The sequence below is a fragment of the Melospiza melodia genome, chromosome 2, assembly GCF_035770615.1.
Source record: "Melospiza melodia melodia isolate bMelMel2 chromosome 2, bMelMel2.pri, whole genome shotgun sequence".
Classification (NCBI taxonomy): Eukaryota; Metazoa; Chordata; class Aves; order Passeriformes; family Passerellidae; genus Melospiza; species Melospiza melodia.
This window is the reverse complement of record NC_086195.1, coordinates 9,088,813-9,232,991: the sequence shown is the minus strand read 5'-3', so window position 1 is coordinate 9,232,991 and position 144,179 is coordinate 9,088,813. Positions and strand designations below refer to the sequence as shown.

The 144,179-nt window shown below is 44.4% G+C and overlaps 1 protein-coding gene across 1 annotated transcript; it reads left to right on the top strand.

The window, feature by feature from the left end:
• The first annotated feature begins 25,688 nt into the window (after positions 1–25,688).
• On the top strand, positions 25,689–114,662 carry TSPAN7 (tetraspanin 7). The gene is made up of 8 exons (XM_063181990.1): positions 25,689–25,848; positions 95,980–96,168; positions 98,672–98,746; positions 100,215–100,310; positions 102,062–102,217; positions 106,523–106,606; positions 112,412–112,484; positions 113,507–114,662. The coding sequence occupies exons 1-7, from the start codon at positions 25,768–25,770 to the stop codon at positions 112,478–112,480; spliced, it is 750 nt and encodes a 249-aa protein (XP_063038060.1). The 5' UTR covers positions 25,689–25,767; the 3' UTR covers positions 112,481–112,484; positions 113,507–114,662.
• The last annotated feature ends 29,517 nt before the right edge of the window (positions 114,663–144,179 follow it).

Here is a 144,179-nt window from a genome sequence, read left to right as displayed (position 1 = left end):
GCCACGAGTCACCCCAGCAGCTGAAAGCCTGACTTGTTCTGGAAGGGGATTTTAGAACACAGGCTTTGCTTTCTCCCAGGGTGCTAGGACTTTATCCCAGCTTCCTGCAATCAGAGGGTTTGTGTTTCCCTGTGCTGCTTCCCAACTGCTGTGTTTAAGTGCTGCTAATGATAGCTTTGGTACCCTTGTTGCTGGGCATTTGCAGCAGCAGCTGTGCAGGAGCTGGAGCAGGCTGGTGGCTCTGCCATGGCAGGGGCAGAGCAGCCAGAGTCACAGGGCTTGTCTTCCAAGCTTCCTCAGCATGCCAGCTGTGAATGGCTTCATTTTCCTTCATGTGCAGCCTCGGCATGCTCAGGGCTAGAAGGCAGTTCAGAGGTGTCAGGGAAGTGGGCTGGACAGTGGAATGAGCCATGAATCCATCTCTGTGTGATGCTGAGCTCAGCTGGGGCTGAGGCCAAACAGTGACTGAGTCCACTCAGGCACCAGTATGAAGCTGAAGCAATAACCACTGCACATTTCTGCCTGTGTTACAAATAATTCATGTCTGACCCCTCAAAAAGTCTCTGGGAAAGTCCCTGCTGTTGTCTACCTTTCTACTTCTCAGCTGCCATATTTCAGACTTTGGAGCCATATTATAATGGACCAGCTTGTTATGCTGTCTACTAGCAAAAGGCCACTGTGACCTCTGCAGAAAAATATTGGAGTGCTATAAAAAATTCAATAAACTTAGCCATAAAATATGAATGGGTTAAAAATTCACAGTTCTTTGTTTAAATATTTTGTTTTCAGCAGAGCACAGAGCTGCCCATAGTGTGCTATTAAAATACAGTTAGGCAGAATATTATATACTGATGGAAAACCATAACAGCAATAGAAGAAGAGCTGTGGTATGGAACCAAATCAAACCATGTATTTTGTAACAGCTCAAATGCACCCTGACTCTAACTGATTACTACATTACTGCTGTAGCTGCTGCATGGACATGCTGGGAATGTATAAAGAGTCACTCTCACTGTTACTCAAACCCTTTTCTCTGTGGAATGAAAATTTCCCATTTTTCAATCTCCAGCACTCCTTCCTTTCTGTTCAGATGTGCTGAATTATTCAGACCCATTTAACTATTTGTCCTACTGCAGTGTGATTCATACCTCAGGACTCAACACAGTAACTGTCATACCAAGAAAAAAAATACTCTGCCATCCAAGACACCCTCTTGTCAACTGGTCATCCCTTCATTTTCTAGTGGAAAACCCTTCTGCTTGGTTTTATCTTACCAGCAAGACAGAAGCTTTACTGTTTCATAGTATTGCTTTTGTTTGTTTTTTTCTGTAGCTACTGGGTACAGTATACAGCTATTTTTGTCTCCTATTTTATTCTTATCTTTTCCATGAATTTCTCCTAACAAGCTTGGAGCCATACTGGCTGCCATCAGTTCTCCTTATTTTTGCCCCTATATAGTTGAAGGTTTTTCCTCTCCCCAGTGTTGCCATTCTCAGCCTGCTCAGAACCACCCCTCTAGCGGAGAGAGGAAAGCCCTTTCCAGGTATTTTGGCTTTTCTAGGATGAAAAATTTTGTCCAAATTTTATTTTTTTTCCACAGGGAAAGTAACTGACTTTTTGCTCAGTGCATAAAGCAAGACAAGAGTGGAGTAATGGTCATTTTTATGGGTCTGCCTCTCTGGCATCTTCCTCAGGGACCAGGCCAGAGGAACTGGTTGATGGCTCTGTGTTGCTCCCTAACTTTCTACATTTATATTTTCTTCCTATAGCTCCTCTGGAAAAAGATTCTGCCTGAGGCCATGGCTTTTTAGCATCCTGGATCGTGCCTCCCCTGGGGCAGGGGGATCTCAGGGGCACCAGCTGGGTTAGGAGAGAATCTGAGGAGAGTCCTGCTCCTCCCTGCACTCTGGTATAAACACACTGCCTCCTTCTCCTCAGACTCATTTGCAGCAGCTGTGCTATTTGTCTGGCAGAGAGAGGTCACTGAGCCTTTCAGATATTACCCAGTGCTCCCTGAATAGAGTTATTGGCAGTGCACAGATTGGAGAATTTGAGAAATTATGGGCATTTCTTGAGTTAGCCTCTGTAGACTCACCAAAACTGTCTGTAGAAGAGAAATATCCTGCAGAGAAATTTATTACACCCTTTTGCTGACTGAACATTGATCCTATCAGGTTTTAAAGACAAGCAGCTGAGCATGCAACTCTCATCCATTCCCCTAAATCCTCCCTATGACTTTTGGAGTATGAGGGTTGTTTTTTTTTTTGTTTTTTTTTTTTTGGTTGGTTGGTTGGTTTTTTTGGTTGTTTTTTTTTTTTTTATTTTTTTATTTTAACTAGCTACAAATATTAGGATCCTGCAGTCCCTGTCTGCTGGAGACATTGGGAATGAGATCCTTCTGAATTCTTCACAGATAAAATGCTGCTCTTCTCTAGACCATGGAAACAACCAGCACACACCAGGCAGAGGATGCATGAGAATGACAATGGGGAACACAGCAAATGCATGGGGAAAACAGCAAATACAGGTCCCCATGGTCCCTGCAGCACAGGCACTGCTTTTTCTCCATGGTCCTGAGGGAGCAGGACAGAACTGGGAGAAGTGCAGCTCTCTGCCTCTTTCCATGAGCACACACACAAAATCCATGTCAGGGGCTGGTGAAGACAGACACAGACCAAGCAGCACCCATTCAGTGCAACCCTGAGTGACATATCTGACAACATACAAACCCTCTATTTGAGCCCTCCACGTAGAGTTCAGCCAAATCCCCGACGATTTTCAGTCATAAATCATTAAAAAAACATAATTTGTTTTTCTTAGCTTGAAGAGAAATTAAGAAATTGTCTAGAGTTTAGAAGACAGGAATTAAATGACTTTTGAAGGTAAGGTTGGGGTCAGGTTAATTTTAAGACTGTTTGCAATAGGCAGAACCTCCAGGAAGGTTTAATGTAGCAAAGTGGGAAAACCACAACATTCAGTGCAAAGAAAGGGAGGGAGGAGACAGGAAAAAAAGAAGGTGCAGTAGTGGGTATAAAAGATGGTGCAAACATTTCTCTGTTTTCTAGGCATCCAGAAAGTCTCATATTTCTGTAACCTCCAGCTTTAAGTAATAGATACCTTTTGCCCTTAACACAGACTTTTACAGACTGAAAGAAATAGATATGTTTCTATATAGACTAAGTGACAAGAGTTAAAAATAACCAATTGAGCCAAATAAATCTGAAATTCAATAATTAAATGACACTCAGTACTTGCACCATACATTAATTTCAGAGCCTGAACAGTAATTAATAGCCATCACAACAGCTGAAAGACTGTATAAATATTATCCTTTGTTTATAAATTTGAGAAAAAGGGAGGGACAAGAAGTGAAATGCCCAAGGCTACTGAGGATTTATAGGAGAAGCAAGATGAGAAAGTGGCTATCTTTGAACATCATCTCCCCTGGTGAGCAAAATGGGCTGTTCTTCACTCCATTGGAAGGTGAGCACAGACTACAACCAGTGGGAAATGGGGGAATATTCCACTGCTGCTGGCTGCTTTAAACAGCTGCAGGAATGATGGGCAATGGGATTTTTTGCTCCCCAGTCCCAGGGTCAGGTAATAACATCCCCATGCATCACCGCTCTGCAAAGGAAGTATGGTTCAGTTACCAGCAACTCAGGGCAGAGCTGGAATCAATTAGCTCTACATGAAAAGCTAATTTTTTTAGAAAAAAAATCCATGTTAAACATTAATACTGGGAATTAAGTTAACTATTACACAAGAGCAGAACATAGTACAAAAGGACTTTATACACACAGGCAAGTTTGTGAACATAAAGCAAAATCCAGGTCCCGGTGAAGTCAGTAGGATCAAGATTTTATCTGCTTGGCTCTAATGAATTTAGTAATTTTTCCACAGATTCTTAGCCTGTAGAGGACATCATATGGTTCACCACTTTTGTTATTAAAGCACAGGGACAAGGAAAATGATGGAGGGTTTCCATTTCCTAGGACAGGTTAGTAATAATGCAATACTTCCATCACCCTGCAAGGAGGTGACATAAGTGCTTCCCTAGCCATCCCTGCTAAACCACATATTTCTCCTTCAGCAGTGCTCTCAGAACTGTTATGGCAGTATTTATACTCTGCCAGAATCACTTCTCTGTGAGTAAAAAGTGGTTATACAAGCAGACAGCCCAGCAGCTACATGTAACTCTGTGCTCCTCTTCACATGCACTCCCAATATTTTGTTTTCAAGGGCTGGCCATGGGGCATCTTCTGGCATGGGGCATTTCTGCCCTCACATGAACAGGCTGGTGGCCCCAGCCACCAAAGCAGAAGCTGTGCAGACAGAGCCTGGCTGTAATTGGGTTTTCTAATTTTAAAGCCACGCTACATTACAACTGGTCAAATTCCTCAGGGCGCTGAAATCGATCTCTGCAGTAAAGCTGCACCCACGGATGCTGCCCATGTGATCCTGTTTAAATTGGAGCACCACAGAAAACACAAACCATTGTGATCTCTTTTATTCTGCTCTCTACAGCAGATATTTTCCAGCCTGGTAGGTTGATAGGAGAGAAAAGCAGAATAATCCTTGACTGTCTTAACTGTGTCAGCAGAAGCCTCTGGTGCAGATCCAGCTACACTGGTGAGAGTTCGTGTTTTCTGGGATAGTTTGGCGTGCTCATAAAATACAGCTTTGCTTTCTTTAGGAGCACAAAGAGCAGAAATGGTGATACAGCTACACAGCCAGTAACAAACTCTGTTGCTCAAATCACTGTACCTGCACTACTGTGCAAGGAAAGTCCTTCCAGGGCCAGCACAGCTTCCGACTGCCACGCATCAGCTTTGAGAAACGTGAGCAACTGCTTTAATGGGTGACCAGGTCCAGCTGTCACTCATTCACAGTAAGGTTATTGCCCCCTTAGCAATGTGAGGTGAAGGAAATGTCACCTCTTCTTTGGTGGCTCCAAATTTTGATCCACAGCCTTAGCTGAAGGCTTTGATGTGCTGGATTGGGAATGGGAGCAGATGTAGGTGGGTGCACATCTCCTTCTGCTGGCTCTCAAAGGGTTGTGACTTTGAACAGAGGGACCGAGCCCACAGCTGGAGGCAATAACATCTTAAACTGCTACAGCAAGGGTTACCATCTGACAAACCCCTTTGTAATGAAATTGGGCATGTTGACTTGAGAAACACAGATGTTAACATCATCTGCTAAAGCACAAAAAATAGGGAGAATATGTGGTAAATTTCCTCTGTGGGCCAGCATTGCCCCAGGACTTCTGTGGCTGAAACCAGCACTCAACCCTGGTGCTTTCCCTTTTGTGCTTTCCCTTTTCAGTCAGTCTCTAGCAAGGGAGGGATGATTTATTTTCAAGCTTTCCTGTGCTTGCTGTTAAGGAGATCTGCAGACCTGGGGATTTTCTGGTGCTCACCTGTGTGAGAAGGAACAGTACAACCCTGGGACCTGTTCTGATAGACACCTGAACAGGAAAAGAATGTCTCTGATTACCCTGACCAATCTGGTTGGAAGGTGAGAGTGATGGAGCCAGAAGGGGCAAGAGCAAAATTGCGCCAGTTAAGGGCAGTCAGTGCCTTGTCCCAAAACACATTAAACCCTGCTCTGTGACTACTTTTGCTATTACTGACATATTGCAGGGAACAGAGCCTCCTGCTGCTTCCCAGATGAGACTCAGACTCCCTCTTGCTAACTTTCCTGCTGAGCCCCATGAGCTTTGGGAGCTGGACCCCTTTAAGGATTTCAGAGATCCTCTGCCAACAGGAGGGACAGAGGATTCCTCTCGCTCCCTCCCTGGCTCCCCTCCATGCTGAGGTTGGCATGCTCTCATATCAGACAAATCCAGATCTTCTTGGGCTCAGGAAAGCACAGAGCCAAAGCTGTTTTCATTCAAGGCACATTTTCCACCCCCTAGTCTTATTATATGGTGAGATGGAAGATGAAGAAAAAGATGAGCTAATGCCACTGCCTTTTCTTTAAAAAGCTGCTGATCCTCCTCAGAAAAGCAGTACCTCTGGTGGAATGAGTCATCCAGCATTTCCTACTCATTTCTTAAATTTTCAATTGAGAGAAAGAGAAATGCTCAATCTAAGATGTTGAATTAATATCTAGAAGCTTCTAGGGATGCCTTCTGCCCTCTCAAAAAGGCAGAGAGAATTTTCTTTAGGAAGACTGGAATAAATGTTACTATACCATGGGCTAGAGGCCCAAGAAGCAGGCTAGTGGTGACCTAAATGAGATCATAGAATATTCTGAGTTGGAAGAGACCCACAAGAATCATCAAAATCCAGCTCCTGGCCCCACACAGAACAGCTCCAATAATCCATCCATGTGCTGTCCAAGCACTTCTTGAGCTCTGTCAGGCTTGGAGCTTTGACCACTGCCCTGGGGATCCTGTGCCAGTGCCCAGCCATGCTCTAGATGAAGAACCTGATATCTGGGTGCTTGTTTATGCTTGGATGAAGAGCCCAATATCTGGGTGCTGGTTTATGCTTGGACAATGCCCTCTCTGGAAGTCCCAGGGTAGGAGCCCATCTCTGGTGCTGCAGTCACTGACTGATCCCAGCTCATGGGCCCAGCCCAGGGCAGATCCAATGTCCTGCAGTAAGGGTGAGGAATTCTGGCTGCCAGAAGAGCACCCCTCCACCCCTCTGTTTCCAGGCCCTGCCTCTGCTACTCCTCCTCACAGGCTGATGTGAACAAAGCCCAAATGAGGTGGCATTTATCAGGCTGTTTGCTGCCTTCCTTGTGGCTATCCTGCCTCTCCCCTCTCTCTTACCACTGTTTTCCTTCTTGCTCTTCCTCCCACTCAGCAAGCTGCTTGATTTCCAAGGATAGCTTTGCCCTGAAGGTCAGAGCTGCTGCCAGCAGCTGTTTTATTTCTTATTAGTGTTTGAGGAGTTCCCTCCTTGCCTCCCAGGTCTGCCTGCAATCCCTGCAATGACATATTTATAAAATATCTGCACCTCCAGTCTGATGACACAAACTAGATTTCAAGCTATTGAACTAACAGGGTATCTTAGCAACAAATATTTATTTTAATAACAGTATTCCCAGCCATGTTAAACAAGCACCTACTTCAATAGTCAGAACACCCTAGAACATTTTCTTTTGTACCACAACCCACCTTCTGTTGGCTCATCTTCACTTTAAAGAGTTACTAAAGCCAATGCCATTGTCCCAGAGAGGTTGTTCTCAGTGACTTCCCAATATTTTAGAACAATACCCAGAAGAAGCAGGTCACTGCACTCCTGCTAACCACCCACACAGATTTGATGTGGGGGTTTTCCTCTCACTACTGCTGGAAATTTCTTCTTGTTGCTGGTGTTGATCTGCTCAGAGGAGTTGTTAAACTGATTTCTTGCATTATTTGTTTACTGTATTGTCTTGGTTTGGAAAGACAGGAAAGACAGGAGTCTGCCAAGGAAGGCAGGAGCCTCCCCTGAAATGGAGAATGTAAACCCTCCCCACCCCTCCGAATTGCTATAAATTTTAAATTAAGGGGCAAAAAATATGGGAGCAGGAAATAACAGTTCTTTAATAGGGAAGAAAATAAAAGGATAAAATAAACAATGCAGTACACTAGAACCACACTGACAGTCAGAACCGAACCTGACACCCTGTGGGTCGGGGTGTTGGTGGCAGTCCCGTTGGAAATGTGGCTCAGCCCTCCTGCAGTGTCAGGGGTGGTTCTGCTGGAGCAGGGATCCTGTAGAGAAGGATGCATTCTTCCTCTGAAGATCCAGTGGGAGAAGAGGCAGCTGCTGTTCCCGTGGGGAATCCCGAGGAGAAAGCCGTGCTGGTGTCTCAAAACCTCTGGATTATATCTGGGTAGGAATGCTTGGCTCCTCCCTCTGGGTGGAGCATCTCACAATGGGATGCTGTAGTTCTTATCAGCCCTGCAGTGACATCCAATAGCCTGTTATCAGCAGATGTCCCCTCCCAAGGGAGGTATGATTGTGGTCACTCAAAGAGGGAGATAAAGCAAACTGCTCACTTGACAAAAGACAACTTCCACACAGATGGTAATAGAAAACATCTTGCCTTGCAATCTGGAACATGTCTATCTGAAGACTGCAACGCTCCAGCTGCTCCCCCAGCCAGCACCACCAGGCTGATCCCTGCTCTGGTCACAGTCAACCCTTGGCTCACATCGTCTCCTTGAAGCTGTCAGGAAGCAACAAGTGACACCCCAGCAAACTCCCCTGCTACTGCTCCTTCATGCTGCTCACCCAACTTGCCATGAGAGGCTTTCCCATCCATTTCCTCTGGCCCTTATTAGGATTCCAGGAAGGATTTTTCTTTAAAAGAAATTTCCAATTTCCTCTCGAAAATTAGCTGTAGTGGAAACATTCACACATCAGAAATAATGGCTAACATAACCACCTAGCTTTACTGTTTTATTGTCATTGTACATTTTGCAATTACCTTTTCCTCTCCCCTGCTAGCTAAGCCAAAAGACTGACTGTGACATCAAACCATAATTTGTATGGTCATCGTTATAAATTTATGAAAGCAAGTAATAGTTTGTCTTATGGAATAAAATAACACAGCATGAAATTAGAGTAGCTTATCTTCATATTCCTTGGACAGCACATTGTTGCTCCCTGATGGGTTGAAAGCTCTTTCTTTTGATAAACTCACTAGTATCTGCCTTTGTACTCTCCTAGTGAGATATTTTAGTGACAGAAACATCCAGAAACATTTTCTCAGCATTGCCCTATGGAGGATAAATCCAGCTCTTCTTGTCCCCAGCACTCACTGGGGTTCAGTTTTGTTTCAGGAAGGGAACACTGTGGTCATCAGAAAACACAGCCTCACCAGTGCACATTTACCTGGGGACTGTTGAGCAATAATCTCTCCAGTTCTCTCTATTTTTCCATATTGCCTCCTGTTAATTTGCGTGCCAGCAGCAGGAATCAAGTGGCATCTGAGCAGTTCCACTCCAGGAATTCAGCATGATCCAGCCTGGGCCAGTGGGCACTTTCCTGGCTCCTGGGGATGGTCCAGCATGGCCGGAGTGCCCCTGCTCAGCTCCTGGACACAGCTGCAGGTTCCTCACTGAATTGCTCCACTTCCAGGCTGACTTTAGTCCATGTATTTTCTCTCTTCCACCTGCCACCCTCCTCCTCCAGTTACAAACGAATGTTTGTGTACAGCTCCAGAAGAAACACTTTTCAGAGTTTCATAAAAATAAATTATGTCAGCGTGCCACTGAGTTAGTCAGAAGTTCTGCTGAGGACAAAAGCTGCTCTAAAGCTGCATCATGCAGGATTTAGCAATCCCACCTGTGCTAGAGGATGGACCTACTATCACACAAACTGTGTGCAAGGACAGGGGAACTGGTAATCACACCCATGTCCCTGAAACAGCCACAGGACTTCAAAAAATATTATGGCAAGAATCACTGTTTACTTCTGGATAGCTGAGCACTTCTTGTCTTGAAAGAGGAATATTGCTCACCTCTCTCTTGCCTGGTGAGGGTCAAAGTCCAGACCAAACAGGTGGCGTGACCTGTGCTGCTCCCCAGACAAGTGAAAGGAGTGTTTTGGGTTGGATGCCAGACACTTGTGGTCTGAAAACAACTCTTCTTCTGATTCTCTTAGCATAACTTCATTAATGACAAGGACTGAGAGTGAAAGTGACAGCCTCATCATTTGATTTGATTGCTTATTGTGTTAATTTGGTATGGAAGCACTTTGAAGCTATTAATCTATTGATTCATTTTTACTTGAGAACATAATTTGATTACTTTATTTTTTGCATTTCTATTAGCTTTGTAAATAAACCAAGTAGCATGCTTGCTTTCAATTTATGTTTGCTCTATTATTCAGTTTGATAAATTAAATAAAAAAAGGCCACTGAGCTGGTTAGGTTAGACCATTCCAAAGACAAGCCTGCCTAACATGGCAAAGTCTACCCATGTAGCTCTTCCACATTATCCATATACAACATTTACAGCTTTACCCTGTCCAGCAGCACTACCCACTCCCCTATTGATAAAGCACAGCTGGCTCCTCCAAATGCATCACAGTTCTATTTTCTGATGTGTGAGCCACATTTTTTGCAGCTGCATTAACCAGCCTTTGCCAAAGTCCCTCTAAGCCAGCACCAGCCCACAAACACCCTCCAGTTTTTCTGGGTGGATTTCTGCTCCCCATTCACCCACAGTGGCTGCTCATGGGTATGCACATGAGCATCATAAATTAGGGCAACCCGAATTTATAAAAGCAGGCAAGCTGTTGGTGTTTTGGGCTGTTTTTAGCACTGCTGCTCAGCTGAAGCAGGGAAAATGGATGCAGGCTAGGCATTTAACTTGCTGCTCTCCAAACACAAAGCACTTTTCACCATTGCCAAGGTGTTCACTTCCAATCTCAGATTCGAAGGGAATCTGACACATGTTGTAAGGAAACTTCTCTTGGGATAAATTTGCTTTTTATAGGTCTCAAAAGAGGAGATGCCATTAAAGCCATAGTATTGAGTGCTGCTTCATAAACTGGCCTAAATTTAGGTTTTGTTATTCACAGCTTGCATTTCAAAGCACTGGTTGGATTGTAGCTAGGAAATTGATGAGAGATCTGACCTTTTAAAATGTGTCTTCTTTATCTAATGAAAGATAGCCACCTATTCTTCCTCTCCCCTGTGAAGGCCAACCTTCACCCTCTGGGCTTTGCAGCACCATCACCCTCAGTGGGGCCTGGGAGAATGAAATAAACTTCCCTCTAGAGGCTGTCATTGTTTCTTGGTCATGGACACTGACAGTGAGTCATCAATCAGTTAAGTATGAAGCTGGAAATTAGCTGGGAAAATGATGGAGAAAGATCCCCTCAAATATTTGTGCCTAAGCAGACAGAGATCCTGCTCAGCCAGGCTTGAATCCATTTGTGTTTAAGCAAACATTTGAGTGGGTACAGTTTGTTCACAGGGAAATGGAGAGGGGCTGTTCATCAGTGCTTGCACATGCACAAATCCACACTGCAGGAATTGGTGCCAACGTGGTTTAACCCTCACTGTGTGGGCAGGGGGTGTTTGGGAGAGGTGAGGAAGCACAGAGAGACCAGGGAACAAAGCAGGCAACACTCTCAGTCCAGATCCATGTGATGGATGCCTGGCAGTGGTGAGGAAGAGGAGGAATCCTTGAGAAGTGGTGAAGTCCTTGACCAGAATCAAGGTGCTTGAGGTCATGAGCAGGAGCTGGGAGGGTGCAGCAGAGCAAAATTCTTTATGTGCACTGCCCCACTCCAGCTTTGACCTTAAAGATCACTGGGATGGAGCTGTTTGGTTGGGAGAGGGAGGCACTGATAACTGTTTAGTACGTGGTTCAAAGCCTGACTCCTGTCTGGATGAAATGGACAGCTACCAGCTCTGCTGTCCAGAGATAAGTGTGGAAAGAGAACTGGGTATCTTGGCAAGATTTCTGCTGGAGCTGAATTCAAACTGCAAAGTAATTCATCACTTGCAGCTCTTCAATCCTTATTACCCTCTTTGCTATCTTGAATCAAAATCCTCTGTCTTCTGGAGTTCAGTTCTTATTTTAACTGAGATATTTTTCCTGAAGAGCAACTCTCCAATTTAGGGGCAGGCAATAAATTAATAAAAAGGTAGGCATAAATCATCACTTGTGACTTGGAATAGCTCTGCAATTATTTGGGTCTATAAGGCTTAGCTAATGTTTCTAATGTAATATTCTGCCATGAGATTTAATTTGCCTCATATGAGTCATTTAGTAATCTAAGCATGGATGTAGAACTGACAAATATCTATTAAAGCAGTATGTCCAGGTACAATAGGATGGATTTGTCCATCACTAGGTATTATGGCAACACTAAGCAGATGATTTTGGACAGATAGCCTCAGCTGTAAACTCTATTTAATTACAGGTTTTTTATTCCCTTATTGTTATCTGTCTTCTATTGAGCCAAGTGCATCAAGAGCTCTCTCACATGAGATTTCTGGGCATAAACAACTAATTTACATTAAGTGGTTTTCTTAGTCATCTCCCTGTTATATTCCCATCTGGATACAATTCCACACCATGGATTTGGCCTTTTTCTGTGGATTGGAAGTGGCTTGTTGTCACTCTGGGAGCTCATGACTCAGGTGTAAGATACCACTGAGGTAACAAAAACCACAGAATGTTACAGCAACAATTATCACACCTCCAGTTATTTTAATTGAATTGTCTATGGCATTCCCAACACACTTCCATGTCCTGTTTGAACGTGCTAGAAATGATATTGCACTTTTCATAAGATAATGGCAATTCGCAGAATTGTGCTTGGTGGTTATTTTAGGCAGCATTGTCTCTGATGTGAACCCTCAGTTTTCTTCTCTGCAGTTGTCATGGTGGACCTGAACATGATATTCTTCTTGGTCACAAGGTCCTTGACTATAAAAGTGGTTAAAACTGGCTTCAGTCCAAAGTGACTTATCATAAAAAAAGCTCTTCCAAGCAAAATCAGTGGGAAAGCACCTACTGGCTAAAGAGAAAAATGTAAACAGAATTGAAAGGCAAAAGCTAAGAGGGGAGGGTATTCAGTCAAGACCTGACACTCTCTGTGTCTGATCTGTGCTTTTCTTCACCACCTTTCTCCAGACAGGAAAAGGTGATGCACTTCTTGCTGCACCTGCATGTTATCCAGGGAGATAAAATTCCTCAATAAAATGAAATGCAAGGCTGTACGCTTTCAGAGCTCTGCCTCATTTTTTAAATTCAAACTCCTCACATCTTCAGGCAAAATAGCATGCAGCATTTAATCTACAGACTTCTTATTCCCATGTTTTGAATTAATATTAACCATGAACAATTCTACTGGAAGAAAAGACTGAACAGCAGTGTTGCAGGATGTGTACAGATTTCTGAAGAGCCTATCAGCATTTCCTCTCCTTGTTTTATTGTGCCTAACTAGAGGAAACTCCCAAAAAATCAGATAAGCCTGGAACCATAGAACCTTAAAATTCCCTTGTAATCTACCTTCCAGTCTTAATTTCTCTCTGCCCTCTTTCTACTGCATTTTGGAATAAAACAGAGCTTTAATAAGTGTCAATTACAAAATGCCCTGATCCCATCCTGCTTAGATTGCATGAATGGCCTATTGCTAGACTGTTCCCAACTTGACCCTTGTTCTGCATCCAAATTCAATGATACAGCCATTCATCAGCTTGATTTTGGCAGTGTTATACATGCCCTCTGAAACATTATTTTTGGCAGGCTCTCAAAGCACGAGTGACTTCCAGCATACAAATCTCATTTGCTGCATCATCTCCTTCGTGATCCTTGATCAGCAGGAGCTCAGCACCTCGGCTGACTAGCACAGAGCCAAAAATAGTGTCTTTGTCAGTGCAAGTCTGAATAACCATGAATATGGAACCTCAGTGGCAGCAGTTGGTGTGTGCATCTGTGCTGCTGGGTATGTGCTCTGGGACTGCTTTTCTTCACCTGTGTTTGTGTGAGCTGGTCAGCAGGAGGAAGGTGCCCTAAAAGCACTTGCATCTGGTCCCTAAATTTAGCAAATGTTGCAGTAAGTTGATTTGTCCCTCTGAGAACTGTCTGGAGATGGTAACTACAAAGAGCAGGCCCCTAAATCAGGGCCTTTTTTGTGGTTAGAAAAGCAGTAGTAATGACTGTGTGTAGTTTTTAAGCTCTGGAAAATTTTAGAAGCATTTCTTTTGTTTTTGATGGCCTGGAGTTCAACATTAGTTACCCCTGTGCTACCAGTGGGGAAATGGCAGCACAGGACAAGCCTGGGGATCTCCCTGCCACTCAGATTTTTTCTTGGAGGACCAATTCTCAGGCTTCTTCTAAGATTGTTGGATCTCACCTCTTTAAGTTCACAAAGGCTCCAGCAGAAAGCACAAGGTGCCCTGTGTGCAGGGTGTGAGTGTCCCTGCAGCAGCTTTTTAGGAAAGCACTGGGAAGAATTGGATTGCTGCAGTGCCTTACATAACCCAGCAATACCCACACCCCTGATCCCCCTGAAACTGCAGAAATGCTGTGGGGCTCAGCTCAAGTCCAATAAGGCACTGGAGACACCCCTGCACCCCAAACACCCCTCTTCAGACACCCCTGCAGGGAAAAAGCTGAGGAGCTGCCTGGACACTGGCAGTGTCCTTTACTCCCTCGGAGGGAGACCTCAGGACAAGAAGTGATTCAGCAGAAGATGATGCAGTGCAGGAGTGATTTGCTTGGCAGAGACCCCACTGCAGGTCTGAAGCTGCTGCTCTACAGCTCCTCTCCCATTGGAAATGAGTAAAACCAAAGCCTTTGCCTCTCACAGAAGGCAGATACTAAACATGAAGCCACCTGGGGTGCTATCCCAACCTAGCAAGTAGGAGTCAGCCTCCCTGGCCGTAGTTTAGGAATAAAACATGGCTTTAATAAGTGTTGATTACAAAATGCCCTGATCCCATCCTGCTTAGATTGCATGAGTGGCCTATTGTTAGACTGTTCCCAACTTGACCCTCGTTCTGCATCCAAATTCAAAGATACAGCCATTCATCAGCTTGATTTTGGCAGTGTTACACATCCCCTCTGCCACCTCAGGTGATATCCCCACCTAGCAAGCAGGAGTCAGCCTCACACAGCTTTGTCCTTTCAGCCAGGCTCCCTGGAGTCCTCGTGCTCCTCAGAGCTCTGAGAGCTGAGCCCAGCTGTCGCAGACATCTTTTATGGAAAATCCTTTCCTTAGGATTTTTCTTCCCAAGAAGCTGGGAGGCCTCAGGAAAAAAGTGTAAACATTGATTATCTGCTGCTGTGGAATGCAACAGGTGGATGTGTGATTGGCCCATGTTGGATGTTTCCAATTAATGGCCAATCACAGCCCAGCTGGCTCAGACAGAGGGTCCGGGCCACAAGCCTTTGTTATCATTCTTTGCTATTCCATTCTTAGCCAGCCTTCTGATGAAATCCTTTCTTCTATTCTTTTAGTATAGTTTTAATGTAATATATATCATAAAATAATAAATCAAGCCTTCTGAAACATGGAGTCAGATCCCCATCTCTTCCCTCGTCCAAGAACCCCTGTGAACACCATCACACCCAGCCCTTGCCAGTGCAGGTCTTTGTGCCCTTTAATGACACAAAAAACAACCACTCAGACTGCAAGTGTGATTCTTCACTGAGTTGTGCATATTTCATGCCAGTAAATAACTGCAGTAAAATCTATGCTCTAAGCCAGTAAAATCTATTTTGTGATGATGAGGGATCAGGCTCAGTAAAACGTATCCAGAAATTAAACAAGTAAAACAGAGCAAACAGCTCTGTCCTATCAAGGTAATTTATATCCTGTTAACCACAAGGAAAAAAAACAACCCAACGTGCTCAAGAGACATCTGGAAATGAAAATTAACTAAAACCAGACAGATGACATAAACAAGAGAGAAATACAGCCTCCAGATCTGTGTAGCTGAGCCTGATGTATATCACAAATGAGATTGCTTGGGGTTTTTGTTTTTAAAAGAACACAACAAATCAGGGAGGAAGTTTTCCATTTAAAGCCATAACTTCTCAATTCAGACATTTGTGAGGGCATAAAAGACAGAAGCACAGAGGAAAAAAATCATCTGCTAAGAGTTCCACATGCATGTTAGTCCCAGAACTGACTGAATAACAATAACCCTTATTTGAGAATCATTTTGGTTGCCAAAATTCACAAATAATATCATTTACAGTCTGGTGTATGACCACCTTCAGATTTAACTGAATTAAAAAATACATATTAGCACGTACACACAAAAATTTTGAAAAAATAGTTTTAATTTTAATTTTAATTTTAATTTTAATTTTAATTTAAGAAATGACCGTTGAGCAAGCACATGGTTTCCCTGTTGCAATATTGTCTTACACTAAGGACATTTGCTCCTCGTTGTGAAAAAATCTCTGGGTTCGGTGCATTTTCTCTAAATGTGTGAGAAGGATGTACATGCCACATAGCTGAAAAAAATCTGGGCATGGTTTTCACCTCATCACTGACCTTGACTATTCTCTTCCGCATCTAGCTCAGAAATCTTCATCCAAACTGCAGTGGGATCTGCCATCTGTTTGATTCCCCTGCAGATCTGGGCAGAGCAGTTTTATGATCTGTTTCCATGTCTATAATAGAATTTTTATAAAGGTGGCAAATGCTACTACTTAAAACACTTGAGGAGATGTTGGCTTATTTTTTATTTTCAGTATTGGAAAAAATATCATTATGGAGCTTTCATTTGCCCATATTATCCCCAAGACCCCACCAAAACAAACATTTGCTAAAATAATGGTAAGCTCAGCAAAGCAGGAAAGTTCAGGTTTTGAATTATATACCATTAGATCTTAAACAGTACTGCCTGCCAAATCCAGAGCCCTCATCATTTTCAAGCACAAGTAATTTTAAAATTTTCAAATACCAGGCTAGTTTTGCAATGGTGACAGACTAAAATGATCTCCTGCTTTACTTAGAAGTTGACCCAATTTGACAGAAAAATCTTCAGGAGAAAGCAAATGTAGAACTTTTTATTTTATTTGATACTACTTTACCAGCTACATTAAAGCTCTGAAGGTCAGTAATGTTATCCAGGCACTAAATGCCAAATCCTGTATCAAAACACATCCCAGAAAAGTGTTCCTGGTTCTTTTATTCCTGCATGGGAATGGGCAAGTCTTTCCTTATGGTACCCCTTCCTTGGTGAACCCACCCTGTGTCTTTATTGTCCTGTTCCTGCACAGAAATAACACAATGTCAGTGATTCATAAGGATCACAGAGGCCCCAGAACCCCATAAAAGGCAGTTTACAATTTAGTTTGGTGTGGAAACCCAGGGCACCAAGAATATTTCTCTGTCTGCTCTGGGGTGCCCTGACCCCCAGGGGAGCACTGACTGTGACCCTCATTCATGGAGAAAGTTTCCCAGACTTCAAGATAGACTGGAATCCACAAAAGTGTGAAATAGATTATAGAGAGCAGTGTAGGTGTATCACTTGGTGAGAAATTTAGGTTTTGGGATTTTTAGTATGTTGTGGATGGAAGCAAGATGGAGGGCACAGGGTGTTGTCCTGGGTTTCTTCTTCTTCCTTCTCCATGGGTTTGGGTGGCATTTTGTAATTGGACAGAAAATTCCCCAATGCAGATCTTTGGGATCAGTTATTGGGTTAAAAGGGAAATAATCCAGGTGTCAGTTCTTCATTGGATAGTTTAGCTGTAAAAGACCTTGGAACAAGAGACTGTTGCCATTTTTGTGGTGCTTTTCCAGTGCGCTGAGCCTGGTGTGGACAGCATGCAAAACTCTAGATAAGATGACAATAAACAAGAACCTGAAGACCAAAAAATCCAGTGCATCTCTCTTTGCTGACACAAGACAACTACAGGAGGGTCTCCCTGACAGGGGAGCCCCCTGGGAGGGCTCAGCCAGAGTCCCAGAAGTCGGAAAATTGGCAACAGGTACCCGACAGTTTGGGTTTGTGTGACTGGTGCTCCTTTACTTATGGACATCATGGAACTGCCACATGAGAACCTCCCTAAGTGGGTCTGAGGGATAGAAGATCCTGTGCAGGTCTGCAGGCTGGCCTGGGCTTGGAGAGAACTGCAAAATGCAAGGTGGAAGGAAAACACTGAAATGGAAAAAGAGGAGAGTCAGAGAGACTTAATTTCCTAAAGCCTGTAGGTTCTCAGGCACCAAATTGATGAGTAAGAGACTTGCTGAGCTCTTATTCCCCACAGGGGACATTCCACAAAAGTGTCACTGGGGCTGAGGGCAGGCTTTGTGTCCCTCATCCATGAGACCACCGTGCCATGGGATTTTCTGGTACTGACCTGGGGTTCTTGGGTCAGAAGCTCCAGGAAGAGCTGGACAATGTAGGGAGTTCTTCAGAGTTTGTTTCCACAGGCTGTGGTTGTGGTGAGGTTTATGCAGCCCTGTTTTTTATGTTCTCTTTTGATGTATGAAATTGAGTATTGGATACAAATGACATCATTAAAAATATTTCAAATTAGTCAATAAACCATTTATATCAATTCCTAATACAGGCACATTTATGGGGGGCTGTCCAGAAAAAGAAGAAATTTTAACAAATACATACAATTTAGAACAAATGTGGACATCCCAGATTTCAAAGGCAATAAATCAATAAAAAAATGATCAGCCTCCACGATGCATCCTTAAAGAGGAAAGCTCTAGTTGATTCTCTGTTAGTTAAAAATGGAGAGGAGAGGAGAGGAGAGGAGAGGAGAGGAGAGGAGAGGAGAGGAGAGGAGAGGAGAGGAGAGGAGAGGAGAGGAGAGGAGAGGAGAGGAGAGGAGAGGAGAGGAGAGGAGAGGAGAGGAGAGGAGAGGAGAGGAGAGGAGAGGAGAGGAGAGGAGAGGAGAGGAGAGGAGAGGAGAGGAGAGGAGAGGAGAGGAGAGGAGAGGAGAGGAGAGAGGCTTTGTGAACGAGCTGTTTTTGCATTCCTTGACCTGAGTCCATCTCAGGTGGGTGGCCAGCTGGAGCACAGGCATGGCTGCAATGTGGCTGCAGCATTGTCAGGAGAGTGCCCAGCTTAAAAGCTCCTCCAGAGACAAGGGCAGCCCTTCCATCTCCACCAAGTGCTTTCCCAAAGGCTTGATTCAAGATGGGACACTGCACCCCTCACCTCAGCTGGCCCCAAGCCCAAGCAGCCCAGAGCCCAGGAGGATCAGGAGGGTGTGCTCAGGGTCAGACAGGCTGTGCTTGGCAGACCGGCACAAACTGAGACACAAATGTGTCTTAGAGGAGCAGAGCTCCTCACCCAAAGGCTCAGGGAGTTGCTGGGTGGCTGTGAAGGAAAGGAGGCTGCTCATGAGGGAGCTGACAGGGACAAGCAGTGGGTGTCTCTGAGAACATATTGCTCCTCCAGAAGGAAGGGATGTGGGCACAAGGCAAGAAAATCCTGCACAAGGGAAGCAGAGCTGCTCTTGTCCACCTCCCAGCTCAGCCAAGAAACAAGCAGGATCTGAGTGAGCAGCTCTGCTCCATTCCCCAGCATCACAGGGGAGGAATCTGCTCCACAAAGAGCAGCTGAGCCTCTGAGCTGGAGCCAGAGCTTTTGTGTGCTCATGTAAGAGATATCTGACCTGTATGCTACATGCAACAGGCTGTCCCTGAAAAACAGGAACTTTGCTTACACTGGGCACAAGATGTGCTCCAAGTATCAGTCTTGTTTCTTTGGTTGCTTTAAGATTTGTTGTCCTACACTTTACCTGTAATGAATTGTTTTTAAAATATTATTGCTCGATACAGCATAATTCTATTTACTAAAACATGCTACAATTTTGTTGTCATTTTTTTCTCTTTTCATCACTAGCAAATTGTTGTTAGATACATGGCAGCTTTAAAAATCAATCATCTCATTTTTTGAAGAGAAGAAGAAGAACCATTGTTTAGAGGAGGAGAAGGAAAATTAGACACCATATAGAGAGAAAACACATTGGATCAAAATCCATGCAGTGTTCCTCAAATTCCTTTCATTGTGTACATGATATGATTATGATATGTACACAATGATTATATACTAATTTTATGATTATATACTAATTTTATGATTATGTACTAATTTTACCTTGAGCATGGCTATTTACTAAAGAGCTCTTGGCGTTCCCAGAGCCTCTGTGGTGCTTTCCACATTGTCCCCTGGACTATCACACTCCACACCCTGATCTCCCTCAGCAGCACCCATGTTGCCCATGCTCCATCAGCTGTCTCACACCTTCCCCATCCCACTGCCCATAAGCTGAGGACATCCAGAATTCCCTTTCCAAACTTAGGTTATGGTTTCCTTCCCTCTGGAACTGGGCCTGAGATGCATACAAGGAAAAGCAAGCTTCAGGGGAAAATGTTTTCCCAAACCTAATTCCAAGCTGGGGTGGTCTCTCCTGAAAAGATTTGAACACTCTTATGGCTGGCACAAAAAATCCAGAGTCTGCAACTGGGGCAACAAGAGTAGCAGCACCCCAGGAAAGATGTCAGGGTCGTCCCTCATGTGCCACCACCTGTGATTGCCATCAGAGCCAAGGTCCAGGGCCTGGCAGGTCCTTGCAGGTTTCAGGCTGACCAGTCTCTTGCCCAGCCCAGAAAACACCACACAATATTCAGCCAGACATTCCCAGGTCAGCCAGGAGCCTGTGTCTGTCCCACTGGGGGATTGCTGCAGACAGAAATGTTGGGATTTGCTCTCCTGCCCCTGTTCCTTATGCAAACTCTCAGAGACCAGCCAGGACAATGGGTAACTTCTGCCAGCGCTGGAGAAGAGGCCGAGCTCTGCCTGCTTTTGCTTCAGGGCAGACAAAAGAGAAATCTAGTGGAAACAAATCATGGTACAGTCAAGAAAAGAGAAGGAAGAAAATACAACCAGTACTGAATGCTTTGGAGTTCACAGTTTAACCCAGAGCAGCCCAACCACACTCCTTGACAGAAGCAAGTAACAGAAAACCATGAAGGAGGGGAACCTCATTGATGTTTCTTGGCCCCTTGTTGTGGTGTGCTGTATTGTCCCATTTTGGCCTTCCAGGTCATTCCCCCAGGTGTGCCTATACTCTCTCCCTTCCCCCTTGCTCCCATGCTGAGTGAGTCCTGTCAATCAGGCTTAACATTCCAGCAAGGCGTCGTGTGGTTGGTCAAGTTCAAAGGATGCCACTCAGGCCCAGGGGTCATTGGCCTGTCTGGGTGTCATCTTCCCCTGAGACCCTGCCCCTCTCACCTGGTTGGTGGCTCACCTGTACCTCCCCTCCCCCTGTCCCTGAGCTTAAAAAGGTCGTGAGACCATGCGGTCTGGTTCTGTTGGAGCAGGTCCTCACGTTCAGACCTCTGTAACCATGGAATAAACCTCTGGACATTAAACCCTCCAGCAGAATCCTCTCCTTTTTCTCTTCACCATCGCCTGAAGCTATCCTCCTGAGGTAACGGGGTCCCTTACAAGCCTGGACTTGTTCAGTGCCCAGCTGCAACCATCAGCAAGCCGAGGTATCTCTGGGGTGATACACCGCAGTTGCTGCCTTTGGCCCAGCAGCGAGGGTCAGATTGGCCCAGGCACAATCTAACTGATAATATTGGGAGCTTTTTTTCCAATAGCCCCTCACATTGATTCTTCCAGAAGAAGAAATTATCTCATTCCTCCCAAGATTATTGTAAATTACCTACCGACCTTAAGAAAATGTCCAGGTATTCCAGGGATACACAAGAGAGAATCTGGTGCTGTTATCCATAACTACAAAGAAAAGAAAAAAACAGAGAAATACAGTGTGACAATTTGAGTGACTTGGCAAATGTGCAGGGTTAATTGTCACTTTATTGCTAAAGATGAAGATAATAAAATTGCATGGCTCCATTCTTCTTGCTGTGTGTCAAAACTCCCATCATCTGGAGATGTAATAATGCTTCTCCTGAAATAACATAGACCTGCTCTTTGTGTGTTTATATGCCCTTTGTGTATTTTTCTGCTCTCTGACCTCTTATCTTTTCCAAGTCCTCCACCCTCCCTCTGTAAATGCTGGTGATCTTAATTTATCCTGTTGTGCTAGTTATGCTTAGTCACAAATGTATTTCTGTTCCATTCCCTTCAAGAGGACATTTCACAAAGCTCTGGAGTAATCAGGAAAGTCATCACAGGCCATGAGAAATACCTGCCTACAGAACAGCTGTAAACTTCCCTTTTCAATCAAGGCATTTTCTGAGAAATATGAAGAGTTATGCAAAGCTTATTGGTATCAAAGTTACTGATAAAACCAGATATTACATGTCTGCTCTGAGGGGAAATGGGATAAAGGACATCTCTTTTTGGCCTAAGATTAGAGCATATACTGAATACATATATTCATAAAGCATGAGGTGCTTCCTACAGTGCATCCTAAAGATCTTTTCAAAAGGTTTAAGAAAGTTTCCCAGCATTACTACTTCCTCTGCACACAGGTACTGCTGCCCATCGGGGTCAGCACCACAATCTCAACACTGCAGAGCCATCCCATGAGCCCTTTATATTGAATCAGTGCTGAATATGAATTTCATCCTAACTCATACCTGTTGCCAAACTCTGAAGCTGTTGTCTGTGTGTGCTCCCTTTTGCCTGTGCTGCAGGACACTGGGCCTTCCTTTCCAAGCTGTGGCAAATGGAAATACCTTGGTTGACTTTGTCAACACTACATTTATCTCCTTACAGGCTCTTTACTGGCAAATCATTCTCTGGCACTGGTTTTGTATCCCATATTTCTTCCTTGGGGACCTATAAAGCCTGAGGCATCTTTAGAAAACACACTTTGGGGGCTGGGCCTTGCAGCTTGGTCCCATTGATGCATCTGCCAAAAGCATGCAGCCACCAGCCATGTGACAAATGTGCCACCAGCCATGTGACAAACTGGCTGCTGTGAGAGCTCTGCTTTTTTAGAGCTGAAGGATGCGTGATGCAGAGGTGGCAGTGGGACCTGCACAGACTTGCCTGAACTGACCTGTGACCCATGAGTGCAGAAAAATTGTCAGGCACTTGGTTTTCCTCCTGCTTCCTGCATTTTGCCACAGAATTTGTGGTTACTCTGCAATGGAGTGATGCGGGCTCTGCCAGCTGAGGACAGCCTCTGGCAGGTCACATGGAGACAGGGGGAATGGGAAAAGGACAAAAACCCCTCAAACCTCTGCTCTCCAGAGAGGATGAAGTGAGTGTGGATTATAAGCCTGAATGCCCAATAAAGGATAGCAGAGGTTGCTGCCTTTACATTCAACACCACCACAGCAAACCAGAATGAAAGGCCAGAATGGGCATGAAGAGAACAAAGCACCACATTTCTCACCTGCTGTAATTGCAGAAGGGTGTGAGACCTTTACATTTTTCCCCCTATACCCCCAGAAAGAATTTATTTACCCATCAAATAGCCAAGATCAGCTCCAGGTAAGGATGGAAGTCCTCATTTTCAATTTCAATGCTCTGCCAAGGGATGAAGGAGCTCCTTCTAGACTGATGCTTTGAAACAGACTTATTAAGACAGGATATTCCCTGTGCATTACGAAGAAATACAAGCTTATAAATTGTAGAAGAAACCCCTGCAAACTGCCAGTGTTTTAAAGAAATATTTTTCAAATGACACAGTTAGGCAAAAATGTCCTGTTTTGAATAACTACAAGAACGTTCTCTCTGTGGGGAGATGTGAAGAGCAATTATGTTCCCAACTCTGCAAACGTGGATTACAGAACTGAAAATGTATTTTGCTTTAGAAAGGCTTGCTTTGATTTTGTTCAAGTGATACTTGAGAATCTGCCCTCCCAAATCTGCAAAACTACGATAAAAATATTTTTAAAAGGTAGATGTTTTTCCAAGCCACACATAAAGGCTAGCAATTGTTCAGTAATTCCATTTAAGCCTAAAATGTTTGATGGCTCGGTGCTCTTGTCATATTTTAATGGTATTTGCTGTAATCAGGCAGATTTTTGTTCAGCTCTGTTCAGACATTCTCATTTTTAATCCAAAATTTGCATCTACATCCAATAAAGTATATCCTCCTTGACTGCATGCCAAAAAGGAACTGAGACAGTCCTCCAAAGACAGCCTGGTGAGAAGACTGTAGGCTCAGGTGGAGATACCATGGAGCCTCTGTTTCTCAGTGCTCAGGACATCATCCCCTCCAGGCCTGACACTTCTGAAGAAAGGAGCTGTATTTCCTGATGTGGGCTTTTCTTCTTGCACCTCTGTTTTCTCTCTGGTTCCCTGGTGCAAAATCCTGTGAGCTTTACCAGCACTGTCAAGGGAGGCTTTGTAGGCACTCATTCAGTTTAGATCCCCAGCATATCCTTCTGAGAAGACTCAGGGGATGTATCCCAAATTAGGCACTATGGGACAGTGTGACCTAAAATCACATGCTGTTGGCAGAAAATGTGAGTCTTTGTCAGAATCAGCATCTACCAAAATACCCATTCTGATTGATATTATAGTTTGTTTCATGCTTTCTTAAAAACACCTGAAGGGGAGGGGAAGTATAACCATAGCTACTGAAATAAATGGCTGCTGTCCCCTGGGCTGTGACAGCAGCATTTATCTTTCTACAGCCTATGTGTGAGAGGAAGGAAGAGAATTCTCCAGCTTCGAGCTATTTTCTGTCAAAAATCTTAGTGTAATTTTTGTACAGTGAATATTTATAACTGTTGTTGGTGTCAATACAATTTTTTGCAGTTAGTGCACTTATTTACATTTTAATGGCCAAGCCAATAAAGATTTATGCACCTGTCATCTGAATTTTCCACAAAAGTGGTGATTGCTTAAAAAAACCCTCATATCTCCTGCAGAATACTCCCTCTCCAAGCATCTTTTAGATGCCTTCATTGTTTTGGGAAACAGTAGGCTTACAGCTCTAAAAGTCATAAGTTAAACCCAGCAAAATCCTGCATCAGTCTTCATGGCAAAACTTCTGCATATTACAAAAGCACTTGCTCAGGAACCATTTTTTTCCTCACTCTGTTTTTCAAACACTGTCTCTTGAATGGCAAGGGCTGTTTCATCACTTTGATATGTCTCAGCTGCACCAACTACATTATTTTTGTAGCTTGAGGAGATTCGCTGTTTAGTGCTGACCTTGTTTTGATTTTAATGCAGTTAAAGGCATAATTCAGATCCCTGCTTTGTGCGCAGCCACACCACTCAGAAGGGACACAAAGTGCTCCAGCATCGACTGCCCTGCACACATAACCTTCCCAAAAATGTGAACTACAGAAAAAACCCTGAAGGCATCCCCTCTGTGCCTGCCCACGGTCCCGGCACAGCAGCCAGGACATGTGTGCCCTCATTCTGGCCATGCTTCTGCTGGAGGCAGCCAGCCCACAAGCCTTTTTTATTCCCACACCACTGCTTTGCTGCCAGGGCTCTGCAGGATCAGCTCCTTTTCCATGCCCAGGCTAGCTCGGTTATTTCCCTGCTGTCCATCCCCAGGGGTGGCTGCGGTGACAATGAGGAGGGGCAGGCTCCCTCGGGTGCTCTGTGCCCTCTCCGGGCTGTGCTGTCACTCAGCTCTGCTCCAGCTGAAACTGGGGGTCTCAAAGACATGGAAGTGTGAGGTTTCTGCTCGGTTTGGGTGGGGTTCAATGTCCAGAGTAGTTTTAGCATAGAGTTCCCATTCGAGGCTGACATAAAGCCAAGGCCAAGGGCCAGGCTCTTGTAAGGCACCGTCCATAGGTCACAGCTCTTACAGTTTCACACAGTCACCTGCACAGAGCTGCAGAAGAGGCACGGCACAGGCGGAGAGCTGGAGGAGCCCCGGCCCTTCACATGGCTTCGGTGCAGAGCTCTCGCTCTTAGGTACAGCCCTGCTCAGCCACACTGCGTGGCTGTGACCAGAGCGCCGTCAAATCTGCGCTACTTGCCCGTGCTGTGCTCTCCAGACCTCTGAAGCTTGCAGGAACACGCATTCTAACCGTGACACTGAAGGATGTTTTCTCCCGTACGGGCAATTCCCTCTGCAGCTCCGAGCGTGCAGCGCCTCCATCCCCAAGCCCCTGAGCAGCCCCAGCGACGCCTCCGAGCATCTTCCCGAGAAAACGGGGCGGCCGGGGGTTGTCCTTCACCTCATCTTTCAAAACCTCAGCTCCCCCATCCCTGAGGTAAATGTCACCCGGGCAGGCGGTGTCGGAGCCCCGTGCCCGGGCGGGGGTCCCCGGTTGGCAGCAGGAGGCGCGGTGAGCCCGGCGGCGGCAGCCGGGCGCTGAGCTCACCTCCCTCCGCCCCCCCGCTCCCTTCGCCCTCCCCCTTCCCTCCCTCCTCCTCCGCCTCCTCCCGCGCCCAGCCTGCAGCCGGGATCTCAGTATTATGGCATCGAGGAGAATGGAGACCAAACCCGTGATAACGTGTCTGAAAACCCTCCTCATCATCTACTCCTTCGTGTTCTGGGTGAGTGCGGCTCGGCGCGGCGCGGGCACACGGGCACGGCAGGGCACGGCAGGGCACGGCCCGGCACCCCCGGACCCACCTGCCCGGGGCTGGGGGCCCCGGGGGCTCCGCAACGCGGCTCGGCCGGGCTGGCACCGCCGGGCGAGCGGGGACGGGGCATGTCCGCCGGATACAGATCTGCATGCACACACACACATACATATATATGAGCTCACACAAATATATACACACACATTTCCATGTATTAAAAATGATGGGGTTTGCCTCCTCTCGCGGCGAGCACATCCCCCCGAGCCCCCGCGGGGGAAAGTTGCAGGGGTCTCCCTGAAAGCCTCCATAGCCTGCCCCTTCCCCACCGCCCCCCTGGCCGGCCGGACCGTGTCCCCACCGCCAGAACCATGTCCCCACCGCCAGAACCATGTCCCCACCGCCAGGACCGTGTCCCCATTACCGGACCGTGTCCCCATTAGCGGACCGTGTCCCCGCCGCATGCCCGTCCCTCCGCGGGCGATGCCGCCCGAGCCCCCCGGTACCTGCTGCCCGAGCCCCGGCCGCGGTACCCGCGTTTCGTAACCGGGCTCAGGCTCCCGCAAACCATTTTGCTGACCCAGATGCATTAATTGAGTTGCCGCGATTGCCTGACACGGCCCGGCCGTGTTTTTCAGGGGGCTGGAGGTTTTGGCAGCGCCCCGGCCTGTTAGTCAGCGCATCCCCGGCAGCAGCCGCGCATCGCGGCGGCCATCGGCAGGTTAAGGAGCTTTTAATGGCACACGGTGACAGCGCACGGTAATGGCCCCGCTGTGTGCAGTTGGGGACCTGCTCCGCGCAGCATCGGCACAGCGCGCTGGGGCGCATTTGTCACTTCCCAGCCGGGGGAGCTGGTTGTGCTCTCTCGGTTTGGTAGCTCTGCGCTGTGGAACACACTGATTCAAATCTTCATCTTTCTGCTTAAAAAGGCATTCCAAACAAAGATTTGCTTATTCATGGCAATAACGTTTGACATCCTTACAGTGAACACAGGACTTCAGCTGTTTCAACTTTAACTTCATAGGCTTTTTTTTTTTAAAGCATAATTTTTGTTTATCCATACTTATGGCAGTATCTCGGTGTTATTGGCTCCCTTGTACCCTCCTCCCCCCCGATATTTAACTTATCTCCCCCTTATTTTAATTATCTTGGTGGCAGCAGAGGTGTCTGATGACTGAAATAGATAGGCAGCCAGAATTATCTGTTGGGTTTTTTGTTGGCAAGTAGATTCTTCACATTATTCTCAAGGAGGTAGCTGGCTAAGTTTATATACTTACCACAGTTTCAAGATTCGTGCTTTCCAATCCTCAGTTCTCAGCAGATCTGTGAGAAACCCCTCTTCATTCTGTGATGAGTGAGCAACTGCAGGAGCTCAGGCAAATTCACTGGCATCTTTTAAAATTGTATCTTTTTTTTTTTTTAAGTGATTGTTTTATCTGCTGCAGCCCGAATAAACAGAGGGCTTAGATCAGCATGCCCGTTGAGCTAGCACATTTCACCAACACTAATCCCATTTAAAAAGAGAGAATTGTACCCTGAGCCAAGCAGCTGGCTGAGGGCATTTGTGCCGGAGGCTGTCAGGATGCCAGGCCAGGTTGACAGCTGGGACCTCGTGGGGTAAATGACACAGCTGAGCTCGGGTTGGGCTCTGTCAGAACCCAGGAAATGGCTCCAGCAACACAGCTGTGCTGGTGGGATGCTCTGCTGTGAATTCTTTTCCTCTGAGCTGTGGGTCAGGCTCCTGTGTCGCCTGATCTTCTCCAAGGGCATGGCCCACTCTTCCAGTTACTTAACATTTGATGGTTACCAGAATTTCTGTTTGTCCTCCTGCTTGAGCCTGGAGAAGGAGGAGGAAATCAATGGTTGGGGACAGAATCCTGCAGCCATGATCGAAGGAGAATGAAGAATCATGCTTGCTGTTGCATCTGGTTTCTAAAGGCACCAGCCAAGGGACATAGGCAGGTGTCAGTGGGAGAAGACAGCAGAGGATTTGGTAAAGGTCCAGAGCATTTGACAGCAGATTCTAAGTCTTTATCAGTTCTCCTGTGCTAAAATCTAATTCGTATTTTTGTCCTTTTTCTGGGCTCTGAATCCATTAAGAATAAATTGGAGCAGGATGCCATGAGGAAGCAAAAACATGGCTTGCTCTGGCTGTATGCTCATTTTGTTTTTTTCAGTCAAGCTTGAGAGCTGAGGGATGCATGGACTTCCCTCAACCTCCCCCTCCATTATTTTCTGGGGAGATTTTTGTACTCTTAGAATCTGCTGGCTCCAGAGTCAGTGTAACTCAACTTGAGTCCTTGTGAATTCTCAGAGCTGAAAATATGGGAAGGATTCTATTGGACGAACTATTTTAATTTTTTTTTCTTGGACTGAGCTAAATACCAGAGGGAAACCATGCCAGGACCACAAATGGCTGGTTTGTAAAATTTTATTCTGACGGCTTTCCCACATTTTTTGGAGAGGTTGTAAGCTGATTTCTGAAGGAGAGAGCTCTGTGTTGCTTAGCTGCAGTTTGTATGGGGTTTTTTTTCCTAGCTGTGGGAATGGAGCTGTGATACAGCACAGGGCAGAAACTCATCCTGTGGCAGGGTGGTGTGTGGTGGCAACCCTTTGCCTGGTGGGTCAGGTGGTTACAAATCTGTGGGAGTGGGGAGAAGATGCTTCTTTGCCTCCAGTGAGCTGTTCTGAACCATTGTGAAGGACTCCTGTGTGCTTCACATTGTTTATAAAATATGAAAGTCTGTGTGCACAGCATGTTCCCCCAATAAGTGATTTTTTGTCAGGCTTAAATATGAATTGCATCTGTATTTGTGGGACAGATGTGTATAGGTGAAGGCTTTTAGTATGAGCATTAAATGAGGCTGCACAGATTTCATGGGAGCTGTAGGACCGTAATGGGGAGACACAGTTCATTCAAATTTCATGCTGCGTAGCTTGTTCCTTTCCAAACAGGTTTTGTTTAATATAACTTGTTATTTTGATAGCTTCTTCTCCTCCCCCTCACCATACTTCCCAACTTCTTTTTGTAAATGTATCAACATGGTAAAAAAAATTCCAGAGGTAACAAGCTTTTTGTGTGCTCATATGTATTGTTATTCATAGAACACATTAAATGCCTAAGGTTGCCGCTTTTGGTCCTTAAGGGATGTAGTAATAAAAATTCAACAGCCATTTTTTTCCTAATCAGAATTCTATACTGAATGCATCTGGTTTGGAACTAGCAGATTAAAAAAAAAAGGTGATAATGCTCTGCTTGGCTGTTAGCTATTTTTATTTTTTCCTTTTGGGTATCATAAATTGCTTGTGTAGAAATCCGAGTTAGAGCCTATCTTGTTTTTAAGAGAAAATGAATTTTGAATTAGAATTCTAAGTGAATTTTTTATAGGAGAGAGAAACCTTGAAGCACCCCTCAGTAGCTTGTATTTGTCTAGTACTTAAGTAACCTTTGGTCTTAAAACATGTGTATAATTAATATTTTACTGTAGCCTTCTAAATATATTTTGTTACCAAATTAACTGCCTGCCTCAGTGTTTTGGGAGGGAGCTTTAAGAGGGCATGCACTCATATCCTTAAAGTTATATGGCTGAGGAAAATGGGTTTTGTCTTCCATGCAAAGCTTGTTGTTGCCCCAAATAGACACCGTAGCAAAGTGATTATTTTCTGATCCCAGGCCCTGTGAGACACTTGGCACCAAATGAGTGCTTTGTGTGTGTTGTCCTGCTGGAATGGGGTTTTCTTGCTGTCAGTTAGTGTCATAAAAACATGTAAATAGAGTTTCCATTTAGATAACATTCCAAGGTGGGTCACTGATCTGAAGAGTGTCTTCCAAAGTTTGTGGGGACTCCATTAGGTTCTTAGAACTTGCTGTGTCTTTGGCTATGTGACAAAATCAGAACTAAGGTACCTGCTCATAGTTCATGGTAGTTTGGTTTTCTGAGTTTTTATTGCCTTGAAAATAGACCTGTGCCTCCTGGTGTGACCCCTTGGAAGTTGGCAGGGGGCAGGAGAGAGGTGAGGCAGATAAGTGTTGCAGGGCTGTGATTTTAAAAAAGGTGCAAATTGTGTGTTTTCATACGGTTCCTCTTCTTTTAGCCTGCTCCTCTGGGAATGTGGTGCCACTGGTGTGGGGGTCAGGGGGTCTGGAGATGGCCCCATGAAGGGTGGTGGGCTCAGTGCCCCTCTGGCGTGGGAGGTGTGGGAAGTCCTGGTGAGTGATTTAAAGTGCCTCCCCTCCATTTTCATCTTCTCAGAATTCCCCCAAAAGGGGCCACTTGTGGTGCTGGGAGTGGCTCTGCTGTTGGAACAGACACCTCCCACTGTGGCAGGAGGGTGGAGGGGGCATTTCCCTGCCATTCCAGGGCTCACAGAGCTGTTTTCCAGGAAATGGCTGAGACAAAGCGTGAGTGTGGCAGCCTGCTTGGAAACACAGATTTATGGCTCAACTCCTGACCCATCCTCAAATGCAGCCATCTGAGCTCTGCATTACAATGTGGGATTAAATTTGTGTGTCCCTTTGAGTTACTAGTGGCATTACTCATGTCCCCTATATGTGTCCAGCTGGGTTGCTGAAATAACTGGTTTTCTCCCCAAATCTCCTTTCCAGTGTTTCTGCATTGGTTCCTGCATGTGTCTGTTCTTTTTAATACCTCTTACCATGCCTGTATTTCTTCTCTTTTAATTCTTCTTAAATATATGTTAGCAGATGGTTTTAGATGAAATATTTTGGGAAATTTTTAGCTTTTCCATGTGGCTTAGATTGCTCAATCTCTTGGTGGTTCCATTTGACTGCAAAGTCAACATTCCTATACTTTTAGAAAGAAGTGTTATTGCTCAAATGTAGTTACCTGAAATCCCAAAAAACCCCCAAGCTCTCAAAAATGCCCAGTATCCTCCCATCATGATAGATCTGAAGTGCTCCATTGTTCAGCACAAACCTCATGCAGCTGCCTCCTTAAGTCAGTTGTTCCCTGTTCTGTTCTCATAATGATATACATGAAAGATTAAAGATAATGGTGTTTTCCAGTAAGCATAGCCCAAGGTGAATTCTGATGGCTAAACAAATAACTGGGTTTTTAAAAACAACAACAAAAAAAAAGGCTAGATGGTGTTTGAAACCATAACTCCTGTCAGCTTTGTAAATTCCTTCTTGGGACATGTACACACCTTGGCTTAGTTTAGTGGGGGTTTGATTGGGATTTTTCACACTCTGAAAATTGTGTGGTTTTCGTACAAATTAGCATTTTGCACCTCATTTAATGGAATAATTGACTTTGCTGTTGGCTAAATCCTCCTTCTTTCCTGTTTGTGGAGCTGTGCTTGCATCTCAGCAAGTGCAACCCCTTGACCTTGGAGTTTGCATCTGGACAGTTCTGTGGTTTGAGGATGGTGACATTTTCACACAAATGGGTCAGTTTCGACTAGTGAAGGGGGATAGTGGGGGACTTGGAAGATGTTTCAGTTCTGTTTGGGAAGGCACAGGATGCATTCGTAACCCAGCAGTGGCAGGAGCCCTTTTTATCCTCAAGGAAGGGCAGGAGGCTGTGGGGGAGTGCCACTGTGTGTGTAGTAAACATTTGGCTGTTTAGTGTTCCCTCCTGCTCTGAGCAACCTGTTGTGTGCTAAACAGGGTAAATATAAATTCTAGGGAAAGGTGCTGGGGAGGCCTTGTTAGCACTTTTCCATGAAAACAGCAGTAGAGTCCTTGGATGCTGCTTCATTCCAGCCTTGCTTGTCAAGGAAACGGAGGCAATTATCATAGGTAAACCAAGGGAATTTAAAATGGATCCAATAATCTGATTTTATCTCTGATTCTGTGACTATTTATCAATTCCCTGTGCTGTCAGGAAGGGAAATTAGGTTACCTGGTACTGTTAGTTGTCTCCATCTCTGGATTTTTATCATCATTTCTTCTGTTGTTGCAACTGTCCTACAAATTTACGTGCCAGTGAGTTAATAGATGAGTATCTAGAAAGGCTCTTTGTGCATGTGAGCTTGCAGAAGCATCTCCTTCAATATTTCACATGCTGTTTAAACCCAGTGATGCTTGTTAGAGAGATGCTGGCTTTGCTGTAGTGCTGAGTCCCTTCTGCAGCCACCAAATTTGCACTTTTCATCCCTGCTGATCTCAGTGCCTTGCAAACCTCAGGACTGAATCTTTAAAATAAAATGCAGGACTCAGAAGTGACTGTGGAGAGCAGATGACAGACATTGTGCAGCTATTTTTATTTGCATGATGTTTCTTCTTTAGGCTCATTTCTATTAATTAGCATTTAATCATCTCTCAGAGATGAGAGATGGGCAGAGCAGGCTTCTTTCCATCTTCGCTCTCTCTCATGGTGGTGGGCAGATGGTTGAAATGTTCTGTCTCTATCACAGTTCTGGGTTAGCAGAGGGAAGCATTTGAATTTCCCTTGCACTAAAGGGACTCTGAAGCATGGCACACTTGTGTCTTACTGCATTATTGTTATTTCATAGCTGAGCTGGTTCTTTGAGCTCCGGGAGGAGGACACAGGATTTTTAGGAGCTACTGTAATGACAGAGTGGAAGTTAATGTTTTTAATAATGTTAATAATTTTGCTGTAATTTCTACGTAGTGTTTTGCAAGATGTTTTCCAGATGTGTTTTTTTCATCTCTGTGTTTCTGGGGACAGTACTAAAATCTTTACAAGATGCAAGCAGCCCCCCTTCCCTCTTTGTTTCTTGCTTTTCCCATCTCCCTGAATTGCTGTGCTGAGTTCAGCTGGTGGCTGGCCACTGTGTGATGCTGGCAGTGACCCTCTCCCAAAAGCCAGGCAGGATTCACCACATTCACCAACAGCCTGGGCTGAGCAGAAGGTTGAAATCTTGCCATCGCTTACTATTGGGAGCTATTTGCTGAGAGCTTTGGGGAAAGGTTGGGTTTGGTTTGGGTTGAATGCGGATTTGGATGGATCAAACTGAATTTTTTTTTTTTTTGTTATTATATTCAAAAAGGGTCTTTTTAAAGAGTTTAATTGGGGTGAATAGTGATGTGATGGACTTAGTCTGCAGAAGCCTCTGGATCTTGGGAGCAGAGCTCAGGAAAAGGCTGGCATGCTTGTAAGGTTCTGCAGAGAAGTCAGAGAGGAGAAAAGAGAGTGAAACCCTGTAAATATCATAGGAAGAGGAGCACTTACATTTCCCTTTAAACTGGGAAGAGAAGGAAGCCCCTGCTGCCTGACCCACATAACCACTCAGTGCCTTAATGCCTCTGAGCAGAAATGATCAGCTCAGACCTGCTGCTGCCACAGGATTGGAGCTGCCGGGGAAGCTGACAAGTTCCTCAGGCTCTTGTTCCTGACTGGATTATGGGCACTGCTTCAGAGAATGCACAAACAGGAACAGCAAATTGCCTTGAGTGCCACCAGCAAAGCTCATCTGCAACTCAACCTGAGTACATCTCCTGCAGCTGAGGATTCAGCTAGGCCATGCTGATTTAGTAATTAGATAAGTTTTAAAAACATTTGTCATTTAGATGGAGTTTCCCATGGGTTGGCCTCCATCTGGAAGCAACTTTGAAGTGTTTGGAGAATTCCTTTTAGCAGTTTTTGGCAAAAGAATATGAGAAATTGCTCATTTTTGTATGTTTCTGAAAGTAAATGGGAGCTATATCAAAACCTGACATTTTTGATGGAGGTAGTCTTCTCAATGAGATAAACTTAGTGATTTTGGAAATCCTAAAAAAAAAATTGAATTTTTCAAATAAATGAGAATTTTTTGAATATTCCAGGTAGCACTGAAATTCTTTTTTATTTTTTGTGTCTGGGCTTGAAACTGAGGCCAGTTTGTGGCATCACAGGTTATGTCATGGCATGTGTGGCATCAGTCCAGCTGGGCAGCACCAAGGCTTCAAAGTTGTGTCTGGGGCTTGGAGCCCAGCCACAGGTGAAAGTCTGTGGCAGAGATATGGACCTGGGGCCTGCAGGCTCCTGTAGCTTGCAAGGATTTACACCTGGATATCCCCCTGGACTGGGATGTTTGTCCATGCTCGAAGATAATACAAAGGTGCATGGCAGTGTGCAGCTTGCTTGGACTGTCGAGATACTCTGGTGTGACCTCAACCAAAGAAAAGGTGGAGGACATTGTAAACAGATTATGGAAACACATCCAAGTCATTCCAAAAACTATTTGAGATGGAGGATTGCTGCAGATTTCCTGCCATGGAGAATCCATGATTTTTGTTGTCTTCCCTAGTAGCGTCCTGCCCAAAGCATTTTTATTACAACTTAGTGGCCTCCCCTGCATCAAAAGAGAGTCAATACACAGAAATGTGTCACACAAGTTGTGCCTTTCATTCTTGGGAGAATAGGTTAAGATAGAAGAGGAGGCACTTTCCAGGTATGCATTAACAGAACAGATAGAAACTCAATCCTCCTGTTTCACTTCAATAGTACTCAACATCTAACTGGCTCTAATTGGGCTTGGAATGGGAAGATAATTAAGAGCATGTCTGTTTCCCTTTGAAAACAAAGAAAGGAAACAAATACAGATAGGTTACCCTCAGTACCTTGATGGCTGCATCTTATGGCTGGGTTCATTTTCACTGGTGCAGCTGCCCTGTGCTGGATGTAGCATTTATTGCTCTGTGGTGTGCACTGATTGCAGACAGAGTATGATTCAATTTACCTGCAAAATAATGTCTTAGAGGAAATAAGGAGCTGATATTATTGCATGTTTTTGAGGTTTTTTTTTTCAAATTTCCTCTGTTTTCAGGTCAGTGATGCTACGCCAGAGCTCCTTTCTTTGTTTAGCTGAATCTTTGAGTCAGTTAAAGCTGATCCAATGTGCAGTTGCTTGTAAATGTTGAAGTCAGCTTGTGTGTCACCTGGAACTGAGTTCCTCCTTTTCCTGAAGTATACTTCAGGAAAACTGCTGAGTTAAATTGTGTGGGTTCAAATAATCTAGAGGCTTAAATTGATCTCTTGTCCCTGAATAACCTATGGGCCATCTGTGCATCACCTTCAGGGTTTGGTTTTTTTCTGTGCAAGTGTGATCTAAAACCTCCTGAAAAAAGAATCGGGACCTCAAGATGTTGGAGAGCTGACTTGCAGGAATGTTTCCCTGTTATTTCCTGGAACATACAAAACAACCCTGGGGTATATTCCTTGCTTCCAGTTCTCACAAAGCAGGAGCTGATGCAAAGGGATTGAATCAGGATTTTCCAACAGAATGTCACACCATTTAAAAATAAAAAAATGTAGTTCACAGAGATGACCTTACAGGTTTATTTCTGTCATGGCAGGTAGGACTGGGGACACGTAAGAGCCTTTCTAGGAGGCAGTGTGACCTTGCTGCAGGTACTGAATATGTGCAGGATGTCTGTGCAGCTTTCAAAGCATTTGTGCAAAGCTCTCACTGGCAGGATGGGGAAACTGCTGGTTTTGCCCATGGTCTTGAAGATAAATAGTTCCATATGAAAAAAACACTCCTTTTTAAACCTTTTTTTATTGGTCTCCAACTTTATAGTGATGCTTTCACTGGGCATCCTCCCAGCATGGAAAGGGCAGCTCAGTGCCCTCTGTGCCTGCTCAGCCTGCCTCTCTACTCACCAGTGAAGCTACAAACTGCAGGAGATGTGCTGGACCAGCCAGTGTGGTCATAAACAGTATTTCATCCAGCACTTGTGTAATTTTCAACAGAAACCAGCAACAAAAATAAAACCTCCCACTCCCAGGACTTTCGTGTTTTGTAAGCAACAGCTAGTTGCTTTGTGACAAGATGGTTGTGCTCAAAATAGGTATGTCTATGGTAGGGAGAATTTTCAGCTCGTGGAATTATCAGAATGATATGGAAAAGTTGCCTGAGTTTCTGTGAGCTGGCATGATATGCATGTAATACTCTTTAACACAAAACAAACTTGGTCCCTGTTGTACAGAAACCTGAGCATGCTGCACCATAGCTATTTTTTAACAGAAGTATCAGATTTAACGTGTTCCCTTCCCTCCTGCTCACTGACCTCAGATTGCTGGGGAACCAGACAGGATTAATTCCTGTGCCATGAAGAATATCCAGTATTAAAGCAAGGAGCTTGGTTGTTTCCTAGAGCAATGTAACACCCAAATGATAAAGAATATAACTGAACCACAACCACTTAGTTGATTTCTACCCTTAATTTCACTTAATTTCCAGTGTTATAACAGGCATTATACCAAACTTAATTCCTAGTTTTTCCAGCACTATTGAATATAAAAAATATTTAAGATTGAAGACCTCTAAATCTGAAGGATATAGAGAAGAATTTTGTGCTAAGTCTTAGCTCTTAAGCAATCAGTCAAGTCATTAATGATATAAGAATAAGAGCCACCTCATCAGTGAGGAGCAGACAATTACTCAGTTTTTCTTCTAGTACCATTAACCAGCTCATCAGTTGTTAACCAAGCCCAAGTCTGTGTGGCACTAAAATTTCTCTTTTGGAAATATATTTGCTCTACATCATATGTTAGTGCAATACTGGTAAGGAAAAGAATATGGAATAAAAATACATTTCAAAAATAATTACATCAGCTCTGGTTGATGGGCACATGTGGGTGTACTCAGCTTGGTCGCTATGAAGGGTGTAAAATGTCTTACAACATCATCTTGCTCTGCTTAAATTCAGTGGGAAACAAACATGACCAAACTGTCTCATGCAGCCAGGCAGTGGTTTTTGAAACTCACCTGTGCTTAATATTCATGTTCAGTGAAATAGGCAGTTACTCTGGCTTGGGTTCCTCAGAATTCCCACAGACATGTGGTTGGGAGGGTTTGTCATTAATTTGTGTGCTAGATATCTCAACAGGATAAAGTTTCTTCCCCTTCCTCTGTCAAGTTGAATTCTGCCTCTGGTCTCTAGACTTGCTTTGGTTACCCTGTGATTTTACAGCACAGCATCATTTTACAAGAAGATATGTGACCCTCTGGTGTGGTGGTCCCACTGAAGTTTAGATGGACTCTAAAAGAGGCAAAATTGTGTTTAAAATTTCACAGCTTCTATGAAAACAAAGTCTAAACTAGCATAATAGAAGAGCAAAAGACTTATCTCTGTGTTGATGAGTGTGACCACCTGAGTAAGGTGGTGGATGAATAAATGCTGAGTACTGTGGCTGGCATCAGAGGGCATGGCAAAGTGCATGTTATTTGGATTAATTTCAGAAAAAAACTGGACTCTGGCTGCACCCTGTATATTGATAAGATGGGATTTTTTACAACATTGATAGCTGTATATTTTCTCTAGTCTTGAGAAGCATTGTGCAGTTACTTAGAGCAACACTAACTTTGGATTTATTTACCAGTGGTAATACTTAAAAAATAGTAGTTGGCATGTCCATTTGATAAGACAGAGCCACTGCTGCAAGTCAGGCAATATGTCTAGGATGTGGCACAGCTGTGAGTTAGTTATATTAAGTCCCTAACTGTAATAATTAATATGTTGTAGCATTCACTTTGACATCTTACTTCAATTGCAGGAGTAGAAAGCTGAAATAATAATTAGGGTTACCTGATGTTGCTTGTAGAATATGGGAATGCTTCTGGAGAAGTTTAATGAATTCTGCTTGTGAAGACAGATTATGATGGAGCAGCTGGCTGTATCTCAGGTATGAAATTCATACACCATGATGCTTCTTTATTCTGAAGCTGCATAGACAATGCTCTGAAAAAACCTTTCAGGCTGTCCAGCATCTTGGGAGAGGGAGTTACATGAAAGCATCCCCAAGGTGAATGGGCTTCCACAGCTGGGAATTATCCATGCAACTTTCCTGACTTCACAGGAAAACTCTTTTGTGGGGGAAAAAAAATATTCCTGTCATGCAGGGCATAGGGGGGGAATAGTTTATCTTCAGGGAAAGAGCTGCACATTTCTGTAGATGGATATCCACCTTTATTTTGGGAGATCACTCGACTGGGGCACAAGCATGTTGACACAGCTCCCCATGGAGAGGAGACTTGGTGTACCTGCTCAAGAATGTCCTCCTCCTCTTTGTGCTGAGTGCCAGGGATCTGTTATCTCCGTGGAGTGTTCCAAGGGTGGCAGGCAGGATCAGGTTTTAGTGGTGACTTCCAGAGCAGGGTGGTTTGTTTGCTTTACCCTGCTGTGGACACGAAGACACAGAGGAAGATTTTGCTAGTGTGGAGTTCTGGTTAAAGACCTGAATTTTGTCATTTGTGGGTTCTGCCAGGTCTTGTGAGTGGGATTGTCAAGTGCTTCAAGGAGCTGGACTGACTTACTGGCTCAAAGAAGTTTCTCTCTGTTTTACTCAGGCAGTGGATATTATGACAGCTACAGAGTTATTAGCAGTTTTGTTTCATAAATTTTAATCAGGTAGCTAAAAAGAGCACTCTGTGTGAGGATGCAGCTCTCAGGACTCTGCTTTAGCACAGGGAGAGACCCTAGCACCTGCAGGGGCAGAGGCTGTGCTGGGAAGGACAGTGGGGGCTTGCCAAGCTGTCATTTAAGGCTAGAACATGTTCTAAGGAAAAGGGTATCAGGTAACTTACTGCTTGGAGGAAACTTTTAATTTGGGGATTTCTTCAAGTAGAAGGGAGTTTGTTCATGCTGAGAGCCTATTCTGCAATTTGTGCTTTCTCCCACTTCCCAGTGAGACCTTTCTGGAAAAAATTAATGCTGGCTGCTCTTGGTTTTGTGTCAGAGTTAAATTAAGGCTTTTCACTAGCCTGGATTAAGGTGTATTTTGGTGTTTGGTGGGTGTAGGCGGTGACAGCTCATGGAAAGATGTGATCATTCATCCTAGCAGGCATCTTGCATCTGAGTGGGTGAATGACAGGCTGGTTTTCTTCTAAAGACTCTGTGCATTTCTCTCCAAAATCCCTTGTAATGCCCAGCTGGTCAGGCTGGGAGCAGAGCAGAATGCCTTAAAGCAGTCACTGTTTTGTTCTTACCCTCTCCCATGGCTTGGTGAACAAGAGGGCAAAGGGCTCAGCAGGGACTCAGCAGAAGGTAATTAATTTCTCTGGCATTCCTGGACCATGCTGCTTTCAGGCAGAGAGAATTTTCAGGTTAGCCACAGCATGATTTCTGTTTCCCACTTCTCCTTCCCCCTGAGTGGGTATCATGTAGGGACAGAGATTGCTCTGTGGCTTAGCTCATGCTTTTGTTTTCTGTTATCACCTTATGTGGTGCAGTTTAAATTACACTTTTCAAATGGTAAATTGCTTGGGAAAGACTTCTTAATGCCATTTCTGCTGGCAGTTTATTTCATACTTTTCATGCAAGTTGTACCAATCAGTGTCTGGTGGGGCTGCCTGCTAAGCAGGAACAGATGGCCCATGCTAGTGAGGACAGGAAGGATCACAGGGGTAGGAGCCAGTGTTATCTACATATGTGGTTTGGATTGCATCATGAATGCTTCCCAGGAGGAAGCACAGCTGGCACTGGAATTGCAGAGATCTGATTTTTGGTATTCTCTGTTTGAAGTCTTGGCATATGTGAAAATCAAGTTCATGTTGGGCTAGATCAATAATATTGAAATTCTTCTTGGATAAAATTACTTTGCTTGCTAGTTTCTTTGGTTTTTTTTTTCTTTTTGCTTATCCTGTAATCAAATGCACTATGTGATAGAAAATACACAGAAGAGAGCAGCCAGGTCCATGATGTAATCTTGCTTCCATGTGTGCTCTACCACAGGATGGCCTGAAAATGGAGTAACCAATGCAAAACTGCAGGAAGAAAGCCAGAATTAATCATAGGTGGTTTGACCACTATTTCCCCCTCTAGCTTGCTCTGGCACTAAAATACTTGAGTGCCATGCTAGGCAAAGGGCCAAAGAGGAGAAGGGGATGTGTCAGAAAGTGGCTGCCTTGCAGAGCTCATGTTTTGGGCAAGTTTTGCTTTCTTCCTAATGCTGGGCTGGCAGCACCCCCTGTGCTTCGACCTGGTTTTCATCTGTAGCAGTGGGCACATCTCCAAGGGGGCAGGGAAAAAGCATGAATGAAGAAAGCTGTGATCTTAAACACAGTCTGTGGATGCCAAACTCTGATTCTGCCAAGGCTTAGCCACAGCCACCTTTGCTTTGTGTGCTGTATTATATTGGATGTTTGTCCAGGTGCCAGCAGGAAAAGGCTGAGAGATCCCAGACATGGCCACATGATTGAGATTTGGCACATCAGGCCTTTCAGAGGGCTCTTGGAGTATATATTGGTACCTGTCTTCTCTTCACACTAAGAGACAATGTGAATAAAAATGTGAGACACTTCTTACTGAAAAATTCACTATCAGAAAATCATAGGAAATTCATTCCTTTGTGGTTTTGTGGGTTTTGGGGGATTTTTTTAGGGGGGGGATTGGTGGCTTTGTTTAGTTTTTTGTTGTTGTTGGTTGGGGGTTTTTTTTTGTTTTGTTGTTGTTTTGGGGGGGGGGGTTTGTGTCTTTTTGGGTTTTTGGTTTTTTTTTCTGTCCTATAAGCTTTCAGTTTAGAAGATAACATTTCATTTGGTTCTGATATTAAAATCCTTTCCCTTCCCCTGCATGGACAGAGGCTGAGCAGTCCTTGCTTTGTTTAAGGCAACAAGAGCCTTTGTCAGTCCTGGGATAGTGCAATCACAGAACCACAGAATGGTTTGGGTGGGAAGGAACATGAAAGATCCTCTGCTTCCAATTCCCTGCCAAGGACAGGGATGCCACCTGCCACACCAGGCTGCTCAAACCTCCGCCCAGCCTGGCCTTGAACTCTGCCAGGATTGGGGCAGCCACATTCTCTGGGCAAATTCCTCCAGTGCCTCACCACCCTCTGCCTTCTATTCTCAGCAGCAGAATAATAACCTGTGGTAGATAAAACTCATTACAGCTGCCCAGAGAATGATGTGGAAGATAACCTAAGGCAGTCCTGTCAGGATATGTCCTTATCCTTGGGCAGCTGAGCTAGGGGAAGACCCTTCTTGTCAGCCTGGCCTGGAAGGATTTGTCTCACAACTTGCCTTATGAATTCTGCACTTTCCTAGTGCTACATCATTGTGTTGACTGTAGTTCCTGTTGCCTTGATGTGTGTCTTTGAGCATAAGCAGAAAATGTTGGCAATGTGTCAGGAAAAATCCATGAAGAATGGCTCTAAAACACTCTGGGAGGGAAGAGGAGACCAAGTAAGGTGGTGACAATTCCTCCTCTCCCCCTGGGCCATGTACACAAACCTGCTTGGGTTTAGGGTAAGGCCAGATTCTGCATTCACTTAAAAGCTTTTTCACCAACAAACTTGTGTATGGAGACAGAACTAGAAACACATGGCTGGTCACTCAAGGGAAGGAAAGGGAAGTTTATCCCCACTTTCTCCAGGAGACATGGAATATATGGCTGTGTAGAACAGTCAAATGCATTTACCCTTGATGGAGGTGGAGCTGGGCATTCCCTGGTTCTCCTTTTCCCTGTTAGCTCTGGGGTGGAGTCCCATGGCATTCCTGCTGGAGAACAGCAAAGGAGGAAACACCTGCTTTTGGATACAAGCTGCTGAAGGGATCAAAGTATTTAATGATAACTCTCCCTTGCACTTCCCTCCCTTAAGCTCTGCTCTTGAGAAATGGCTCATTAATTTGTTAGTGGCTTGATGAGAAAGGAGGGGGTGGAAAACCACTAACAAATGGCTTTGGTCCAGGTCAGGTCTCTCTATAGCAGGAGGAACTTGCTCTTTCCCCCCTTCTTCCAGTGCGGAGATGAGGAGCTGGATGGTGAGGAATTCCTTCCCCTCACCAGTTATTCCACAGACTGCTTTGGCTGCAGCTCATACACAGGCTGCTATTTATAACATTTCTTCTTGATGGACATGACAAGTTACCAAAGAAATGATGTAAGGGCTGTAGGACTTACACATAGTCCAAACTGCCACATCCCTCCCAAAACTTCACACCAGAGTTTAACTGTGGAACCTTACTCTCCTTTTCAAAGGTCTGTGTGTATATCACAAGTAACAGGCAAAAAGGTCTTTATCAGAATACTTTGATCTGATAAATCAGTCTTGCAGACAGATAGAAATTGGCAGGTTCCTTTTGGATGGGTTTGGCAGGCACTGCTGGAGGAAAAGGCAGTTCATCACCTGCTCAGGAAGGAGAATATCCTTGTCATAACAGCATCCATTGCTGGCCTTGTCTCTGACTCACTGAACCATCAGTTTTTTACCTGACTTTGAAACTGGCAAGAAAACCACAGGAGGACTGTAAAATGGAAGTGTTTGTACTTGGTTCCTGTTGTAGGAAGATGTGGATTTTCACATTACATATTTCAAATTGGTCAGAGGAGGTGAGGAGGCCTGTAGAGACAGGAGATTTATTATGCTTTTTGTTACATCAAACAATATGTGAAAGATGATTCATACAGAAAAGTTGGAAGAATTAAGGTAACTTAATCTGGTTATGTAGGTATTTGAACAAAGAAAAACTCTAGCATTGTTTGTTTTGAAACTCTCTTTATGAAGGGACTTAGTTGCTCACAAATATCCCACTACTGAAGTTATATATATTTTTGCTCCTGACTTAGCTGCCAGTGTTCCTGCAGCACACCTGGGTTGCACTTTTGAGGCTCCCAGCTTTAGGAGTAGAAGACAAATGGTGAACAAATGATAAAATGATATTTGTGTATATACCTAACCTAAATACTAACATCAGGAATAATGCTGAACATCATGGATGTAATCCCAAAGTTCAGAGCTCACTCTGTTTCTGATGCTTCCAGCAGAAGCAGTTATTCCATTTTCAATACTTCTCTGTGGCTAACCAGCAGGTTCCCTCTGATTTTATGACCTGCTCCACAGGGAATGCCTCATCCCAAACACCATGAGCTCTTGCACTTCCTCTTTTCCTTTTATTTAAAAAAATTATGAAATCATCTCTCTCTCTTTTTGTTATTCCCTCCCTCTTCCCCCGAGTTTAAAGGTTTACCTTATGTTTTTGGATTGGTTCAGAAAAGCTTGCTTCCCCTTTTGAGGTCTCCCTCTATCTGAAACTCTTCCCAGCTTGTCAGAAATCCAGATGCTGGGACTTTGAGGCTGTGGTACAGTCTGGAGATCCAAGCCCTCACTTGCAGGCTGTTTTCCCTGTGCTTTTGTCCTTGTTCAGCGTTTTGGGAGGGATCTGCCTCTTGGGAACTGCAAAAACAAGAGAGCGGGCAGCTGCACTGCAGTGGCAGGGGATCCAGCTGCAGGGCATGCAGGATTTACAGCAGTGCTGAGTAGCACAACCACACTAAACCCATCCTGTGCCAGCTGTATCTGGGGTTTTAATGCCCTCCCAATGAGGCTGCAGTTATTTACTGTGAGTGCTCAGTGTGGCAGACTGCCCTGCCCTCATCATCACCTGTGCCCTGAGCAGCATTGCACACCCTGCACACCCTCCTGCTGTGCCCTTCTGCTGCTTTTTTTCCTACGTTCAGCAGTGAGCAGGGGAAAAAAGAAGAAAATAAAAGCTGCGTTGCATTTTAAAAAAGGAAGGGAAGGAGTGAAGAGAGGTGAAAAAATAGAAAATAAAAGTGTGCAGAAGCACACACTTTTAAAAAGAAAATAAAAGGGAGGTGCAGAAGCATACACCTTCGTGTGCTGTGTGCTGGCACAGGGGTAATGACATCAGCTGAGGCACCAGCACACCCAGAGATGTCAGCAGTGCAAACTGGGCTGCACCCCTGACGTCCCTGTGCATGCTGGTGCCTCACCCCTCATGTCCTTCACAACTCACCCCCCTGGACAGCACAGTCTCTGTGCAGAGCTGAGCTCTCACTCGCTGTGGGATTATTGGCAGCAGCGCCCAAGTATCCCCAGAGATGCTGCTGTGGGCAGGCTGCCTGTGGTGTGGCTCACACTGTGCTTTGGTGGTGTCCAAGTGCCTCCCCCTGTGCCCAGGCAAGGCAAAGCTCATTTTGAAAACAAGTCAAGCCCAGAGCTGCCTCCTGTGCTCCTGTGTTGTTCTCTGGCAGCAGGCAGTGAATGCTGCTGGCCGTGGGGTGCCTGGAGGGGCAGCACCCCTTGCTCACCCCCAGAGCAAGGCTACATCAGGGATCCCTGCCCTAATGCATTATCAGAGTTTCTCTAAGGCCATAATAGCATGGAATGCCTTTGGGGTAGGAATTCCTCCTGTCTTTCCTTTGGGCTTTTCTTCCTTCACCTGCCAGGAGTGAGGTGGGTGCTGGTGCTGGTGGCTGCCTGTTTGTAGCTGTGTGAAATGTGGTTGTGCAAGGATGCCAAAGAAGAAAGGGTGGGCTCACAGAAAGAGAGAAGGAGGATGTACGGAAAAAAGAAAACAGAAGTTAATGGAGAAGAGCAAAGGAAAACAGGTAATTGAGGCAACCAACCAGTCAATTGTTGGCCAGTACAATAAATCAGTGGCCAGGCAGAATAAATCAGGAAGGTGAAGGAGGAGATAAGGCTGGCAGGGCATTCTGTTTCATGGCCCTGTTCATTGCTTTCTGGGACATGTCACTTCTTTATCCCTGGGTTTGGTGCTTCACTGTGGGGCCTATTCATGCCCCTCTCTGCTCCCTGTGTCTCAGGGTGAGGAGCTGCTGCCCCACTGACCCCACTCTTTGGTGGGGGGAGCAAAGGGAAATGGTGTGGGAGCAGGATAGTTTGGGAGATCCGTGTGTCTCAGGGGTTGTGTTGGGATAGAGGAACCCTGGGAAATGGGTAGGGGAAGACATCCCTGTGCTTCTTTTCAACTTGCCATCGTGGCATAAAACCCCTTTATGTGCAGGTTAGTCTGTGCAGCAGAACCAGAGGGGCTGGTGGGAGGGGAGGCAGGTGGCACTGAGGGCAGGGAGGGAAATTTCCAATTGTGTGGATGCAAAACTCCCTCGTCAGTCCCTTTCCCAAACAGCTTTGTCATGTTTGTCCCTCTTGGTGGCATCCCGATTCACAGAGTTTTCACCAACAAATCAAGGCTGCCAATGGCATGGGCCATGAAAATTGCCACTACAAGGACACCTGTGCCTTGAATCCAGCCCCACACCTTTGGAAATGCCTGTGAGACTGTATTTCAAAGCTTTATGTGCAGGAAAAAGGAGTGCATATCAAGGGTACTTAGGAAACATCTCTGGCTGGAAGAACTCACATCACCTTCTGGGAGACTTGTCACAAAGCCTGCTACAGCAACATCTTTGTCATCAGCCACACAGCTGTTTATGAGTGTGAGCACTGAACCCCCCAACGAGCCAAGCCCTTCACTGGCTGCACCCCATGTGTCTGTGCCATGTGCTGGAGGTGTTTGTGCAGTGGGACTGGGCCTTCAGTGCAATCCTAAAGCCAAGGGGTTCCACATGCCCAGTCAGCTGTGCAGGACAGCCAGCTTCCAGGGTCTTACTTTCCATTCCTATCAAAATTCCATTTTCTCCCACTTCCTTTTCTTCTATTGAATGAAAAAGCCAGTATCACTAATGATCCTATTTTTAAATGTAAGTTTCAGAAATTCATGAGCTGCCTGAGTGGAACAGAGCATCTCTTTTGTTTACAAGTGCAAATCATTAGATCTTTGCCAGACCATGGGTGTTGTGGAGTTGCTTAAAGAGACTTTTCTGGTGACATTAAGGGACAGAATATGTTGAGATACCCAACAATAGTGAAGTTGAGCTTATGATGGGCAAGTCTGTTCTGAGAAAAGAGAACTGCTTCAGAGCATTTGTACTAATGAACTTTCTTTGTGCTCTGCATGTTTGTCTGCTTTGTTCTCCTAAACGATGGTGCATTTCTGGATAATTTCCTCTGCTGGTGAGCTACCCCCATCAAGTTGAAAGTTGTCTATTTTTAAAATGCCAGCTGCCTCTTGGATAAAAAAGCCAGTGCTGATGTACCCTTGCTTGCAATGCATTATTCAAAGTCCTTTTTAGACTCTCTCAAATAAAGAGCTTCATTAATATTTCAGCGGTCGCTGTGATTCTCTCCAAGGGGGTTCCATTCCTTTTTCTCACTTGACACCCCTGTATTTCTCTGTGCAGTGAAGATGATTGGATTTCCAGTTACCTTTGGTAGAGTGAACTCATCGTTTTCTGCAGGAAGTGGATCTTAAAAGAAAATCTGACCTTGAGATTGCTGCTAAGGAGACACCTGGCACACCCAGGATCCCATCACAGCCCTGAGCAATGGGAGGGGTTTGGGAGTGGAGGGGCTGTTTTGTGCACCAAACACCAACTGTTGGGCACCATCATTCTGATCATTCCAGCTGGCTTTGCTAGCTGAGAAGGGGGGTAGGGAGGGGGATTGGAAAAGTAGAATCACATCAGGTTGGATTTCTAGACAAAGATTTGCTTAATGGGGTTTTCTTGTGTAAATATTAACTGCATTTGAACTGATTTCAAAACCACACTAAGGGTTATTTTTTTCTTTTCTTGCTGTTAGGTACGGAACCTGTGATAAAGCTGGGGTTATGAGAAAGAACAGAGTGATTTATTCACTTGAGATACTGGTGGAAAATCAGTAGCAGGCAGGTCTGGAAAAAGTGGGTTTAGCTCTAAAGAAAGGATGAGACAGAAAGTACCAACCATTCTGAACTCACTGCAATATGAGCAGTTTTCCTAATTTATAGGGTTCTTACTTCTTTCCTTGTGATGCCACAAATAAAGATTCCTTTGGCTTGATTGTGCATGACAGGTTTTGGTGCTGGGAGATGGAGATCAAGTGATACAGAGCTGTGTAATAATTTTAAGAGGTAGTTTCTCAATACATCCAGCAATTAAGTGTCTGAAGGGAAGACAAGCATTCAAAGCTGCTGCTCAGCCATGAAACAAGAGCAAGAGAGAGAGAATGGTTGCTGAAAATCAATGCTGCATCACCTGAGTGCATGAGAGCTGCAGGCTGGGGTCTCCCCTGCAGGTGGGGGAAGGGCTGATGAAGAGGTAGAGATAAGTAGGGTGGGGACCATCAGTTATCAAAGAAATAAACAACCACAAGCATAGAGGGGATTCAAACTGTGGATACCTGGACACTGTGTTGGCTGCCCACAGCATGCCTGGTTTGCATGTCAGGCAACTCTTGCACTGTCAGGCCTCTTGTCAGGACACTGTGCAAGGGGAATCCTGTGGCTTTGCTTGCACAATACTAAAAATGCTGTGAGCTGCAGTTACTGAGCATCCAGAAACTTAAATTCTGCTTTGCTGTTGAAGAAAATGACTATGACCAGGCTGGTTAAGAATAGCTTGATGTTTCTGCCCTAAGTCAGCAGTAAAGTGATATTCTGGACAAGAAATAAGTCTTCAGTTTAGGGGGTTTTGTGTTTGGGTTTTTTTTCTGTGGGTGATGCTGTGCTTCAAAATGTGGTCTGTGTTTAGCTACGTTATTCAGTATGAAATTAAATTTCCTTTAGTTTCATGAGGTGAATAGTTAGTATCTAAAAGCTGTGCTTCTGCTTTCCCAAAATGTGCAGAGGGGTGGCTTGTTCCTTTAGGACCCAAATAATAGCTACTGTTCTCAGAAAATAAAGATTCCCCCCCCCCCCCCCCCCCCCCCCCCAAGACACACTTCACTGGAATAATTCATTACTTTTCTGGTGTAATTTCTTTAACATTTTTTAAAGGATCTTGGCTCACAAGCCGTTCAGAAAGTACAAGAGGGCACATTGCAGGGTGCCAGGAGGATGGAGGGGATGCCAAAGCGATGCTGGAATATTTTGACCAAAATGTTGTGTCTTGCTGAGAAAGGGCTGAGGATGGGGTGTGTTGGCAGTGATTTGCCATCGGTGTGTGGTTCATGGTTACTTTTCCTTTTACATTTGAAATTATTTAAAATTGCCACAGATAATTCTGAGCAGAATTATCCAGATCTGGGCAGCACAAAAAATACCTCCTTGTTCTTGTGCCCATTAGTCCAATGGGAGGGAGGAGTGAAACCCTTTGCCAGGCTTTGCAAATGTACCTCTGTGCCTATTTATTTTGTGTTGTACCTATTTACTTTCAATGGGTGTCTTCTGCTTATGCTGGGACAGCTCTCTGCCATGGATGGGGCTGGTGGGGTCTGCCCTGGCAGCAGCTCCGGGGCCAGGCGGGGTTTGTGTCCTGTCCCTGTGTCCTGTTTCCCTGTGTGCCGTGTCCCATGTCCCTGTGTGCCGTATCTCTGTGTGCCATGTCCCATGTCCTGTGTGCCATGTGTGCTGTGTCCCTATGTGCTGTGTCCCGTGTCCCTGTGTCCCTGTGTCCCTGTGTCTCTGTGTGCTCTGTCCCTGCATCCCATGTCCCTGTGTCCTGTGTCTCGTGTGCCGTATCCCTACGTACTGTGTCCCATGTGCTGTGTCCCATGTGCCCTGTCCTTGTGTGATGTATCCCTGTGTGCCATGTCCCATGTGCTGTGTCCTTGTGTGTGTGTTGTATCCCTTTGTGCCGTGTCCCTGTGTGCCATATTCCTGTGGGCTGTATCCCTTTGTGCCACTTCCCTGTGTCCCGTGTCCCTGTGTCCCATGTCCCATGTGCCGTATCCCTGTGTGCTGTATCCCTGTGTCCCATGTGCCCTGTCCCTGTGTGCAATGTCCCGTGTGCCGTGTCCTTGTATCCTGGTTCAGGGCAAATTTTGGAGAGGCCCCCCCAAAGGGGCTTCTATAGGAAAACACATTCAATCGGCCCCTCCCCCCAACCGGTGTAGGAGAAACTATCTCCTTGGAGAAAAGTGGAAAAAACCTGTTTATTAAACAATAAAACCTAAACAGTGTTGAACAATAAAACCCCCTTTGTGCTCCAAAAGAGATGACAAACTGAGAAAGTCCCTCCCTGGGTTGCAGCTCAGCTCACTCAGTCTCTGATCAGTCCCTCAGTGCTGGAAATGTCGCAGGCCCAGCCCAGCCTGGTGGGCCTCAGGTGGAGCTGCCGGTGCTCCCCTGGGTGTTCAGGCCAGAGCAGGTTAAACAGGGCAAAGAAAAGGAAAAAAAAAAAATACAGTCCAGGGAACTTCTTTGCATCAGCTACCTAAACTAACTAAAAGCAAAAGAGAGCTCTGTCCTGCTGTCTGTCCATCTGCAGACAACACAGTCCATCCGCTGGGATGTGGAGGAGGAGTGCAGTGTCTGAAAACAAACTGCTGCTTCTCCTCTCCCCCTTCACTCTCTGGAACAAGTCTGAAAGGTGCAAAACTTATTATTCAGCATAAACAGACCAAGATGATTGGGGCTAAAAGCATCATATAGTCAGCCTAGGACACCCTTGTCACCGTGCCTGCAGCGGATCATCCTGTCATGCGCTCTGGGGTTGACCTTAATCCTCCTAATACGGGATCGCCCTCCCTGAGAGGGACAATAACAGCCTCGGTGTCCCCGGCAGTGGTAACGGGGTAAGAGAGGGATAATAACAACCACAGAGGGACAATAACAGCCCCGGTGTCCCCTCCGGTGGTAACGCGGTAAGGGAGGGACAGTAACAGCCCTGGTGTCCCCGCTGGTGGTAGCACCATAAGAGAGGGACAATAACAGCCCCAGAGTGACAATAACAGCCCCGATGTCCCTGCTGGTGGTAACACAGTGAGAGAGGGACAATAACAACCCCAGAGGGACAATAAACAACCCCAGTGTCCCCACTGGTGGTAATGGGGTAAGAGAAGGGCAATAAACAACCCCAGAGGGACAATAACAACCCCAGTGTCTCCACTGGTGGTCACTCAGTAAGAGAGGAAAAGTAACAGCCCCAGAGGGACAAACAACCCCGGTGTCCCCGCCGGTGTTAACGCCGTAAGCCAGCCTGCAGCTCCAGGGAGGAAGTGTTTGCAGGGTGCTGAGATGCAGAGGATGGAAAGAGTGCCCTGGGAAAAGCCAGGAGAGACGGGATTGCTTCCTCTATTCCCTGTTGCTGTGGTGTAATACGGCAATGCTTAATGCAAGCAAAAAAGATGCTTTAAGCAAGAAATGAACAAATATATTCTACTAAAACTATAAATATAAAACACATGGTAGCTAATAAACGACATGGTTACAAAGGTTTCTTTTTGGTTGGGCTGAGAGGGAGGATTATGGGAATCCTTAAAATCAGAGGGTTTTGGGAAAGCTGCAAAAGGCAGGCCTCAGAGACAGCAAACTGTGACTAGAGCTAAGCAGTAGCCATAAGATTTGTCAACAGAAAAGTTATAAAAGAAGTAGAAAGTGACGACAAATAGAATAATAGTCTGTGTATTAACACTTAGAGTAACTCCCTAAGTTAAAGAAAAATATATCTAGCAAGATATTATGAAGTTCTAAGCTTAATAAGAGAGCTCTGTGCATTGTATCTTAAGGCTTACAGCAAATACTGTATTCAAAATAAGCAAACATTGTTTTAACCAAAGGTACGTGTAGAGTTACTATCAATATGCTTTTACTTTGTGTCATTAGTCAAAAGATTTTCAAAGTAAGTTGTAACATTAAGTTCTTTGTCTGCTGCCAGGGATGTGAGCTGCTGGCATCTTCCCATTGTCATAACCATGTAATGAGAGTGATTCTGGAAAATAAAACAGCTCAAGGCACGTTCCACAGCAGTCCCGTCCTGTTTTTGATTTGTACATGGACCCCCAGCCAGCACTACCCACTGTGTGTCCATCAGGGCTTCTGGAATTAGCACTGCCTGCTGGGAAGTTCCTCCTTCTAAAGTTGCTTCTCCTGGCCAAGGCACCTTTTCCCCATTCCAACAGGGCTCCCCAAGGTACCTGGACTGGCTACTGTTTGCTCTTTCAAATCTCTGGAGATCTCTGCTTCTTTTCCCTGTCCCAAGAAGGAGGGAAAGCATCCCTTTCCTTTGTATCCTGGCCCTGCTACTGCCTTTCCTTCAGCAAACTGTTAATTACAATTAAATGCCTGTTACAGTCCCTGTGTAAGTAATAGGTGACTTGCTTCTGCAAGGGCTGCAGAAGGGTCCCAGCCCAGGGGACCTGTCTGAATGGTGTCTGGAGCTGATGTTCCCATCTGGTTGTTAAACACTGACACTCACTATTTTACCCAAATGGTGGCTGCTGGAGAAATTTGGGCTGTTGTGTTTGAGGATTGACTGATGTGAGAGCAGATGCTCACAGAGAAAAATGGGTGCCTGGGCCTGCCTGACCTTGCAGATGGCTTATCTTGGCATACAGGAGCCAAATCTCTTGCAAAAGCCCTTTGCATTTGCTAATGGTAAATCTTTTTTCCAGTGTGCAGGAGTGGGGAAACAACAGTGACCAAAAGGGAGAACAGGAGTTCAAATTGTCTGGGCAGATTATTAATCCAGATTCTTAGGGGATCAGGTTAGCACATAAAAATACCTTTTTGTAGCTTCAGCCACTTCTTTTAGTTGTGTGTTTTCTGGAAATGTGCTACAACCATCAGTATCAGCTCTGGTTAACTCCACACACCACCCAAATTCAAAAGGTTGAAATTTTCATAAAGGGACAAAGGTTTTAAGACTCGTATGGTGACATGCATGGTTCTATCTTTTTCCTGTCCATATTCCTCTCCTTCTTCCAAGTCAGTTCAGAAAAAGTTCTCCAGGAATTATTTTGCTGAGTCCCCCTCCCAATAGGAAGAAGACTTTCTGCAAGCCTCCTGACTCCTATTTGCTCAGAGAGAGAGCAGAGGATTTAGTCAGAAAAGCTGGTGTGGTTGGAGGGCAGCCAAGCAAACAGACACTCACACAATCAGTGCTGCTGATAGAGTGAGACTCTGCTAGAAGTGACTCAGAGGAATTGGCTAATACGTCCTGCAGCTACAAAGAAGTGCTCAGAGCAGAATGTTGTTGTCAGCAGAACGTCTGGTGGTGCAGTAGGTAAACTTGTTTTTAATGGAAACTGGGAAGTAAGGCTTGGAAAAATGTCAGGGACAGCCTTGTAGGTAGAAATTAAATGCTATATTCTTGGATGTTTGCAAGACTGTAATGATTATTTAAGAGAGTAGAAAGTTAATTTGTTAATTAAACGTTCTGTCATTTTGGTCCTTGGTGCCAGCTTCTCTGAGTCACCACTTATCAGTCCAGCTTTCCTTCCTACAAGTGTCACAAGCTTCAATTTTTACCACAGCTTGATCTGCATGTACTGAAAACTGCACCCTGCTCATTTAAACCTGTGCAAATATAAATGTTGCCTGTAGTGTACCCAGTGCGGTTAAAATTACCTCTTTTGTGGGAGACATGTCAAAATTGGCTTGGATTTTCTTCTGGGAACAGCTGCTGGTGGCACTGCAGAAACACTGTTGGGTTGTACCAAGCAGAAAAAGGAGAGTGTTGGCAGGGTTTGGTGGCTCTTTGGGAGCACCAGAGAACCCAACTGCTGCAGTGTGAAGCAGAGAAATGGCACATCCCATGTGCCTGTAGTGCAGTGTCTACATTTCCTTCTGGTTTTTGCATCCTTGCCCTGGAGTTGGGGGTTTTGCCAGGCATCAGTGCAGTCCCACACAGCTGCAGCCTCTTCACAGCCAAGTTTTCAGTGGAGATCCCAGCAGGAAAAGCTTATGTGAGGCTCAAAAATGTGACTCGGAGCACTGAGAAAATCCATGGAGCATCTGTCATGCTGCCTCTTGCCTGGACAAATGTCTGGTTTTAAATCTCTTTGGGAGGATGTCTGTTTGGAGCTGAGCTCTCCCAGCTCTGGGGTGCTTTGGGGAAGGATCTCTGGCTCAAAGTTGCTCCTTGCTGGTGCAGCAGACCAGAAAGGAGGCTTTTTGCTCCTGAAACTGCACGAGCCAAGAGGATTTTGAAGAGGGATGCTGACAAGAGCTTCCCCTTCCACTGGCCAGTGGGAGCTGGGCACCTCACTGTCCTCCAGAATGCCATCACCACTGCCAGAATGCTCCTGGCCTCTTGCAAAAGCAAAATCCTCCTTGTTTGCCTCTCTGGCATTAGGGGAGGTGCTGGATAATGCTGATTTACAGCCCTTGCAAGAGCAGCTGCAAAAGAGGGCACATCATTTTGCTGTGTTTGTGCATAGCTACCTCAGTCAAAGGCTCACAGGCTGAAAGTTTCTTCCAGACAAGAAAGTGAATCTCCTGTCCTGCAGGCTTTTCAGTAATGCCTCCAAGGGCACATTTCACTGGGACAAAATGGCTCTTTGTGATAAGTACAGTGACAGTGCTATTACCACACAGTAAATTAGGTCTTGGGTCTGAAATGAAGCTATTTGGAGTTTTAACATTATTAATAGACAGATTCAAAGGCTCTTCCCCTCTTTTCTTTTTCTGCTATTTTCCTCCCTACTTTCCCATCTTTGCTTTTACATCTGAAATTATTTAAAACTGCACAGATGGACCTTCTGGGCAGAATTATCCAGATCTGGGCAGCACAAAGAATACCCCCTTGTTCTTGTGCCCATTAGTCTAACGGGAGTGAGGAGCGAAACTTTTTGCCAGGCTTTGCAAATGTACCTCTGTGCCTATTTATTTTGTGTCCTGTGGAGTCCTTACCTTCCATGGGTGTCTTCTGTTGATGCAGGGACAGCTCTGGGGCCACCTGAGGTCTTGTTTGTTCACACCTGGACTGGGGAAGCCACTCTGCCTTGCAGAGTCACCAAACCAAGTGTGCAGCAAAGAACTCCTGATGGAGCTTATTGCAATTTCTTCTCTGCCCACGATGCCCAGAGTGAGCCAGCTGGGACGCTGTGCAGGGGGAAGCTGATTTCTGTGGATGAATCATGGGTTTTATGGTTGTTTCTTTGCTCCCATCCTTCTCTGGAAGCGTGACTGCTGCTGATTCCCAGTGTGCCCAGGATTCTCTAGAGCTTTATTGCCTTCTGTTTATGGAAATCCTTGCTGAAATGTGGATCTTGATGAGATTTGCTTAAGTACTAGTACCCAAAGCACTAAAATATTAAATTATTCTTAAAATAATGTTTGAATCATTTAAATAAAAGCAGAAAATAACTTCTCTAGAAGACCTATAGGTTAAACAGATGAGAAATCCAATAGTACAGCTAAGGAAATGGAAAAAATTAGTTGTTCTGGTTTTCCTTCTTTTGTAAGAAATTGCTTCCTTTTGCAAAAGATTAATTGTTTGCTAGCTATTCCTGGTGACCTGGAGAGCCTTAGACAGTGACTGTGGCACTGCTGATGTCTCTGTGTTTTGCTGGTTTTCAGGAGAACCCCTGAATGCATCAGTGATTGTCTCAAGGCATTGAGCTCTCCTGTGGAGAGGACACATCAGTGCCCCTGCACGGGCTCTTGCCCCCAGCATTCAGTGTTTTTTGGAAAATGTGGCTCCTTGGTTGGGGTGAGAGGAGGACTGGCTGCCTTAGGAAGCTGCACAAATGTCTGGCTGGAAAGTCCAATTTACTGTCAGTGCATTTCTCTGCAAAACCATCGTCCCTGGCACAATTTGTCCTTAAATGACTAGTGCCATTAACTTTAATGGCTTGCATAATCAAGCTCTCTCATTATCCTACCCCACACTGTATTTTAGTTTGCTTCTTATCCTCATGCAAGCCTGTGAAGAGTGGTGTGTGCTGGATGACACAGATACAAGTGCACAGGCTCCACTTCTCTTGGCCATTTGGACACCTAAGAATCAAGGATGGCAAGATTGTTAATGTACTCTAGACAACCTCTGGAAGCGTGTTTGACACTAGAAGTAATGTCAGGCTTCATAATGACGTTATGATGCTTGTATCCCCATTCATGTGTTCTGTTTATGCTGGAAATTATGTTCTGTGCCTTCAAGACTGGCTCTGAAGAGTGAAAGTTTTGTTTGGGTTTTCTTATCAGCCTGGTGGAACACAGAGACGGGGCAGTACATGGTGCTGCTTTTGCTTTTTTGCTTTTTGCTTTGCTCTCTTGCTCTTGCTTCTGCTTTGCTTCTGCTTGATCTTGCTTCTGCTCATTAGCTAGTTTAGCTAAACAGTCCAAATTTCTTCCTGGTATGTTTCTTCTTTCCTTTCTGGAACCAGCTTGAACCTGCTCCAGGCTGGGCCCTGGGAACACCGAGAGTTTGCACCCTGTGGCCCAGCGGGGCCTACTCTGGGCAGCAGCTGCCCCAGCGCCGGAGGGACTGAGAACAGAGCGACCACCCCCAAGAGAGACTTTCTGAATTTGTCATCTTTTTCCAGAGTGGTGTCATCCTGTATTGTTCATTTTGTGTGCTGGGGGGTGCTGTGCCTGTTAAATAAACAGGTTCTTTCCACTTCTCTCTGAAAATACTTCCCGAACCGGTTGGGGTGAGGAGCCATGTGGGTTTGCTTTCTGGAGGGGCCCCCTTTGGAGATTCTCTCCCAAATTTGCCCTAAACCAGGACAATATTTCTGTTCTCTGGCACTGTCAGCATCAGTAAGAAACAAGGGTTGAGACCAGTAGAGGATTTGTGCAATGTGCACCCAGCACTGGGGAATAATGGGAGCACTGGCCTTGGTCCAGGAGAAATGTGACCCAGTAAACTCCTTAAAAGACAGTTCAATCACCCTCTTTATTATGCTGGAGCATACAGGCTATGCACAGGATGAATGACATTTTCATAACTGCTGCCAAAGGAAACATTTTCTGTGCTGTGTAAAGTAATTTTCTCTGCTTTGGAGTCTGGGCTGGCAGCAGAAGAGGGCTGCTCCTCACCTCCTCACAGGGGTGGGTGGTAATGGTGCACCTTGAACTGGACCCCTCAGCAGTGATTTAATTCCATCAAGCCCAAGCACAGCTTCATTGCTCTGTATCTTTGCAGAGGAATCCACTCTCTTTCTGTAGTCATAGAGATCAGGAGCAAAATAATAGAGGGAAAAAAGAAGTTCTGTTTGAGGAAAAACAGCACAGCCCATGGATATCTGGATGGGAACAGCAGTGTGGTTGCTTGGCTGGAGGTGCAGTGAGATGCCCAGGCACCTGAGAGCTGTGGGCTGCTCTTGTAGGAGGGCTGGAGCATAGAGCTCCTGCAGGCTCCTTCCCAAAAAAATCCTCAATCACATCAGAAATAGCACAGTGTCTCCAGGTGGGGTTTTTTTATGCCTCTAGCCTTTGCCCTTCCCTGTGGTTTATTGCTTTCCCAAAATAGGTTTCCTGGGAAAAAAATTTTCCACTAGATTCACTCTGAAGTCAGAGTGACAAGCTGTTTATTTATTTAATTGGTTTTATGTTCCAACCAATAAATTAATCTTCTCTGTGTTTGATTTTTGAGCAAGCAAAGCTAAAAGAAGGGGCAGTGCATACCAGAGATGTAGAGTTCTCTTTTTCATGTTTTATCAGCTCCTTTCTTTAAATAAAAAGCTTAATTAAACCTGTGTTTCTCATTAGAGTCTGTGTAAATGTAACACCTACAGAACGTGATCAGCCTGAGAACAGTTTGCTGTTCCTGTGCAGGTCATAATTTTCTTTATAAGAGCAACTCCTGCCTATAATAATTTTGTTACTCCAGTGCATTTACCTTTTGCATCTTCATTCATGGCTCTTGGAGGTTTTCCTCGTGTTCTGACAGCCTGAGCTTCCCCAGCACTCAGACTGTTTATTTCTCACAAGCTTCTGAAGCTGCATTAGATTTTTCTTTCTTAATTTTCGAATTTACATTTGCTTTTTTATGCATCATAAGCCACAGTGCTCACAGTTGTGTGTACAACCCATCTGCACACAGAACAAGAATGAAATATGCAGGGTTCATTAGTCAGATGTGATGAATGGCTTGAAATGTTTAATTAAAGAAAAAACACAAAAGGCCCAGTGAATCAGATGCTCGCAGAGTAATAGAGGTGAGGGAAAAAACTTTGTGAATTATCTGCTATTTAAATGTAGGCTCCCTCATTTGCCCACAGTTAATTCCCACCCATGTTTTTTTTTGCAAGGATGATCAGTCAGTAAAATATATGACATCCTCAACTTTTTATTTCTTATGGAAATTTTGCTATGCTAATTCTTTTGCTTTGGTATTAGGTCTTTTGTCCTAAATCTATTTTAAACCTCAGCATTGCTGGATTCTACAATGTAGCTTTGTTTAAGAATGTAATGCCCATATATTTCCCAGCAATGCCATGGTTGTTTTGTCTTAGAACTGAAGCTTTGGAAAAGTCTCTTCCCACTTAGGATGAGTCTATTCCCTCTTAATTCTTATGAACTAGCTTACAAAACCAAACTGGTGACATCCTTGCTAATCAGCCCTTGAAGATAAAAAAAAAAACCAAAAACACAAAAACAAACAAAAATGAACAAAACAAACAAACAAAAAGAAAAAAAAAAAAAAAATAAAAAAGACACAAAGGAAAAGCAAGTTCTTTATGTCTCTTGTCATTGCTGTTAAATCTGCTTGTATTTTTAAACCTTTTCTGACTACTCATGCTTCTTGTGAGCCTCTCATCAGTGGAAGGCTGAGCAGAACAGAGGTTATTTCAGCTAATTACAGGGTGACGTTATAGCTTGAAATGGAGGATGAGGGATGAACAAGCACTTTGAGTGCTCTGCCCCTATTCTGTTCTGTGCAGGCATGTTAATAGCTGGATCTGTTAGTATATTTTTAAGGCTGTGTTCAGTCTCAATAGGGTGATGTTTGTCTGTGGGCCTGGCTCTCAGTCTGTTTGTGCCCAGTGTGTTTGGGACAATGCCTGCACTGTGTCTGTGCCCTGAGCTGCTGAAGGGGGCTGAGATGTTAGACTGGGCTGTCAGAGATGCTCTTCATTTGTATTCTGCTCAGGGGGCCCAGCCATCGAGGAGGAGACGTGCCAGAGTGCTTTCCTTACAGAGCCCCTGCCCTCTTTCATTTGCCTTTGCATTTCTTTACCCCAGTGAGCCTTTCTCTTTTGAGGTGTTCCTGCAGCACAGAGCTTGGCTTTAGATGATGAAACAGATAGGATGTGCAGTACCTACAAACCAGTGAGTTGTTTGGGGCTGGTTTATTTTTGGCTGTGAAATGTTGAGTTAGGAAACAGAGAGCTGCATTGAGAGCATCTGGTGCCTGCCCTCTTCCAGGCTGAGAGGGGGGCTTGGTGTGGGCAGAGAAATGTGAAGTACATTGTGGGAGTATGGCCTGTGCAGAGCTGCCTCTGCAGCAATAGCCAGCTCAGCTTTTTAGGGAATGGCACATGCTCTTGGAACCCCATGAATGGGAAGCTCCCAAAGTGGAATTGTTTTAAACCAAAAATGCTGGGTTTGCCCTCAATCTAAAAGGCTGCTCGTTTGAGACCTGACATGCTAATGCAGTGTGTTTCTCCTAAAATGGTCCAGTGATGCATCCTCCGTGCTGAGGGGATGTGCAGACGAGTGCAGTGTCCTCACCTGCTCTGCTGGCGAGACAGTGGCAGCCTTTGGGGACAAGGAAGGATGTTTTAACAATATGAAGTCATTTTGTTACTGAATTCATGAGTACCTTCCCGTTCAAGATCTTCTGAGTTTGGTCTGTGGTTTTCTGGGAAGAGGAGGGTGTTGGTTTTACATCCTGTCGTTTTGCATCCTTCCTTGCTTTAACTGCAGCCGTTTCCCAGTTTTTCTGTTGTGCCATGGTCCTGTTTTTGGGACTGCTGATGCAGCACATCCCCATGGCAGGAGAAACCAGCACCCCTGAGTGATTCCATGCACTCCACACTGACAGAGCCAGGCTGCTACAGCTCCTCTTCTGCAGACAGTGATTAATGTAAAGTTCAACAGCACCAACTTTCATCTTCTGCCACGTGAGTTGTTCCCATCAGCAAGAGAAAGCTCTGACTGTTCTGCTGTGAGCTGCAGTCTGTGCTGCTGTCCACATGCTGGTGTGACTTTTCTCTCCTCCATCCTTCCTGCAGTTCCCTTTTGCCCTCTGCCCTTGGAGACTTCTGTGCAAAGGTGAGATCAAACAGTCAGCCTGAAAGGAAAACACAGAACAGAGAAAAGGCAGTTTTGGTGAGGATTGCAGGTCATGTGTCAGGTCGAATCAGTCCCTAATGGAGACAGCAAAGAAAATGTAACATTGCAAGAGCAAATGTGGTTTTGCTGAGGAAAGGTTCCTGGCTGGTTTTCATTGCTTCAGGGTCATCTGCATGGCTGCCTAGAAACCCTCTCTGCACTTGAACTCATGTGGTGCCAAACTCTTTCAAGTGAGGAAAATGAAGATCAGGAGGAGGTTGCTGGACCCTGGCCAGGGTGAGTGCCTGACCATTTGTGTGAGCCAAGTCAGGAACAGGACAAAGCAGCTCCTACCTTGGTGTCCCAGGGAGCCCCATGACAGGAATGAAGATGCCCATCCCTTGTGCTGTACTATTATTGTCCTCTGAGCCTCCCATTGTCTGCCCACTTGTCCTGGAAGGCAAAGATCTAATTCTGGATTTAGACAGTCCCAGGTAGAATCACAGTCGGTTGCAAACCAGGGGTGTATTCCTAAAGAAAACTGTTTTCTCCATCCTACTTCCTTCAGGTTTTTTTGTATGTGCTGGAAGCAAAATCTTACTTTCTTCTAGAATTTCCCCAGCTTTTGGTTTGGTGGGCACTGCAGGAGACTGGCTATGATGCTGCCAGTATTAGGAAAAGAGGAAATTCTTCTATTTGAAGAACATTTTGGATGAAGGCCTGGTAACCAAAAGAAAGTTCAAACAAACTCAGCAAGCACTGTATCCTGAAGCCGTGCTAAACCAACACATGTGATGGCAGAGCAAGCCCTTATCTTCCTGGCCTATGAATGAATAAAAGTGGCTCCTAATTTCAAATCAAAGAGATAAGTAACAGAAAACCAATTATTTATTGTATTTTAGTGGGAATTTGGATCCTGTACACAGAGCTAGAACAGCCATGAAGTAAATCCTGTTACCTCTTTTCCTTCATTATGGATGGATGCAGGGAAGCAAACTGAAAGGAAACCTCATCAAAGCAAGTGAAGCAAGGCAGAAATAGCAGCTGGGCCTGTTTGGTGCCTGATGTGTTTGGAACTGAGCATCAGAAAGAGAGGTCCCAGCATCCTCTGAACAGAGTGGGGTGATCTGCTGAGGTCCCAAAGCCCTGTTGTTCCCATGCATTACACATTTGTTCCTGTCACAAAGATCACCATGACAGTGGAATTTTCTTACGTAATTAGAAGGAATGCAATCACCTTCAACCCTGGGAGCAAAATGAGCTTCTGCAGCAGCAGCTCCCATTCATGTATGCACTGCATACCAAGGGGAAGAGGAACACAATGGATTTTATGTGCCTAAACAGAACACAGTCTGCAACTGGAAATGCCACTTCTTGAGAAGCAATTTTATGCGCTGGTGACTGGACATTTTTCATTTGAAATTAAATTCCTCTTAGCCCTGCTGCATATTGGGGTTTAGATTGATGAGTAATTTCTCACAAATCTGTGCATCATCTCTGTTTTGCATCTTCCCTTTCTGCTGCTCCCAACACTAAAAATTGATGGCAAGAAGAGAGCATGACTCAAATTTTTACTTGTTAAGCCTTCTGGTTTTATCTCATATAGGAATTTTGCTATTTGAAAGTAAATCTTTCAACCATAACTAGACCTGTGAAAAATTAATAAACAGGTGAAGGAATCACCCTGTCCCAGCAACAGGCCAACAAATATAGTCTGTGGTACAGCCTGAGGAAAGCCTGTGAATTAACTAGATTTTAATCAAGTGAAGTGGGTAGCTTGGGTTTGCTGAGACAAATGTTTGAGTAAAGGATCAGCTTTCTGTTTTCCAGTATTTTCAACAAGCCTGGGAAGACATTCTGGAGTTAGACAGGCAACCTTCCCCAAAATGCTGTCCTGACTGCAAGCTTTCCAGCGTGGTCTAACTGCCTCTTTCTCATGCTTCAGCTTCTGACTAGACTGAGCCTCAGATGCAGATGTCAGCATGTTCCCAATTATTATGGCAGTGTCCTTGAGTGGAGCCATCTCCAGTCAGAAAAATCTGTAGAGTTGAATATAGCAAAGTGCTATTTCAACTCAAGTTTGGCTTTCTTCCAGCTGACATAGCATTTGTTCCCAAAGTCAATTCCAGGACAATTTTTTTGTCAGTTCTCTCTTTTTTCTCCTTTCTCTGTTCCTTCCCCCCAAAGCCATTTCAGGGAAGAGAAGTCACACAAGTTGTATTGGCATCTGAAAGATGCAGCTCAATACAAATTCATGGTTATTTTTCAGTTGATGTTCTGTGCCATTTTTATCAGAAATCTTTTTCACAGGCTCATCTATGAGAGGAGGGGGGATATCTGAATGCAATTCATTTGAAATTTTCATATTTAGAAGTTTGCCCTTCTTCCCCCTTAGAGATAACTGAGTTGTCTGACTGGCTGTAATGTATCTTTTGGCATTACTGCACTGAAAAACAGAAAAATGTCTCTGTTCTTGCCTGATAATGCTGTTTTGCTATGAAGAATTTTTGCCAGAATCAACCCATCTTTTATTGCCGTGTGAAGTTTCCAGAATAATAACGGATGCTGGCTTCCAAATATTTAGAGTTCTCTAATTAGAAGAAATTATCTCTGTGCTCCACAGTAGGGGAATTGTGTATGCCTTCCATGCCCTCCCAGCCCCACGGGGGCTGGAATGAATGCTGGGGTGTAAAAAAGCAACTCCTGCACCCTGCAAAAGGTCCATGAGCTGTGGGACAGCACTGCCCTGGCTTTGTAATGTTTTCCAGAGAGGCCATGCCCCACCAGGAGAGAGCCCAGTGCAAATGGGCAGATCCCAGACCTGAAATGTAATCTGAAGGTTCTGCTTTTCTTACTTGCAAGAAGCTAAGCCTGATGTTCCAGTGAGGATATTACATGAGCTGTTCCTGTCTGGAAGTTTCCCAAGTTGTGTCTTGAAAAAAAATAAAAAAGGCTCTGGATCCAGAGCTAATGGTACATCTTTCAAAGAAGTGTTTCTCTAAAAATATACTGACATCCCATATGAAATAACATCAATGAGAACCCTGAAGAATGCTCTGCTCCCTTGTGTAGTAAAGGTTACAGCCAAAATCTTTTTAGAAGAGAATATGTAAAATCTGTCTGAGACCTGCCAGTGCTGTGCAGCATCTTCTCTGGCTGCACTGATCAGGAAGTTTCTGGAAGTGTCAGCGTGGGTTTCTGGCTGAGGGGCTGGGTGTCACAGACACATTTTATGAAAAATCCTTTCCTTAGGATTTTTTCTCCTGAGAAGCTGAGAGGCCTCAGGAACAAAATGTAAATAATAATTATCTGCTGCTGTGGAATGCAGCAGGTGCATCTGTGATTGATCTCATGTGGTTGTTTCTAATTAATGGCCAATCACAGTCCAGCTGTCCGGACTATCTCAGTCAGTCGCAAGCCTTTGTTATTCATTCCTTTTCTATTCTTAGCCAGCCTTCTTATGAAATTCTTTCTTCTATTCTTTTTGTATAGTTTTAATATAATATATATAATAAAACAATAAATCAAGCCTTCTGAAACATGGAGTCAGATCCTCGTCTCTTCCCTCGTCCTAAGACCCCTATGAACACCATCACATCTGGGTGCACAGGTGACTGTTTCAGTGCACACAGACAAATCATCCTGTATTGATTACCTGTACAAGAAATGTCACTGTTCCAGCCAAGCCCTGAGCCAGCCTGAGGGTGCCTGCCCAGCCAGCACAGAGCACAGCTTTTATCCCAAAACAGGTGTTGACCATGGGCAGTTGTCTCTGTTGGCTCTGCTGAGGGCTGAGAGTGATATGTGGCTGAAATTTCTCTTCTTCTGCTAATCCTATGTCAGCTGAATCATGCCCTTAGTAAAAGGCACTTCCCTGCCATCACACTGACCAGACAGCACAAACCATTTGTGATTTAATGGTTGGTATTAATGAAGTACTCAATGCATGTAAACTTCACTGAGGTTTGTGGTAGCTCTTATGGTTGTAGTATTGTTGTAGCTTTTAGTGCTTACAGCTGTACAGCTTGAGATGTATGGAAAAGTGGGAAAAAATGGGATGAGGGGAGAATGCCACAGGATTGCCAAGGTCCTCTTCCTGCTCCTGGATATGATCAGCAGTGCTTCAGGGATGCACCACTGCTGTTAATTTACCCTGTGTTTGGAGAGCTCTGAGCAAAATCTATTCCTGTGCTTTGTTATCATTTTATGTAGTTTTTATAATGTTTGATCTGAGTCATTCTTGCTCCAATTTCAGCCCATTACTCCTTATCTGCTGTGGTTATGGAGAACAGATTGTTCTATTGACTTTTGTAGCACATTTCTATGTACATAGCAGCCCATTATCACCCTGGTCATAGCATTCTCCTCACTAGATAAAAACAATGCCATTTGCTGCACTGCCTCCTGACAAGTCCTATTTTCAGATGTTTTTCCTGGTTTTTGTACTCTCTTCCTTTGGTGCCCTTTTATTTACTTAAAGTACTCAGTGTGGGAGATAATTCTTCATTCAAGGGCTCAGAAAGCTGAGCAGAGCAGAATGACTTATACTGTAGGTGATGTGGGCTCCTGTATTTAGTAATCCCAGCCTGTTCAGCTTTCATAACAGTATGACTTCACCCAGGCATGTTCCCCTTATAGCCTGCTACACTCCAAATCTCCCTCTGAAGAGCTGTTGTCTGAACACTCAGAACAGTTTTCCCCAACCTCTCTTTGTTGGTTGCTCCTGAGTGCCTGTAGTAACTGTACTTCTGGCCGTGTTGAATTTCAAAGCATGTCTTCAGATGATGAAATAATCTCATTTAATCTTGTCCTCTGGTGTAATTGCGTTCCCTCCAGACTTGTGTGCTGCAAATTTTAATAAGCATGTCCTCTACTTCCTCCTCTCCTTCAGAGGGAATAGAACCAAGAGCAAGAAACAAAAAAAGAGGAAAGAAGGAAACCTACTCGACATCTCTTTTTGCTTTTACAGTGTCCCATTAATGACACCCATGTGGGTCCTCCATTTGTTGCTGGTTTCACCAAGACTGTGTTTCATTGGTTGCTTATAGGAACATCTGTGAATGCAGCATCCAAGGAAGTGTGGCTATACATGATGTTAAAAACTATAAAAATGGTTTTGTACAGAGGTATCTGGAGCCTTCCTGAAGAAGTGAAAACTCATGGGCTACTAATATACTCTCTTCCTCTTCAGTTTGGTTTTAGTCAAGTTGGAACAGTGAGTAATTTTCCAAAATAATGGGGGTGTCAGTGCAGGTTCCTCACATGAAAATCTTCATATGAGGCAAAAATCATGCAGCAAAGTGTAAATCAGTCATAAAAATAAGGCTTTTGAAGGCTGGGAAGCAGCAGACATTAAAATGGCCATACTCCTGGCTTTATGTTCAAAATGTTCAGAAGCAGGTAAGTAGGTGCTGGCATTCAGGAAGATTGGCACTGAAAGCTCCCATGTTAAAAGGCCTTATAGACTTGAAAGCTAAATTATTTCACAGACTGAAGGCAAATGTGGGTTCAAGTGCTATGTAGGTCCCCAAATCCCTTGCCAGTGTGTGGGTTTTGCAGTAGGCTCTTTTCATAGTGCTTTTGCACTTCTCCATGTGTGACAGCTGGGGAGATTGGAGATGGGGTGTGTGGCACAGGCAAGTGCTCAAACTGAAATAATCCTGAGAAGAGTCTTGGTGCCACTTTCTCTTTGGGTTTCTGATGAGCACAGCAGATGTCTGCAGGGATGGGAGATGCAGGCTCCTGCTGTGAAAGACTGTAATAAAGAGAAGCATTTGATGAGCTGACTGTGTTTCATTCTTACTGATGAGTTGATACTTTAAGTATACAAATTATTACAGCAACTTTGATCAGATTTAGTTTAGGTGCAACTAGAATTGATTCCAAGAGAGGCAGCTTGCGTGGATAGAAAAGTAACTAAGACGTGCTATCTTGTAGGCTTTATTTTTCATTCCTTCCTCATCTCTGTTTCCCCATCTACTTAGCACTGATTTTATGTTAAGTATCTCTTTAGAATTGCCTTGTTCTGCTGTCTTTAATGTTTAAGGTTGTGTGGCATCATTTTGGTTGCCTGCTTATCAGGAGTATAGGAAAAACAGTCTTCTTGTTAAGTATGAGTCTTACAGAGATACTCTGGCAGAGTCAAATTGCAAATCCATGTGTGCCTTGTTGCCTGGAAAGGCTCTGGCTATGGAAAGGAACCTGGGAAACCTGTACAGGGTGAGAAATGCAGAGGCTGGGACTAATGCTGCCCTTCAGAGCAGTCACTGGGGCTGAGGGACTGGAACACTTCCAGGAAAAGAGTACTGATACCAAAGTATCTTCACACATCACTGCTAATACTGGGTAGGAAAGTGCCTGAGGGAAGGACAAACCTCTGTAAACAGCTCTGAGATGGAAATATGTGCAGCAGCCCTTTGGGTTGCTTTGACCGAGGGCAGGCCAGCAGGAAGTCTGTAGCAAGCTGTTGCTTTCTCCAGGTCAAGGAAAACATTTGAGGAATAACCTCCCCGTTTTGTTTTGCTTCTCATTCTTGGGAAACTGTGGGGGTTGGAGAATAAATGTGCAGCAGTTATTATTTCATGGCCATGCCCCAGGGCAGGGGGTGCAGCCTGGTAGCTGTGCTGCTCTCTGGTCACCTGCCTGCCTGTGGAAACTGCTGCAGGCAGCAGGTGGCCTGCCAGCTTCAACAGCTCCAGCTCCTCTTCCTCCAAAAGATTCCCCAGATCTGGAGTGGCTTGGAATGCCTATCCCTTTCTCCATGCCATACCTTGGCCTGAGCTTTCTTACTTCAAGGTGCTCCCTGTCACGATGTGGGACTGGAGGAGCTGCCATGGGCCACTGTTGTGTTCACATGTCCTCTGAACAAAGAGAAACTATGAGAGAAGCAGAGAAAAAAAATGATCAAAACAATTCTTATCTCATTTGTTATCCTAGTGTTTGCACATGTGTTAAAAAAGTTGTTTACCTGAAAGAATTTAGTAATTAAATTCTAGTAGAAATTGTTTATGTTAATTAGCCTATCAGGTCCAAGCTGTGTGGACTGTTGGTCTGGAGACAGTCACGAGTTAGTTGGTTAGTGATAGTTCTTGTTAGCGTAATATTTGTTGCAGTGCGATTTCATGGTTTATCCCAAAACCCCAGGTTTCTCCCCTGAAGATTCCCTGCCAGGTGTGTCAGTCATCCCTCTTTTCCCCACCCTGACCCCTGCAAAGCACGGAGTGTCAATCCTGGCATTCCAGAAGGGCATCTGAGTGATTGGCAGATTCAAAAGATGCTCTCTACGCCCTGGGGGCATTGGGCCATCCAGGTGTCCTCTGTCCCTTGAGACCTCCCCTCCTGTACCTGGTTGGTGGCTTCCTGCCCCTTCCCTCCTCCCCTTGCCCGGATAAAAGGGCAAGCAAACCACGTGGTCCAGGAGTTCTGTTGGAGCTGTTGCTGGATTCAGAGGCCTGTGGGCCAGGAATAAAGCTCTGGATCAAAACGCTCCATCAGAACCAACTCCTTTCTTTCACCATTGCCTTAAAGCTTCTCCAGCAGAAGTAAACCTGAGGAGCAGACCCTCTATGAGAGGAAGCTCCATCCTGCCACCACCAGAGCTCCTGCCTGCCTGGACTTGTCTCCAAGTGCCCAGCTGCAGCATCCAAATAGCCAAAAGTGTCTCTGGGGTGAAACACCACAATTGCCACTATTTGGTTCAGCCACAGGGGCCAGACAAGCCAAGGCACGTCCCATCCACAATATTGGTAATACCAATAATATTCTCTAATACAGTTATAGTATAATATAGTATAATAAAGTAATTAATTAGCCTTCTGATATCATGGAGTTCTGCACATCATTGCTCCAGCCCGTGGTGCATCCAAGCGCCAACAGGCACCACCCCAGGGCTCCTGCACCGCTCCCAGCGTGGTCGGTCGGCAGTGGGGCTGTGAGGTGCAGGGCACAGGGTCAGGTCATTTTTGGAGGGCTGCTGGTGAATGTGTCAGGGAGGTGCTGCCTTCACATGGCCCCAGCAGGCTGCCCTGCCCTGAGCCCAGCTCTATAATTAGCTGGTGGCAATCAGCGCCGCTTGCTGCTGTCACAGGGGCTCAGAGTGGCTGGAGCAGTGAATGCACAGAGCTCCTGCTGTAATGCCTGTGCTTGCCCGGTGCCAAAGACAGCTGACTTTTCAGCCTGGATTTCAGACTGATTTGAGGCTTTATTTTTGTAATTCAGGGTAGAACAGTCTTTGCTTTCCCCAAGTAAATTCTAAGACATGTGCTGGAGCATTAATAGGCCTGACAGATATTTCTGTGCAGCCCCTCGAATTTACAGGAAGCTTTCATCAATTAAAATACCTCACTGATTGAAATATGTACAGATCCATTTGTGGAAACAGCCTCAGTACATTCCTTTAACCGTGTCCTTACCATGTTAGCTCACTCTGCTTAAACCACTTGGAACCCTTATGAGGTTTGAAATTCTATTTTCTGGAGGTATTTTCTTATGTTGGAAGCTCCTGGGTCTTTTTTAGCTAAGACTGCTGTCTGCACTGATCAATTGGCAAAATTCTGTATCCCCCTGACCTTCTGACTTGCATAATCTACCTGAGAAGGAAGATGGAGAAGAAATTGTGACGGTGCACACCACCAAATGTTTCTGTGGGAGCCAAACCTAGGAAAGGAGGATACCACATTCTGCTCACTCTATTTTTATTTACAACGTGATAAGCCAGGACATCAAGATTTGTACTGGCTTTTAATAGATTTTGGGAGTGCAGTTAACTTCAGTTGTTCTCAGTTAAGGTACCTGCCTGCTCTGGCACATTATCCATTTCCATTATTTTGTTCTGTGGTGGTAGGAAATGTGCTTCCCTCCTCTGAAAATTATCTCTGCACCTAAAGTTTGGGTTTTTGGTGATATGTCAACATACAGCATAAGCACTTCTCTGGCAGTTTTTAAGAGCTTGACTGTGGGAAGGGAGAATGAAGTCTCACATCCTGGTGAGCGGGGTAGGATCCAGAAATCTGCATTACATCAGACTGAGCAAGACTGATTTTGACCTGATTCTATCAAACTCAAATGCTGGCAGTAGGAGCTGGAAACATGAACTCCTTTTGGTGCCTGCACTTGCAGGATATGATCAGCCTGAGAGCTGGACAAACATGGAGTGTTTGGAAGTAAACTGGGCACAAACAAACTTGGGGGCTTTTTTTTTTTGTTGAGAGTGGTTTTTTTTCTGCAATCTATCAAATAAGTTCAAGTTTGCTTATTGAAGAATTTGGGGTGTGCACTGCCAACCTTTCTTTGCAGCTGTGATCAGCCCGTGGAGCACAGCTCTCCAGGCTTTGCCTTTAATTCAAATTAGTGGTTTGCATGGAGTCTCCTCTAATGCCTTCATGCAGCCTCCTGCTCTCCAAGGCAAGGATAAAGCCATTTCTGTGAAAAACCCACAGCAAACTCAGCAGGTCTGTGTCTGGATCTCTGTGGTGAGGCTCTGAACTACTAATCTCTCCTGCGGTTGCTGATGTGCATTTGGAAGAGTGAAATGACATCATAAGGCTTTCAGACGACTGTGCAGTCTGGTCTTTCAAAGTCAAAAGTTTTTTCTTCAAATCCATACCTATGTTAGAATCCTGGGCACCTTGTTTGTACCCATCTCTTCCTCTTTGTCTGCCCCCTTTCATGACTTACTCGCTGATTTATAAATAAGTAAGGATACAAGTATATTTTGGGAGATTTTTCATGTGTTGTTTACAGAATAAATTTGTTTGATAAAAAAGATAGCTCTAAAAAGCATTTGGCATCAGATAACAAGACTGCAAGCCTGAGGACCTGCTTCACACCCAAGTTGCCATAACCTGAAGGAATTTTTAGGAGGCAGTACTGCTTGCAGAGTGTGATACTAGAAGTGTCTGCTCCTGATGTACTGTGGAACTACTGCACAGCCCCAGTGGCTGCATTTACAGCATGCAACAGCCAGAGCCACCACAGCAAACAGAACTGCTCTTCAGTGTCGTGGGATTTCCTCAGTGTTCTGGCTGAACAGAAGGATAGGGACATCTCCTCACTGAGGCATTTGGAGCTGGAGCCCTCTGAAGCAGTTTTCATGTGTCATGGACTGTGTGTACCGAGTGTTTTATGCTGAGGTTGGCACAAACCAATTTGTTGCTCTGTTTACCTTGTACTCCACACTGCTCTGTGCTCCAGAGAGGACGGGAAAGCGTTGGGTCAGCTGCTCTCATCACCTGGGAGAGGGATTATGAGGGGAAGCAGAGCATCCAGAGGAGCTGGAGCTGCTGCCCATATATCTGCTGCTCACATAAGCGATAATCTCCTGCCTTCAGCAGGAGCATCCGGAACAAAGCGCTGCCCACACCGCTCCCCTGCTGACATCCATCCTTCCACTTCCCATCTGCTCCCAGCTTTCCAGGGCATCAGCTGCCTCCCCAGCTGCTGGTCCTCTTCACAGACCACCCAGCTCCTGGGACAAGCTTCCTGAGGAGCTGCCCACTAATGAAAGCCCTAAGGGGTGGCGGATTTCCCTTTCAAAACACAGCTCCGTAGATTTTTTGTACTTGGATGTTGATCTGTATGTAGAATCATTGAATGCAATGTATAAAATCATACATGCAGAGCTCCTACAAAAAAATAATTAATTTGCCATATGCTATTGGCCACTTTGCCAGGCTTCCCTCTCTTCACCTGATTGTTTTCAGCCCTGTTTCAGCCTTGAGAGGTGTTTTTCAGTCACTCAATCTGCCATAGAAACATTTCTTTCCTCTGGACCTCCAAGTTTCTGTGCCTGAAGGGAGTCAAATATGTAATTTAAACATCCATAGCTTTGAGCATGTTCTTGGCCTGCTCCTCAACAAGATGTGCTCTGCAAGAGAAGTGGGAATTTTCCCCTTTCCCTGGGACTTGTAGCACTTCCATCTTACTCTGGAGAGGACCCAAGATACCCATTTTTAAAATTCTTACTCTCATTACAGGAAAGTGTAAGTGTTCTACATCATGTAACAGACTTCAGCATGCTCCAAGCCTTGTATCCATCATACTGAAGGGAAACCTAGCTGTGGTAGGATTTGAAAAGCATTTCTGAAAGGTGACATATGGATGGTACAGGGTAGCTCTTTTTTAACATTTCCATCTTGCCATCCAAGCCCAATTGTGGCTTCACCACCTGTGAGCAATCCACAGTTTCAATCTCCTGCTGCAGTCACCTTGTATGCCCTTCCTCCCCATCACATATTCCAATTCCTGCTCTCAGACTCTGCTACAGAGTAACTTGAAAGGACTCTTCAATTTTGGCAGGAACAGTGTGGCTGCTATAGAGCCTCTAATGCATCCTTCTGCATTTTATTCATCACTGAAACAGGATTTGGAGAGGGTGGGGATTCTGAATAAAATGTGTAAAATTTTGCTGCCAACAGCATGATAATTAAAGGGAGAAGGTAGCAGTACATGTAAAAATATTGTTACATGTGCACAAAGCAGGGTTGATCTTACTGTTGGAAGCTGGGTATTTCTGGGCCCTGTGCCTTTAAGACCTACATAATGCCGTTACATTACCTTAGGGTTTTTCTTTTGAATTTCCAGCTTCAGAAAACCAAGCTTGATTTTCCTTTTTTTCCTTCCATCCCCTGACGATGCTCTCGAAACCTGGGGCTGTTTATTTGAAAGAAGACTCCCTGCCTGTAAGATATCACGGTGTGATAAGAGGCGTTGCAGTAAATAGGGGTAGAATCATGTGGACATCCCTGTCAGAGCTGCCATGGCCGGGTGACTGTCACCTCCCCTTCTCAACGCCAGCTCCTGATTTAGGGCAGCAACACTAATTTTTCTCTATTGCTCCCTGACATCTCGTGGCAGCACCAGGTAATGCAGTTAATTGCTTCAAATTTTTCCAAGAGAGTAGCTCTGACATGAGATTTTAAATCTTCAGTAGCTTTGCTGGAAAAGAAACTGATTTAGCTGTTGCTATTATGTATATGTATATGTATATGTATATGTATATGTATATGTATATGTATATGTATATGTATATGTATATGTATATGTATATGTATATGTATATGTATATGTATATGTATATATGTATGTATATGTATGTATGTATATATATATATATATATAATTTTATACATTTAATTAAAAGCTTGCACTAACATAGTGCATTCTCTTTTAAAATGTTTCCAGTGAAATTTCACTAAGAACTTCTTTGATGCTTGGAGAGGAGGAGGTTGATGACAGCAAATGCTGCAGAAGAGCTGAATGCCTTTGGCTGGCTCTTTGATATTTTCTTGCTCTAACACTTAATTCCCCAAAAGAGTTAGAGTTTTGCTGCTTAGCTTTGAGAAAATGGCCAAGTCTGGGAACAAAATTATGCTGCATTCTGAGCAAGAAAGAAATATAATTTTGCTAGGAACGACTGAGTATTTTCCATATCTTTTTTTTTCCTCCCTTTCTTGAGTGCTAAGTAAGGACAAAAATGAGGATAAAACAAGCAGAATGAGCAGTAAATGCACATGTTTGTGCGGCAGGTGCAGCAAAACTTAAGAGTAGGACTCGATGATCCTTCTGGGTCCCTTCCAAGTCAGACTGTTCTGTGATTTCTGTGATTTCAATATATGAGCTCACTGCAATTCCAGCTCAGGGGCTTGGGGTTTGTGTGTGGCTGCCAAGAAGGTGTCAGTGAACCTCCCCCTGGTGCTCAAGTTCTGTGTCACTTAGAAATAACAAGGTTTCTCTGTGAACACCAGGAATGGATGGGAAGAACATTGCTAATAGGAAGGGTGGCTTGCTCTGTAATGGTTTGTTTTGTGTTCACAAGTTACCTTTGTAATACCTGTTACTGCCTGCTCTCTGGGTAGGAGCAGTGAGACCTTGGAGGGAATGTGAGCTGATAGTGATTAATATTATGTGGCACACTGCAGATTGGACTCTTGTTCCAGTTTTAGGTAGAGTGCCTGAAAATTCATCTTTCTTTTCCTCTCCAATCCCCAGTCCCAAGGTAAGAAACTAGCCACAGCTTGTGGTGTAGACATAGATAGATCTCCATATATATTTATATATAGATAGATAGATAGATAGATAGATAGATAGATAGATAGATAGATAGATAGATAGATAGATAGATAGATAGATAGATATTCACCTGTGCAGTGAGTAGTGCTCTATTCCAGAATGGGCTTTTCCACCATCTCTCCTGGTTTTGCCCTCAGTGCAGTTTTGGCTGTTCTTTTATATGGATGGAATTATCAGCACCTTGTCCCATCTTTCTCTGTCAGTTTAATGAGGTAACAGCTACAAGTGTCTTCTTTTTATTCTCTTCCTTGTTTTTTGGGGTTTATTCTTTGCTTTGTTCCAAAGCTCCTCCATCCTGGATTTTGCCTGAGAGGTTTCCCACCTTTACCACTCAGGCAGAGTTGTAATTTGTTTATCTCCATGACTCCATGAGTAGATGGCCACACATCCCAGCTCTCAGTGCTTGAAGGGAGGGCAGAGCAGGAGCAGCAGCTGCTGCCTGCCCCCGAAGAAAACCTGAGGGAAATGCCAAGGTTTATGTCCATTGGCACTGCAGGGCTGAATTCTGCACAGAAGAGACTTCAGAAAACACTGGCTTTGTTCAACATGTGGGACAGTGCTGTGGGAGCCTGAATTTCACCAGAGACCCGGTGTGTGTCCATGTCCCACTGAATTACCTGTGAAGTCCCAGCCTTCCAATGTCACAGAGGATGTTTTGGAGAGAGCAGAAGTGCTCCAGCAGGGCAGGAGATATGATGCCCCTTATGCCCCTTATATATGATGAACCAAGCATCTTATCTTGAAGGGCAGCCCTGGGAGGGCTCTGGCTGATGGAGCCAGGCTGTGACCAGGAGGAGTGAGAGCTCCAGAGAAAGGTGTCAGGGCAAAAAATGAGGGCAAAATGAGGATGCCTTGAGCTTATTATCCCCATCCTTTGCTTTGTAAAGTTTTCACAGAAATCATTCCATAGGAAGGTGCCCAAATTAGTGTTTCCTTCCCCCTTTGTCCTGTCATTGGTCAGACCATTAGTTTAGTCCATTATTTTGGAATTGTTTTCCACAGAGACTTTGGTGATAATACCAGAACATTGTTCTAGCTGGACTGTTAGAGTAATTTCATCCTTGTTCATGGTGTCAGTGTGCCATCCCATGCAGAAAACAAAACTCCTAAAAATTAAAACCTGCACTTTACAGGGGTGCTCATAGTCTGGATTATACCCAAATCCATTATAGGTTATCAGGTAAAATATTTACTATATTTTCCACTGGGAATGACAGCTGGACTTGACTGGATGTTTAAATGCTCCGATGTTTTAAATAGGGAATCCAGGGGAGGCTCTTGTTGGGTGGCAGAGGCAGCATTAAGGGACAGTATCAGCCTGGAACTGCCACAGCATCTCCCAAGCAATAACACTGCACTCTGCAATCTTTGGTGTGGAAGATGACTGGATCTTAACCTACATAGCAATAGTTACCTGCTCACCAGAGAATGAGTGATCACATGAAAGTCTGCTCAATCATTTGTGGGGAAGGAGAGAGTGCAAAGATCTTAGGTTTGCAGTGAACCATGGGGACTCTGCCTCCTGCCTTGGAGAATGGTGTCTCTTATCAACTGAGGCAAAGAGTAGTTTGTCCTCTCCTCCCTGACAGCTGGCTTTTGTGTGAAAGTGAAATAAACTCCCTGTGCTGAAGGTTTCGTGCAGTGCAGCCCATGCCTCAGCAGAGGGGTTGTTTCATGGCACTTCAGTATTGTGTAGCACCCCTGGGGTGGTTGCACCAGGCACTTCTGCACAAAAGTACTAATCTTGTGTATTTTAGCTGCATTTGCTGCAATTTAGCAATTGGTTCTAAATAGCAGCAGGACAGCTCTGTGCTTGCTGTCACACAGGAGGTATCACTGGGGAGCCAGGAGCTCTGCTTGTTTGTGAAAACATCCCAGCACTGCCTTTCAGCATCACTCTGGGGTAAATGAGCTCAGGACCCTGCCACCATGGAGCCAGGAGAGGTTTGCTGCTCCTTCTGTACAGAAAATGCGTCAGCACTGGAATAGATGATTTTGATTTAAAACCTTCAATTAGCATTTGAGAGAGAGATTTTTTTTTCCTTGTCTGGTTATAATTGTTAAAGTAGGTCAAGGTTGAGATCCAGATCACTGTAAATCACTTCCCTTTAAAGGCAAATGTTTTGCTTTGTGGCCCAAGGGACTGAAATCAAGTCTGACAAGGTGCACAGACCTGCATTTTATTCCTGGCTTTTCTGTGCTGCCTCTGTCATTTTTTTCTCCATCTGGAGAGCAGTGCTTACCTTACTCTGCTGTGCTGGGGATTAATTAATCCCTCTATTTGCACAGAGCTGTGAACATGCCCAAATGCAACACTGTTATTTTAATTGCCTGGTGGCTCTGTGCAGCCTCCTGTGACAGCAGAGGCTGGGGAGGAATGGAGGGGCACAGAGAGCCCCTGGTGCTGATTTCTGGGCTCTGCCTGGCACTCCCAGCCAGCCCTGATGGAAGGGACACCAGGTGTGACACACCTCCAGGCTGAGCAAAGATTTGTGCTGATTCCTGTTTTCTGTGCCCTGTGGCTGGACCAGCAGGCAAGGAGACTTCAGCAGAACTGGCCTGCAGGTTGCAGGTGTGCACTGTCTGCTAAAGATTTGGACATAAATTTAAGAGCCAAGTGGCTGTCTTAAGTTATCTGTTGGTGTTTGGAATCCATCAGGGGCTTGAGCTCTGCTTAGAAGATGTCAAACCACCACAGGATGACAGTGTAAGCATCATGTACAAGTGTCTAAGGTGAAATGGTCACTCAGCCATCCTCAATGTACATTATCAATTCTATGTGTAACCTATCTGACATTTAAGGCCATAAACCAGATTGCTGTTTTTAGAGGGCAACAGGCTTTGTGTGTTTTTTTGGCAGAGGGCTCTTTGATACACTTGTGATCTCACCTCCTAGAATTTTCTTTGTCTTACTGGTTCACAGTAAAACAGGGGCAGGTTAAAGGTGTAACAAGGATTTTTATTAGCCAGCTGTAGTTACAGCAGCAAGCATTTGCATACCAGAGACTGATTTTTTTTCCTAGCATCTCCTCCTACAAAAGAGATGCACTAACAAAGCATGTAGGGCTTCACAGATGGGCTGTAAAAGAACAATAGGAACATTGTAGCTGTGTCTGCTGTGTCATTTCCTTCCACCTTTTCATTTGCTGTCGTTCTCCATCACTCTTCCTTTTTTTTTTTTTTTTTAACTCTGCCTTGTCATTCCCTATTTGCTTTGCTCCCTGCTGGCAGAGTTATTTGGAGTGGAAGGGGATGGTTCACATCACATGGTGATGCTCATGCAGTGGTGCCCTCACCAGCCCAGCCAGCCTGGCTGTTTGAGAGCTGCAGAAAATGAGCCCACAACAAGGAAGGGGAGCCCAGAATTTACTTTGCTGTCATCATGACAGTGGATCCTTTTCCAGTGATGGATTCAGGACACTTGGGAGGAAACAGAATAAAAGAAAACACAGAGGGAAAGAAAACTCCAGAAAAGCATTTGAGTTACTAATTATATGCTTGGAAACAAATTTGGGATGACAATGCTGCAGGGGCAGGGTTGTCTCTGCTCAGCCCATGGTGACCTGCTGGAGCAGTGGTGTGGGTTTTTCCTTGCAAGGAGGAGGAGTATGGAAAGGACACTTTTCTTAGGGATGCTTTTCTTAAGTTTCCTAAGCAGAAGAGATGCTGCATAGGTGTAGCTTTCAGAAAATTCAGTTCAGGCATGAAAGAGGAGCTTGTGGAGGAAGCCTGAATTACTCCACTCCACTGAAGAAGAAAAAAAAAACTTGATCATAGCTACAAAAATCCATACAGGAAAACCACATTGTGCCACCATGTTTCTGTGACAAAATGCAAATCCCATTCTGGCTATGCACATGCTCACTGCATTGTCTGAAAAGATGCATTTTGATCCAGTAACAACTGGATTTCGCCCACCTTTATTTTGATAAGTTATGCTGCATTACTCATTCCGGCTAACTGGAAGTTTTGGTGGCCATGGGAGCTGTGGTGTGAGACCTGGATGTTTGCTGGGAAATCAGAGCTTGGAGCTGACAGACTCAGCCCATGCCCCACTTTGGAGTGATGCCAGTGTGTTGTGAGGTATGGATTGCTGTTGTTTCCATCTTTCTTCACGTGCTTTGCCACAATTTAAAGAACCTAATGATGGTATTTGATATAAAGCAGCACCTGTAAGAGGGATAATTTATTCTTAGCACAGATGATTGTCCATGTATGTGTCACTGCAACATGTTCTGACCTGCCCTCCTCATTTAAAGCCCTCTACAGTTCCCTCTGCTTTCTTCCTGCCATGGACTGCATTCCACAGAATAACCCAAAGCCATCTTGAGGGGACTCTCTTAGTCATCAGTTTCCTGTTGGCCATCCCTGGAGCTGCTTTATACCTTCTTGCCAGCATCCCTCATGCATGCTGCTGTGATGTGAGCTCCTCCTCCTGCAAAAAAAAAAAGCAAACCAAGCTCACCCAGTTGCCTTGGGTGATGTTCATTCTACTAATGCACATTGCTGTGATAAGAGGAAGGACTGTCACTTGAGATAGCTGGGAAAGGAAATGAGGAATTTATTCAGCAGAATGCAAATTGTATTGCTTCTCTTGCAGGGAGCCAGCAGGTAGCAGTGGTTGGTGTGAGGTGGAGAATTGCTTGGTGTTGGATCTGTGACTGTGATCCTCACCATGCACATGTTGTGCCTTCCTCATTCATTGCTTGCTTCTGTCTCCTTCTTTCCCCAAACATGGAAGGATAGAGGCTGTTGTCTTTTATTCCTTGGCTGATGGAAGAGCAGCCTTTACACTTCTCTTCCTATGGCTTGTGTCCTTGCTGTTAAAACCTCATGTGAGGGCCTTTCTGCTGCCTTCCTGCTCAGCCCAGCAGCCACCAGGGCTCCTTTCCACCATCCCTGTCTGGGATGGCAATGATGTCCTCACACACCAGACCTTGTGCTCTGGGTGGCGGGAGGCTGAGCCTGCATTTGGGTTCTGCCACCTCCATCTGGGGGAAAACCAATTGGGGCCCCTGGAGTGGGGAGGCAATGTTCATACCTTGGCTTTCAGCAGAAATGCTCAGGCACTCCCATGTCACAGACATCTTTTATGAAAAATCATTTCTTTAGGATTTTTCCTCTTGAGAAGCTGAGAGGCCTCAGGAACAAAATGTAAACAATGGTTATCTGCTGCTGTGGAATGCAACAGGTGGATCTGTGATTGGTCTCATGAGATTGTTTCTAATTAATGGCCAGTCACAGTCAGTTGGCTTGGACAGAGAGTCTGAGCCACAAACCTTTGTTACCATTTTTTCTTTTTCTATTCTTATATATAAGAATAATAAATATATAATAATATAATAAATATATAATAATATAATAAATAAATAATAAATCAAGCCTTCTGAAACATGGAGTCAGATCCTCGTCTCTTCCCTCATCCTAAGGCCCTGTGAACATGGTCACACTCCCACACAGCTTTGCTGTGAAAACTGCTGTGAAACTCCAGTTTCACAGAACTGCTGGCTCAGTCCTCAATGCCCTGGGTTTGGTTTGGTTTGGTTTAGTTCTGTTTGGATGGGAGGGAGGGAGGAGGTTGGATGGACTAATCCCTGTGGCCCCTTCCTTTGGCTTTACTCTTCCACAGGATGCTTTTCCTTGCCTTTCTCAGCCCCCCTGCCCGTGCAGCTGGTGGTGTGGGAGCTGTGGGCAGTGCTTGGCTGAGTGGAGGTGTCACTGGAGCCTTGCCACGTTCTGCAGTTCCACCTGGGACTCAAGCAAGGCTGCACCATCACTTTCTTACCCTCAGTCACCTTGTGCAGCTCTACACCTGATGGGTCTGTCATGGGCTCACTCAACCTACCAAAGTCTGGTTTCTGTCTCCACTTTCCAGGATGAGAGGCCTTGGTCAGATGTGTTTGGACCAGGGACCATAAAGGAGGCAATTCCTTCCAGCAGGGTCTGGCCTGGTGTCCCTGGTTGTTCTGGCCCTCACCTGGATCTCATCTCTCTGCTGCCCTGGGCAGCTCTGGGCTGTGAGATGGGAAACACCCTCTTGATTTTCAGACTGAGGTCCAGAACCAAGACAGAACCTTCAGCCTTGAATATACTGAAGTGGGTTTTTGTAAGAGAAGGCCTTTTGAGCAAAGCACACCAGGTTTATTTGTGAGTTTGTATGGGGTGAAGGGAGTGGCTTGGTGTTTAGCTTTGATCAAAATATTTTTAGAAGTAGGTCAATTACACACAGCATTCCTCAGCTTTCATTTCCCTGTCAGTCATTAGAAATGTTGCATTTTTGTTGTCTTTCACCTCTAAATTGAAATAAAGGAAATAAATTTTATTAGAGTATCTCTATCTCTACCTCTTAAATGCTTAAAGTTGGTTCAGAAGTGAGTATCAATAATTGCATTGTATTCATTTATTTTTAACTTGACTCTAAGCCTGAAAGCAATGAAGCAGAAAAAGTATTTAATAACCAGCAAACTTATAGGAGCAGAACACATAGCCCAGTGCTGTTAACATTCTTCAGCAAAAAAGATTAAGTACTGCTGTCGTCATTTAAGCTTTGGGGGGTGGGAGAAGGGAGAGAGGAGATGTCTGATCCACTTAATGCAAAGTATAAATTGATGTCATTTTAATTTTCTTCTTATAAGATTTACCACTTTACATGTAAATACCAGGCAGCACTGTGGCTATGCTGGATTTCTGATTCATATGGAGAATGTGTTCATCTGCTGGAACTTAACTGATCACACTGAGTTAAGGGGAGGATAATAAAAAGCTATGGAGTGAATAATGGAAGGATTTAAAAATGAGGCATGGGGGGCAGAAGATAGGATACAGAGTAATTTTGGAGGTAAAACTACAGTTGAGATTAACAATATATTTCTGGACATCTGGCTGATCTAAAGTCTGTCTGATGATTGTCTTGTAATTGTTAAACCTGCTGCCTTTATGTGTGGGATTAGGCCTTTTTAAATATGCATGCAAAAGGCAGAGTGGTTATTGATTCTGTGCAGCATAATTTGTGTGGATCTTAGTTTGGAGTCAAATGGAGTTTATTTCTACTTTAGTTCACACATACTTGGATCTTGTTTAGCTTTTTTCTCAAATGCAATGTCAAAACGAGCATCTGGGAGAAGCTTAGTGATAGGGAATGAATTTAAAATAAAAGTTGCCATTTTTAGAGAGATTGATTTATAAAGGAAAAATTAGCATCTTTTTAGTTACTAAAAGTGTATCTTCTGAACAATTGTATTAAATTTAGCATCTAAGGATCCTGCATCTGTATTTAATCCCTTTCACTGCCACAGATCTTTAATTAAAGACTCTTCTATCTTTATGCCAATTAGTTTGAGATCCTAACCTTTGTGCTGAACAGAAGGGGTTGCAGGCGCTCTGCTGACATCCTCAGTGCTGTTAGTAAAGAGAGAAAACTCCAGGAAAAACCCATCAATATCAGCCCCCATGGAAACACCCGAGCATTTCATTAGCGGCTGTAAGCTGCAGCGACAATGAGCTGGAGGGAAGGCTTTATTAGGCCAGAGGTGGTAAATGGAAAATTGGCAGCAGAAAATCAAAGTTTGATCATGAACAGACCCTCACAACTGCAAACAGCATCTTATTGTCCGTGGGTTTGCATTTCCACCATGCCCTGATCACAACTGTGCCAGGCCACGTAATAAATAAATAACCCAACCTTCACGAGCAGGAAAAAACAAAATGATGGCTCAGAGCCAGCCAAAGCTGCTCTGCAGCCATCTGCTCAGCATCAGCCCAGCACCAGCCTGCATGCTGAGAGCAGGGAGTACAGATCATTCCCCAAGGCCTGATGGTCAAAATGTCACTGATTTTATGTTCTTTGCAGAGGATATTTAATGTGATATTAAATTCCTTACAGCAACCATCTCCACTGGTGTTTTACTTACATGTCTATATTAGAAATCCACTGTAAAAATGTTGTGTCTATATTAACAGGCTGAGGGTAGGGAGAATACTTTGATTTGCTGTTCTAAGATGGTTTAAATGGAAAAAATGAACACAATTCAAGGGATGTAAGAGAAAGGACAGATTAATGCTGGCACGAGAGCAGTCAGAAAAGATGATGTTCATGTAGAGTCACATTTCCATTTAGGTACCTAAAAGTGCTGATAGGTCCTGAAGTTTTCAGATGGTCAGGCTGCTGGACTTCTGTGCAGTGAAAGACAGCCTGTGGAAATTAGGTGTCTGTTTTCTACTGCATTGTCTCTTCTGAGTATCTTGGTGCTTTTGAAATGTCCTTATTTACATGTTAGGTTTTTTACATCTCTGCAATCTGGTTTAAGTGGGTATGGAAGCTGCAGCCTCTGTTTTTTATCCTCTGCCCTGTGATGCCCATTCTTGGGCTCAATCTTCATGCTTTAGTAGTGTTGACAGCTAAAATCGACACTGGGTTTTTGGACAAGAGATGGAAGAAAGAAATAGAGGACATGGCAGCTCACAACTCTGGTTTAGAGTTTAGATACCTAAAATCTGTTAAAATAAATGACCTATATAGACTAATAAGTAGTCTACAAAGTGTTTTCATGGATGGAGAATTCTAAGCCTTTATTTCAGTGTTTCTGCTATCAGTTCAGGCAATATTTTGTGGGTGTGGGTGTTCTTTGTCCTTGGGGGAGTGAAACACTTTTAGGTGTTAAGAAAGTAAAAGTGACACTTGAGAACTCTGTTCAAGTAATGCGGGGTGGATTTAGAGATTTAGAGGAATGGGGATTGAAAGTGTAGCAAAAATTGTCAGGTGTAGCAGGAATTGTCAAGTTGGAACATAAAAGCTGTAAATGAGATCTACCTTTATTCTTTTTTTTTCCCAGCCAGCTTTAATTTAAACTGGCTGTGTAACCAGTTTTATGTGTGATCCACAGAGTCACGTAGGCCATGTGTGCTTGCAGAAAGAAAAGAGTTAAGAGCATGACTGAAAACTGCCAAAAAAGCTGCCCTTAGACCTTGCACTGTTGTGAGCATCCCTGGTGCTGCTGCTGCTGAAGGAACCCCGTGAGCAGCCCAGAATATTCTGATTTCTGCAGCAGTCATGGTGCCTTCCACACTCATGGTGTAATAATCTGAATTTGGACAAATCATACTCTGCTCCAGAGGAGATTTCATCAGGGCTCTGCTCTGTAGTACCTTTATTTCCACATGCATGAAGTACACAGTTTGCACAAGCCTTTTCCATGCCTGCTTTGCCCTGGTGGCTAATGCTCACCTTTTGAGCAGCTGGTGCAGGCCTTTCATCTGGAATTCCTGAGCTCTGAGACCAGGCTGTGCCAGAGGTCTGTATACATATTAGGATATTAACTCATGGGACATTGCACAGTTATTCAAGTTCCTTCTGTTTTGGTGTGAAATGCCTTCATTTGCTCCATTGTCCTCTTTGTGCCAGTGCTGGCCATTTTTGTCCTCAATAAACTTTCCTTAGGATGCCCCTCATTTTTTGTGACGCTCAGAAAAGCAAGGCAGCTCCAATGCTTGCAGAATTTCTCTAATAACTCCTGCTGGCACAGGTGATTGCAGCTCCCCCTGTGTTGGCAGCTCCTTTGTCATCAGGCTGTTTCAGTACAGCTTTTTTGTGTTTTCCTCGTGGTGCTCTGTCAGCAGGTTTCCTGCAGGGAGCTCAGATGGTTCCTGTGGTATTTCTGTTGTATAAAAAGTGAGTCAGCTTTTCAGAAAGGGTTATTTGGGTTAATTTGCAATAACCAAGCTTCAGTGAGCCTTGCTTTCTGCATGGTTTTATCCCACTTCCTACTTTCCTCTGTGCCTTCACTTAACAAAGCAAGTGAGACAAACTAGAAAAAATATTTTTATGGTAATTTTTTTTGTTTTGGTAAAAGTAGAACATCTGTTTAAACTAATACAACCTTGGGGTTTTGCTTCATTTAGCTGCAGTAATGCAGGCAATGCTGCTAAAGATGTACACTGATCATCTGGATATGAAAGTTAATGCTGGTTTTAAGTTTTGAAAGGAATATTTTCATAATATTGTTGCATTTTGATGAGACATTGAAAATTTAAGAAATAAAAGTGAAGGTAATACCTTGCTGATGGCTTGCTTCCAGATGCCACTCATTCCAAGAAGTGGAGGCAATGGCTCATACCCAGTGATATGACCATGCCAGAATATTATTTTATTTTCAATAGGTGGGCCCTAGTTTCCCATTTATACTGACACTTTATGAGCTTGTACAATGAAAACTATATCTACATTTACTTAACTTTTTTTCTAATATTTCTAATAATTTTTTTTACTTTTTTCTTGTCTTTGCATTCCTAAACAGTGCAGTTGCTGTAATGATGCATCAGGGGTGTATTTACTTGTGCTGACATTAAAATATCCATTTGAATGATAAAATATTTTCCTCAACAGAAGTGTAAATGTGCTTTAGAAGCCCTTACAGTTCTGTATTGATCAGCAAATTTGACTAAAGTAAGTTCAGCTTACTTTGTCATGTTGGCATAAAGCATTTGCCTCTGTTTGAGCAATTCCACTGGGGAAGAGGGCAAAGTACACAGAAAGAACATTTTTTCATTATAGTTGAAGCATTGCTTTGCTTTGAGGCATCTCCTGGGGTGCACTTACCTAAGCTTTGTTTTGTAAGGCAGCTTGATCTCACAGAGGCATCATTTATCCCATGTGGAGCATTCCTGGGATGTGTTCTCCTCTGCACACTCATTTATGCATTTGTGCTTTGCATCCAGCCATAGCTTTTTGCCTCTGTGAATGACATCCATCTAAAGCTTTAAGTCCAGGTTGCTCTGCTGACCAAAGTGTTCAGCCCCACTCCCTGAGCCAGAGGGACCATCCAGAGCTCCCAAAAATCCCTCTCCTGTATCTGGCAACCCCACACTGCTCTTGGAAGGGATGCACCAAGTCCCTTTTCTGTGTTTAGGACATGGATGTGGTTGGTTGGATGTTTCTCCTATAATTTCTCTAGAAAGACACAAAGTGGGAACCTGGAAGGTGGATGGTAAGAACTTGGTGGCCTGAGAGACAAAGGTTTTTGCCTGATCTCTTGAAATGGTGTAATGGCAGAAGGGGTTAGTTCTAACCCATTTGCATTTTGCACAGAACTTTGTAAGTCAGATTGTTTGTCTTTCTTGCTGTATTACAGAGTGGTAATTTTTCTTTAATTGACAAGGCATTCATCTGGTGTTTCATTCATGGTGTTTGGGTGACTTACAGGTCAGTGAATTTCAGCCCTGCTGTGCTTGATTCACAGTGTATCTGGAATATCTTTTGAAAATATGCCCCTGTTGGCACAAAAAGAACAAGATTAATTTTTGTTAATTATAGATATTCACATTTCTTGATGTGGCATGTTTTGGGATGCTTTCTACTGATCTTGATTCTGGGTTTCTACAACTGCAGTGCAGCAAAATGCACTGCAAAATGCATCAAGACTTTGCAGCGTAGAAACTTGCGACTGAAATACCAAGTTGAGTGTGAGTGAGGTGGGAATGGAAATGCCCATGGGGGAAAGTGCCATAAGAAACAGCAGGATAAGGGTTAAAGGAACAGCATCTTTTGCTGCAGAGGATCCTTTGTGTGAGGTTCAATTGGGGAACCAAACAGCAAGAAAATAAAGAATGATACTAGACTCTCTCAGAGAAGTTCCTGTCACTTGTTGCGTTGTGTCTTCTCCAGACATTGATTTTGGAGCATTCCCTGTCAGTAACACTTAGATGGGAATAGCTTGTTTTGGTTTTGGAGAAGCAGAACTTGCTGGGACTGTTTGGCAGGGCTGTCACAGCTGGAAGTTTTCCCCCTGTGAATCCTTGGAAAGTGCACAATTCCCAAGCTTTGACCTCCACAACATGCAGGCAAGAGAGGTCCCCAACAGCCTGCCATGATTGGAAACCATAGGGTCCCCTTTTAATATAACCCATATCAAAATGCAGGTCTTTGTAATTCTGTATGTTAATTAAGTAGGCAGAAGTTTGGAAGAGAGCTCTGCTGTGTGTTAATACTGTGCTTGGCAGCATGAGGTGGAAAAGGTGTGTCTGGTCTTTTCCATACTGTTTGGTGCCAAGGTTTTTTAATTTTTTCTTTAATTACTGTTTTTATATATAGATGAGTGGAGCAGTTTGATTTTTGTTTCCTTCCTTGCTGGTACTGCTGCTCTGTCATTGCTCCCAGGCTCTGATATCCTAAGCTGAGAGAAGCTTAGGATGCAGGAATGTCTCTGAGAGACTCTAATATCACTCTTTATTTTCTTGCTGTTTGGTTCCTTGATTTGGTAAACCACCATGGTGCTGGTGTGTCCTCCTGGATGAACAGTGTGCATCAGCTACAGCCAGCTAGGATGGCAAATTTGGGAGCCTCATCCCTGCCTGGACTCACAGTACACTCCTGGTGACAGCTGCTGGCAGGGTGTAGTAAGAGCTGGTGAAGTAAAAGAGGAAAGCTTGGTAGAGTAATCAGGAATTTTTATGCCTCGTGCTCAGCCTTTTAAAGTTTTCTATATTCTGTTGTTAGTAGGTGGTTCCCCAAATTGGAACCTATAAAGAGCAGAGATGAGGCTTGAATAAGATCAACTGGCAACAGGGCAAAAATGAATTTTACAACAACCAGTCAAATGAAATAAAACAGAATGATGTGTATAATGATGGTAACATTAGCTTGCCTTACTGCTCATGTGAATGCTAGTAAAATAAATATTGAATATCTGTAAATAAACTAGCATTATACCAGCATGAAATGCCCCTCCAAACTGTAATTCTTCTTGAGAAAGATGCAGTGGTTTTCTTTAATCTTTTCAACAGGAGCTCTGCAGTGAATCATTCCCTTTAATTGCTGTTCTGAAACACAGAACAGTTTTTTAATGCCTACTTTTTATATTTGTCTTTTTTCTTTCCGTTAATTGCAGTACTTCCATTCAAGCTTGAAAATGAAATTGCTTCCTCAACATATTTCTCCTCTGCTTTATGTAAACATAGGGGGGTTTATTAGCCCAATTTCCAGGGAAGATGGAAGTGCACTAGCACCAAGCACACAGAGAGGCTTTAGCCAGCTGCTGTAGTTGCAGGCACTTTAAAGGAAACTCAGAAGAGTTTCCAGGCAGAACAAACCTCATCTCCTTCTCTCACTCTGTGGAATTTGTCTCGTGCCTGGGGGACTGAAGAGCAGCACCAAAATCCAGAGGGATGGCTGCTCCAAGAGGCTCAGAAAGGCTTTGCAAGTTGCACTCTGGAACTGTGTGCCCCACAACCAAAATCAGATAAAGTCCTTCCCTTCCTTTCCTTTAAACAACCCACTTGCTTAATTTATTTGCATTGATTGCAGATTTGGTTAGCAAGTATGTTAACTGAATATCAAAACCTGATTAGAGCTGATGAGATGAACAGGAATAAAGAAGCCTGGAAGTATTTAAAAATTAATCATCTTTCATAGCGATAAGATATGCAAAATCCCATACAGTTTGGTCCATCTGTCATTTAGGACATCATTGCAGCTCTTCCAGGAAAAGAAAACTTGAAGGATTAAGCAGCAAGTGAGCCCCAAGTACTAGATGTAGAAATCTAAAGAGTTTTATTTAAAACCCATGAGTAATCCATCCCTTCTGCAAATCTCATACTGCATCTCAAACAGCAGGAGCAGTGCAGTCCTGCTCAGATTTGGGGTGTTTTGGTGGTTTTGCCAAAGGACATTTCACAGGCCAGGTGGAGGCTCAAGGCAGGGATGAAGATGGAAGCAGCAGCCTTTGCCTCCCAGGGCTCTTCCAGAGGGGACTGGCAGCAGCAGCTCAGCCACAAATTTCAGACATTTCAGACATTTGTCCCTGTGCTCCCACAGGAGCTGTGGCAGAGCTTCAGGATGGGATGAAGGAATCCTGCATGATGCCATCCCACAGCTGCTGGACCCATGCCAAAGAATGAGTTTCAATTGGTGGCAGACCTGTGGTTAAAAGGCTTCCCTGGAGGCATCACCGTGCTGGTGGGGAATAGGGTTGCAGGTCACTTTTGTCTTTGGTATTGTAATTATCTGGTATTTTTTACTGGTTTTGCTGTTGTGGTGGTGGTGGTGGCCTTTGGGGTTTTGTTGTCCTTTCTCTTGCTGAGGTTCTTTTGTGTTCCTTTGATTTGATTCAATTTTTTGGCTTAGTTTGCTTTTGCTTGGGTTTTTTTGTTTTGTTTGTTTGGTTTTTATCTTGCAGTGTTGTTTTTGTTTTTTTTACTAATCAAACATCTGGGTTGAAATATTTTAACTTTTGTTTCTGCTCTGGCTGATGTTTTTTGGTTTTGTTTCAGCTGGAATTTCGCAGTTTGACTGGAGGCCACTCAAAATGTAGAAAATTTCTTTTCCCATGCAAGCACATATAGTCATACACACTCAAAAGTGTCAGTATTTGAATTAGGCAGCTCTGACATGTAGCAAAACCCATAATATATGAGGAATATGCCTTTATTTTCAGGCACATTCTCAAGTGAATCCCCACAAACAGGAACTCCAGTGTCTCAACCATTTAAGCACCAGTAAATGTATATGTATAGGAATATAAAACACAATTCAGTTGTTTCTTTTAATTTTATTCAGAGATTTTTGATAAATGGTTACAGATTCTAAACTATTTTGAAAGCATATTTATAAGCCATGGTGTGAAATTTTGATTCTGCAATCCTGTTGGGATTTGGGACAGATATCCCTTCCCCTCTCTAAAAAAGCATTGAAGTATTAAAAGCAGCTTCTGGCTTTGGCTCTGGCTCATGAAGCAGAAGCAGTACATGAAAACCAGAGCTGTGCTCAAATGAACAACAGAGCAGTGTGAAAACTGTCATGTAGATGCAGAACCAGAGTGCTGGATCTTGGCTGGGCAAAACTGGGCTGTTTTAGAGTAGAACAAACCTTACTTTTGCCATCCTTAGCCTTGTTTAGTCACCTTTTTCACTTCCTTGACTGTGTTGCTGCTTGTGTCTGGGAGGACAGGCATAACTGAGGTGTGGGTGAGAGCAAATGCAGATGGTTTTGGAGAACATGGTTGGTTTTGAAGGACTGACCTGGGTATGCTGAACTGAGAACATTTTAGTTCTCATGTGAGCTGTACAATAGCACAGTGGGGATCCATCCTGTGTGCACTGCCTCCAAAAGCAGAGCTCCAGAAAACACTGGAGCATGGTGAAGAACACAAAAGGAGAACATGGCTCATGTGACAGGAGAAAGGGAAACAACCAGAAGTCTTAATGATGGAATAAATGTGTCCTTTCTAGAGAAAAAAATGAACCAGCCCCTCAATAGGAATGGCAGTCCTCAGCTCCTTCTGAGTATGATTAGAAGAATGTAAATAACCAGTGATTTTCCATAAAATGGGATCAGGACATGAGGGGCTTGGTTGCAATAATAAAATCCTTTTTCAACTTTAAACAAAACGTTATCATTACATGTGCCCTCGAGCTGATTTTTGGATGGACTGAACTGAAATTAATGCTGCAGCTGACAACATTCTTGCCAGAGGCTCTGATGACCTCCATCCAGCCTGGCTCTGCAGGGATGGAGGCTGAGATCCTGCTTTCCCCCTTCCTCTTCCCAGCTCCAGCCTTTTAGGCATTCAGTGGGACCCCCAGCTCTCCATTGGCGCAGCCCCCATCCCCTGGTGAAGGGATGAAAACTGAGACCCTTTGCAGGCTCTGGTTGTGGTGCTGTTTTCCCCTCCCTCCCTCTCCCAGAGGAGGAGGCTGCTCCCACCCTCACCACCCTGATTTGCACCCTCCATGAGTTCATGGCCAGCACGGGCTCAGTGTTCCCAGCTGGGCTGTCCTGGGGCACAAATAGAACAAGATTAATTTTTGTTAATTTTAGATACATTTCTTGATGCGGCATGTTTTGGGATGCTTTCTACTGATCTTGATTCTGGGTTTCTACAGCTGCAGTGCAGCAAAATGCACTGCAAAAAATGCATCAAGACTTTGCAGTGTAGAAACTTGCAACTGAAGTACCAAGTTGAGTGTCAGTGAAGTGGGATTGGAAATGCCCATGGGGGAAAGTGCCATAAGAACAGCAGAATAAGGGTTAAAGGAACAGCATCTTTTGCTGTAGAGGATCCTTTGTGTGAGGTTCAATTGAGGAACCAAACAGCAAGAAAATAAAGAATGATACTAGACTTTCTCAGAGAAGTTCCTTAACCAGCTCCTTCTTGTCCTTGGAGTGTAATCCCCCCACTGCAGGTTTATATCCCCTCAACTCAGCTCCTGCTCAAGGGACTCCCCAGCACCTCCTCATCCCTCACTCCTGCCATGGACCTGCTGCAGCATCACCTCAGCTTCCTGAAACAGCCTCCTCTGGGAATTCCTCACCTTTGGAAATGCACCCCTGCCTTGGGTGTGCTGTATGTGTGTGCCATGAGTGGTTCCTTGTGATGTTTGTGAGGTCCCCAGGACAGTGTGAGAAATGAGAACTTGACTCCATGCTCTCAGAAAGCTGATTTATATTATATTATATATATTATATCATATCATATCATATCATATCATATATAGTTAATATTAATTATGAATGCTATACTAAAGAAAGAAAAAGGATACATCAGAAGGCTTCTCAAGAATGATAATGAAAGCTCAGAGAGTCTGGCACAGCTGATAGTGATTGGTCATTAAGTTAAAACAATTCACATGGAACCAATCAAGCATTCACCTGTTGGTGAACAATTTCCAAGCCACATTCCAAAGCAGCAAACACAGGAGCAGCAATCAGATAATTATTGTTTCCATTCCTCTCTGAGGCTTCTCAGCTTCCCAGGAGAAAATCCTGGGCAAAGAGGATTTTTTCAGAAAGTATCATGGTGGCAGTTCCTCATCAGCACCATGGTCACCTGGCATTCACAAATCCTTTTCCTCCACTATTATTTGCAAATTCAGGGGCTTGAAAGTGCTGGAATTGGTCCCAGCACCATGACCTTGCATTTGTTACTACTGAATTTATCATCTCACACCTCAGTGCCATATTCTGCTTTTTCTGAAGGTTATTAGGACTGTCGTGGCTTGAATAAAAAATTACTCTGAAGGAGTTTCATGCCACTGCTGTTGGTGTGCAGTGACTAATGAGCTTGTACATCTCTTTTTAATTCTTTTCAAGTTTTCTTACTGCTAAATCCAATCTTGGTAAGGCTGTTACATGTGCAGGGAGGAATTTATGTGCTGATTGATCCACTCCAAAACTCCTTGGCTGGGGTCTCTCTTAAAATCTGTCCTGGTCAGTCCTGAGGAACAAGGGAGTCTTTCCCCTGGAGCCTGACTCAGCCTGGGCTTTGTGCACAGTGTGAGTCCCATGGGCATGGACAGCACTAGAGACTATTTTTCAGTGTGTTTCATTTTATTCCTTTGCTTCATTCACATTGGCATTATAGAAGTTCCTATTTTGCCTTGATTTATTAGGAGACAAGTAAACAACAAGAGCATTTAAGAAACAAGGTATTTAATTAGGGGTAGTCTTGTTTCAAAGCATTTTATTGTCTTGCCTTTTTTATCATTTCAAGTCTTATATCTCAGTAAAATAGGTGAGCTGCTTTAAAATTTGAGGCCAATCCATGTCATGCTATGTAAATAATGTTTCTGTCACCTCTGTATTGCTACTGAGGGGATTTTAAAGCGAGAGTATGAAGGACAGCTGCTGCATTTAAGCTTCCAAAAACTTTCTGCCCCACAGGTTAATATTCTCTGGCTGATGATCAGTTAGTTCCTTCTGTTCTGTGCACTGCCAGACCTCCAAAACATCCCCAGTTCCTCTGGCTAGGAGTGTGCCTGAGCCTTGCAGAGTGGGATGCTGCTTTTGAAGTCTCCACTCTAAGTTCTTTTCCCCGAGACGTTCAGTCATGCATATTTAAAGCTACATTTCAAGAAATTAGGTCTGAAAATTCCCAGCAGAAATGTATTTTTGGGTTTTATTTTTATCCAGAGATGACCACATTTTTGTCTGCAAGCTGGCTTAAGAGATACATCAATTAATAGAGCCACTGGTGATTAAACTGCAAAGCAGAATATCTTCTCTCATTTAATGAAGTGCCTTACATAAAAATAAGTATAATTCTCATCATAAAGAACTTCATTTTACTGAGATTTCCAACTTCTTTCCTGAAAGTGCAAGGTGTAATAATCTTCAGCATGAAAATATGGCTGTTTGTTATAATTATTCATCACAGGCATGATATTAATACAGAGATCAGGTCCCAAATGTCCTTATTCTTCCTGAATCTTCCTACAAGTGGCATGTAATCAATTGTTTCCTTACAGAAAAAAAATCTCTAAAAATAAGTATTTGCATTGTATTAGCAAGAAATCCTTAGTTTTGAGCAATGCTGCAAGGTTGTTTTCAAGTTCTTGCCTCCCCACTGCAGTCCTTGTTAGTGTTCCTAGGACTTCTTGGGCCATGTCCAATTTTTTATCCTGCAGCAAACAAAATTACTGTGATGTTTTCTTCCCTGCTGTTCATTAAATGATCATTGGCCTCTTCTGGTTGCAAGGAGAAGGTTGCACTCACCTCTATGTGATTTTTAATCTGTTTTCCATGCAGAGTAAGTGATTCAGTCCTGGTTGTCATTTCTGCCCCAGCCTGCAAGGAAAGCACCTTTAGAACTTGGGGTGTGGTTGGTGAATGGATGGGTGAGGGTGCTGGGAAACACCTGGGTTGTTTATAAAATATCCACTTCCTTTCAGAGGTCATTTGACTCTGTAGTTGATAGAGGCACTATTAAAGTTAGGGATTAGTACACACTCTGCTGTCTGCAGAGTTGGTGGTGAGAAGCCAGATCAGCTCCATGATAATTAGGTTTTCACTTTGTCATCTGTGTGACAGCCAGTATTTCAATTTCTTTTCTTTTTTTTTTTACCAGCACTACAGTTTGACCTCTGAGGACCTCAATCTGATGTCAGCTCACCTGGGACAACTATTCATGTTCTTGTAATAGTGTCCCAGCTAGGACAAACACTGAAAATTAAAAATGTTATTGAAAAGGAAATAGGATAATAGTCAGCTCACAGAAAGGAGCTGTGCCAGAGCAGGGTGTTAAGCTTGATATCAGTGTGTCTAATCAAAATATCCTCCACTGTGTTTCAGGGCAGATTCAGTGGTTGTCCCCTGATTTGAGTATGATGGATACTAAGCTCTGACCCAGTGGTGACATGAGAGCAGAGGCAGCATCCCCCTTGCTTTGGCTGGCCTGTGCTGGTATCCCTGGGGATGCTTTCCACATGTAGATTTAGTTTTGCACAGAAACAGCAAGGGCTCTGCTGGATAATCAGTGTTGGGACAGCAGCTACCTCTGGATGGATGCTGAGCAGCAGGGATCATAACTCAAACAGATTTCTGAGGTGAAGGGATGGAGCAAGATTCCTTGTGGTGGACCTTCCACACATGTAACAGGGAGACAAAACCCTGCGCCCAAAGCGTGACAGCCTGCCCAGGTGAGACAGGCAAGGCATCTCAGAGAGGAATATGGATTAATCTTAGGGCATTTTTCCTTTAAATCCTTTTGGCTGTGTCTTTTTAGAAAGGAATTATTTACATGGAAAACTGTAAGGAACAAAGAAGAAGAAGAGGGACAGGTCTGAGTTACAAGAGCAGAGTGACAAAGTAATTATGTTTGGTACTGGGGAAATTGTTAAGAAATGGTGAAGTCAGGAGCTAGAAGACACTGAACACTTACATACGGGAGTGGCCACTGCAGGTGTTTTTTCCTAACACAGTGACCTTTACAGGCCGTCTCTCAGTTTACAAAGGGGCCAGAAATGATGATTTATTGGCTTGCAACTTGTTGCCTTCTTCCAAAGGTGCAGCTGGTGGCATCTTCATTTCCTGTTCGCTCCAGCTGAGATCAGTCCTGTGCAAAGGTGACCCAAGCTGGGTTTGCAGGTGTAGCCAAGACCAGCACATGTGAAGACAGAGAATTCAGGTGTGTTGCTGGCTCACAGGCATTCCCATGTTCTGCTGTATCTTGGCCTAATGCTTTGCCCCTGCCTGTGAAAAGCTGAAATTGAGGCTCAAAGGAAGATTTATATCACTTTTAGTCACCTGCCTGCCTGAAGAGGGCCCAGGGGCTGAGGAAGGAGAAGACTCAAAGCCAGCCACTCCCAGTGCTTGACAAGCTGGAAAGCAAGAACATTTTGAATGTGATCCATTGCCTATTTTGGGAAAGTTATAAAATTTTCAGAGGTAGGCCAGTTATTTTTAAGTCTCTCTGGACATGCTTTTAATGCAGGATTTGTTCTGGATGCTGTCAAGGTCAGACGTTTTCTTCATGAAAAAGTTTCCCTCCTTTGGGGAAATGTCTGGAAGAGCTAATTAGCTGTGTGCCTTGGTCCTCTCTCATTTCCTCACAACCTGCTAAACCTATTGCTAGACCTTTCAGCTTCAACCAAGATGGATTGAGATAGTTCTTGCCTGCCTTCCCCTGGCTTCATCCATTTTATGCACATTGCCCATTTTCTCTAGCCTATTTGAGGAGAAGGTTGCAGGACAGCTGTGCAGAGACAGCATGCCTCCACCAAAATGCAGGGAGGCTGGGGTTTTTTTAAGTCAGAACAATCCAATTCATCTAGATTAAAACATTCTGTGGGAACATCATGATTTCAGTGGTGTTTTTTGTTAGAAAATGTCCAGGTGGCCCACCTGCTTCATTTCCTGCCATCTCATCAGTCAAGGGCTTCTGGGGTGTGTTTGCTGAGCCTGGGCTCAGAGGCACTGAAATGTGAGACCTGCCAGGGCTAAACAATGTGATTTCTACTTGTGTGCAGCCTTTACAATCCTTGCCCTACTTGGATATCTCCTGTGTTTTGAGGTTTTTTTTCCTTTTAACCTTTAAAATTTTGACCTAAATTAAGGTCAGGACTAATAATGTTTTATGGAATGCTGCATCTGGTTTCCTGGCTGAGGAAACATGAGTGCAAGGGGCTTCCACTGCAGTGAACTTTTGTAAGGAAGATATCATCTAATTTTGATGAAATCCAGGATGAAATAACTTTCTAATAATGTTTCAAACTAGAGAAGGAACACAGAAAAGAAACAGGAGGTGCAGGGGAAATCCATCAAAACAGTGTGGGGGGCAGGACAGGGTGCAAGCATGAAAAAGAGACTACCAAAACGAGCACAAACCACTTGCAAGCCCATTTGTGGCCACAAAACCTGCCTGAGTTTCTGGGGCTTGTTGTGATCATGGGAACTGGTCCCAAGCATGGATAAATCAGGCCAGCCCTGGCTGCTGGCAGGAATCTCTCTAGTGATGTTCTCTGTTTGGGTGTGGATATGGGCTTTGCCTGTGTTGTCCAGGGTGGGCTATTTCTGCTTAAAACAAGGCTTGCATAAAGTCCAAGGAAAACTCTGGAGTTTTTTCCTGAATCTAAAGCATTTGGTAAGTTTGTGACAGGCCTTGAAACTTGGGATTTTGGGTCGCTGTTCTCTTTTGCTTTCCTTTAAAAACACCAAAAGACAGGATCCCACGTGTCTTTACATTTAGATAGGAGTGTGTGGCAGTTGCTTTTTAGAAGGAAACTTCTTCCTTTTTGTTTTTTTTGGGAGTTTTTTTTTCCTTTGCAAATGCTTGTTGTTCTGTACCACTCCAGATGTCTCATTTGGGGCATGGTGGGCTGTGCAGCTGCCAGGTCATTTTTTCTGTGGCTGCTGAGGATCTGGACTGGGGTTATGACACTTCCCTCACAGGCTATAGCTGTCATAGCGTCTCCAGGACAAATCTTAAAATTCTTTCTGGGCCATATGAAGACCAGGTTTTGCTGTAGGAATTCACTGGTGGAATGTTACTGCTGCTCTCATGCTCCATGTGTGCTGGCTCTTCCACGTGTTTGTAGATAAACAAAGGTGCTTGGTTTAGGTGTTTGGATGCTCAGAGGATCTCTAAAGGTCAAAGGGCTAGTAATCACTCTCCTCTGACTGCCAGGATATCCAAAATACTTTCTACATCTCCTGTATGATCATTGTCTGAATTGAAACTTTCCTGGAAAGGGAGTAGGGAAGACTGTGGGAGGGATTGTGCATTGGAGAAGGTGCTCTGAGTTTCCTTTTAGAAATTTCAGGTGTAAAGGGACACACAGCACACTGCTTTTGCAACAATTCTGTCACAGCTCACAGAATTAGGCTGGTGGAGAGATTTTGGGTCAAAGGAAGGAGATGAAGGGAAGATGTGTGTACTGATGGTGAGTGTCTGGAGCCGTGTCTATTCCTGCTGCCTTGTTCTCAGGCCAGCACTGTACTGGTCTTCTATCTGCCCATGTCTCTCCTGCTTTTAAAGAAAAATCTAAAACCCAAACCAGAAACCAGTACATTGATTGTTCCCTAACTATGTGACGGCACAGAGAGATAGTGATAAAAAAGTGTGTCTTGGAAATGAGGAAATGAGGCTTGCCTTGGGGTGGAGGTAGGCATTAGTCACACCACTGCTTGTGCTCTGCTGAATAAAGGTCATGGAAAGGTTTGTAGGGAAGTCTTATGGTTTTTTTTCTTCATGAGCAAAATTCCAGCCAGCATTGCTGCAACCTGAGGTGCATCTTCAGCACCTTTGTGGAAACATCCCATCCCCTCTGCACCGTGCCAAGCTTCCCAGAGGCTTAGACCTCCCAACAAACTCAGGGATTTCCTTAAATCCCTGTAAATCAGAGCTCTATTAAGAAGCAGAAGGGGAATAAACCACCAAGAGGCTTTCCTCCTTTTTTCCAAAGTCTTTGTGGGCCATAAATTGAATAGGCTCCCCCTGAGACCTGGGGAAACCAAACTCTTAAAATGCATAGTAAAGGGTTAGTAATTGTTTCAAACAGCCAACTAAAAATGCTTTTTATTAGGAGGCTTGAGCTCTCTTTCATATGTGAAGCTGCCTGTTCATTTTGGCAGTGAAGGCTGCTTTTATGCCTCCCTGGGGATGGTGGTAAAACTTTCAGCAGCTTAGGCACAGAAACCAGCCCTTTGTGGAAGTGCAGGCAAGAAACCAGAAGTTGTTCTGCAGATTTCCCAGTCCCCTGCAGCTTGCTTTCAGATTTTGCTGATTAATCCACTTTTGTTCAGGACAAGGAGAGGTGAAGTGCAGGGATGGGACAGGCTTGGCAAGGGCATTGCTGTCTGTGGGTTGGTGGGCTCCTCAGTGGTTTTTTTTTTTTGATATTCAGCTGTTGGGTGCCATAACGAGGATTCAGCACTTTTCACACAGTTGCACTGAAAGATGGACAAGAGTTGGATTTATTCTCATTGTCAGTGGGAGCAGGAGAGCAGAAGTCTCTGCTAATCCTGTCCCATGGTGGCAGCAGAAATGCCAGCACCTGCTGAGGCTGATCAAGGGGAGCAGGGGACAGACAGGGGGACACGAGGAGCTGGCCGTGTGTCCCTGGGGCTGTTCTGCAGGTGCACACTGCATCCTCCCCTGGCAGTGATCACCCTTAGATGTTTGTCCTTCAGTGCCAGCCTCAGTGCAGCGATGCTGGAGTTTAATTCATCTGTCTGTCCCTCTGGAGTTCTTGAGGCTCCCTCCTGCCAGCAGCACAGCACCAGCACATCCCTGCAGGGCCACTGAGTACTTTGGAAGGCTTTGCATGCCCTCCCCTGTGACTCCTGGTTGGAACCCTGCTGGCTGAGAATTTTAGGTTTTCTGTGCTGACAAGCACTGACCCCCAAGGGAACACTGCATTTGACCTGAATTTGTGGAGAAAGCTTCCAGAATTGAATGGTAAAACTGAGATTGTAAGTGTGTAAATAGAAGTGTATAATATCACATGGTAGAAAACTTTAAATATAAAGTTTTAGGATATATAAACAATACATAAAATAAAAACATAAAACATACATAAAACAAAATAAATTTAAAACAAAAGGTGGTCCTTCTTATTCACCTTCTTCTTCATAATGCTTAAGTAGCATTGTATAATTAAATTAAAAAATCCGCATTAGGAACCAAAAAGTAGTTAATAATTAAGTTAAAAGTAAAAATAATTTAAATATAATTTCTTAGACAGTTTATGCTTAAAAAGCCGTTATAAAGAAATACAACTCCATTTTTATTATATTAAAGTGTATAAAACTCACAATAAGACTATAAATAAAAAGTAATAAGCATCTAAATCCAAACAAAAAATACCATCTCAAACATTTAACCCCAACCTTAAAAAAAAGTAAAAATAAAAAGAAATAAACAAAAATCCACAGCTCCTGACAGGTTTGTCCCCTTCTTCCAGTGGGCAGCAACTGACAGAACCAGAGGACACAGTCTCAAGCTATGTCAGGGAAGGTATAGGATGGATATTAGGAAAAAAATTTTCACCAAAATAATAATAAAGTACTGGAATGCTCTTCCCAGGGAGGTGGTAGAATCACCATCTCTGTGTGTGTTTAAATAAAGACTGGCCATGGCACTTGGTGCTATAGTCTAGTTGAGGTGTTGGGGCACAGGCTGGACTCGATGATCTCAGAGGTCTCTTCCCAGCTCATTACTCTGTGACTCTTTGCAGATCACTGGCGTTATCCTGCTGGCAGTGGGCGTCTGGGGCAAGCTGACCCTTGGCACCTACATCTCCCTGATTGCTGAGAACTCCACCAATGCCCCCTACGTGCTCATCGGGACGGGCACCACCATCATCGTCTTCGGCCTCTTCGGCTGCTTCGCCACCTGCCGGGGCAGCCCATGGATGCTGAAGCTGGTGAGCAAACCCCAGGGCCTGAGCAGGGTTTGGGGTCAGCTGGGATTCCCCCACTGTCACTGCCATGGTGGTAATTAGCACTGACTCCATGATTCACAGAAGCCTGATCAATCTCTTTACTATTATTATCATTATTAAGAAACCCATTGCTTTTATAGACAGTTACGATACAGCTGCACCTAACTGGTGCTTTAATTAAAACACCATCACCATTGGCTAATTAAGAACCTACCCTTTGGTAAAAAAATCTCCATAACAACACTCCACATGTTCACAACAACAGGTTAAGATGAGAATTGTTTCTCATTCTTTTCTCTGATCTTCTCACAGCCTTTCCTAGGATGATGCCTGGGGAAGTTGTGCCTGTCACTCTCTGTGACCAGAGAGTGCTGCCACACCCCCATCCCCTGACAGATCTTTCTAGGCACATAAGCTAGAATTTATTCATCATTATTTTCAATATTTGTGCCTTTTGGGCAAAGGGGGGAAAAAAAACCTTCACCAAACCCAGTTTTAGATTGACTGTGACTGAATTTTGCTATACATGGCTCATAGGTCCAAATGTTTGGTGCTGCTGAATTGCTCTGTGAGTTGTTCTACAATCATTCTGGTTTTCTGTGAGCCACACAGATAAATATATTTACAATCTGAAAGATGCCCAAAGCATCATAAATCTGAAATTCTTTCGAATGGTGTTTTAAGGGGTCAGTTTAATACCCTGATGTGAAATTATGGAAAGAATAGTTAGTACCTCATGAAAGCACGCCAGCCCTTCTTTTTCTCCTAACATTCACTAGGATAGAACAATTCAACCCAAAAAGCAGAGCATTTATAGTATGTTTGGCCTCACCTCAAAAGCAGCAGGGGCTCGAGGTGCACTGAGCAGAGGGGAAGCTGTCCCTCAGTCCACTTTAACCTCTCTCCATATGAGTTTCTCTGTTCTGAGTTTTCCAGCCTACTTTAAAATTCAAAATAACTACAGGTTAAACAAGCTTACATGATAAACTGTGTTTCTAGGCATATTTAGTAGCAAATTCCTGCATGAGGAATGATTTGAAGCGTGGAAATAGCACTTGTGAAGCACTGAACTAGCAAGAAAGGGCTTGTACACTGCAGTACACTGCATCTCCTGCTACAGTATTTTGGACTGGTTTTCTAAGGAGATGGGATAATTTTTCTCCAGTTTTAACTGCATTTTAAAAAAGAAAGGACATTTTAAAGGGAGTTAATTTCCTCAAATGATGGCAGGGAGGGGAAGGGGAGAGGGAGCAGCTGCAATTCCATCAGCTGGCAAGAACCTCTCTGCTGTCTCTTGCTGGTGATGGGCTCTCAGGGCATGTGCAGAGGCTTGCTGGAGTCACTGCAGCCCAGATGGGAAAGGGATAAAGGTGAATGATGATATAAATCCATAGGAAAAATCAGGCTCTGCTAGCTGCTCCATAACTTTCCTAAAGCTGTGCCACTAACACTAGCATGTGCTGTCCCAATCATGTGGGTTTATTTTCATTGTATGTATAAGAAATATTTCTAAACTTCTTTTCTCTCCTGAACAGACAGTGTTTTGACAGCTGCATTAATTGGACACATTTTTTTTCTAGTTCTGCTTTCACTGTTGTGCTCCTTTCCCCAATAACCTTTCATGAAACTATGTTTCCCTTTCTCTACTAAATCCTGCTAGGACTGAATTTAAAATATTTCCTTTCTTAATTAACTGTTGCTTAACAGGTGGAGGAAAAAGGTAATTTTTCCTCCAGAAGATTAAGCCCCAACTTCAAATTTTACTATCCCACTTTGCAATTTTTCTTTACCTTCTTTATTTCTGCTTAAATATATTTTTAGTACTTGGTGAGTGCCTACACTGAAAGCACTGTTTTCAAGGTTTATTTAGCTCCTGATCCAAATGCTGCACCTAAAGCCAAATATGGACCTTGGCTCAGCAAAGTATTTGGAGCATATGTCTGGTGTTATGTGAGAATATTTCCAGTGAAGGCAATGTTTCAGTTCATTCATTGGAGAAACTTCAGGAACCAGGCAGCAGATCCTAGTTTGGCAGTGAGATAGATAAACACAAACCAAAACACCTGGGGAAGCCTGTTGAGCTTAGCAGAGCCCCATGCAAACAGGAAAGGTGTGTTTGTATTCCTTATTGCAAGAGCAAAACCTGAGAGACTTGGATTCACCTCTGGCATGTGAGTGTGTTTTAATTTATATAAGAATGCTGGGAAATGTGGGAACAGAAATGTCAGAAAAGGCAGTCATTAAGCAATATATATCAGTTGTGAGTTGTATAAACTCTTGTGTTACATTCAGGTCATAACCTGTGTATCTTCTCCAAAAGACCTTTGGTTTCTTAACACCTTTGAAGGGTGCCTAGAGGGGAAGGTTACATTTCATATGATAATATCTGTGCTGAGACAAAATTATATCACATTTCATGTGATAATATCTGTGCTGAGACAAAAGCCTGTCGTGCTCTGACTTCTCTTGCCTCCTGCCTTTCCAGTATGCCATGTTCTTGTCCCTGGTGTTCCTGGCTGAGCTGGTGGCTGGCATTTCAGGGTTTGTCTTTCGCCACGAGGTAGGTGGAAATGTGCTGAGCTGGAAGGTGGGAGATGAAATGTTTGCAGCTGGCAGGGCAGGAGCTGCTGAGGAGTTCCTGGAACATAGAGAACGTGCAGGGCACTGAGCTTGGCTCCAGCACATCTCCAGGGATGGGGCTGCTGTGACACAATAACCTGTGCAGCTCCTAAAAACCAGTGCCATTCCAAATGAGGGGATTTAGCCAAAGCTTTTGCCCTCAGCTGCCTGCTGATTTACTCTGGAGCTATCAGGTTTTGTGAGTCCACCATGGAAGATCTTTACTCTTTTGCATATGCTGAGGGCTGCAAAATAGATTAAATGCTTTTCTTGAACGCACTTTTCAGGCAAATGCTGGTTTATGTAAGGCAGAGAAAACTTCTGCATCACACCAGACTTGCTGTTTTGTAAATCTTTTTTTTCTTGGGGGAGAGGGGGTGGGGAGGGAGTGGGATGGGATTTCATTTCTATCTTGAGAATAAGGAGAGATTAGAAGTAGAGTGAGGGGGGAAACTGGGACAGGAAGAAGCTTTAAAGAGCGTGATGGTCTAGATTTGTAGTAACACTCCTGCTTTATCCACTGTAATCAGGTCTATCTCTGGCTGTGAGTCCGTGGACCTCCATGTGGCTGGTGCTGAACCAGAGCAGCCCCAGAGACCCTCCTTGTCTCTTCTCTTTGAATGAGCTGCTTTTCCAGCTTTTTTGACATGACATTTCCATTGCTATAGAGTTTTCTGCTGCTCACCCTTGCAAGCAGTGGATTGTTTTTAATGAGGTCCTGAGCCTCATTAGGACAGCCTCAGCCTGTCTACCTGCTGAGGATTCCCATTTCATCCCACCTAACCTGCCACAGTCCCAGTGTCAGGCTGCTCCCTTTTGGGAGAGGCAGACTCCTGTGAAGGCCACAGCCATGTGGGTTGCTCACATCATCTGCTTCCCAGCCCCTTTCCCACCCAGAGTGCCATTCCTGATGATGTCCCTGACATTTTCCAGCTGAGGGACCTCTTCTCCCTTATCCAAATCCCTTTGGTGCTGGGGATGCCTGGTCAGGAGATTTATAACTTACTTTGGTGCCAGTGGCTTGTGTCCCAGGGCTTTTGTACAGCTGGCATCCATGAGCAGGGAGAAGCATGCAGTTTCCTTCAGAATTAGAGCTGGAACAAAGTGTTTATGGAGAAAAGCATAAAATGATACCTTTTTGATAGGTTAAGTCATTTTACAGTACTTTTTTAACATATCAGTTTGCTGGGGTAGTCCTGTTTCTGTGTCTGATATCCCACTGGAAAAATGGCATAAATTATTCCTGACATTTAAGAAGGAGCTCTGCCAGCTCTAAAAACACCCTTAAAAACAACTGGGAAGGGCTAGTTTAGGTGTCTTGTTAGGAAATTTGCTTTCTGCAAAAACTGCTTCAGATGTTGTGCTTCCTGTTGCTCACGTGGGCTGTATTTTGTTCCTCACCCTCACAGATCAAGGATACTTTCCTTAGAACATACACTGAGGCAATCCAGAATTACAACAAGAATGATGAGCGGAGCCATGCAGTGGATAACGTACAGGAAAGTGTAAGTCTCAAACTGGGTACCAAAATTTAGACAATAGAGAAAGCACGGATTTAATCCCAAAATGTGTAGTTTTGATGGTTCAATCTCCAAGCTGTAATTTGCAAGCAAAGTTAGAGGCTGGCAAAACTGATCTAAAGGAAATGCTTGCCCAGGATTCCTAAATTTTAGTGAAAAAGCTGTCTGATAAAGGCAAGATCTGTCCCACTGGCTTGTTATTGGTCCCAGATCTTGAATTAGGTTTATGGGGCAGGTCCATTCCTAAAGAACACCCCTTGTTCCTAAGGGAATTTTCCAATAAGATCATAAAATGTTTTCAATTTGAGCTGGATGCGACAGGGTTTTATAATCTTGTGTCCTGCATCACTGATAAACTGCAGCAGTTCTCTTCACAAGTACAGTGAGAGGCTGGCAAAGGAGACCTGGTGAGTTAAGGAGAAAAACTGGGGATCTTTTCCCCAGAGGAAAATGGAGGGGAAACTGCTGAGGTTGGCCTGAAAGCTGTGCTGGAGGGATGGAGCAGGAGCCTCTCTGCCCCTGAGGGTGGCAGCAGGGCAGTGGGAATTGCCTTGCCTTCCTGCAGGACACAGGGCAGGAGCAAATGCCACAGCACAGCCAAACCAGCTGGGGATGCCACCCACAAGAGAGCAAGCCCACCAACTACAACACAGACTGATAAAATTCACATTTAAATTCCCACTGGAAGCTCTGCCCTAGCAAGAAGCTGTTTCTTCAGTTTGCAATACATTCCATGAGCCAATTTCCTTTCCATATGACTGTGGCTCTGTGAATGGCTGAAACGTCAGTGTAATTGTATTGATGGCTTCCAGACCTTTAGAAATTACAGCTCTTGTGTTGGACCCTTCAGCATGGTTGAAACTGTGCTCTAACCTGGCTTCTCCTGGTTAGCAGATTACTGCAGTGCTCCAGACTGAGTATATTCTGCTGTCAAATTGTCTGTTTGCATAATGTTAACCTGTATTTTAAATTTCTGATTCCTTGGATTTGACCAAACGAAATAGTTCTGAGTAGTTTTTGAGTGTTTCTGTTGTAGCAGAATGTTAATTTCATTCATAGTTCTCTCTTTACAGGAACTGCACTTATAAGCCCTTTCCATGCAGAAAATTCAGCACATACTCCATACTTTTGAGTCTCTGACTTCTATCTTAGGATCTAAATCAGAACATCCTTCCCAATTTAGGGTTTTCTAGCTGACTTCCTAGATACACCCTGTGAACATATGGTGTCTTTCTATTCACAGCTCAGTGAATTGTCCTAGAAATTATTTTGGTGAGTTAGAGAGGCTTCACCTCATTGATTTGTACTAGTTTGAAACTGTATGTGTTATATGCAATTCTGTGTAATGCTTTGGGGTCTTGAATTTGCAGGGTCATCTTTAACCAAATAAAAAACTAAAGAAAACAAACAACAACAACAAAAAACCCCCAAAAGATTGTCAACTAAAAAAAGATGGGTTTATGGCTGGACCTTTGTCAAATGTTACAAATAATAGTTTGCTCATAAAATGCTTTCTTTTAGTAGGTCATCTGCTCCCATGTTCTGTAAGTTACATTGTACCCTGGTACTTTTGTAATTAATGGGGCAGGGGTGTTATCTGCTTTTCAAAACTTGAGGTGCCCTGTCATTATTTTGATTATGAGCTTATGCAGTGGGCCGAGATGATTCTGATCTAGTTTTAATTCTGGTTTGTTTGTTTGTTTGTGTGTTTTAAACCTGCCTCTTACCCCTCCCAGCTGAGCTGCTGTGGCATTCAGAGCTACACCAACTGGAGCACCAGCCCTTACTTCTTCAAGCACGGCATCCCCACGAGCTGTTGCATGAACTCCAGTGACTGCAACACTCAGGACCTGCGCAACATGACCGTGGCTGCCACTAAAGTAAACCAGAAGGTACCAGTAACCCTGTGCCAGAGGCACTTGTGACACCACCCAGCACCCCAGGGCAGTGTGTGCCTGCTTGCACTTGCATTTCGTTTCAAATGTTTGGTTGATAACGTGCAAGTAAGGCTGGAGTGATGGGAAGGATGGGCTTGGTCCTGCACTTGCTTCATTTTCTTTGAGCTGGCCTTTCTCAAATCCAATCCCAGATGCAGCAGTTCTGAGGAAATACAGGTGTGGGGTATTTTTGGGGTCCCCCTTGGCAGGAAGGAAATTATGAATCTGACTCCATGTTCTTAGAAGGCTAATTTATTATTACATTATATTCTATTATATTCTATACTATACTATACTATTCTATTCTAATAAACTATACTATACTATACTATACTAAAACTATACTATACTAAAACTATACTAAAGTATAGAGAAAGGATACTTAAAGAAGGCTAAAAGATAATAGTAGTAAACTTGTGACTCTCTCCTCAGAGTCCGACGCAGCCTGACCATGATTGGTCATTAAGTCAAAACAATTCACATGAAACCAATCAAACAACCACCTGTTGGATAAACAATCTCCAAAACAATGAAACCAAATCTCCAATGAAACCAATCTCCAAAACAATGAAACCAATCAAACTGTTAGATAAACAATCTCCAAACCACATTCCAAAGCGGCAAAACGCAGGAGAAGCAAATGAGATAATATTGGTTTCCTTTTTCTCTGAGGCTTCTCAGCTTCCCAGGAGGGAAATCCTGGGCAAAGAGGGTTTTTCAGAAAATTGACAGCAAATGCTATGGTTGGTGGGTACATTTATTGCGAGTTAAAATCTTTGAAGATGTAGGGCTGCAAGCACAGCCCAGCCAAAGTGATCCTTTCCCTGGGGTCACCTGGAAGAGAGGGTTGGGAAGACAGAAGTAGGATTGAGAAGGCAAGTAAGGGGAACAGGAAGAAAATGAACAATTAGAGAATAAAAATACAGAAAATGCTAAGAAAGGGAAGAATGAAGAGAAAATAATGCAGCATCTATGCATTAGACATTGTGCTGAAGAAGTGCTACTCAGGTTATTGCTTCAAGTGCTAGTGTTTCATCAATTCTTTCTCACTTGAGATTTGCAAGAGAGGGAATAGCTGGTAAGAGGAATGATATTGTGGCTAAATCACCATTCTAAGTAGCAGCACAGCTTAGTCAGACTTAAGAAATATTTTCTTTTCTGTTTTTATTTTCAGAGATCTGTTTAAAAAATAAATAGAAGTCCTGAGGACAACAGGGGAAATATGGAAATGCCTCTGTCTCTTCTGTTTCTCTCTTTTTCACCTCAGTCACCTGTGACTCAGAAGGTTGGACTGGTGGCTGAGCACAGCCTGAAACATCTTTGAAAACCAGTCAAGTAGACAACGTTTTCTGGCATCTATTGTAAAAGGGATGCTAGAGGATTATTTTCCACTAAGCCCTTCTTCTTTTTTTTTTTGCAATGGCTTAATGAGAGTCACTTGTTGCACATGTGTGGAATGTTGGGGGTGTCCATTGGTTGAGTAACTCACAGTCACCACCAGCAGAGTGACTTTGCATGGGCATGGAGGGTGAGCCATGACTGAGGGATCAGTGAGTGCTTGGCCAGGGCTGTAACACATTTCCAGCCGTCCTTGCTCCTTGCTCTCCTGTCAAAAGCACAAGTCACCTAACAGAAAAGCACTGCTGATTCTTCAGGAAATAGCTGAAGTAATCACTTGATTTAATTACCTAGAGGAGATTTGGATGTTTGGAAGTTCATGTGGTTTTGTCTCATTTTCTGGCATAGCCATTGAAAATCAAAAGTTGCAGATTTCTTTTCATCAGTTGTGAGACCTTGGAGTTGTCCCAGACATTTGAGCAAAGTGGGATGCTTCTGAAAGGTGCATGGGAATAAAAAACAAGAAGGAGAAAATGTTGTTTGGCCCTATCCTTTCACTTCAGATAGTACCAAACACCATTGCCCCTGACCCAAGCTCCTTGCCCATCTTGGAAACAGGCCCTTTGCTCTCTGAGTGTTGGAGAAAAAGGAAAATATTTATTCCCTGTGTTGTTGAAGACCCATCTCACCATAATTGTGGACAAGTATATTTGGATTATATCTTTTGGTGGATTCTTGCAAAACTATCAGAAAAACGAGTTCTCTATGAGGTAATCAAATTACTAGCAGTTTCTGAGGACTAAGAATGAATTAACCAAAGAGGATTAAACTAATAATATAATTACAGGACTAAAAGACAGCATTCCTGGATTTTCTTTGCCAGTTCTGACCCTAACTTGCTTAGTGACCTTGGGTTAATTATTTAGGCTCTCTGTTTCTTCGTCTCAGACAGCACTAATACCTAACTTTAAGGGCCGTCATTAGGATTAGCTAATTAATGTTCATCTAGTGCTTTTAATCACAGTTCTTTACCGAGAAACCTCAAGAACCATTTCTCTCTAAAATCTTAAGAAACGAACAGATGCATGGAGTCAAGAAAGATCAGATCCTTTGTAAACTGTCCCTTCTGGATGTCTGCTCAGCACCCAGAGGTGCTCACACACCTCTGTCCTGTCCTGCACCTGCTCCTGCAGCCCATGCACAGTAACTGAGCAACTTGAGCCATATGCAAGCAATGTTCTTCAGAAAACAGATTATTGTGGCTTGGGAAAACAGATTCTTCAAGTGAGGAGGGTGATCACAACTCTGCCATTGCGTGTTTTGTTGACAAGATCTTCTGTCTCCCTCAAATTACCACTGTGCTTCGGTGTTGCGTCTCTTGAAGGCTCTTCACCAGAACTGGTTTCAGGAGAGCTGGGAGAGCATTAAGCCATGTCAGACAGAATGAAAATGCTGCTTGAGAAATCTAATCTCATTGCATAACATGTAAGACGCACAAACTATGGGTTAAATAAGCAAGCTTGAATCAGACTTACTGTACACTGTGGTAAAACATAGTTGATATGTACACATAAACATTTCAGAAATTAATCAGGACCAGCTGTGCTGGTCCTCAGCTACTATTAGGTTCAGCACGTCATTGCTCTCAGGATTAAATATCTTGAGATGTTATAAAAGAAGTTAAAGAAATGGTACGATTTAATGAATGGCCTGTCTGAAATAAAGAACATTGTTTGTCCTTCTCGCTGTTGTTTTTTACAAGCACCTGATGCTCTGAGGCCATCGGGAGTTCCTACAGTGCTTGCAGAATGAGGGGAGTGTGGATGTGGGTGAAATGTGGAGACACTTCTCTCTTGTGGGACAGGAGTCCAAGCTGGGAAGGGCAACTCAGTCGTATTTCTGAGTTTTCTAATTTCTGATCAAGTGGATAAAGCTATAATCTATAAAACTCCTCAGGACTGGCCTTCAGCCAGAGTGTTGGTCATTTGAGGAAGGTGGCAAAAGGGGCTGAGCAGTGACTTTGGATTATGGGGACAGATAATGTGGGTTAATAATGAAAGAAAAAAAAATATATGCAGTGGTTTTGGTGCCATCTTTCCTTTTTTCTTCATGTATCAAGTCACATTAATCATGTATCAAGTTTAGATTAAATTAGGTACCACAAAGTAGGAGATAATTTCAAATGCTTTTTTGAGGGATCAAATAGGTGAGGGGAGAAATTTGACAAATATTATTATACTGAGAGGGAGCATCTCAAAGAAGTCTATCCAAGAGAAGGGCAGATATTGCACATGAATCCTCTGGCCCCAGTCTGAGCTGTGAATTGAGGCCTGAGAAAGAAAGTCAGCAGACAGAAAATTCAGTTTGGGGAGTAGGACAGGGAATTTTATGTCCAAGGGCAAATGAACCAAGAAAATTCATACAAAACCCTTGATAACTTTGTTACATGGTTTAAAGTTACATGCTGTTCAGTGCCTTGCCTGGTGTCCTTTGATGGGTAAAGGCAAGCAGAATGCCTCAAGGGACACTTTATTAAATATCTAGAGTATTAGGAAATCAGCATCATTTATTCATTTTTGACATCTATATTGTATTATAACATTGGTGTATTGTTACTGGTTTGGTTTCAGGTCAAAGCTATATTGTTTTTTAACTGACTTTCTTTAAAAAGACCCATAAAAATGAGTGCAACATCACATTTAGATTTTAAAAGTATTGAAATGCATTCATTTCTAAAAGTAATTGGTTTTGCCACAACTCCACATCATTCACTCAGAATTGCTGTTTTAGAAAAAAGGTGACACTGTTGGAAATTACAGCAGAAATATTGTCTAGGCAGAGTTCATTCTAAATGAGAAATTTGTGTGTATGCATTCATGGCAGGGAAGGTCAGTACAAAGAATGATGGTGTTTGTTTTCCAGGGCTGTTATGACTTGGTGACCAGTTTTATGGAGACAAATATGGGAATCATAGCTGGAGTGGCTTTTGGGATTGCATTCTCACAGGTATGTGCATAAACATTCCCCTTCCCCCCTTTTCTTTTCCCCTCTTTTTCTTTACCTGGACTTCAAGGAAGGAAGGATTATGGAAAGGGACTGAACTCAGCATGCTCATTAGTCCTGAGGTCATCTGTTCATTGATTTTCTTTTTTTCAACTTAAATGAAGTTTCTCCTTGGGAATATCAGTTACGGTTGAGCTAATGACTAGCTCAAGGAAAACAACTTGTCCCTGCACTGGGTCAAATAGAGGTTAACCCAATAAAGCATTGGCTTAAATGGAGCATAAACGCTAAGAAGACAAATAGCTTATCCATTGTTTGGGTAGGCTTCTATCTTCTAAGTACTCTTATTTGTTCTTAAAGGACTCAAGAATTCAAAGGAGTGCACCCTCAGGCCTCCCCATCCTGGACCTGGGGCTGGAGAGGACACTTTGTGACCAATTTGATTTATTTTCCCTTTAACACTGAACAGTGAGAAATGTTAAGTCTACCAAAATCAGATTGTTAAACCAACTCCTTGTCTGTACCCAAAGGAGTGTGGCATGAGAGCTACAAGAGGAGAGCTAAGCAGGGTTTTCTGCTCCATGATGTCCAAACTGCATTTATGTAGACAGGAACTGGGGAAATTATAACTCTGGTCAGACTGTTCTGATCAAGAAGGGGCAGGAAAACATCTGCATCTTTCAACAAAATGCTTCGACATACCACTCCATGTGTCACAGCAAGAGCCCTACTGGAAACATGCAAAACTGAGAGAGAGGGAAATGTGCACAACCAAAACTGTCCCCAAGCCATGCAGAAAATGGCCCCCACATCCTCTCCATCAGCATGCACACAGCCTGAGGGAGCCCTAAAATTGTCTGGGCTCAGACTGGCTGAGTGCCCTGCCTTGGGCATGTCTGGGAGCCTGATGCCCTGTGGCCAAGGTGCTGGATGTGAGCAGCCCGTGGTTTGGTGTGGGTGGAAATGTTGGTTCATCTCAACAGCAGCTGCCCAGAGCATGTCAGGGATCCAGAAAAGGTGAACAATCTGGAGCTGTTTGTGCATGGACAAGGGGAGGTCAGGGTTTTTTTAAATAGGCTATTCTAATTCTTGTTGAATGGTGACAGCATTGATATTCTTCTCCAGCCTTGATTATGGTTTCATTGCTGCTATAGGACTCCAGGCTCGGGCTTCAGTTTGGGTTCTAGATAGCCAGAAGGCTGTAAAGCATCTTTTTAAATGCCTCCTGTAAAGCTATCCAAAAGAAAAATGAGACCAGTAGAATTGTAAAATATGCTGCTGAGGAGAAAAAGTCAGGACCAATACTGCCTGAAAGCATTTAATGGGTGTTTCATGGCAGGCTGCAGGCAGCAAGGGCTGCAAGGCATTTTGTCTCTGTGACTGAGGGGAAAAATGAGGTGTGTTTTGGTGTGGTGTTGGCATCTCACACTGCTGCCAGGTGGGGATGTCACTGCCCAGAGCAGACCCTGGGCTGTGGCACTGTGAGGACATGCCCAGCTGCTTGGGGTGTTAGCAGACTTCTAAAAAGGAGAAGAGAGAGGCTGCAGAGGGGGAAAACGCAGCTCTCCCAGGCTCTGAAAAATAGAAGGTGGCCAGTTTTAATTTACTGAGTAATCTGTTTTGCTGGGCCCAATTAGGAACAGTGTTTACAAATTGATTTCAGGTTAAGGTGGCTGGCAGAAATGCCAGGCAGGGCTCCAGCTGCAGGCGAGGTTTTGCTGTTCCTATTGAGAATAGGTTTAATCTAAATAAAAGACAAATTAAATCATGTTGCTCTTCTACAGCAAAGCATGCTCAAGGGCCTTTCCTTCACGAGATTTGTTAGGTGTTGACTAGCATGGGGAATGTGCTGATGCCCAGAAATAGGGAAAGTTGGTGTAATAGCATTGCAAATCTTACAGGCCTGGCACAGACCTCCCCCATCTATAAAAACCACTGTGTTGCTGACCTTGTCTGATCTGCTCCTCGGGTTTGAAATAATAACAACAAAATAAAATTTGATGGTTTTTGGACCTGGATGCCGATGTTCACTTCCAGCTGGAATAATTTCCATTTAGCAGGTGCTCTTCAGAGCAGAAAAATTATTGCTGTGTTGTGCCCAACAGAGAATAAAATTATGCAAACTGCATAGATGATGGAGAGCTGTGCCTAGATAAAACTACAGTGCAGGCATTGGCTGAAGGAATGCAAGAGACACTCTTTGGAGAGGTTTAGAGATTGTCAGTAAGGGAGACTCAGTGCAATGTTCACATGATTCCCTTTGTGCTGAAATCAGGTGCTCTCCATGTGCTCCAAACCAGTTGTTTGGCATGTACAGGTCCCATTATTCCAAGATAAATTCCCATGCAGCCATGGACCCTCTTTACTGTCAGCATCAGTGTGGGCAGCTCTGCCTGAAGGTGGATTTGGTTCTGGTGCAGAAATCATCCACCCTGTCTGCTCCAGCTCCTCCCTGAGCACAGCGGGGCTGGGACTGGCTCGGGGGTGAGGAATGGGATCCACATCAGCCTCTTAGACTTGAAATCTGGTCTAAGACTGGGCTGTTTCTGAAGGTTAATCACAGTGGATTCAGTGGAGGCAGAGCCTGTGACAGGCACACCACAGCACAGGAGGCTGACTCAAATAAGGGACATGTGACACAGACAACTCTCTCTTTTAAAACAGAGCCAGAGAACTTGCACTTTTGGAGATTTGCATTTTGAGAATATGACAAGGTATTGAGCTAAAAAATTATTCCTGTATTCCTGATGGATTAAATTCCCCCTCCCCCAGTTTTGGCTTACCTGATGTGCTGATGAATTCCAAGTTAGTTCAACACATTTCTATTTATAGAAATTCTCCCAAAGAATGAAAATTGATGACAGCACCAAGACCCAAAATAAAATGGGAATTCAAATTGCAATTCAGTTTCTTTCTCTTCGGTATAATAAGGTGTAATAAATATGTCATGCAGAGCAGCTTCCAGTCAGTGGTAACTCCTACATAATAAATGTATTAAAAAGCCAGTTATTATGTGTGCAGGGGGGGTAAGACTGCTACAAAATATGCTGTGGATGGTTTTCAATGGCCAGAACTAAGATGTGCCTGAGATTGCTCCTAGAAACCATGAGAAATTCACTGCATTCTGCTTGCTGGAGTGACCTGTGGCCAGCAGGATGGTAGGACAGGAGACACACCTGAGGGGTGTGGGTTTCCCACTTGTCTAAACCAAAGAATTTGTCAGCATTTTCAAGTATGACAAGACCACAGTATGGAAAACTCTCTGCTTTCTATATAATAGCTCAGAAGACCAAGATAATCTTAGGGGGAAAAAAGGGAAGAAAAGAAAAAAGTAAGAGAGAAGACAAATGCAGAACCAAGTCTGACAACTTAGCACTCAAAAATCAAGAGACTAGAATCAAATAAATGAATAAGTGGATAAAAGTTGAGATGGGGCATTTGAGAGGCAATGGGAGTGCAGGGAAATGAATGCAGCTCCCAGCAGCAGTTTCTTTGCGGGAATCCTTTACCACCAATTCTGGTTTTTCAAAGGAGCTGCAGGAACCTGGAGCATAATGGGATAAGGAGCTTCCTCCTGCCTGAAGAGCAGAGGAGGCAAGTGCTGGAACAAATGCAGAGAGCAAGGCAGGGTGCAGAGTGCTGGTTTGTGCTGCAGTCTGGGAGCCTCTAGCCTGACTGAAAAGCAGAGGACTCCAGTTCTGCCTGTAATGAAAGAGCAGAAAATTCAGCAGCTCAGTACAATATTGCCTCTTTTGGGCTGCAGGAGGAGCAGTGCTCTTGTGGTTAAATGAGAAAGTCAACACATCAAAAAGCACATGTTTTTATATGCATTCAAAGCATTTCCAGACTATTTATTATAGCTCTGTTATGTCCTGGTAATACTTAGAAATGCTGAATAAAATGTGTGTGCAATGGCTTGACACGCATGCCATTATTTTTGAAATACAGAGTTAAACATTATGTCATTATAACCCTTTAAATGCCTAAACCAGCCTAAGGTCAGAGCCAAGAATCAATAAATGGGCCAAAGATCATGGAGATAGATTCATGAGTAACCTGCTTAGGTTACTCAAGTCTTAGCAGTGAGCTGAGTAAAACAAAACACCATTAAATGCCTGAAGATGCTACAAAGTTTAGACACACTGATTATTAGAGAAGAATCCCTAATTAGAGGTGTCTGGGGAAGTCTGCTCCAGTTGAAGGGGGAAAGAAAAGCCTGTGGTTTCCTATTTGTAGAGGCTACAGCATCTTTCCCCTTGTAAACCTGATACAAGGACAGATTGTGGTTGAGAAGAAAGTGGCTGTGACCTGAGTGCTTGTGGTGGGGAAAAATAAACAACTGCAATGTACATTCTTGGCCATTGTAGGGAGGAATTGATTTGGATCTGGGCTGGAATTTGCTCAGGGAAAATAGTTTGGATTAAATGCACTGCAAAGTTCATCTTACTTAAAAATGCAGTAAGGCAGAGAGGGAACTTCTGAGTCCAGCTAAGAAAGGTGAAGAGAGACTGAAAGTCACCACAAACACAGAAAAACGACAATGAAGGAGGTGGGACAGGGCCACCCAGAGACACTCACTCTGTTCAGCTTGTCAGAGCATGGAGAAATACATAGCATTGTCCAAAACAGAAATCTCATTCTCCAAAATTCATCTGAGTTAAAGAAACAGTGGATGAGCCAGCTGCAGGAGCGTTTTAAGAATTCCCATTAGTGCAATACAACAGAGTGTCAGGTAACCTGTAGAATGTGGTTGGTTTTCAGCAACACCTTCAGGAATTGATTAAATCATCCTCCCAGAGATGAGCAGAATAGGCAACAAAATGGCTAAAATGTCTTCTTGGGATCAGCTGAGATTTTTCAGAGCTGAAGAAGGTTTCCACCTGTGGCAAGACCACGGTATGGAAATCTCTCTGCTTTCTATATAATAGTTCAGAAGACCAAGATAATCTTAAGGAAAAAAGGGAAGAAAAGAAAAAAGAGAGAAGACAAAAACATATTGTTTTGGCAGCCAAAAACACAGCCTCTGGACCCTGGTAGCTCTGGTTAGGGTTAGCCAGTCTGGAAGAGCAGCCAGCCAGTCATAGCTAGGCATGCTCTGGATATGCTCAGGAGTTAATTAATTGACCAACCCCAATGAGAAAAGCGAGGTTGAATTATTTACAGCATATTAACTCTGTTGGCACATGAAGGAAGCACTAAGAAACTGCAGTAGGCAAAACATTGAAAAGACTGAGTGCTTATTGATGAGTGGAAGCCTGGGATCTGTTTTCAATAATCTGAGTGACAGCCAAGGGAATAGTGAATGACTTTTTAAAAAGTTATTTCCAGATTTACAGAGCTGATTTCTACAGTGCTGCATCACTTGTAAAGGAAGCATAACCAGTGTGGGACATCAGGAAGCTTTAACCTGGCACAGTGATAAAGAAGTTAAAGGCACCAGGTCTCAGGGCTGAGGGGTGGTGGTGAGGGATCCAGGTGGAGCAAGTGAAACACAGCCTGTAACAAGCTGATACCCCCAGCAGTTTATTCATCCACATCTGGCTTGGCCAGACATTGACAACGGGACTAAAAAATCCCAAAAAGTCATGCTGTCTGTCAAATAAATGTCAAAAATCAAGAGGAAGATCTGACAAAGACAGAAAACAGATTTAAACGCTATTTTTCTAATTAGAGCAGTCCTTAAAATAGGGCATAAATAACTCCAGAACATGAGCTACATGTTTACCAATGCTCTGCACTGATGTATTTAACTCAAATTCTGTTCTGTTTAACTCAAATTCTGTTCTGTCTCTGTCCTGTGTGGAACAGTTGATCGGGATGCTGCTGGCATGCTGTCTGTCCCGGTTTATTACTGCTAACCAGTACGAGATGGTGTAACAAGGTGAGCTTTTCCCATTTTCCAGGTGGTAAAGCTATAAAAGCCTTGCTGTGTTGTTGTGGCTGCGCTGCTTCTGCTGAAGACAGTGAGCAAGTTCTCAGTCTGAGTTCTCATTCGTTCATTCATTCATTCCGAGCATGTTCATTGAGAACTAAGCCTTCCCATGGGCTTCTTTGCTTTAGGATTTTCATCCCAATTTTGTGTGTGCTGGGGGGAAAAAAAAGAAAGGGTGGTGGGAATGCAGTATTGAATTTTGTCATTTCAGTTTTCTTGGGAAGAGATGTCAGAATCCAGGAAATTCCTCTGGCTGCCCTGGAGGACTCGAGCCTCTGCCCAGGGGGCTCAGAGACCTTGGCACAGAGCCCAAGATCCCTGTGCCTTTGATTTGGCCCTTGGAAAAAACAATACCTATCAGCTATGTTAGACAGTGAGCTTCTGCTCTAAACCAATCTAAAAGCGCCCAGAAGATGGAGGTTAGGAATAAGAAGAAGGAGAAAGGCTGGACATGCCCAGATTCCTCCATCTTGCCCCTTGAACCCCTATTCTAAAAATGAAAAAAAAAATCTATTTTTCACCCCATGATAAATTCACTATCATTCTACTTAAACTATCATGGCTTGTAATTCTTCATATAAGGTGGGTAATTGTTTTTTCCAAGGGCTAAATCAAAGGCACAGAGGTCTTGGGCTCTGTACTAAGGTCTCTGAGCACCCCGGGCAGGGGCTCGAGCCCTCCAGGGCAGCCAGAGGAATTTCTTGGGTTCCAACAAAGAAATTGTTGGAATTTCTTGGGTTCCAACAAGGAAATTGTTGGAATTCCTTGGGTTCCAACAAGGAAATTGTTGGAATTCCTTGGGTTCCAGCAAAGAAATTGTTGGAATTCCTTGGGTTCCAAAAAAGAAATTGTTGGAATTTCTTGGGTTCCAACAAAGAAATTGCGCAAAACACTGATATCAACCAAAGCGACCCACTTGTTGGTTTGTTGTTTTGTTTTTTGGGTTTTTCTCCGTCCTCCCTGCTCTCCAGTCTTTCGAGAAGTGTGGAGTCCAGAGCCTGTGTGAAGACCAGGAGCTGCAGAGCTGGAGAAAGACTGCCATGAATGTTATAGCACACACTGTCTCTCGCACGCACGCACGCACGCACGCACGCACACCCCCACGAGCAAGCCCGTGCGCGCGCACACTCGCACCCACCCCGCTCCCCCAGTGTCCCACGCCTAGTGTCCCATCCTGTGAAGTTCCACGGTGCCACCCGGGGTGTGGCCGGGTCCCCTCGGCCCCCAGAGCCAGCGCCACCCCCGGGGCACGGCACCGTCTCTATGTTCTTGGTCACTCAGTAGTTGCATCGTAAGTTAACAAAGGTAACTCATTAACAGCATTGATCGGGCTGTGCATGTAGTGACTGGAGGGCATAATTAGCCTTTCACCATGGTTAATAAGTGTTGCACACATCCATATAAACCGGTATATGAAATATATATTCTTTTTTTTGGTTTTTATCTTAATTTCTTGGTTTGTTTATTGCTTTACTAAGGTTTCCATCCTTTCCCCCCTTCCCCTGCGCCTGTCCCCACTTCTCCCCAAAAAACAAAGGAATCAGTAACATAACATAAAGATACTTGAAAATGATGTTAAAATGTTGTGCTTGAAGGGAACTGTTATTCCTGATGTTCTTCTACATCTTTGATTCTTACTCAGTGTTGTATGCCTAGTGCGTATCCCGGTAGGCTTTGTCTAGTGCATTTTGCCTCGGAACCTGATCCTGTGTAATACTGTTATTAAGCTGTGTTGTTGCTTACTGTGAAGGCAGAAATTTTTGCTCCCTTTATTTTTATGACGTAGCTATGAACTAATTGAACTGTGCTGTACTGCGGCCTTCATACTTTTTTCCTGTTCTTTCTTTTTATTTTCTCTTTCTTCTTTTGCATTGAGGTTGCAGCCACCAAGTACATTGTTGAATCAAATTGAAATAAAAACACACACACACACACAGACACAAAAAAAAAAAATCTCAAAAAAAAATAACAGGCATATGAAATATTTTTGGGGGAAAGCAAAAGTTTAAAACCTTTTTAAAAAAAATAGGACTTTTTTAATAATGCCTCTGTCTAGCATGCAAATGAGAATGCATTGATATTGTGAGTATTTGTGATATACGTATTAATAAATGGAACCATTACAGATTTCTAGCTGCTTCTGTCTCATTCTTTAGTTATAAGAAAGCTCTTTTTTTGGGAGGGGGGGGAAGTGAACATGAAACACCTGGGCACAGATTGGCTTGACATGTCTTTATGTGTTTTTTAACAACTAATTTGCTTGTAAAAGAGAAGTGTTACTACCCTGGGAAAAGAAAAAACAAAAAGTGAAAGAGCTGGAATTGTTTCAAAACTCCTTCTACAGCTGGTTTCACCACGTGACAAATACCCTCTGCTTTGCAAGTTTTCTTCTTGCAATTGTTAAAAATCTGCAGTGTTTAATTATCCCATCCTTAGTGCTGTGAGTGATTTTGGCATTAAGCAGTTCTCTCTTGATTTTGGTGAGAAAGGAGAGAAGAGAGCTTTGGGGTTGAGGGGCAGGCTCGTGGAAAGGCAGGCAGTTATCACTTGAATGAGTGCAATGTCACAGATGTGACAGAAAACCCATGGAAATTTAAACCTGGAAATTCTGGACCAGGCCCTTAGCTTGGCAGCGTGGACAGAGAAGGAGACTTGAGAAGTCCTGGAGCCTTCTGGCTGTGGGAGCTGCTGGAGCCCCAGTCCTTCCTGTGTCTGTCTGTCCCTCCATCAGTGCCAGTGTCCGTGGGGCTGCCCTGCCTGGTGCCTCCAGCATCAGATCCTGGTGAACCTTTGGGTGGTGCTGGCATGGGCAGTGCACTCCCACCCACAGCTCTGGAAGGGTTCACAGCCACACAGGCAGAACCCTGCCAGCATGTCTTAAAAACCCCAGTAGCTTCTTTAGCTTCATTCAGAGAGCCCTTCCAGAGCAGGAAAGAGAAAAAGAGCTTTACAAATAGAGGAGGAATCTAGTCCCCAAATTTAAATCTGCCCTCAATAAAACGTCTGCCACGAAGGAACCAGATATCTTTAGAGGTGGAGATGCCAATGCAGGTCCTGCATCTGTGCTGGGCAGCCGAGCAGGATGGTGCTGGGGACAAAGCCACGGGCAGGTCACAGCACTCCCATTTGCAGTCTCTTCTGAGGCTTCAGAGCAGCCACAGCCCCTCGCTGGTTGCTGGGGCTACGCCGTGCTGGAGCGATGCCCTTCTCCTGCAGGCACAGGATGTTCACAGGGAGATGTTTTTCCATGCCAGAAAGAACTGGCCCACCAGCTGCCCCAGTTTCCCTCCTCTATTCACTGCTGGGCAGGTCTCCCCTTGCCCCTCGGAGGGGAGGGAGGTGGGTGAGGCTGCCCTGCATCCTTCAGGAGTCACCAGTGACCTTCCGGAGCACAAAAGCACCAGCCTCTCCTTGGTTTTCTTTCCCTTTTTTTTTGCTTTTCCTTTTCATTTTCCTAAAAGAAAGAGCTGTTTGTGCCAAGAGCTGTTCCTTTTGAAGATGCTGATGTTGGGTGACAGGTCAGCAGGCTCCCAAACGTGCCTGTCCCCATTCAGGAGCGCTGAGCACAGCTCAGCTTTAAGGCGTAAGCGCTGAATTAAATCCATTCAGCAAAGCCCTTCAGTGCGTGGTCAATTGTTTCTCTCAGTGCAGCACCACTCCTGCTTTTATGGGGTAGGTGTGTTAATTGGGCTCTTGGCAGCTTCCCTGAAGAGGATCCGGCTGCTGGAGGAACTGCCAGGGGCTTTCCTGGGGAAATCCCCCTGGCCAGGCTGGGACCACCCAGGCTGCGCTGCCTGGCACCGGCATCCCCCTGGCAGCCCGGGGTGGAGCTGGAGCATCCCCGCTCCCTTCCCTTCCCTTCCCCTTCCCCTTCCCCTTCCCCTTCCCCTTCCCTTCCTCCAGAAGGGAGAACTGGGGTTCTGACTGATGTAGGAAGCACAGCCGGAGCTGCAGAGTGTCAGGACCCAGGACATCCCTCTGTCTGTCCTGAGCAGCCCAGACCCCTGCCAGGGGGCTCAGAGACCTTGACACAGAGCCCAAAATGCATGTGGTTTTGATTATGACCCGTGGAGCAAGATACCAACCTTAGATGAAGATCTGGAAGCCATGGCAAATTTAGTAGAATGATAGTGAATTTATCACGAGGTGAAAAATAGATTTTTAGGGTTTTTAAAATGGGGATTCAGAGGGGCAAGATGGAGGGATCTGGGCATGTCCTGCCTTTCTTCTTCTTCTTCTTCTTCTTCTTCTTCTTGGCCTCCATTTTCTGCTGTGATGTTGGCACTTTTGGATTGGTTTAGAGTAGAAGCTCACTGTCTAACATAGGTGATAGGTATTGGAAAGTAATTGTAAACATATTACACGTAGTTTTTAGTATAAAGACATAACACTGCCCCGGGGGCAGGCAGAGTGCCTGGAACTGTCTTGCTGAGCAGATCTCAGCTGGACAGGAGAAAGAATTTTATAGATAAGATTCAATAAACAACCTTGAGACTGAGAAACGAAGAGCTCTGACGCCTTCTTCAAGCGCTGGGCTGGGAAAAGAGACTTTTAACATTTCTCAGGGTCCCTCTGCCCAGCCAGAGACCCCGACAGCAGAGAACGGGTTGGTGCCAGGCGGGCATGAACATGTGGGATTTTCCTTCCAGAGGTGTTTGCTCCAGGGTCCCTCTGTGCCCTCTGTGTGAACTGAATGAGCAGCACAGGAATCTCTCTGCTGCTGCTGTGCTGAGCTGGCTCTGGCTGCTCATCCCTGCCTGAGCAAATTGTGCTGTGCACAATCAGTGAGGCAGCTGGGCCAGGGAAGGGTGGGCAGGTGTGGGAGTGAAAGGAGATGATGGGCAGCCAGATAAGCCCCAGAAGGGGTGGGAGGAACGGCTGGGGGTTGAGGAGAGTGATCATAGAATCATTTAGGGAGAAAAACGCCTCTAAGATCATTCCAACTGTTACCTCAGCACTGCCAAATCCACCTCAAAATCATGACAACAGATGAAGCAGGACTCTGGGAGGAGGAGGAAGGAGCAGCACCTTTGGTCGCAGTGAGCTGCCAGCTTGGTTTGGCTGTAAGGTGCACCACAGCCTTTGCTGATGTGTGTGCTGTCCTGAGCTGCCTCCCAGGGCTGGTTTCTGCTGAGAGGACAGCCCTGAGCCCTGCTGAGAGCACAGCCTGTTGCTGTGCAGGTGATGTTCCACTGTGTCAGTGAACTGTGGCTGCTCTTGGAGGCCTTGCTGCTGCTGCTGCCATCCTTGGGCAAGCATCACTGCAGAAGAGACTGGCTTTGGTACAGGACTTCAGGCTCCTGCTCCTTGGAGGAGCCTGTGCAGCCCCTAAGATGATTTTGTCTTCTGTGATTCTTCCCTTGACTTTGATGGCTCATTAATATTGAAGATAATTTTAAAGCTAGGAAGGTAATTTACTGCCAGCTCCTTGCATAAAACACATGGCATCCCACTGGAGGGAAAGGATTGATCAGGATGTCAGACTTCCACCAGGACTGAGTGAGGCCTGCTTCACTATGAACCTGTATAACAAAAATAAACATCCTCCTAAAGATCCTGCATCCAAAAATAAAGATTTGACGCAGAAGTGACACTTCTCCATTTTGTAAGTAAAAGTGTTTTGCCCTCCAAATGTGTAAAGTATGGTCAGCTTTCTGCAAGCTGTTTCTGCCAGCTTGGCCTGGTTTTGAAGTAAAAAGCTGTTGCATTTGCCTTTTTCTTGTCACTGCACCTGTTCCTGTTGCAACCAGAAAACATTTTACTCAAAAGTCATTTCAGTTTTGTCCAGTGTGACTGGAGATATTTGGTGTGTGCAAGCTCATGAAAAGCAAGCCATGCTGAGACAGCAAGTCCTCAGCTCTGGAGTCTGTTTTGCTCCCTGGTAGCTGCAGTGTATTTATTTTTGGTGTCTGGAGCTGTCTGTAGATGGCACTGAGGACTTATTTTAGATTGTGGTCCTCCTGTGTGATCAATAACTAGGGAGTGTGTATTACAGACCCAAAATATCCAGGCTGTGGGAATCCACAAAATCAGAGGGTTTTGGGAAAGCTGCAAAAGGCAGGATTTAGAGACAGCAGAACTGTGATTGGAGCTAAGCAGCAGCCATGAGATAGATCAGCAGAAAAATTATCTAAACTGTAGAGAAACAAGGACAAATAGAACAATGGTCTGTGTATTAACGCTTGTCTAGAATAACTCCTTAAGCTACAGAAAAGTTTATCTAGCAAGATATTAGGAAGTTTGAAGCTTAATAATGGAACTCCATGCATTGTGTTTTAAGGCTCACAAGCAGGTATTGTATTCAAAATAAGCAGCATTGCTTTAACCAAAGGTACATGTGCTTATAGTGCTTGGATAGAGCTACTGTCAATGTGCTTTTGCTTTGTGTGATTGGTCAAAAAACTTATAAAATGAGTTGTAACATTAAGTTCTTGGTCTGCTGCCTGGGATGTGAGCTGATGGCATTTTCCCATTGTCATAACCATGCAATGAGACTGATGCTGGAAAATAAAACAGCTCAAGGCAGTTCCACAGCAGCCCTGTCCTGTTTGTGATTTGTACATGGACCCCCAGCCAGCAATAGAGGCCAGGTTGGATGGAGCCCTGTGCAGCCTCACCCAAGGGAGGGATGGAACAAGATGAACTTTAAGGTCCTTTCCAATCCAAACCATTCTGTAACTCTGTGATTCTCTCCCTGGGGCACTGTGCAGCAGTGCAACTCCAAACATTCCCAAAGCAGCTACTCAATCTCCTGAATGCTATTTTTTATTTGCCATACTTGGCCAAGACTTGCAGAAGCAGTAGATTCCAGGCAACCCCCGAGGTATTCCCAGAATGTTTTCAGAAAGTGCCAAATGACCAACTTTTTGGTAATCTGGTCCTCTCAAAACCCCTCAGGGCACTGAAAAAAGTCATTTTTGAAAGGCCTATCTGTTCTTAAAATGGAGATGGTTCAACCAAGTTAAAAACATTAATATTATTGAAACTGTGCTTTCCAGGGGGAAAGAGCTTTCTGGCTTGCATATGGAGGGTAGGGTTTGTGTGCTTTATCTTTTTGAGTAGAGAATTAGAATGTATGATGTGAGAGAAGACTGATGCCCTGCAAAACTGCTGGGGTGGCACGGGAGAAGGAAAAAGAGGAAATAAAATCTTCTCCAGTCAGAGTGGTTGGAATTGGGAAGTAGCTCAGTCTGATGGTGAGTCTGACAGCAGCTCCAAGGTCAGTGGGCTCAGCAGCTCAGCTCTCAGGGGTCTGAGGTCTGCTCTGGAGGGGATTGTTGCCTGCCAGGACACCTCTTACATCCCCTGGGTGCTGAGAGCAGCCTTTTGTGGAGTCTGTAGGTGTCAGACAGCTAGAAACTACTGCAATGCACACCCAGGGAGATTCACAGCCAGCAGCAGCCCACGGCACCTCCTGAGGCTTTGCAGGAGCCTCTGGACCCTGGTGCTTTCCTACTCTGCCTCCCACAGGCTGAATGCACTTCTGTGGGGTTTGCTTTTAATGTAGTGTCTGTAAGTCATTGCTTCCTCAACAGAACGGCAAGGACTTGGTCAGGGCTTGTGTTGATATTCTGGTATCTTCAGCCTTGTAGTTATCTATAAATAAAAGCAAACAAATTATTATCTGCATTTTTCTTCATCTTGGAGCGCAGTGTGACCCAAAGATCAGGTGAATGAGTTTTCCTCCCAAGTACAGAAGTGGGAGCACTGGTGCAGGGTTGTTGCTGTGTGCTTCTCCCTTTGCTGTGTGCTGCTCCTTTTGCTGTGTGCCACTCCTTTTGGTGTGCATTCCTGGCGCTGGCAGGGCCAGGGATTGCCCTGTTCCTGCAGGGGAGCTGGAATTCAGCTCTGGAGGGAACCTGCCTGAGCCAGAGCAGAATTCTCTGCCAGAATCGATGCTGTGCCTTGGGGGAGTGCAGAAAACAAGTCTCCACCTGCTTGGTGGAAGCAGGAAGGTGAAAGACCCAGAAAATCCTGGCCAGCACCAGAGCAGGCTGGAGCACTGAGCTGAGCACAGGCTGGCATGGTCCACTGGTCTTTGTAGTGCTGGGGTTCCTCCCCATGCTCATCTGGATAATCTAGCTTTTCCCAGCAGCTCTGGACTGTGCATTAAGCGTTACAATATGAGAGGGAAATCAAACACAATCAAAATTATCTCTATGAGACCCATTCAATAAAATAGTTATTGGCAATTAGCACGGATTTTTTTATAAAGAAGTAATTAGCCCTCCTGCCCTGAGCATTAATGAATGCTTTTCATTGCACCCCAAGGGGCAGTCAACCCGATAATAATCCACTTCAACACAAATGTTGTTATAAAACAACATTGTTTGACAACAGAGGCAGCAGGACAGTCACAAACAGGAGGCAAGCCTGCTCTAGTGAGCACTGGTTGCATAAAAATGAAAGATCATTAATAATTTGCTTGGATTGGTGCTGCAGACTTGTCTCCTTACCTGTGAAGGAGATGAAGCCGCTGATACAAAAAGCAGGATCTCATTTCCCTGGCTCAGAGCTGAGAAAGCCAATGGAGATGCAGCAGTGCTGGCCACAACATTGTGTTGGTGGTGCCTGCAGAGCCTGGCAGGGCGGAACAGGACCTGTCTGTGTGGTGCTCTGGAGGTGGTGATTCCATGGTCTGGAGGTGGTGATTTGTTGTGACGGTGTTCACAGGGGTCCGAGGATGAGGGAAGAGACGAGGATCTGACTCCATGTTTCAGAAGGCTGATTTATTATTTTATGATATATATTATATTAAAACTATACTAAAAGAATAGAAGAAAGGATTTCATCAGAAGGCGAGCTAAGAATAGAAAAAGAAGGAATGATAACCAATGCTTCTGTCTCAGACAGGCAGTCCAAGCCAGCTGACTGTGATTGGCCATTAATTGGAAACAACCACATGAGACCAATCACAGATGCACCTGTTGCATTCCACAGCAGCAGATAACCATTGTTTACATTTTGTTCCTGAGGCTTCCAGCTTCTCAAGAGGAAAAATCTTAAAGAAAAGATTTTTCAGAAAATATCATAGCTACAATTTGGTGCTCTGGAGGTGGTGATTTCATGGTCTGGAGGGGTTTGGCAGCCAAATGGCAGAGGGTTGTGTGCCCCGGCAGTCTCCACTGCTGAACTCTTTGGTGCTACAGGGAATGAGCTCCTGATGACAGCACCCCTTCCCCCTGCTTCTGTTCGATTGTTGGCATTTTCTAGTGAGGTGTGTGTTAGTGCAGATGCACAAATCACATTGGACTCTCAATTCAGTGCCTTTCCTGCTCTGACAACCCATCACAGCCACCTGGTTCTGCTCAGGGTGGTGAACACAGCACGGGCAGGGCTCTCTGTCAGAAGAAAGCCCCCACAGAGTGAACAGATAAACCAGCCCCTGTTCTGGGGACATCCCTGCTGCTCCCCTCTGAGTCCTCTGCAGCCCTTGGCTCTGGTGGGAGCCCCAGCAGCCACTGCTGACCAGGGACTGCTGGCACAGCCAGGCTGTAAAAGCAATGCAAATGTTACATTTACAAACCTGAGGTGAACAGCTGAATCCTCCCCTCCAAGCTGGGCTGTCAGACTGGGAAGAAGTGGTCCAGGATGATGCTGGGGAGCTCAGCCCCAGGGCTTTTCCCTGTGGAAAGACAGTGGGTAATGGGAGGTTGTGACTGTGTTCACAGGGGTCTTAAGATGAGGGAAGAGACGAGGATCTGACTCCATGTTTCAGTAGCCTTGATTTATTATTTCATGATATATATTATATTAAAATTATACTAAAAGAATAGAAGAAAGGATTTCATCAGAAGGCTAGCTAAGAATAGAAAAGGAAGAATGATAACAAACGCTTCTGTCTCAGAGAGTTCAAGCCAGCTCAGTGTGATTGGCCATTAATTAGAAACAACCACATGAGGCCAATCACAGATGCACCTGTTGCATTCCACAGCAGCAGATAATCATTGTTTACATTTTGTTCCTGAGGCCTCTCAGCTTCTCAGGAGAAAAACTCCTAAGGAAAGGATTTTTCAGAAAATGTGTCTGTGACAGGAGGTCTAATTAAGGAGGCCAACAGCATATTTGCACACTGCTGGAAAAACCTTCCTTGCCCACACTTCCTCTGCTATTGCACACTTATTTTCTGGGGAGCCCATTCTCACTCCAGAACTAAAAAATGCCTCCAGCCTCTCCTCCTTCCCAGCTATCCCTGCACTCTCATGGGAAGCAATGATAGCCTACCCCATGGATGAGGAGTGCTTGGAGATGGTGCCACACCCTTGGGACAACGTGGGGCCCTGGAGACAGGGGTGACACTAGAGTGAGAGGGGTGACACTGGATTCAGGACTGAAGTGGAGCCAGGGGTGACACTGGAGCCAGCGATGACACTGGAGCCAGCAGTGACACTGGAGCTGGGGGTGACACTGGAGTCAAGGGTGGCCCTGTTGTCAGGAGTGACACTGTTGTCAGGGGTTACACTGGAGTCAGAGGTGGCACTGGAGCCACCTCTGGAATGACCAGGAATGACACTGGAGTCAGGGATGACACTGGAATTAGGGGTGACACTGTTGTCACGGGTGACACTGGAGTCAGGGGTGACATTGGAGTCAGCAGTGACACTGGAGCCAGGGGTGACACTGGAGCCAAGAGTGACACTGGAATTAGGGGTGACACTGGAGTCAGGAGTGACACTGGAGCCAGGGATGGCACTGGAGCCAGGGGTGACACTGGAGCCAGAGGTGACACTGGAGCCCGGGGTGACAGCCATCTCTGGAGCCAGCCCAGGCTGTCCCTGGTGACTCTGCCCAGCCCCTCAGTGCTGGGCACACCTTGGCTGCTGCTCCCACCCCGTGCAGAGACAGGAGCCCCTCGGGTGAGCAGGAATTGAGCATTGCTCATCCTGAGCTGCCTGCAGCCACGGGGAGGGATCAGAGCACATCTCCCTGGATATGTCGGGGGAATTCAGTCACACCAAGGAGCTCAGGCTGTAGGGGTGAGGGTAGAAACTCAACAATGCTTGTGGGTCCCTTCCAGCTTGGAATATTCCATGAGAAAAAAAAAAAAGATAAGATTACTAGGCAGTGTGGAGGCTGCTGGGATCAGCGCAATGAGCACCGAGCTGCATTAGGCTTGCTTTAGGCAATCTCAGTTTTGGCATTTCATAGATGATGGGTGCCTAATTTCACAGCTGTAAGCTTCTTTGAGCACACATTTGTTTTGATGTAATTACTTCACTTCAAAAACAAAGTACATGGGGGAAAATATTTTTTTTTTCATGTGGAACCGTAACCATCCTCCGAGGCACCCTTAGCAGGGCTGCAAACCCTGCATCAGCCCTTCAGTGCCTGTCTCACCAGCTCTTTATGGGGTGGGACATGGGACTGCTCAGCTCCTGGCCAAAAGGAAAAGCTGCCTGGGCTGTGGAGTCGTGGGGATTAAAGGGAAATGCTCCCACAGAGCTCCCTGGGGAGGCTGATTTCCATGCTGTGTCATGATTTTAGTATAAAGAGAAAAAAAGGCCCCTCAGTTTAATACTCACTAGAGTTTTATTCTGTTATTGTTGGAAAGGCTGGCAGACCTCTAGGGAAAGATTTACAAGGGGGAAAACCTGATTTTTTCCAATGTAGAAGTTTCCAGAACTTCAACAAGCTGCAATTAGCTTTGAAACATTGAACTAGGAATCACTTAACTGCTACATTTAAAGTATCAGTGGTCAAAGATTACATTTTTTTGGTAATACAATGATATTTTAAATTAAAGCAACTGTATTTGCAGTTTTTGCTTTTTAGAGATTTGTCCCTATTTTGCGTTGGTTTTTTTCATTTTTTTTTAAACAAACAAAAGAGATGAAGACTTGATTTTACTGGAGAACCAAGGAAGCCCAGGGCCAGGTCTCCTATGGATTCATACAGCACTGGGGTCCATATTTTCCCTCATCCATTTCCCTGCAATACTAGGAAGGGAAAATTTTTGCAGGAATAGATGAAGCTTGAAAAATGGAATTATCCTTTAATGCCATCACAGCAACAGTGCCAAGAAATACCAACTGCTTGTATCTGCACCAGGACAGGTCAGACTCTGGGACATAAAGGCTGCTACAAGTTCAGAACCAGGGGAGTTAGAGGGTGAGTGTGTTTGGTGTCAGTGGGAGCTGTGACCTGGTGCACAGGGGCACCTACTGGAGTGGGAGATGCTCACCAACCCTCCCTAGAGATTACCTGCCCCACAAACCCCCGTTCATACAGCACCTAGGGACCCTGTCCCACATCAAAAGCAAATTCTGGGTGGCTGTGACCCACAGGCTGCACTGAGCACCCCTGGGCAGGGCTCTCAGCCCCTCAGAGGAATCCTTGTCCTGCCCAGGATGCTCCCACAGCCCTGGGCTCACATCCAGCCCCTCCTTTCCCCCTGGCTCCCTGTCTGGATGGCCTTGCTGGGCTTTGGGAGCTCAGCTGTGCACAGCAGCAGGTCAAGAGCAAAGGCTGACATGGACAAGAGCAAAGAGGAAGGACGTGGACAGATTTGCTCTTTTATTTGCATTTTATCCTGCGTTGGCGGTTGCACATTGCGACGGTGTTCACAGGGGTCTCAGGATGAGGGAAGAGATGAGGATCTGACTCCATGTTTCAGAAGGCTTGATTTATTATTTTATGATATATATTACATTAAAACTATACTAAAAGAATAGAAGAAAGGATCTCATCAGAAGGCTAGCTAAGAATAGAAAAAGAAAGAATGATAACAAAGGTAGCTGTCTCAGACTCTCTGTCCGAGCCAGCTGACTGTGATTGGCCATTAATTAGAAACATCCAACAAAGGCCAATCAAAAATCTACCCGTTGCATTCCACAGCAGCAGATAATCATTGTTTACATTTTGTTCTTGAGGCCTCTCAGCTTCTCAGGAATTAAAATCCTAAGGAAAGGATTTTTCATAAAAGATGTCTGAGACAGCATATATCTGCCTGTCTGTCCTGGCTTCAGCTGAAATAGAGTTAATTTTCTCTACAGTCACTGGCACATGTTTGTGTTCTGGATTTAAGATGAGACCAATATGGATAACACACTGATGTTATAAGTTTTTGCTAAGTAGTGCTTATACTAAGTCAAGGATTTTGTATTGTGTGTGCCTTGTCTTCCTTGGGTTTTCTCTCTCTCTGCCTTTCCTTTTAGTTACAATTATTGTTAATAGTAGTATCATTTTATTTTTTTTAATATAATTTACCTTGTTTTAATTATTAATCCATCTTGACCCACAGTTAAGTTTTGCTTTTCTTTCCTGATTCTTCCCTCCATCCCCCTGGGGTGGGTGGGGAGTGAGTGAGTGAGTGAGTGAGTGAGTGAGTGAGTGAGTGAGTGAGTGAGTGAGTGAGTGAGTGAGTGAGTGAGTGAGTGAGTGAGTCAGTTGAGTGAGTGGTTGTTTGGGACTCAGTTGCCAGCTGATAAAGCCATTACACTGTCCCAGGAGGGATTCAAATGCTGGACACCCTGCACAGTTACAGCAGTCAGGAGGCAAATTCTGCCTGGGGGACAAATGAGCTGCTGTGTTTGTCACTGACTTTTCTCCAAACTGGAAAATATATGGCTGTGACTGTGGGAGATCTATGGCTCCTCAGCCTTCCTAACTCTCTCTTGCCAACCAGTGTCTTGTATTTGAAAATAAGCAGACTCTCTTTTTTAATACATAGTGTTCATTTTTCAAGGCCATGCTAGTTCTCTGCTTGCCGTCAAACAAACCATGCTGTGTGCACAGGTGCCCAAAACACCACAGCAAATTCTGTCATCTCTCTGGGAAAAAAATAAGCTGCTTTTGGATTGCAACAAGGCACTACATGGAGTGGGGCTCTGAGCAGCCTCCTTTAGTTTGGAGATGTCCCTGCTCATTGCAGAGGGGCTGAACGAGATGATCATTATGGTCCCTTCCAACCCAAACCAGTCTGTGACTATAATTCTGTAATTCCATGATTCCTGCTGCCTGAAGAAGGGTATCTTTAGAAGGTGAAGCAGGAGGCCTTTCCATCCCTGGGGCCTCATTTATCTCATGATGGGCTGCATCCCTCCAAAGGGGGCTGTGCAAGGGCAGGTGCAATACCCACATCACAATTGTGATGCTCACCCTGCATCAGCAGGCCAGGAAGCAGCTGATAAATGGCCAGGGAGGGCTCCTATCTCCCCTGGCACAGGAGTTTGATCCCTTTCCTGGCTGCTGGAGAGCACAGTTTCATCTGGTGGTGTTATGGGGTCCCAGCTCACAAAAGACATTGGAAACTCATCCCTTCTGCAGCAAATCCACTGAAATGCCAGGGTACAAATAGGGACTGGCCTGGCTTTTCTGCCATGCTGCAGTCAGCCCAATCCACCTGGCTAAACCTGACTGGGGAGGACACAGCCCAGAGGCCAAGCTGCCAAGGTCTACAAGAGCTGCATTTCCCAGTTCTAGAAGTCCAGTCCATGTTGGTACTGACAGTGCAATTTTCACCACTGCATTCCAGGACCAAGCTTTTTGTCATTTCTCCACCAATGAATGTTTTAAATGTTTTGATTTCTTGAGAAATTTGTGTGTCTGTGCCAGCTGGGGTACAAGTACAAGTGAGGGTGCACATCTTCTGCATCTAAGGCACAGTCTCAAGACAGCTCAGTAATCCATGGCTGATTGATTTAAATAATAAAATGAATGGCAGCCTAATTAAATGGCCTGTACCGTCTTGAAAGTGGAAAATGGGCATGATACCAGCCCTTCATGTGAACCATACCTTCTTTGTTTTATGCAGGTTATTGACCAGAAGAAACCCTATAAACATTTTTCAATTTACCAATGCTCATTATTTTTACCAATAACCCTTCAGAGTAAAAATATGATCAGATAAACCATGCTTAGGTGATAGTTCATATATCTGAGTATTTTCTATAATGTAAGCATGTGGTGGCACTCACATCTGTGTATGTGTAAAAAAGACAGCTATTATGCCATTTATCATCATCATCATTATCATCATCATCATTGTATAATATACCTGTGTAACTTATATTCTGATTGAAATGGAATACATTTTTTGCCTTATGGGAAGGAAGAGAATATGGCAAGGGAAGTGTCATAGACATCTTTTTGTGAAAATCCTTTCTTAGGATTTTTTCCCTTCTGAGAAGCTGAGAAGCCTCAGAAATAAAATGTAAACAATGGTTATCTGCTGCTGTGGAATGCAACAGGTGGATCTGTGATTGGTCTCATGTGGATTTTTAGAATCAGTGACCACTCACAGCAGAGCTGTCTCTCTCTCTCTCTCTCTCTCCGAGCCTCAGACCTTTGTTTTCATTCTTGTCTATTCTATTCTTAGCTTAGCTAGCCTTCTGAGATGAAATTTTCCCTTCTGTTCTTTAGTATAGTTATAATATAATATATATAAAATAAAATAATAAATCAAGCCTTCTGAAATATGGAGTCAGATCTACATCTCTTCCCTCATCCTGAAAACCCCTGTGAACATGGTCACAGGGAAGGACAAGTTAAAAGTGTCTGGGTGCTTTTAGAGCTGATCTCACACACAGCTCTCCAGGGCAGCAGAGATTTGGGAGGTCACTACACTGGTCCCAAGCATGGCTGTACCAGACACTTTGTTGAAATATTCCCACCCAAAACAGTCCTCTGCTTATTCTGGACTGTAAACAAAGTCAGTGCTGAGTTTCACAACTCAGGGTTGTTGCACCCTTGGATGTCACCATGGAGGCAGAGGATCCCTCAGCGCAATCTAACATTGAACCTCCCGCACACCCACGCAGGAGATGGAGAGGTCACATTTCAGGTCTGCAAGCTGTGGCAGTGTCCCTTTCAGCCCTATTGCAATGACACCTGTTACGGCACCTCTCCTCGTTGCCACTCAATGCACGGTGGCACTGGCGGCGGTGTTGCAATGACAGCTGACACATTCCGTGCCTCTGCAGAGCCGCTCCTGTCGCCTTGCGGGCGCTCGCTAATCGGATCATTCTGTTGCTCTGGTGGCGCTCGCGTTCGTCTGTGCTAAATGACAAGCGGGAGCTTGTGCTCTGCTTTCTGCCACTTCCCCTTCGAGCTTCACAGTTGTACTTGCCATTTCACCTTGTGCATGAATCAAAGTTGTTCTCGCCTCTTTGTGAGACTCGGCGGCTCCATCCGGGGACAGGGAGCGCCGGCATCCCCAGCAGTGCCGGAGCCTGTTGGGGAAGATGAAACAGGAAAGCCTTATAAATATGATTGTTTGAGAATACAGTTTCTATATTCTCAAAAAAAGATTTTGAGAATATGGAAACTATAAGGGAGATTGAAATGAAAGCAAGCTTTGAGATCCCTCAGTTACTGAACAACTGGAAAACAATGCTGTGGCCAGCTGAAGGTAATCCCCTTTTGATGAAACAATTCCCTCTGCTTGCAGACAGGTTCAAGGGTCAGAGCAGACCCTGCCAGCTTGGCAGAAGGGGTCGAAAGAGGAGCTTTAGGGTTTAAAATGTAACACAGTATGGTAATGTAGTGATTCTCACAGGCTGTATGTAAATGCTGTAGGATTTGTGTCTTGTACTAGATTGGTTAGTGAGAGTCAGAATATTCAACACAGAAGAAGATCTATTGTATTGTAACAGGAACTTGGCCCTCTTACCCCTTTTAGTCTCTTATGCTTTTGCTCTCTTACTCTCTCACCCTCTCATCCTCTCTGCCCCTCTCTTCTCTCAGCCTGCTCTGAGCTGTGGCTGGCAGCTCCCAGCAGGGCCCTGCACCCAGGCCCTTTGCAAAAAACCCCAAGTTCCATGACCTGGCTTCAGAGATCTCTGGTCTCCATCTGTCCTGACTGTCCTACCCCCCGACGCTCCTACAGGAGCCTGTCCGGTTTTAGCAAGTGCTGACACCTCCATCAGAGCCGGAGCCCGTCCCGGTTTAGGGAGTGCTGGCATCCCCAGCAGCCCCTGCAGCCCTTCCCAGGGGCAGCTCAGACATGGATGGCAAACAAACAGCAGCCCCCTGTGTGGGAATCCACAAAATCGGAGGGTTTTGGGGAAGCTGCAAAAGGCAGGCCCCAGAGACAGCAGAACTGTGATTAGAGCTAAGCAGCAGCCATGAGACAGGCCAGCAGAAAAATTATTTAAAAAGAAGAAAAGCAAAGACAAATAGAACAATGGTCTGTGTACTAACGCTTGTCTAGAATAACTCCTTAAGCTACAGAAAAGTTTATCTGCAAGATATTAGGAAGTTTGAAGCTTAATAATGGAACTCCGTGCGTTGTGTTTTAAGGCTCACAAGCAGGTATTGTATTCAAAATAAGCAGCATTGCTTTAACCAAAGGTACATGTGCTTATAGTGCTTGGATAGCGCTACTGTCAATGTGCTTTTGTTTTGTGTGATTGGTCAAAAAACTTATAAAGTGAGTTGTAACATTAAGTTCTTGGTCTGCTGCCTGAGATGTGAGCTGATGGCATTTTCCCATTTGTCATAACCATGCAATGAGACTGATGCTGGAAAATAAAACAGCTCAAGGCACGTTCCACAGCATTCCCCTCCCGTTTGTGATTTTTACGGAGACCCCCTGGTTTCTGCTGATTGATCTGGCAGCTCCACCAGGCAAAACAAGTAATGCTGGATATCAATTATTTGTGGGCCCACTCCCTTCACCTAAGGAGTGCTTTTAGTCAGGGTCCAGGGAGATAAATGAAGGAAGAGAGGATCCCTGTCTCTCCAGCAGTGGCTGTTCCTGTAAATCAGCTCTTACTAATGAGTCCAGGTGTAAATGAGATGCTGCTGAAATGCACAATTAGACACGCTGATCATCAGGGGAGCCTGATACCAAGATTTCTGCACCAAACCCACAAGGTTAAAAAATATTTCTCTTCATATAGTTAGGATCACAGGTGCAAAACTGAGGATGTAGATATTCTTCTGTTAAACAAGTTTGTTCACCAGAGCAGGTCCAGCCCCTCTCAGCAGGGCTCTGCCCCTCACATCATGTAGCCAGGGCTTGCTCAGGGCTCTTGTGCCAGGGCCTGAACTTTCATGCAGCTCAGGTGCTTGGGAGAATGTCTAATCAAGGAAGGGTGCAATTAATAGATTGCCTTTGTGCATGGGCTCAGAGCAAATATAGAACTTAATAACACAGTTCCCCACCTTGGCACAGATTACAGATTTCTCATTTAGTGCAAGGTGGAAGAGCCCCTGTGGGGCAAGGCTGAGTCTCTGCCCAGAGCAGAGGATCCCATGGTTATATCCAGGGAAGTTAAGCCCAGCAGCAATTCTGGGCCATTGTATCTCCTCATGGGTCACTGTGGGGCACCAGTTTCCAGCTGACTTTGGCAGTGCTTCGAACACAGAGCTGGGAAGCAGCTCCAAAATACACCCAGCCTGGAGCGCAGTGCTGTTGGAGGGCTGTATGAATTTACTCTGTTTACTTTAGAAATCTTACTACAGATCAGCCACCAAGTGCAAAAGATAAAATATAGGGAACATGGAAGCGTGCCATGAAAAATAAATCAGATAAAGGCCTGCTTCTTGGTAGGAAAATGGGAAAGAGCACAGTCAGTGCCATTTTTTGTTGGTTTTAGTGGTGGGAGTTGAGAGCTGAGAGTGAGGGTAAAAAGGGAAGAACATTACTTCAGGAATTATACATTTTACATAAATGATCTACCAAAGATCAATGTTCTGCATAAGAAGTCAGAGATTTTAAAAAATCCTACATATTTAAAACAGACTTAAAAGAAATAATTAGCCTTGTTAGTCTGGCATATTAAAGAAACCCCACATCTTCAATCTGATCAGCCCTTGACACATTTTGTTTGGCGTCCTACAGGCGTGCAGAATATCTCCTGTTGGGCTATAGAAAATAAAGATACATGGCAGCCTCTGTGTGGGTGCAGAGATCACACTGGGCAAAGCAGAAATGAATGAACACATCTGTAATGTGGGGTCTAGAAAACCTCAAAAAGCACATGGCTGAAAACACCAGAGTAAAGAGGGAAAGTGCTTAAAAAACTCAGGGGGAAGGGGGAATCCTTTCCTACAAGGAGTGATAACAAGACAGATTGGATGAATACTTTGAAGAGATTCCAACCAGAAAGAATCACAAGAAGCTCAAAATGGGAAAGACTGGGAGGTGAAGGTTGAATGTGGTGGGTCTTTACAGGAGAGAAAGGAGCAACTTCAAGCACAGTGAGAAGACCACCTGTCAACTTTTAAGGCTCTCACTTGTGAAAACATCTAGTGACTGTTACAGCTTACCACGGCCAGGCAAGCAAGCACAGGATCACAAAATTCAGGACATTTAGGATGAAGATTAAAACTGGCCATGCCAAACTTTCCAATGAGTGACAGTCTAGATTGGATGCCTGTCATTTAACCCACCAAAGCCAATGAACTTGACAAAGAGAAGCTGTAGGCTGTGAGATTGCATATACCTGAGCTGTCAGACCAAGAGGGTGCACATCACCAAAAGCTACAACAATAAAAAGCAAAAATTCTTCCCAGGAGCAAGGGGCCAACTGCATCCATAGGAAAGGCACAGGGCTGTTCACCACAAACACAAGGGCATGCCATGGAAAAGATGAGCCCTGCTCTTGTCACCACCTGCAATGTTTCACAAACCTGAGATTAAGGGATTAAAAGAAGCATTGCAGACGATGAGTGTGGATGGCACAGCCTGTAACATATGAAATGAGAGAAAGCCCTGTAACAGTGTGCTGCTTTGGGCTGGGGTAGGGTTACATTTCTTCACAGTGGCTGGTGTAGGGCAGTGTTTTTTATTGCTGAGAGCAGTGTTTATAATATAGGGGTGTTTTTGTCATTGCTGAGCAGCCCTTGCACAGTATCAAGGCCTTTTCTGCTCCCGTACTGACACACTGGCGAGGGGGCTGCAGGTGCATGTGACATTGGGAGGGGACACAGCAGGGACAGCTGACCTCAAGTGACCACAGGGATGTCCCAGACCATATGGGGTCATGATCAGCCTGCAGAGCTGAGGAAGAAGGAAAGGGGAGATGTTTGAAGTGATGCTGTTTGTCTCCCCAAGTCACTGTCACATGTGATGGAGCTCTGCTGCCCTGGGGATGGCTGAACACCTGCCCAGCCATGGGAAGTGGTGCATGAATTCCTTGGTTTGCTTTGCTGGCACAGAAGGCTTTTGCTATTAAACTGTCTGTATCTCAATCCATGACTCCTCTAATTTTTACTCCTCTGATTCTCTCCCTCATCCCACTGGTGAGGGAGTGAGTGAGAGACTGCCTGGGGCTCAGCTGTCAGTTTGGGTTAAGCCATAAGAAACAGCAGAGGAAAGAAGGGGTACAGGAGAGGTACCAGGTCTTGCTTTGACCCTTTGGCAAAATCACAGACAGCAGAAAGAAACCAGATTCTTCCATGAATCAGGCTTTTTGGTCAGAATTTTGTTGGCCACTGAAGGACCAAGGGACACTCCGAATGAGATCTCTGGCTGGGTGTGAAGACATCAGCCCTGGAGAGCTCACAGTCCTCCTGCAAAGGAATGGGGACCCTTAGAGATTCCTATAGCTCAGTGCAGTCCTGCTGGAGGCTCCAGCATGCACAACAGGCACACCAGCTGAGGCTGCCTTGAAATAACCTTCCGGAGAGCTGTGAGAGCCAGAAACACTTCAGTGCCTTATTGTAGGCACAAGGGAGTGCTCAGGAATGAAAGCACCCATTGATGATGTGCCATGCCTAGGCAGGCAGTGATCAGAATCCCAAATCAAGGAGGACATTGAGGCAGCCAAGAAGATGCAACCCAAACCTCAGCAGGGCCAGATGTCAATCGCAGACGATTTAATTGTGTCTAGAGAAACCAACCACAGAGGCAGCAAAGCCTGCTGATTATAAGCAGCAGTGAACAAGCTGACAATGAAACGGGTAAACAGGGAAATTCAGAAATTGCAAAGGAGGTTGAAGTAGGTCACACCCAGCCATGCAACTCAAACCACTTGCTAAAGAAAGTGCATGGCTCAGACAGAGAGCGATTATCACAGCCAGAGCAGTGGACATGGTCCCTTCCAACCTTGCCCATTGTGTGATTCTGAGACAGCAGGGACCTCAGGCATTTACAAGCATCATCAGTATTCCTCCTCCTTCACCCTCCTACCACCACAATCAGGCTCATGCTACAGGGCAAAATGCAGCTGTAAATAAATAATAGGACTTTGCCAAGCTGTGTCAACGACTACAAAATGTTCCATGGTCTGTGGTTCCCACCTTCACAAGTGTCTCTTTCATTAGCATGGCCATATTTTCGCTCTTAAACTATAATCCATCAAACAGTGTGACATCTGTTGATGTGCAGCACAGACTTAACATGCTTGGTGAAGCTGAGAGGATGATCAAGTGCCTCTGCCTTTGGAAAGCTGCTAATCGAAAAAAAAAAATTAAAAAGAACAAGATGTCCACAGGGAGAACTAAAGAGAGGAGAGGTGGTGTGTCACACAAGAAATACAGGATCGAGCACCTGTGGCCTGTAGGGGACTTCATGAGGCACAGCAAGGGTGGGAACCAGTTTGGGAAGATGTGCCAGGCCATGTAGGTCACTGTACATTCTTTTGATGGCCATCCCCTCACTCTGTGGCATCCTTATATAAATTGCACCCAAATCACTACGTTACAGAAAAGGAAAGGACAGGGAGTAGCACCTTGGCAGGCAACCACGAGTGCCTTTGTTAGCAGGTTGAAAGTCTGGATGAAAAATTATGTCAATTCAAAAGAGCAGCCAGCATTCCACCTGGTAATTGCCAGCGAGTTCAGCTTGATGAGATACAAATGATTTGGAGAAAGCAGAAGCCTCCCATGTGAACATGATGTGCTGTACCTCCAGCAGAAAGGGGAGAGCAGGGAAAGAAGTGCAGCCAAAGAGGAAATATTGTAACAGCAACAAACCTCAAAGTGCAGGATGGTGTAACTGATCCCCCCACACAACATTCAGTCATTGAGGGAATCCTCATAGAAAGTGTGGGCACCGTATTTCCCACGATGCTGAAAAGGAAGGAGTGGAAGGGGGAGTGTGGGAAAGCACTTTGCAGTGACTCTGCTCCCTGACATTGAAATGGAGAGAAAATATCCTGGGAGTTCTGGGGTGGGCAGGAGACAGGAGAAGTGTCTGCCCTGACAGGCAGTCAGGTGGGGGCTCCTCACCTCAATCAGGAACCCCTCCTGATGCTGCTCCTCCTGGATCCCGAGTGTCCCAGCACTGCTCAGTCAAAAACCCCAGCAATGCTCCAAAGAAATCATTCCTGTCTGAGGCACGGGAGATCTGTGGAGTTACGCAAACAGTTTACAGACTTTTAATGTCAGGCTGTGACCACACATTACCCACAGCTTTTTCAAGTCCAATCTGCTGGGATTTTATCACAGCCAGAGTATCACTGTCCTTTCCAACTACCAAAATCTGACTTCTGAAAAGGCCTCCATCTGTCTCCCATCTTACTTTAATTTACTAAGTTGTGCCATATCCCCATCTGGCTATTGGCTGGAATTTTGTTTTGTTTTGTCCCTTTGAGTTATTCAAGGAGACACAGAGCTGGCTGAGTACATTAGATCATTATATGCCTCTTAAAGTAGTTGTTGGATTTATTTGAATAGGGATTAGCAAGATTAAGAATGTTTTCTTTAAATTACTATAGTAGCCTACAATTTTCAAATGGTAATTTTATCCATTATATTGATTTGTATTTAAAGGACTTTGATGTTTTTTATTACAGTACAAAGAAGGTAGTTAAGCAATGCTCCTGTGAAAACCAACAATTTTAGAATTTTGTTCAAGACTGAAATAACAGATGCACAAATCCCATTAAAATTCAATGGAAATTGACCTCACACCTCTGTAAGTTGCTTGAAAAGCTCATTTATAGAACTTCCAGAAGTAGCTTTACACACAAATGGTGTTTCCTACCAAACATTCTTCATACAACTTCACATATTGTTATTTTGGAGAGAAAACTAATCAAAGAGCACTCCTGACAGGGTATTACTGACATGGAAAAGTGGTTCAGCCCTTCTGAAAAGTGCTTCAGTCCCTTCCTTATCTGCCTTTGTCTCTCTGAAGTGTTGGGCCTCAGTTTAGCTATCTCTGCTGATTGCATCAACAAGGTAGAGAAGGATGCCTCAGTGCGGTTTATCCTTCTATTATCTCAATTCCACCTCCAGCCACAACCATTATTTCATTAAAAAAAAAAAATAAACCAAACCTGAACTTTTATAGCTCTAAGGAGCTTTACAGGAGCCATCCAAGATCCCTTATCAGAGGGGAGCATTTGGATGGAGGGCTGGTTACTCAGGATCCCATCCCGTTGATCCATCAGCTCCATCACAGCTGGTGTAGCTGTACCTGGGGCTGCTCCGGCATCTCCTGGCATCTCCCTGTGTCCCACTCAGGGAAAGATGGTCTTGATTTATGCCACTAACTTGCATTCATATGAACCCAAGGAAAGGCAAAGGTGTGAGCTGTAGTAGGACACGAAATAAAATGACACACATGCTGGAACTTCTAAGGTATAAAGAAGGGAAGTTTATTCTTGACTTCAATATGCATAGAATTTGAAAAGTGACTTTGGATTGGAGGATGAAATTGCCACCTCTCCAATGACACTGGTTAAATTAACAGCTTATCAATTTTCTCCTCTTTTAGGAAAGAATGCAAAAACAACAATTATTTACATAAAAGTGCGTGAGAAACTCCATTACAAAAATGTAAACATCAGAAGGCTTAGGAGAACTTAGAAGAAAAGGGTCACAGGTGTGCCCCTCCTTTCTCCCTCTAAAGGTCACTGAGGTTTGATGAGTTTCAGGGTTTTCTACAAACCCAGGACCCTTTGCTGCTCATACCCATCTGTTGGATTTTAGTCATGCCTGGCATTGACCCTCTGTCCCAGTTTGGGTCAGTGGCCAAACACTCCCTGGCACACAGAGAATACCTAAGCTGAGCTGTCAGAAAATAATGCTTAATTGTTTGCTGCCCAAGGTTACATGCAAAAACCGTGGGATTTTATTCTCCTTTCTGGAGGGAACAAGATGGGGGGAAATTAAGTGCTTAGAAACCTTTTTCTTTCCTAATCATGCTTTGTCTGCCCAAATTATTTAGTCATTCTCTCTGCACACTCACTGGGAGAAAAATAGCAATAATAATAATAACAATAATAATGATAATAATACCTTAATTAAATACTGTAAAGATTAATTAATAAGTGTTATATTACCCTTTCTGCATGTTTTCTAAATGGCACAATCATAGTCTCTGTGCTGATAGCAGGCAAGTTCAGCCTCCCCTCAATGTGTAACTACCATCTATTTTAGAATCTGTAAAGTAGAAAGTATTCAGTAATTTTTCCTCTCTGTCTTTTTGTATGCATATCCTAATACATGCAGAGACTCCACAGCTCACATTTTTGTAAGAATACAAGCAAATATCCTGCCCCAAAAGTTAAACTGAACCACAGCTCAGCAGCAATCCTTTCAAAAGCTTTTCAATGGCCTGTTCTCTGCCTTTGAAGACATCTTTGGCATTCAAGTCCTCAGAAGAGAGTCATTTACTCAGTTTGGATCTGAGGCATTATCTGGTGTGCACTCTGGATGTTTTAGGATTTGTGAGATCGCACATCACTGCACATCTCACAAAATCAACGCTGCTGTGCTCCTGTGCTCACAGTACAGCTCTGATCCAAACCCAGCTCCCTGTGTTGACAGGAGATTGGCTTTGGGGTGTCTCTCCTACCATGATGCTCACAGTTTGCCCAGTCTAGCAAAAAAATCATTGAATAAGACATCTCCTATCTAAGTCCCATCTTCCTTGCTTTAATATGAAAGAAACTCTGACATTTTATGATCAAGCAGGAATCTCTCTGAATGTCTCTGCCTAAAATTTCCTCTCCCTCCACTGATGTGCAGTGTGCTGCAATCCATGTGATTGTCTTTATCCTATCCAAGAAGGGACTGGGCTGTAGCAACACTGCAAAAAATACCATGAATTTTCAGAGAATTACTCTGAAAGTGGAAAATAAGCTGAAAAGCACTTCAAGATGTAAGCTATTACATAAAAGCTCAGCTGTTATTTTTGTAACTTTATTAGTCATGATTGTTGATAATGATGGAAATGCTTGCCAGGCTTAGAAAAGGTCATCCTTTCTGCTGCAATAGAATCCCTTTTTAAAGGCTGAAGTCTTCATCCCTCTAACTCTGTGCTGAATAACTTGAGTTTGCTAAGGGAAACAGACTAATTCAAGCCATTTGTTGATTTTCAGTCCAGGTAACCTCAACAGTTTTCAAACTTGCCACCCAATTTAACCAAATGTGACAGAGGGCCAACGATGTCTATGACAGACATTTCCTGTGGGTTGGAGGAAAGCAGGAAGGTGGACAGAAAAGACTTTATTAATATTCCCAGCTGAGGGAAAGGGTACAGTGTGGGCATGGCTGCTATTACACAGGGCAAATTCCTCTTAGGTGCTCGGCCTTCAGCCATGGATCTGCAGAAAACCAGGTCTCCCTGGATCCTGTCTTCAAACACCTCTTTGTTATTCTCTCTTGATAGCAAACCCAATAACCTCCTAGGCAAAGATTTGAATTGTAGATGACAATACAGCCTGTGCTAGCATGTAAAATGAAACTTTGGTATTATTCACAGCTCACCAAGCCTACAGGGTGTGGTCTGGCTTTACCTGAAACCTGCCAAGTTTTCTTTGTGGTGCCACAGCTGTTGCCCTGCTTTGCCGTGCAGCAGGAGAGGCATTTTGAAAACAGCTCATTAGTTTATTATTGTTATTGTCTTCACTCTTTCTGACTGTCTCAGTCTCCAGCTTCACTCAGCCTGCCTCCTTTTGCTTTGCCTCATCATTATCTGCTTTTTAAGCTGCTTGGCACACTTATGTGCTTGTCCTTTACCCAAGCAATGCCAACTCCTGCCTTTCTTAGGCCTGTAAAGATGTTTGTGTGGATCCAACTGGTGAATGAAGTTTTACATAACAAAACCAGAAATAATTTCTAAAACTCCTCTGGAAACGGGCTGCCAACAAAAAGATTGGTTTTTTTCTTCTTTAAGGAAATGGTATTCAAAGTCCAAACCTGTCCCTGTTAAATTCAGTTCATGAAGCATGAGACCTTTTAGTTCTACATGCTGGGAACTGATTGTGAGGCAGCCAAACTCACTTATCTATGCCCTCTCTATTTCAGAGGTGACTAGAATTTGTTGAAATTAAACCTAAAACGAAAAGGTTCAGTAAATATTAATTTGTACTTTATGGGAAATTGGGTTGGATTTGCATCTCAGGCATTTTTTCATATCTAGTTATAGTCTTAAAAATGTCAGAGCCCCTAAGTTTGTAGACACAGCACTCTCTAAATGAACAGGGGAGAATTATTTCTGAGAGTAAATCAGAAATTTGTACACGTAAGCCCTGTGTGTCTGGATCAGGCTTAGTACAGTGTTCCTGTGCTTCCAGTCAACCAGCTATAATTCCTGTCACTCCAGGGCTCCCCAAGAAACTGCCTGCACATCCTTTAGGGATGTCCTGTATTCACTGAAATTTTTGACCAACTAATTTAGAAGAATGAGTTAGTGTGAGAAAATAGTGATCTACTTGTCACAATCAGTGAAAATGTGAGAAAATAGTGTCCTACTCCACAACTTCCAGGTGAGAGGGAGGGTCCACAAAGCTGATTGGATCCATCACTCAGTGTCACTGGATTCACCTGGCTCTGCTCCCAAGCCTTCCCTTGTGAACCATATCCCCCACAGCTCAGAGCAGCCTCATTGCCAAACGAGCTGAGTGGTGGCAAAAGCGCTGCAGGGCTTCGGTTCCGTCACACGTGAACCATCACAGCTCCATCACAGCTCCCACCCCAAATCAGGAGATCCCAATGACACCAAATATCCACTTTCAGGCAACTGCAAATAGCGAGGGAAGGGTTTTCCCTGCTCACAGGCAGCTGATGTGGCCACAGTGATTTATTCCCTTCCTACTGCCATCGACCCCACGAAACACCCACCGCTTCTCCCAGACACGGCTCCACAGCATTGCGGCACATGAAATATTGATGGGATTTAATGCTGAAAAAAAACCCCAAAACAGCCCAAGCTGAATTCCTGTAATTCCAGCCGGGTTTCCGAGCGACGCCGGGCTCCTGCAATCCAGACGAGCGGCACTAGATGGCAAAGCAGCGCCAGGTTTGGCAGCCGCGGGTGCGGGGGCACCTGGCGGAGCAGGGGATGCGCATCCCGCCCTGCCCTGCCTCCCTCCTCCAGACCGCCCCAAAGGTCGGATGCTGCTCATAAACACCGAGGTGAGGGGACTCCAAGGATGTAGACGTGGCTAGTTTTTCTTATTGCTCCTGCTGGCAGCAGTGGCTTGCTCGAGATCCCGCGCAGGACAAGCAGTCCTCGCTCCAAAAGGGATCACACAGCAACCGAGTGGCAAAACTTGTGTCATCCCCTTATTGAACAAAAAGAGATTTACATTTTGTAGTCCCAAGTGGGAACACCTCTTCTTCCAATCTCATGTCAGTCTGTGCTTTGGGTGTTTAACTCTGTGAGGGAAGCTATCATCCATCCACTTAAGGTGTGAAGTAATTTTATTAGGAGTCTGTTCTCTCTTTTCCCTTGTGCGCAGATAATACCTGTTTATGCTAAAAGGAGTTACAGAGGGAAAGGTGGAATCCTCAAGATACCCAGTTTTGGATCAAATAACAAAAATCTTTTAGATCTAAGTAAAAAAAATCTCTGGGTAGGCCAGTAAATCCCTCACCATTTTTGGTAAGCCAGTGCCATGGTTTAATCACCCTCTTAACAGGGAGTTAAAGTCATGTCAATAAACTCATCCTCACAACTGCAACACCACAAATTATAAGGGTTACCTCTATTCTCCCACCATATCTACCTGTCAGACTCCAAGGATCAAGCTAAATTGGAGATTGCAACATTTACAGTTTCATCAGAGGGGATATCCAAACTTCTCTGTCCTTTCCATGCTTGTGAACACAGGATTGATGGCAGGAATGTTCCTGCTCTCCTGACAGCTGCAGGAGAGTGCACTAGGCTCTGGATGCTAATGGGCATGATGCCACCCTGTTGGAGGTGTCTGATGCATGGTACCCTCCTTGGGAGCAGCTGAGCCCCTGCTGCTGAAATATGATGTTCAAAACAGCTTTCACTCAGAAAGCTTTGCAGAAGCTTTGAGCTTCGCTCCTCCCTGTAGTTTTTCTCTCCGTCCTTGCAATATTCAGTCCTTCCTCCTCTCCCTTGCCTTCTATGAGCTGCTGGTTGTAGTCTCAAAATGAGCTAGGGATCTCAGAACACTCTTCTTTAAATGGCAGTGCTCTACCAAGTCCCAAACTTTGCACTTGGGGATAAAAGGGCAGCAGTGATCCTAAGTGGGCAGTGCACACACACTGACAGAAGGGCATCTGCTCTTCAGGGCTGAAAGAAGTCAAGATACTTGCCAAATCTAGATTATTTCTACCTTCAGGACAGGACAAGACTAACATGAAAAAAATCCTGCTTTCTGCTGGTGGGGGCTTTTAATCAGGTGTATCATGCTCTTCCTTGGCTATTTAAGTAACACTGCCTCACTCTGTATAAACCAACTTACAATATGAATGGGGAAAAAAAGCTATGGATCATGAAGCAAGTGGGAATGGATAATCAATTTTTATCACTAATATTGTGGGTATGACCAATAACTCTGAATGAGTTATGGAAGTCTTTGCTCTGAGCAGATGTGTCTCCTTTCAAAGTAGTCTCTTTCTGGCACAGCCTTAATAATAGAAAAAAAATGTTGATTTAAACATTAAAACTAAACACACATGTATTTTCATTGTCCAATATATTTCTTCTTAAAATGTAGGAATATTAAATTCTCAGAGGTGGGCTGGCTGGGGGTGACACAATAATGGATTACAAAAGCCTTCAGCTTTACAAACATGGGTTCAAACCAAGCTTAAGTAAGTGACAGGCAAAATGGGGCTATTGATTTCCTTCTAGTCCCATTTGGCTACAGCAAAAACTGGGCACAACAGCGTCTTAACACTGAAAGGGATGGCATCAGCCAAAAGATAAAGCTTCTGTGGAAGAACATTGGTGGTGTTATTTATAGCAATTGAGATTACTTGAGGTTACTAGAGCTGAAAGACACCAGAGTAAACTCACATTCCCCCATTCTGGGAGGTGTGCTTGCTTTCTAAGTTTGGCTGTGCTTTCTGGCAACCCTGTGCCCAAAGCCCCCTTCCAGTTACATGGCAGAGCAGACATGATCCATGTGTGCAGGTCAGGCTGGGAAACACGCTTTCCTTGCAACAGACCTGTCAAAGATAAAGATTCACACTGAGTCAAAAATCCTCTGCTGGCCAGGAACCAACCTGCCAGGCAAGTGAAAAGGTCTGCTGATTTTCCTTCCTGCCCATGCACTCATGCTGCAAGAGAGCCCCAACAGGACCTTGAAGCAAATGTGGTGGCCAAGGCTGTGTGTCCTTGCAGGTGACAACACACAAGGAGCCAGGCCTTGCCTTGACTGAGAGGAATCACAAGCAGAGCTGAAACTGGGGTGGACTCACAGCTCCATCAGGACCCTGTACAATCAGGCCTTAGGGAGCCTTCTTCATCCTGCCCAGGAGGCACCACCTGGACTTGGTTTTTAAACACCTTGATGCTCTTTGGGTGTGTAGTCAGGGGCTCAGGAATGAGCACAAGAAGCTCTTTGTAAACACTCGTGATTAACACCTGAATGTCCGGCCCTAAGTGACTGACTCAGGACCATTGAAAGAGCCAGGGTTAAAATACAGGAGTTTCTTGCTCGGGTATTGCTCTCCTACCTTTCTGAATGAGGTGCACCTCTCCTGCTGCTATTTAAAGACACAGCAGGGCTCAGTGGAAGGTAATGTGGCTGCCCTCTCCATTTCCTTACATCAGGGGATTTGTGTCAGAAGTTCAGCATTGCCAAATGTCATTTTGAATGATTTTGTAGTTCTAGGTCAATAAACTGCTTACCATCATAGGGGAACTGAACCATGAATTACTCCAGTTGCTACGGTGCATTTTTTTTTAGCCATGTACACAGAATGTCCAGTTCAGGATGATTCTCAATAGCCCTACATTTTCTGATTCACATTTTTAATTAAATATAGTTTTCTTTCTTTTGTTTCTAAATGGGCATGCTCTGTCCATTGTGGCTCTGGCCCTTGTCTCAAGGGCCACCAAGACAAGAATATCTCAAGACCTCATGGCTGCAAAGCTCCACTCTTGCTGCAGAGAAGAAAATATCAGAGAATAGTGAAATAGAAGGACAGAGAGCAAGAACCTTCTCTGCATGTTTATTTTTTTTGTTGATGTTGTTGTTAAACTAAAGGGATAAACATCATATTAATTCAAAGTCTCTTTGTAGTGACCTCTCTTCAACATTATCTGAAGATTATGTTCATTACTTATTTTGTAAGGCTCCACTTCAGAGGAGGAATGGAGTGAAAACCCCTCCCAACCCAGGAAGAACCTGGAAAAGAATAAAATATTTGCTGGTGATACTATTCCAGTGTAGTAGGGAGCAGCAGTATGTGGTCTGCACCTTGCCACACATATAACAAGGGTGGATTCACAACCTTCTGAAAATCATTTAAAACACATGCAATATTATGTTTTATACTCATATATAGTTTCCTTGATGCTGTGATGTGATGTGATGGCAAAGATCCCTTTTGGTGCCTTGGACTGCTGAACACTGCCTGTTTCCCCTCTCTACCCACCATTTCCTCCAGTTTGAAGCAAATAACACAGTTTCTATTTTTTTTTTTTTTTACTTTCCTGGGTGTGAGCCAGGTACAAGGGCCATGATTTACTTTCCAGAGGTGCCCTTTCCCTCGGAAGCTGAGGAGCAGCCAGCTTTTGTTGGGAACCCACAGCGGGGATGGAAGCGTGGCAGCTCCTCTGCCCACTGCCATTCCTTCCTGCAGGCACCACGTTGTATATCCCTCACAGGCCTGACCACAGCTTTCAGAAACATCCAATAAATCAACAGTTAAAAGGGAAGAGTAGACATGGGGAGCAGGTGCTTATTATGCGTGCATCTCTGGAGAAGAATAACCCACAGTGTATTTCCATGCCCATTTGAAATGGAATACGACCATGACCCTGCAAGTGGGTCTGCTTGAATTGTTCCTGGCATGATGTTTTACTCCTAATATTTTCATTGTCTGCCTCCATCAGTTTTACCTCCCACTGTAGCATTAATTTTGTATGTGAATATGGAGGCTGTGCTTTAAATAATACAGCATATGCTTTTTATTTGCCATGTAGAATAATATTTTTTTGGCTGATTTATGTTCCACCTGGACAAAATTATTTTTTATGAAGGGTTTATTTCATTTGTTCCCACATTCCCAAATAAGAGGGGGGAGGGGGAGGGAAGGAAGAGAAATCTTGTAAACCACCAATAATGATGGACACAAAAATCTGCTTTGAAATACAAATTTACTGCAAAAACAGATTCTCTCCAGCCATGTAAATGAAAAAATGCTGTTGTAATAATTTTAAGGCTGCAAATGCCTGTTACTAGTGGAGAGAGTAACCTTCAGTCTCTTGTGTCATCCCTTACACAATGCTGGGAGAATGGGGAAATTCACTGACAGCTATAAGCTATTCCAGTAGAACAAAATTGTACATATGGCTACAGCATGGATTTAATTTAG

What these genes read in the sequence shown, in the direction of transcription:
- TSPAN7 (XM_063181990.1), top strand. Translation starts at nt 25,768, where the DNA reads ATGGCATCGAGGAGAATGGAGACCAAACCCGTGATAACGTGTCTGAAA. An exon ending in TCTACTCCTTCGTGTTCTGG is followed by an intron (nt 25,849 to 95,979) that starts GTGAGTGCGGCT and finishes GACTCTTTGCAG; the next exon opens with ATCACTGGCGTTATCCTGCT. An exon ending in TTGGGATTGCATTCTCACAG is followed by an intron (nt 106,607 to 112,411) that starts GTATGTGCATAA and finishes TGTGTGGAACAG; the next exon opens with TTGATCGGGATGCTGCTGGC.